The sequence below is a fragment of the Dicentrarchus labrax genome, unplaced genomic scaffold, assembly GCF_905237075.1.
Source record: "Dicentrarchus labrax unplaced genomic scaffold, dlabrax2021, whole genome shotgun sequence".
Lineage (NCBI taxonomy): Eukaryota > Metazoa > Chordata > Actinopteri > Moronidae > Dicentrarchus > Dicentrarchus labrax.
Window position 1 is genome coordinate 6845249 of NW_026136713.1, and position 120869 is coordinate 6966117.

Below are 120869 nucleotides of genomic sequence, written 5' to 3' on the forward strand. Positions count from 1 at the left end.
GCTGAAGACAGATTGATGCTTTGTGCGCTGGGGCTGGAGAGAGCGAGAGAGGGAAAGAGAGCAAGAGAGAGAGAGGGTGGTGGGGGATAGTTAGCTGAGAAGTTTTCAGGGAGAGGATTTTTTGGGGGAACACGGGTGGGTTGGGGTGAAGGGGGGAGGTCTGTCACTCTAGTCTGTGTGAGTCCAAGCTTTGGAGGACCCAGAGAGATTGACAGCTTTTGTGGACTGCATCTCTGCACAATAGTCGTGCTTTAATGGGCGGTAAAGCTAGAGTAGAGCTTTGGGGAAGGTTTGGAGGGGAGGTGGTGCTTGGTAGTGGTTGCGATGGTGGCGGTGTGGGGAGGTTAAGGGATGGGGGGGGGGCAAAGGCTTTACTGCTTTGCTTGGTGGGGACCAATTCATGGGTATTCAGTCCAAGGCTCGTTATTCACTGAATGCATCCAGTGGAGGAATGCAGCAGCATCAATTAGAATGCGTTAGCAGATAGCAACGCAGGGAAGAAAAACCTTTTTCTCCCTTTTGCTCACAGGACAACACAGTCCCACTATAGGAGGTGTCAGAGCCACAAAGCCTTTTTTGTGGGTCTCTCTCCATTACATTACCAGTGCAATATGTAAGGTGGGGACTCTTTTGATTTAAATTAAGTGGAAAAAACACTAAATCCTATTTTTATTCAGCAGGGATAATGGTGTTATACTCTATAAAGGTCTTTAACTACTTATGTGTGGCTTAAAATCTTCCCCAGCTCCCTTTTCACTCCACCTCAGTGTCTTACTCTCATTGGGGGCATTATATTTATTCAATGGTGGAGGGTCAAAGACAGACTGTTAAACAGAGTTGCTTGTAGCCTTAACTGCCGCATCACTTCTAATTGTGTATCAGTGGGTCAGTGGTTTGTTGTGTTGTCCCCCTGTAAGAAAGGAAGAGCGGATATGAATTTAAACAGTATCTTGTAAGGCATTGTTTGGAGTGGGCTCAGGCCACCACTTCAGACTCAGAGGGCCTTTTAGAAAAAGAGTTTTTTTCTATAACTTGCAAGACAGTGATATAAAAGAAGAGGAAGGAGTGGAAAACACTTTGATGGTGATCACATGTCGGGGTTGACACACCATTCTGTTTTTTGAATGTGGAGAGGCCAGCCGTACATGCCTTTCGAACTAATTAGGCTGCACTTAATTGAATACTTTTTCAGGTTGCACACAGCAAACACATTCTGTATTTGAAAACAATGAAAACAGCTTTAATTTCAATCAGCTATGTCCCTTAGTTTTGTTTTTCTTTTCCACTAAAACATTCCTACTAAATTTCCAATTCATGCTACGTGTGAGAAATTTAGAAAACAGACTTCAGGGGGAAAAGGGTTATTCTGCACTGACTAACTTGAACAAACTGACTTTTAAGTTTTCCATCCATGCACTCAGCATCCATTTTGTCTCCAATTTCCTTGCTTTTAACACAAGATGATACAGATGGCATGTGTGCTGAAATGGAATTGGGAATTTTTGTTCTCCTTAGGTTTAATGAGAACTAACTGGCAGGAACCTCTTGTAGAAAGGTGTAGATTTCAATATGAGCAATTATGCTTCATTTGAAGCCAAATGAGCCAAATTTGCATCCTCTGAAAAGGGAACCAGAGTTAAACTGTATGAAAAGTGCAGTAAATTGGGGCAAACATCGCAACGTGCAGAAATGCATCTCCGCTGTAATTGTGTAATTGTAGAAGAGCTCTAAATGCACAGCCCAATTAAACTTGCTTCTTCTGCAAGGCAAAGAATTGGCAGGTTATTATGCAGGAAAGTATCAGCACATTTAAATAGCTGCCTCCCTCATGGGTGGGGATGGAGGGTGGGATCATTTGCAGCAAAATGGAATATCTGATCAAATATGGACAGATGTCTTCATACATGTGGAGCGGCTGTGAATTGGATTGGAAGGGGGAAGATGGATGGATGGCCTCCTCTAAGAGATAGAGCTTCCTGCCCTGAGTACTGAGGGGGCACAAGAGGAAGAGGGTGAGAGAGGGGGAAGGTTAGGCTCTCAGTGGGGGGAGACATTTCCCTGAAACACCAGTTGATGGGTTTCTCCCATAAAGGGTGGAGTGACGCAGTCTGCACTGCTGCAAAACAGCCTGGTCTCTGTCTGGATTAGGCCCTGCAGCACACAAAGGGGAGCTCAAGTAAACGGTTCATGAATGTTGATTAATTGATGCCATTTTTTGCAGTGTGCCATGGAGATTTAGAGGGTAGGGGTGCATGAGGGAGGTTGTGCTTAAGCAGGGACAACTATGATCTGAGGCAAGAAATGTGTTTTTGTGAGTGTATTTCTGAGATATGCAAATCTTAAATGGTTGCTATAGATCACAAACTGACACAAGTTTGATTCATAACTTCTGCAGACATTCCTTAATCTCTCTGACTTCAATAAGCACAACAGTTTACCAGTAAAAAGTTCTAAGAGCTCAATCAAGCTGGCACGCTGTGACTGTCCTTGGTCTGTGTGTGCTTTGACTCCCGATGGTGTTGTCAGATGTGACCATGCTGGCACAGTGAGAAGCTCAGGTGGCAGAGGCAGCGAGGAGGTTCCCACGATGGGGTTTAGGGGTACAGGTGTGCTGGGAGAATGAGGGTGGCCCAGGGCAAGGAGGGGCGAAGCACTGGCCCATAGCCCACCTCAATGGAGGGATCCCAGGGGCCAACTCAATAGCCTGGGTTCCACTTGATGGAGAGAGAAAGGAGCGTTTCAGCCGCTGCCCAGCAGGAAAGATCTGGTTGTGGGAGACCTCTTTCAGGACTCACTGTTTGTCTGAAGGCTGTCACAGCAGATGAGTACTCAGCAAACAGCGTGAACAAGGATTTGAACCAGAAAACCAACAGAGCCTTGACAATATTGTGATTGGGCCTTGTCTCTTTAGAGGGGGCTGAAAGCCGAATTGAGAGCAGTAACAAGTGCACATTCAGAGCAGGACGGGGATGTCTTTGGGTTGTGTTTTATGGTTTTGAGGCTTGTATGTGGTGGATAAAGCAAAATCATGTTAATCTCCCTTTTCTCTCAGCAAAGGGAAGAATGGGAGTGAACCTGTGGCACTTTAATGGTCTAACCAAAGTCTTACAAAGTCATTGTTCAGTCTTGTTAAGTCAAATGTGAACGAGACCTCTGCAGTCTCTTGACCCAAAACAGAAGACAAGTTGAAGCATTCTTTAAAAATGTAAATATACGCACTGCAACAAACAGTTACATTGAGTTTATTGATGTTATTTCCCCCTTTTCTTGGGTGCTTTGCCTGTTATCAAAGGATCCTATGAATGAGCCTTCTGTGGATGCAAATAGATGATATTTTAAATTATACTGTTCTGAAGGTTTCCAGCCTCTTTCAGTGTTACTGCTGCACCTGATGGTGTAATGTAAGACTCACAGTGCCTCTGTAAGAGACTACAAAGTACCTATAAACTTACAACATAGCTTGGGTTGCAATGACACCTCTGTATTTGCTTTGGAATGTATCTTTTTTGCCATACACACATATGTATGCATGCATGCACATATTTATACAAGACATTCAGTCAAGCCTGCACACTTACTCACTTAATGTGACTCACACAGACACACACGCACCTTTCCTTTGCCACCTGGTTTCTGCCCAGAAAAAGGATTAGAATGAAAGCCACAGCATTCCAGGGAAGAAAAACAGGAGACCTATTACTAATATCACACGTGCTGCAGCACACTAAAGACACTTGCTGACGCTTCAAATTATATGTAAATAAAATAATGCTTGGATCTTTCTTATTTATTATTTGGTTGTAAAATCCATTTAGTTCATTTAGACCAGTGTGTTTTCACACCAACAAGTCTAATAATATCTATCCATCAGTTGCAGACAACAAATAGAATGAGGAGTGGGAATCAGTGAAATCAGATTACATATAAAACAAACCGATTATATGCTTCAGTTTTGTTTCCCCTCTGACTTTGTATACATTTATCGACCTATTTATCCATTTGATGGTGAGTGAGAGGGGCATACAAAGAGCGATGTTGTCTTTTGGAGGAGTTGGGCTAACTTTGAAGGTTTCTGAAGAGAGAGGCTTGTGATGGAATGGGCCGGGAAGGACTGTGACTTCTCCATTGAGAGTGGAGGGGCACGCTGGATTAGCTTGATTTGCCTGTGAATGGGCGCATTCCATTATTCTTGTTAGGGAGCTGTCACATCAAATTGAGAAAGTGAAAACCTCCTTTTATCAACCTTTTCCAAGTGAAACTGAACGGGCAATCAATAACTGAATTCAGGCCCAGGGGAAAGTCAAGCAGAATGATATGGGGCTGTTATAAAGGGGGTATTTGTCAAATTACTAATGGGAAAAAGCGGATAACTGATGTAATTTTGGCTGCAGATGCTGTTGAGTATAACAGAAAACTGAAAATAAAGAAATGAAGTCATAGCGGCCCAAATAAAATAAGGTTCCAGGACTATTTAGTACTAGTAATAAAATGGTAATTATAATTGTATTCCAACAATACAAAAGCTGCTACGACTAATAATAATCAAAGTATTTAATAACAATAATTTTAAGTTTCATATTTGCAGGAACAAAACAAGTGCTATAAAATATTAGCTCAGCAGATCAATAAACAAAACATTAGATGTTTTTTCTGTGGAAACTGTTAATCTTTAAACCCTCAAGAAATATAGCAAATCACAAAAGCATTATTTTCCTACATTTCAACCGAACGTCAAAAGACTTTGATAAAAGTTTTAGATGTCATACCTTCAGAGGTAAATATAGCTATAATTATTGTAAAGATGTTACAACAAAAATTAGTTTGCTTGTTTTCTGATAACATATGTATGATATTATGATTATTATCCTTTTGCAATGAGTTCAATATAACTAAACCACTGTTACAAGACCAAACAATTTGGGAGTGGCTCACTTTTTATTATACGAACGACACCATATTGTTTTGGAGTTTCATTATATTGACCTTATTGTGCCATTGTGCTCGTTCTGACACCCTGATAATGCCTGAATACAGAGGGAATTATGCTCTGTATAAATAGATTCCATAGTCAAGGATCGCTTCAATTATCCTTCTACACATTGACAACATGAACAGAATAAAAACTAAAGCCTTAGTCCAAGCTGGTCTCAAGGCGCTCTTCAAACATTGTTTTGGCTATTGTTAGAGGGGCAGAGGAACATCATCAGCATCAATGGTAATAGAGAAAAGAAATACATTCATCTGATACATTAACCTTGAGGAACAAAAGTGAAGAAAAGTAAATAAAACTATATGTATGGATACATGTTAACTACATTTGGGCTATTTTTAACTACAAGTATGTTTATATTGTCTCTTTAATACATAATTCTTATATTTTAATTCTGTCGCACATTCCAATCTATGTATCTTTTAAAAAGTGTTTACAGCACTTTTATATCATATTAAATTGTACATATTATTATGGTGAAGGGCTTCCTGCACATTCAAACCATTAATCAACAGATTTTCCCATACTGCTGCTCCCAATTTTTACGCTTGATGGAGAAAATGAATCGGATCATTTGGCTTCATCAATCAATTTGGTAATTGATGTCTTAATCATTATACAGTTAATTGAGCACCTTGATTGTTGCCTGTCATTGTTCAAAGTACTCAGATACATTGCCCATCAACCAGCCTGCAGCAGTTTTGGGGAAATTAAAACAAAGGACATGAATTTTGTTGCCTTATAATTTTGTTATATTAATGGCACATTTTCAAACATTTAATAAGCTCTATAAAAGCAGATGATGGTTTTAAAATGTGTTTACATGTCTTTTAAAATGTGATTTTTGAATTTTGAAATAGCAGCTAAAAAACAATGATATAATGATTTTGTGGAGTGCTCTGTTCCTGCCAATAAGGGTATGTGAGGTTTTCATCTGCATAATTGTTATCCATCCATCTTCTGTGCACAGTGAGTGGATAACAGCGTATGAAAAATGACTCATGGCTGTAATATGTGTCTCACCTCTGCGTGGTAACCACGTTAGCAGCCCTCTGTGGAACAGCAATTCTCCATTTATTCCACTTCACTGTCTTTTCTCCACCTCATATACCCTCTTCCCTTTAAATGTTCACGTAACAAATCCCCCTTTCTCAATGCAACCAGTCCTGACATTAGTTAAACAGCATAGGCCCCGGGCCAGGCGACTGCAGAGGCTACAAGCTCTCATATAGACCGACTCTGAGCTCCTCTTCCTGGGGATAGGTGTAGGATAGCAGTTGGGTCTTGGCGGGCAGGCGGGGGCGGGGGGACTGTGGGGGAAGAGTCCTTAATTGAGTTACAGAATACTTTAATTACGACTGTTTCCCACATTCCTGCTCTTAACGCTTCACACACAATATGAGCCACTAAGGGGGAAAAAAACACCCAGTTCCAGCCCCGGAGTGCAGCTGCGAGGCAATTATCATCAAGCACCCCTGCATCTGTGTACAAACAATCCCACAGCTGCTGGCATTGATACTGTATATGCAGGGAAGAGCAGAGAAAGCCCAGGTTGACCCGAGTGCTCCAGTATCGCCTCCAAGGCCACCACCTATTCATCTGGGAGGTATTTGTGACACCTCCGAAACACTCAACCTTTTTTCAATTTCAAATGAGCTGTCACATAATGTTTGTGCTCTGTGTTTATATAGAACATTGTATAAATCTTTGGATCATTATCCAAAACTAAACAGGAAAAATTGGTGGCCTACTGTAACACGTTTAAAGTGTAAATTCCCACTTGTCCTTAATGGTCTGTTCACATGTGTAATATGGCACCTCTTTATGAAATTAGTTACAAGAGAAGGACATATAGCCTACATATAGCCACAAAAGATTGAAAGCCCTCTTGCTCCTTCTTCTCCTTTAACCCTTTAACATACAGTATTTTCGTTTTCTTTCCTCTTAAGTAGCTTTAAGGTTGGAAACACAATCTTATTCCACACCTTTTGACAATATCACATATATTCTGTATCTGCATGCTCTTCATATAATATGTTGTACAAACAACATAGTCGAATCCTCAAACCCTAGACTCCATGTTTTTTAAGGCTGCACCATATCAAATTGAAATATTCTAAATATTTTCAGCGTTGAGTCATTGTTTCCCAGGCATTCTGATACATATTTGGTATCTTTGAAACCTTTGACAACTCCACTTTGAATTTAAAATAAAAGTACGCAGGTTTGAACAATGTTGCACAGAATACATTTGTAAAGACTGAACCAACCCCCAGGGGTCGGCAAGGTTTAAAGGATCTAGAATAATCACTGCATGTAAGACTGTAAATCCATCCACATGCATGGACATGTTTCAGGTAATTTTGTTTTTCATCTCAGCGCTGCAAACATATTAAAATACATTTAATCATTGCTGTAAGAACACATATGTGTGTGTTGCAATCACTGTTGGCATATGTGTGTGGAAATGGGCTTAATGTGTGTGACCAAAAATGTGAGTGGGCTAGTGAGAGTGAGTGAGTGAGTGGGCCTATTTGTGAGAGCAGCGTGACAGAGAGGGCCACTGTGGGATAGAGGGGAGATGGAGGATGACTTTATGACACTGAGGGGACAGGATCAGGGGCAGAAACAGAGAGAGCCCGACGGAGGTGGAGGTGGTGTGGGGAGAGGGGCTGCCCTAGCTGTCAGCTCTGAGGGGCTGCTGGAAGACTCAGCAGGAGCCCAGCTTGGCCCCCGGGATGCCTTGTCACCACGGCGAGGCCCTGGAATGCACCAACACACAATGAGCTCCGGGGGCTCAGAGGGCACTCCGATTTGATAACCACATTAAAGTCCTAGCAACATCTGTTGGGGTGCGAGAGAAAGGCCTACTGGCAGGCTTTAACCCCCCGAAACTGGGATCATTAACCCTCAGCCCTGTGAGAGAAGGGGGACAACAGCCCTCTATTTGTCAGCCGTCCTGCACAGGGCGGCAGGGGCTAATATTTTACCAAAAACAGCGTGAGAAGAGAAGCGGCCCTGGGCACCATGAAGATTGCTCCTTCACACTTTACACACACATTAGCAGGGAAGTACAGTCTGTTTTACTTTATAGAACTCACAAAATAACATTTGCATAGCCTCCAAAGGAGAGGCCTTCTGAACGTGTCACTGATTTACATGATATTGATCAAACAGCTGCACTGTTACTTTAGTTTGCATTTTGCGCATAAATCAAAAAGTAACCATTAAAACTAATCCTGTTGTTCCTTCAGTGCACTGATTGCAAAACATAATAGCAAATAGCAAATAAATAGAGATGACAGATGGACATCATCTTAATGTCATACGTGATACATTAACGTAGACAAAGATGTACGGGTATTATTTTCCCCACTGATTTGTTAATGTGTGGTTAGAGGCGAGGGGGCAAAGTTGATCGAGGATGGAGAAATAACAGGTGTCCTGTCACAAAGACACGTCTCAGGCTCCAGGATGCTCTGGTGCTTCGTGGGTCAGCGCCAAGCCTCATCCACCTCCACAGGTTTCAAAGCGAAGGCCACCTCTCTGTAATGAATAATTAAGGAAACAAAAGGTGCCCGAGGGGGTGAGAGGGTGGGGGAGGAGGGGGAAGCTGTGGAGGGCCTAATGCAACTAGGCCAGATGCAGCGAGGAGAGCTGAGGTTTTTGCCCCTGCGCTTCATAGAAAACATCATCCTAAATGTATTCCCTGGAGATGAGGGCCTGCAGGAGGTGCCCCCAATGCACAGGGTCCTCAAGTGCCTCCACACAAGTAATCCCATTCACTGCAGCTCATTACATGGGCAATTAAGTGCTGGGGTGGAGGAGCGGGATGGGGAGGGTGATGGCGAAGAAGTGTGTATGTGCGTGTGTGTGTGTGTGTGTGTGTGTGTGTGTGTGTGTGTGTGTGTGTGTGTGTGTGTGTAAGTGTATGGAGGGGCAACGGAGGCCCATCATTGGTTTTTAAGATCGAAAAACCCCCCACCAATCCATTTCCCCCTCACCCAGCTCTCGGAGCCACCCCCTCCCAGCTCCTTCACCTGGGCTGGGTCTCTGTGGACACCTGCCTCTCCTAATGAAGATCCATGGCTTCATTTCCATTTCTGGAGTCATATCAGAGACTGCCAAGCACAAAACAGGCCTGTTTCCTCTGAGGCCTGGAGAGCCGGATAGAATGACACGGCTAAGTGCTCTGGCAGAGCAGGGCAGCTGCGGAGCCTGAAAATGGGATTTGGTTGGGGGTTCTGAAGTGGGGGGCTCGGATGGAGAGGACCTGATGTTTGGATTGGCCACAATGGCAGCCGTGTGCTACCTCAGCAGCTTCTCCGCACTAATGAGGCTTTCTGCAGAGATGGAGGAGGAGAGGAGAGGGCATGAGGAGGTGGAGAAGAGGAGAACAGAGGAGGAGTGTACCACTACACACCTACCTCACACACCACTCTCCCCTCCTCTGCTGATAACAGCTACGCTAACTCTTGAAGATACACACCAAAGATTTTGTATAACATGCTAAGTACACATTCACGTTCTCTCTCTCTCACACACAAGCACAGGTGTTGAGATATAACCATCTGTGGGTTACTTGAAATTTCCAGATGACATTTAACAAACCATTATTTACAGGATAATGCACCTAGTTTGCTATACAGTTGTTTAAGCTGTTGTCCTGTGTATGTGCTATAAATGCTTTTTAAGGCAAAAAGATTACTTGGGCAGGTATACTTTCAAATCCTGTTATGAACAGATCAATTACAGCCGAAAATGTTAGATTTTTATGTCCAAAGGCTAAAACTGGATAAACTCCTTTTAAAAAAAAAAAATTTAACAAATACAATTTGTCAGTACTGGCCCTGCTAGCTATCCCCACCCCACCCTGTTACCCCCTGTGCAGCGAGCGTGTGTGTCTTTCAATACAGTGGTAGAGGCTGTGCTTGTTAACATGTTCTAGCTCACTGACTCCTCTCAGCACCCGAGGGCAGGGCCTCAGAGCTGAGCCAGGTGAGGAAGAGGAAGAGGAAGAGAGAGGGAAAACAAACAAGTTGACACCTCAGCCATATCACAGCTGCCTGCTCCAGTGACAGACCTGAAAGAAGTCCCGCCCTGTAACTTCAGCTCATTTTATTCAGTCAACAAACAATCATCATAAGTCAGAAGCTACAAGTAGGAATGCTTAATTGCAGAGAACACTCCCAAAATTTCAAGTTTGAGTGGGAACAAGACAAAATATCAGCCAGAAGCAGGTGAAAACAACAAGATACTGTGAGTCAGTTTCTACGCAGTTTATGACAAGGACAAAACCAAAAAAGTCAGAGGTACATGCAATCATAGATGTTTTGGAACACATAAATGCATCTTGCACAATACATCAAATGAAGAGCTCCGCTGCAGCAACCATGTTAAAAAAAAAGAAAATAGGTCAGAGCGTGAGGCATAAAGGTGGCCTGTTTGTGTGTGTGTGTGTGTGTGTGTGTGTGTGTGTGTGTGTGTGTGTGTGTGTGTGTGTGTTGTGTGTGTGTAGGGGTGGAGCCTGAACGGGGGGGGGGTTAGGTGAGGATTGTGTACGGTGTCATTTTGCGGGCCCCTTTGCACTCACCTGGAACAGAGCACTTCCCCTCCCTGAGTCTTATCAGTTCCCAGAGGAAATACCTGCTGCAGGTAAACACGACCCTTCGACCCTTTGGCCATCCACTCTGCCCCACTCTCGGCGGCCCCTGTCCCTATCCTGGAGCCCATCTCTGTCTAAATCCAAGGATTAGCTCTACCGCGAGCCTTAACACCCAGCTCTGAGTCTCACCTCTGCACACAGACCAGGTCTTCTGACAACCCCTTGGCCCAAACCACCTTAGATGTTGTTCTTCATGCACCAGTGAGGAAACCTTTATCCCCTCTACCCCCTCCTGCTCCTCCATCCCCTCATCCCTCTGTCTCAAATTTAATCTTATCTACATATCAGCAGGTGTAACCAAATATCCCTCTTATCAACTGAGGTGTCTTCAGCTCTGTTTTGCATTGTCACTGGAGTGATTTATTCAGGGGGGAACTGAATATAAATAATATGTCATATGTCACAAGAATCACGCGGTATTTGCGATGGAAGTTAGCTTCATTAGAGTATGAGAAATATGATGAATTTTCAAAGTGATCACATTAAAGAATGATTGTAATTAAAATGGAGACGTAGTCTACTTTTAATGACTTTGGAGTGTAATTAATTCTTCTTCAGTATCTATAACAGAGTTTCTAATAAATGTGGGGGTGGTGATTTATTTTTAATTACTTCCTTAAGAATTTTGAAATAAGAGTTTTTCTATGAAATATGACATAGCCAGCGATCATAGTGGAGCAAATGCCACACCCTGCTCATTTTACAGATGACATATGCACACGCTCATGGAGTTGGGCACCCATGTGAATGCATGCAAGTAAATATGCATACAAGCATTTTGCAGATATAGCTTTGATCACTGAAATGAAATCTTAGATAGCTTTTTATTAGATTATCTTTTATAGAAAGGAAGTCTTGTGGAAGCGGTGTGTGTTTGAACTTGTTCTCCCAGTCCTGCTGTCATAGCGCTGGGAAGATGAGGAGGAGGGTGGGAGAGGCACTGCTGATACTCCCGGAAAGGGGACTGTCTCCCAGGGGACCGGTGGCCCTGTTAGAAAGAGGCAAAATTCCCACAATCGCCTGTCTGGCTCCAGGACAGAGGCCACAGGCCCATCGTGGCCACCCCTCCCACACCAGCAAACCCTTCCCCCACCCACCTCCTCACCACTACCTCCACAGGGTCAGGGTTACTCTCTCACCCCTGGGCCACCTACATCTCCCCCTCTCACAATCCTCATGCCCCCTCCCCCACTGTCACCTGAGCCACACAGGTAAATGCTTGACTTTATTTGATGGATGCGGTTTCCCACGGCGACAGTGATGTACGCAGGGCCAGAAGCCAGCCCCCACCCCCACCCTCCTCCTCCTCCGGGTGGAGACTGGCTGGAGTGGTGATTTTGTGCTGATAACCTCCCTGGCGCACCCCTTTTCGGCTGGGGCAAGGGAAACTGGAGAGGACAAGACATCCTGTGTGACGCACCTGAGTGTACGCCTCATCAGACTAAAACAAAGAAGCCTCCATTCTAAAACCAGCCCATTAAGACATCTGCACACATCAAAATAACATACTTAGCGCTTGAATGTGAATTGGATATGACTGTGCCATTAATGGGTAAATATTTTGTGTGTGCAGATATCTGTTGCAGATATTTTCCCATTTCTGGAAAATTGTATCTGATTTCACCTTCCTGAGTCTATTCATAAACTAATTTAGCATAAGTAAATTGAGCTTACAGCTGGACACAACCCTATTATACATTAAGGTCTGCTTTAATAAAGCAAAGTGTCCATAAACCACACCTTAATTAACAAAAAATGATGTTTTTGTTCTTTATCAATGACAGCCCCTCCCTCTATCTCCTTCTCTCTCCTCCCCATTATTAGCAGATAGCGCTACATTAGAGATAAGCAGGACAATGGCCGGGGTGAAGGCCTGGATCACAGTTGTTTCTTATCTCTCACCTCATCTGCAGCCTGTGGTGTCTCTGTCAGAGGATGTTGTTAAACCAAGTCAAACACTCAAACATCCTGTGGCATCACCCTGCCTATATAGCCCACAGCCCCCCCCACACACACACACACACAAACACACACATATACACACCTCTCCTTTATGGCAGTTCACACTTGGCTGGGGCCTGGCCACTGTGGACAGTTCACGGGCCCAGGGGATGCTGTTTGCTGATGAGAGGAGATCCTGTACTTCTTTTGAAAGACTTGAATGGAAGATTCATTCTGACTTCAAGTTAAACCAAGCCTAAATATGGATCATGTAAAAGTCAGAAGATAGTTCTTACGATGAAATCAGTAAGTGAAAGTACAAAACAAAAAGCAAGATGGCAATTGTGATTGTGACTGCTGAAGCCTCAGAATTGACAATTATCTGGCAAAACTAAATTCAGAGTAAACTTCTGAGGATGGCTCTTTTTGACCAACTTTCATCAGGATTAGCCTTCAAAATGCTTACACGATTGCACTCACACACTCATGCACACACATCTCTCCTGTGAAGGGAGGTAGCCTCGGTGCAAGCAGGTTAATATCAGGAGCACTTGACAACAATGGTGTGTTATGAGGTGCTGCAGCGGTAATAAGGTCTTTGTTGGGACTTTAGAGCACAGCCACATCACATCATTACTCATCCTGGGAGACCAGTTGCCAGTCGGCATGGCAACCGGGACTTGGCTGAAGCCAGAAGCAAGACCAGAATCTCAATGCCCGGAGGGAGAACACACACACAAAGAATGTTCTAGTGGAAGGAAAAAGTTTACAAGTGGCCACGGTGACCCCAGACCACTGCCTCTGAGATGGGATCGAGTTTATCTAAAACCCAACATATTAGAGAAAATAATATCTTTACAGGAAAATCTACCTTAATATAAGAAGTGTGAAGTAAGATGCAACTTATTGCAAGTGAACTGCAAATTAAACATCACAGTTCAATTAAATTTAAATCTGTTTTAACAAAAACGTTCACATCACATTTTCCAACACTTCATCCTGCAAAATAAACTTCCGATTAGTTCAGATAAAAAAGACTGAATGGATTAGCCAGTCAAACAGGAAATTGATTCAATTCAGTCCTCTTCCTTTTCCATCTGCACCCATGTTGAGTGTGTGAATGGACAGATTAGGAGTGGACAGTGCAGTCAGTGGAGGTATGCAGCGGTGTGAGAGTTTTATCCTGCAGGTTGCTGGGTGTGTTGGGTCAGTGTGGAGCGGTCAGCAGCTGCTGCCTGGCCTAGGTCCCACAGTTCCCAGGCTGGGGGGATTGACAGGCCAGTAATAAAATCAGGCGCCCTGGTTGGGCTGTGTGCGGCCCATTGTTCCCCCAGCAAGGCCCGCGGCTGCTGTTTACTTTCTCCCATATGCATTATTCAACGGCACAGGAGCTCCCGGAGAAAGGGGCCCCATTCAGGGATCCTCTTGCCCTTGTTTTGTTTTGCTAATTTTCAATTAAAATAAACCATCTCTTGCCAGTGCCATGGCTGAGTGGGGAAAGAGAGAGGGACACTGTCCCTACCATTTGGGCCATCTGAGGAGATTAGACCAAATGTATAAATAAGAATAAAGTGGGATGTATCATTTATACTGTCAGTGATATATTTTTCTATAGCAGGATTTAAGTGGAGACAATGAGAGGGGTTGCTGTTTCAGTTGAGAGCATACGCTGGCCTCTTATTTATGTTATTGTTGTTGAACATGTCGCCCAGCATGACCTCATTTTTTAAAAAGCGGATTAGATATGTAAACAAAAATCAAATATCTTCAGATTTATTCTCAGCCAACAAGTGCGCTTTTGTTCTACTGAAGTACATTATGAATTTCACCCTTGAGGTTGCAACAGGAGGATTCCCATATGGTAAGGGAAAGTGTGAACTAATCACAAAGACAATGCCTTTTCAATAATGACTCCCAGAGGTCATTAAATGAAGCCAGCCAGGACAGCCTGGACTAATCAATAAGTCCAGTGATAGCTCTCTTTTTTAGCCTGCCTTTTTCACACAGGAGGGGGCTGAGCCAACCTCGTGGAGCACAGGGACAGATGCGGTGACAGTGGGGAACTAGCAGAGTTAAAGATTCACCACACATCTGTCACTTCAGCCGGGGCAGCAGCTCATAGTCTGTCCCCGCTGACAGCCTGCCTGCCTGCCTGACGCCATGCCTACCTGTGGCTGTGGTATGGTCTGTTGCTAAGCTTTACCATCTGCCTCTCCTTCGGGGTTTCTGTTTGTCGGATTCCCTACATGTCCCTCTAATTCCTTAAAGGGAAACTTCGGTATTTTTCTAGCAAGACGCAATTTTTTAATTATCTTACTAGGGACAACAATTTTTTTAACTGGTCAAGTATTAAGCAAGAGTGCTGCAGCCAGTAGCCACAAACGTATGTAATGTTATCCTTTAGGGCAATTACACTCTGCGTCCACTAAAAGTAAAAAGTAACAACTTTTTTTTTTTTTTCTCTGTAGAGTCCTTTCCATGTTATCAGAAACTTAGGGCCTGTCCTCACGAATACGTTTTTCTCGATTCCGGAAAAATAATTTATCATAAAGGCCTCGCGTCCAGACAGATACGCCGTTTTCGGGGTGTGAAAACGGTATTTTTTGGAAACGGGTCCCAGAGTGGGAAAATCCAAAAACGCCAGATTGCCCAGAGTCGTCAGGACAGCGAAACAGATTTTTTCCGAAACGATGACGGACTACTACTACTTGTTTGTAAAAAGTGCATGCTCCATGGCTTCTTTTCCGGTTTTAGTGTATTGGTGTGGCGGCGTCACAGCACCACATACAGGCCTGGCATATGTACTGCAGCGTTTTGGGTCTTTGTCAGTGAATCCGTGTGGACGCAGATATTTCTGGAGACGACGCCGTGTTTACGGAGATTTTTTTCGAAACGACATCGTATTGGGTGAGGCCACATATTCGTGAGGACAGGCCCTCAGAACAACAATCTGAGCCTGAGTCAGTGACAAAAACAAGCATGGGCGTACATTGACGGTACTCTTGCTCAATACTGGAACAATTTCAAAAATGGTTGTTTTCATTTGTCACTTAGACACCAATCTCTATAAACAGATATGTGCAAATGCAAACAGAATCTGTAGGCAGGTGACCAGATTTTGGCGTCAAAAGTATTCTGGTTTCCATTTGTAGTCCGAGTAGTATTGACCAATCATGTTTGCGTGGGCTTTGGTTGCACGCAGATAAACAATCTGTGTGGAGAGCAAAAGAGGCCGAACACATTGGCTGAAATGCAATCTTGGAACCCATCAGGTATCGGACGACAATTTCAAAAAATGTTTTGCCTTTTTACTTGAAAAGTTTACAAACTTTTTTTTAACAGTGCCACAGCTCTTGTCAATCAGATTTTATTTGTCTTTTTTTTTTTTAAATATGCATCATATGCAGATATCTATTTTCTGCATATCTGCTGGTTACACTGGAAGCCCCGAAATATTGGCTACTGCACTCAGAGGCCAAACCGTTACCAGATAGCTGTTGGGTTCCAAGATTGCTTAGATATAAAAACATGGGAAAATAGGGCCCAGGTTAAAAAATACCAATGTTTTTCTTTAAAGTAGTCTTTCCCATTCTATTTAAATTTTCTTATTACGTAAACTCTAACACCCCTGCTACACACACAAACACTTGATATCTCACATCCTCCTCTAAAATTACCTCTTTAAAAAAATCTGGAAAGCAGTCCTAATTGGCTAAATCCCAAAGCCCTAACTCTCGCTACCTGTCAAATGCTGATAATTACAGAGTTTAGCAGCAACCTGTTGTAGCCTGTTTTGTGTCTTACAGCGGCCAGCATTCATTCAACAAAATCATTTACCACAGCACATACAGTACATGTATGTCATCATCTACACAATCAACTGAGGACCTGCTTCTGTCCGTATGGAGAAATGGTTTCTCTGTGGTGGCGGACCCACACTAGCCTGTTAGTGCCTGGTGAGTGGGGATGTGAATGTGGAGGGCCTCTTGGCTTGGTTGGACACAGTCTGTTCCCCCGCTGGGTGCAGGTGAGCTCTCAATGCAGCCCTCAGCACCTGCCCTCTTTGTTCCCTTGTTGATGGCTTTATGGCGTGAAGGGGATCCGTCTGTCTGGCTCTCGTAAAGCCAGCGGCGCGAGGCCTAGTAAAAGCTGCACTGCTGCCAGGGCATTGTGTGGGGCCCCCATGGCTCCCAGAGTGACCCCACCAGCCAGTGAGAGAGCCCAGTTTAGCGCCCACCACAAGTGATGCACATGCTTCTAGCGTACATCCATATGGGCATTTACATTAATACACACACAAAAAAACATGAATGTACATGGAGACATACAGAGGGGTCCCCAGAGTCGGATAATGATCCTCCTCCCAGTGTGCCATTTCAAAACAATAACTGTTACTGCTGACTCTCTATGGAAATGGAAAACATACAAAAACCACTGAACTACAGGTCCAGTAGTTATAATAATTGATGGTGGAAAGGGCGTTTACTCAATATATGATGCAATGTTATCTATTAAACTACCTAAAAGCATATAAAATCGGCTTCACTTCGATCCGCTACACCATTAAAATGATGCTTAATGCAATACTAGTAATTATACAATAATATAATATACTGATAAAAATGTAAAAATAAAATTGTACTTTTACCTTTGATACTTGAGAAAATTTTGATGATAAGATAACATTTGTTAAATTTAAGTGTTTTTTTCCATTGTGAAATTTCTATTTTTACTTAAGAAAGTAAAATATAATGCTTCAAATTAACTTAAAATAAAAACATTTCAACTGCTCTCTTATCTCTTTTTTAAATTTCCTTTTGAACATGTAATACAACCAGTTTATGATCACAGCACAGTTGTCAAGTTGCTGTTGCTCTATGGGATTACTCATTATTGTAGTGTTACATCATTTATCCTACACAATAAAAGTTTTGCTTAAATTGTGTGTAAACTCAAGGAATACCTTTGCTTTTAAGGGCTTGTATAACCACATATATCCTAAGATATTTTAGTAAGCACTTGGTCTGTGCAGTCGGTGTCTGAGAGGGTTTGTTGAAACACATCAGTTCACATCAGTTTGAGTGACAAACACCGAGCCCCAAGCCCGATAAAGCAGCTCAATGGCCGTGGGAGGTCAATGATTGCACCGAAATAAGCCCCACATTAATGTTTAATTTATATGATTTTCCTGGATATGAAATCTAACTGATAAGCTCAAGCAAATTAAGTGGCTGAAAGGAGGGCCATAAGCAGCTTGGTATTTGAGATCAGGTCTTTGAGTGGGAGCATCTTAGAAACCAATTACCAGACAAGAAATAGATCATTATTTTTTCTTAGAGGATCGGGTTGTGGGGATGTGGGGGGGGGGGGCAAAGGTGCATGCTAAAAGGAAGGGAGGGTTTTCTAGATTGAGGAGGAAGGGCACAATAAAGACATAATCATCTACCCTCAACTTTTCCTATCCAACTTTCAGATTTTAATTTGCCGTCTGTGAAGTGGTACCTAATTTACTTTCGCCTCATCCCTTCAATGCACCATTGTTGCCGCTGCTGAGATTCAGAGCTTCCTCTCTTAGCTCACCTCGGCGTGAAATTGGTTTAATGAAGCTGAAAGGTATGGGGCTCTCACAACACTGTGGATTCCAGTGACACTGCTTGATCCTCCCACCCCTCCGTTCAGCACCCACTCCCCCCCCGACCCAACTCCCTGCGCACTCGCATTACGGTGACAATTTATAACACACCCCACAAAAGATCCCTATCTCACACATTACATCAGTGCATATTACTGTCCCTTTCAGGGTGCCAACTCTCAGGCAAACGCTGGGGGAAAGAAAAAGTGACTGGCCGATCAGTTTGGGTATATGGCATGCATTAGGCACTTCAAATTATCAGCCAATACCCGTATTAAAACGGATCAGATACTTGGCTGGTAAGAGAGAGACAGGGAAATAGTTTTAAAGTGAAAGAGAAAGGAGTAAAAAGAGATGAAGTAAATATGAACTGAGAGATATGGAGAGGTGAAACTAATCAGAGAAAACCCTTGGCTTTTTTCCCACCTCTTCCAATCTGACCCTGTGAAAGGTGTTCTCCTGTTACCTGTCCTCCTGGGTGTGGTTTCTAATGGGAATGGGAAGGAAGTCCTGTGGGATTATTGTGTGTGTGTGTGTGTGTGTGTGTGTGTGTGTGTGTGTGTGTGTGTGTGTGTGTGTGTGTGTGTGTGTGTGTGTGTGTGCATGTTACATTAATATGATCCCCTTAAGTCATATCGCTTACTTCTTCTCGTCCCCTTTTTGGACAATCGAATGGAAATGCATCCGTAACCAAATATTCCAGCCTGTACCATTGGTTTCTGGTTTGAGGCCCAGTTTGGAGCTGGTAGTTTGTGGAAAAAAACTGAAGCTAGAGGAAAAGAAAGTAGGCTACTGTGAGTGTAAGGAAACAGCAGAATATGCTAGGTTTCCCACTGTGCTGGCTTCCCATGCCAGAAGTGAGGAGGGATGAGCAGCTGTTTTGGACCAGCTCACAAGTCTATCAAGTATGTCTTTAGTTACTGTATGAACATTATCAGATTTTACTTGCTGTAATCATTCAAAAGACCCCCTCCTAACACAGTAAGTGATTTGGCCTGTCAGATGTTCCAAGTAAATGTAATAAATAAGTAAAATGTTCATGCTGTTTTATTTTTTGTATTTTATTTTTTAAAAAAGCTCTTTAAATATGTAGGATACCTTACCGTTAATTATTTTGTAATATTTCATAATCTGAACATGGCAGACAGAGACTCTTTGCACAGGAAGTCTGTCAAATAAGGGAAAACATTTTGGCACCCCTGTTTTAGTTTGAATTGTGTTACATATTCCTCCACTGCATCATATCTGGGAAACACAAAGAGGCTAATATATTTTAAGAAGATAGTAACTTTTATACTTACTTTACCCATTCAATATTTATTCCTTTGCACTTTTATATTGTTTACAATCTACAGAACAGTTGAAAATTTTATGTTGTTGGTCATTGTTGCCTTAAGTATATACATCCTTGCTTTTAGCTGTATGTTTATTTCTATCTTAAAAACTGGAATTAAATTGCATTCCCTGTATGTGTACACATACTTAATTACATAATACATACATAATTGAGTACAGCATGCAAATCCAGTTTAAATTTTAATATGGGCACCTGCCTATTGTTTTCAGACAGACTTGAAATACTGTTGACCTGTCCTTTAATACAGAGACACAGACACAACGTTTAACAAAGAAAGAGAGAGAAAAAAGAAAGGAAGAAAGAGAAAGTTCAAACTCTTTAAGAGAAAGATAATAGCCTAAGAAGACCAGGAAAGGGACAGGGCTGACTCACAAAGGTTTCTTTACACTGTAATGACACGGACATTATGCTGAACTTTGGCTGCCGTAACTCAAAAAGAAGGACCACTTTCACTGCTGCGGAGCACCGGCCAGCAGCACGCACTGCTGTTTGTCTTTCAAATGCCATTGTGGGTGAGGCCACTAGTGTACGCACAAAGTGCCTGTTACAACTTTCTATTCACTGTGGGATTGTGAAACTCACAAAGGAATTTCAAATTATCGTCATATGATTTTGTACAACCGTCATCTTGTCGGAGTTTGTAAATTAGTTTAAACACTTTCTTGTTTCCTGTGATTTCATAGTCTCTAAGGCCGGTTTAGTGATAAGCATAAGAGTGGTTACGTGTATACAGTGTGTAGCTCACACACACACATACACAAATTTACACGGAGAGTGGTTCTAAACTGTTGTATTTAGCTTCTTCCCAAGGTAAAACCTGATCCACAGTGAGCGTAGACTGGGGAGATTACAGCTGAACAGAACCACAGGAGTGCTATCTTTTACAGGTAATTACTCAATTATCAGTAAACACTGTCGCTGGAGACACAATGCCATAGAAGGGATCACACCGACCGCTGAATGATTCACTTCAACACCACAACAGCATGCATTTACAAAGAAGACAGCCATGTGAAGAAAAGGGAAAAAAGTCATTACACACACTTTCAGTGTCAGTACATTCTTGTTTCATGATACAAGATAAGAGGTGAAGTGAAATAAAACAGTACATGTGTTTGATTTATTAATTCTGAATAAAACTGGTGTCTCAGGATTTTGTAAATGTTAAACTACTTGTATGAACGGATCTGGCTTGAAAAACAAGACATCTCTCTTTCATTAGATATTAAATGAAACACAAATGAGGACTCATCACCTCCTAGGTCGGCTTTGACATTGCCGCTTTATGCCACTAGCGGGAGCTAGTGAACAGATGACATGAGGCTCCCAGGATCCCCTGCAGGCTCAAACTCAGAAAAAAGTTCTTGTTTGAACAGTGTTAGGAACCAACATTGATTTTTATAGGTTTGTTTAAAGACACAGGTAAAGACACAGCCAGGTAGGCAAACAGATAGATGAGTTTGCAGGGGTGGGTGTTATGTTACACTGATGGAAGCTGAAAGGATAAGCAAACTCAGAGTCCTTTCATTAGTCTGTAAACATTTTGGAAGAATTAACAGAGTGGATACGATTTGACACTTGCCTTGAAATACTGAGCTATGACAGAACTGACCAGTCAAATTTAAAGTTTTTACAGGTTCTTATTTTAGGTTGTGGTTGTTAAAAAGGTTAGTCAGAGTGCAGCATCTTTTCATATGGAGCGCGAAACCACACACACTTAAACAGAAAACCAAGGATGGAAATCCCATATGGTGTTACCTGCCTGTGGTCACACCTGGCCTAAAGCCACGATCCACAGTCCTTCCCTGCGGTCCTACACACTCACCACGTGGGTTAACACACACTCAGTAAAACACTCTCTTCCACTGAAGCAGCCCTGCAGGCCTTCTAAATCTCTCCTGAGACAACCTACCGTGAGGTAATGAGGAATTAGAGGGAAGGAAGGAGGTCTCCTGAAGATTTACAGGTCTTAACTTCTGTTACTGTCACCCAGGAAGAGCCACAGGCCTGTGGTTATCAATAACAACAACAACCACCTTCTAACCAACACAACACCACCTCACAACTTCTGGGAGATTTGTAAAAGGGGGGTAGTGGACTCACCACTCATGTTTAAAAAAAAAAAAACAAGCTTAATTTGTAAGCCTGCTACACATACTAACCTCTCAGTGGTCGATTAAAAGCTCACATGTGAGTTATTTCTGCACTATTTTTACTCTTTGTCATCATCCTGTGAACTGTAATATACATACATAACACTAATGTATCACTACCATTCAGGAAAAAAGTAGCCCATAAATCATTGTTTTGCTTTCTAAGTTAGTTAGCAAATGAATGTCACAGAATTTGTCACATATACAGTGACACATATCTTGAAAATGTTCTAAATACCAACATACCACATTCTTTTCCACCAAACTACATAAAATCATAAAATGTATGATACAACTTCATTATCTTTCCCGTTAATTCTGTGCGTTGATTCTGATCTTTTCAGTATACCCAAAATCACAATGTCCAATTTAATTTGATAATTAGTTGTAGTAATGACTAAGCAAACAATGAGTTAATACTGATTATAATATTCTTTAGGTTGTTTGTTTGGGCCAGATAAAAAAAGGGGGGGTGTATGAGGATTATGTATATATTTCTATGTGATGTTCTTTTGGCCCAATGGGGGTAATTAAAGGGCACTGGAATTAGTAAACATCAAAAACTGCACAGAAAATAGTAAATTATGAAGCAACCAATAATTGCGTGCATCATGAAACATGGTGTAAAACAAGCTATTTAAATATAATTAACTTGCAACGGTCTGCTGCTTTGGTTTACCTTTAAATATACAATATGTGCTCTAATATTTGTCAGTAATTAAATGTGTTTTCAGACAGAACTTGTGTGACAAACCTCTGTGGCCACTCCTCATTCCAGTTCGCTTCTCCGAGGAATAAGCTGGTAAATACTCAGATATTAGATAGTTGGAGCCTTCATCTACTTCTTACCCTCTCATCCTTTCTTTTCTATTTTTTTTAATACTACAGATAATAATACTCCTTTTCCCCACACTTCCTCATTAAGGTACATTCAGCCTCCTATCAGTCCATCAAAGAGTTTGTTCATAATGGTTACATGAAAGTGAAAAACCTTATGCTTTGATTCACTGACAATACATTTAGCAACTACACCGGCACATACAAAGTAAGCGTGGGTGTTTTAGAGCTGTTCTGCAACTGTAAGATGATCAAAAGAAGCCATAACCACCTAGTGATATGATCTTATGGGACAAAAAGGTAAGCAATGTCTCTGATTTACAGTTAAGAAGGATGCTGACAATGATGAAACAAATCACCCAAAAATAACTACAAAAGAATCCTCCGATGTTATATTTAAAATGCTTCTGTGGTTACAGACTACATACTGTACTACCACAGACGTCACCGTCAACCAAATACATGCACACATCTGACTCTGACGGAGTGTGACTCATTCAGATGTCATGAAAACAACCGTAGGTTTGCTCTGTCTACATGCCTAAAAAATGACTGTCAAAAACCATCATGACTAAAATTTTGTAGGGGAGATTCTCACTCTGTGTATTATCTTGAGCTTCTGAGATTATGGTTATTGGGTATATGAGATCAAACCTTTCATAAACATCAGCTGATTGAACACCTTTCTATGAATTGACCTTTTGAACTGGACATGTGGGGATGCACGCTGACATTGACTGATACTGAATGACAGATAGGAGGCTCCCTCACTCAGTTACGATGATACCGTGAGCAGAGGGGCCCCGTGTTCAACGGATGGGCTTACACCCTGGACAGGTATGTACTGTGCAATTACCAGACTAGCTCAGAGCATGCAATAATCAGTAGGTGCTGTACCATTAAGTATGGGGGCGGTGGTGCAAACAACTTTGAAGAGAGACCACTAGTGTCAGGTGTCGAGATTTACTTCACCTGACTAATTTTCCTTGCCATTCAACTGCAAGGGTTTTCTCTCAGACGAGGACAGTCTGACATGGGTTGCAGTGGGTGTGCCCAAGCATGGGAGAATGTGTGTAGGTGTGCTCAAAGTTTTAAAAATAGGGCATGCCTGAGAGACAACTGACAAACTGAACGCATGCGTGTGTTTATGTTTGTGTTGAGAGAGACCGTGTGAACGTGGCTCAATCGTGTCTACGTCTGACACGAGGCATGAGAGTGCGCAATGACTCTATCATCAGAGATAGACAGAATGTAGAGATGGCAAGAATGTGTGTGTGTGTGTGTGTGCACATGAATAAGGCATAGGACACAAGTGTGTTAACATACTTGAAAACACATAGAGGAGCACGGTTTTCACAGTGCCTGTGTGTGCGTGTTTATGTGTGTATGCATGTGTGTGTGTGTGTGTGTGTGTGTGTGTGTGTGTGTGTGTGTGTGTGTGTGTGTGTGTGTGTGTGTATTCAGCCATGTCTGGAGGGTGAGGTGGAGGCCGATGCTTTGGCAGCAGGTCTGGCACGTCTTTCAGGCCCAAACCTGCAGAGGAGAAAGAGAGAGAGAGAGAGGGAAGGGAGGCAGAAAGCAAATAGGTGTGAGAGTCTGCCTGCCTTCATGTGATATGCTTCACTTCTACCTCACCATCACTAAAAGCTCCTGGCACCGTCAAACCAAATACAGGTCCAGTCAACTTAATACTGTGCTCCATTTTAAAGCGGGGCACAGTCATTAATGCACTGAACAGCAAGGCAGCAAAAAAGTACATCACTTAAATTAAGTTAATTTACTTTCGTACACCCAAAAGTGAGTTCCTACGTATCTCTATACACATCTACCTCCCCAACTGGGTGGTGTTCCCACTTGATACAGTTGTATGATTATACCCCCTTCATGTTTCCGTTTAGATTGATATCTCCACACTTGTCCTACCAAGGTCCAATGAGAAAGCATGTGTGGTATCTTTGTTTTGCTTCGACATTTCAGCCAGGCATATCGCTGTTGATGAACACATTGTATTTCAGCAGTCACGCATTTCAGGAATGTGTGCAAAATGTATTTGTCCCACTGTTTTCTAAAATTGGAGTTAGTTTCTCCTCCAACTGTCCTAGCAGTTGAGCCTTTATTTTGATTTAAGCTCCCAGAAATTCAGCTCCGTTTTACTATATTAGACCTGCTGCCGTCCATTTCACCAGCTGGGCTCCTCACTCATCAAGCTGGTTTAGTATAGTGTGATCAAGATTATAGGTTACATTTCCAAATTAAGTCAAACCTCTGCTGTGGATATCATTAGATAAAAGGATTTCCTGAATAATATCCAGATAATACCTACACCTACACGGGAACACTTCTAAAGAGAGTATTTGTCCCCTAAGGCAGTAGATCACTCTACATTGTGACCACGGCACAAAAGTGACGTTAGAGAGTGTATCAACTCCATAACCTCAAAGGAAATCTCTATTCAGTGGCCATAAAAGAACGCCTTAGCCCACTATCGCTGTGGGGCCAGGTACAGAAAGAGAGAATGGATTAAGAGAGAAAACAGAGAGGAGAAAAGTGGAGAGTGTACAGGTGAAGTCCTATGGCTATGGAGGTTTGCTCAGCTGTGCAGTATTCTTTTCTGTGCCCCACCCAGTAACCAAAGGCTGGTATATCTTTCCATTTCACGCTTTTCCACCCTCCCTCTCTCCATCTCTCTCTCATACATATTTGCACAGGTGAGAGGACAGCAGTCCAATAGATGTGGGTGGGAGACTTGAAAGTCAGGTTTGCCTGGCTGGTGGAAGGAGTTCACCTATGGACTGTGGAGGGATGAAAATCTGATGGCGGGGGCCCAGCCAGCCTTTTGTCTGAAGAGACAGACAGTAAACACACAAACATACAAAAACTGAGGAATTCAATCACTCAAAAGATCATTAGTCATAATGGCCTGTTACACAGTGAAAGAGCAGGAGCAGGGGACACAAGTAAAATAAGGACTTGCAGCACGAAGGACACAAACCTGTCAGTGATTTGAGAAAGAACAAGAATATGCTGAATAAAGGGAGGGACTGAACGAAAGGTGGACAGAGAGCAGAGAGGGAGGTGGAGCAGCGCAGGAGTCATAAGGGTGGGGAGGTTTTGCTCCAAGGGCCAAAAGTTCAGAGCGAGGCAGAGCGAGCAGGTAACCCTAGCCACCATGTGCCAGAGTCTCACGTGTTCCCTTCATTGTCTTAACAGGCTGAAGCTCAGGTTTCTGGAGCGCAGAAAGCTTCCTGGGAGATGAGGTCCAAGCACCACCACCCACCTCCTCACCTGTCTACCCCTTGGACCCTTCGCCCCACCTTGCAAATGTAAACACACACACACACACACACACACAATAAGCAAACACATGCATAATACGTCAACACATACACATGTGAGTGTTAAGCAAACACTGGAGTACATGATCAAGCCTGAGAAACACGTCTTTATCGTGCAAGCTCAAGCACAAGCATGGCCAACGCACACGCACAAAACTGCTCCAAGTGGGCAAATAATGTACAGTTGGTACAAATCAAAGTGAGGTCTTTCGTATTACAGAGAATTATGATGAACCACTCAGTGCATTTACTTGAAAAAAACATACAGCCTATGTGATATAATGGCAGCAACTGGATGAACGAGTCGTAAATCACCATAATTACCATTACGCCCATGTCAAGAGAGTCTTTCGCTCAGACACATGAGGCGGGATTATCAGAAATGAGGATATGTACACCAGAGGCAATTTCCTTTCTTCTGTCCCTCTATCCCTCTCTCTCTCTCTCTCTCTCTCTCTCTCTCTCTCTCTCTCTCTCTCTCTCTCTCTCTCTCTCTCTCTCTCTCTTCCTGTATAATTCCACCAGAGGATCTGATTCATAACTGAGATGTTAGTCTTCAGCATCCTCTGTCATTGTTGGGTAAGGGAGCAACTGAGTTCCACTTCCTTTCCACTGGATGTGCAATATATTGTAATTCCATGTTTTATATGTAGCCTAGTTTATACTGATTTTATTTTATAAGAGAGAAATATACACACTGCAGAAAAATCTTCTTCTTATCAAGTCAGTTTTGTCTGTAATTGAGGACTCAAAATGTTACTTTCCTATGACAAAAGACTTTAAAAGTTTTTTAAAACTGACCACCTTGTTTCAGGTAATTTCTAAAATCAAGCTTTGTTTTGATTCAAATATCCTCTCTTGTTAATAAATTAAAAAAAAAGATTTTTAAGGAAATAATTTTGGAAGTCCTAAGAAAAGGCAACTGGACTTTAGCTTTCTAAAACAAAGCCAAGTTGCCCTTGAGATATACCATGACCTGGATAACTTAAGACAATAAGTTTTTTGAGAGTTCAATTAAATAGAATAAGACAGATACGTTTAGCCATGCTAGTGGGAGAGTCGGCCCTGGTCCAAAGAGGATGAATCCTACAGACATCACCATCACCATCATCACCACCAATGTTGAGTGCTAATTAGTACATTTTTGCAATGTTAACATACTAACCCAGGATTGGGGAACATAGTAAGTAAAGCCTCACAGAGGCTGTTTGTAGTCTTGTTTGCAGTGTGGATTGAACACGCTAGCTCAGAGTAAAGTTTTATTTGTAAGGACAGTGTTTAGCACAGTCAGTATAAAATAAAGTCTCTTTGCAATTATTTTAGTAAGCAAGGGTTATAATCAATTATTGTCTAGAAGAGCTTCTGAAGGTCCCCTGGTGGCCTTTGAATAAAGGTGCCAACCATGAACCACCACATCCTCAAATTAATACTTGATTTAAGAAGATACAGACTAGGAAACAGAATATATCTGCCAGTGTAGTAAGAGAATTACACTTGCTAATATTCCATGAAATATGAAAACATATTTAAGCTTTAGAAAATGAGCAATGTCTATATATACATATATATATATATATATATATATATATAAAATAAGTGGTAAAACACTAATTCCAAGCACTGTATTAAGACAAATATTGGGGATTAAATTAATTAAAATAATCATTATCATCTGTACTAGTGTGCCTGTGAAGTGGCTCTGCCATCACAGTGTCCATCAGTGGGTTCATCACTTTGGTCCAGACTGAAATATGTCATCAACTATCAAATGACATTTGGTGCATTTGGTAAGTTTTCACTTACTGTAAATATACCTCAACATAAAATAGACACATCGGGAGAAATTTGATTCAGATTTTCCATCACCATCACCAGGTTAAAATTTGTCCACAACTTAACTAATGACCAGAGCTATTGTGGTTTTTATTTTAATTTCATTTAGTTTTTCATTTTCAATTTTTGTTGCCAATTCAGTTTAGGTTTAGTTAGTTCAGTTTCAGGTCATTTCAGTTTAGGTTTTTTTGTTTGAAAATGTTTAGTTTTAGTTTATTTTTAATGAGTTTCAGTATTAGTTTTCGTCTTTTAAGCGGTAACATTGGTGTATTTGTCAGGGGCAAGACTTAAAGCAACATTATGTAAGATTTGTTGTGCACTGTAAAGGGTTAAGCACTTGTCCCGACCCAGAGTCAGAAGTTACATTGTGATAACAAGTGTATGGGGTTCAGAGTGACAGAGGGACCACTGACCATATTACAACTCAGTGTAAATGATTTTAAAGCCGTTGTTTTAAGGTAGAAAAGTTACATAACATTGCTTCAAGAAGTTCATAAGGTATCACAAAAACATTGGCTCACATCACTCACTCATCTCAGTCTCAATTAACATATGCTTGTTGTGTTGACAAATCTTACCACATAGACAAAGATTAAAACTGAAGACATTTCCTGTCTATTTGTATTTTAGTTAGTACACAATATTGGGGTTTTTTTTGTTTTTATTTTTAACTAAAATGTTTTTCAGATCTATTTTTAGTTTTGAGTTTAGTTTTAGTTAACTATAATAATCTTGCTAATGACTTTCCCATCAGCCTCGACTGTACTTCTTTTTTTTTTTACTTTAATAATAATGTGCACTGTGAAAATATCACCTCTGATGACACATTTGATGAACAATGAATTACTTCAAAGGTACTTTATTCTCATGAAGAGTCTCAATCATTTAGTTTTTGGTTTTTTTCATTTAGATTACAGTTTTATATTGTATTACTGAAAGGGATGTAAATCATTGGAGGAAATGTTGTTATCAATAGAATGTGACGCAATCAAAAATCCAAACCTTGAAATTAGATATTTTGTTCCAAGATAAAGTTGAGAATATATGGTCATGTAAGCCAAAAGACTTGAAATAAGACAATTTTGTTTTAAAACTTCAGAGCTTAAAATTAAATGTCAACGCTTCCTGGAGATCCTGTGGCTAATATGTCCTTTGTGTCTAGCTAAATATCTCTAAATAATAATAAAATAATAACAACTAAAACTAAAGAAACACAAAAGATTCAGGTATTGTTATAGAGAATTATACTTTCCTATTGTAGGCATGTGTAATTATGAAAAGTTAAATAATATTGCTTTAAGAAGCACAATTATGTAACGTCATCATACAGCACACCATTACAATCCCTCTCACCACTCTACCTGTCCAAAATATGATGAATCCACAAGCCAAAACTCCTTAGTCTGACAATAAAGTTTTGTTGAACTTTTGACCCTTTAAGGCTGCCTTCTCTTCTGTGTGTGAATACTATGCATGCCACACACACACACACACACACATCTCTGACTCTCATCCACTGCAAGGACCCACGCTTGAAGCCTGTGATCCCAAAGATCACTGAACACACACAACCTGGAATCACTGTGATGTCATCAGGATTCCATGAGGCCTGCACAATGACCGTCTCCATGACAACATAACTCAACCAGCTATGGAGCTGTGTGTGTGCATGTGTGTGTGTGTGTGTGTGTGTGTGTGTGTGTGTGTGTTGTGGGTTGGGGCACTCCCAGTTAAATCTTCAGTAAAAATCTAAGGTGAAAAGTTACAACTAACAAAGTGCATTTCAGCAAGAAGCGTCCAATGACTGAGCTTTAAATGATGTCCTGTACACCGCTAACAGCAGGTGGGAGCTAAAGATTATGCTGTTGAGAAGAAACAGATTTCATAATCTGCAGTTCATCGGGGGTCAGCTTGGAATTCATGTTTCATTCATGATTTGGTAACAACTGCAGGAACAGAGCGTTTTGAATTCAGTACCACTCTGACTGCACTCCTCTCCATGGCAGTGGTGGCTGAGGCTCATGGGTATTGTAGGATTTAGAGCCATCCACCATCAGAAACAAGGTTAAAATAATTTAAACTGGTGGTCCTGACGTAAGCCTATAACATCACATTGCATATCAAACATGTTCATATTAAAACATAACTGTGAGATCGTGACTGTGATAATATCTCTGACTTCCGAACTCCACATGGTATCGCATCACAGATCGCTGTCATTCCCATAATGACTGCATAGATACTGATAGATAAGCCTCTCTCCACGGGAGGCAATGGGCCTTGCCTTCCCAGCCACTGGTCACTCCCTGATTGCTGTTGACAAGGTGCTCAGGCAAATCGTCTCCCACTGGGAGAACAAATGACCCCAGGAGTTGGAACTACATAAGCTACAGTAGGTGGAAATGCTTGCAGGTATATGCACTAGTTGTATCATATCTGAAGAGGAAAAAAAACAGTACTAAGAATAAACTCTATATACTTTGTCTTGTTGTTTGTGTTTAATTTATGCACCCAGGACTCTCTGATAGGACTGAGTGTATTATCCTGGTGAAGTAAATTGACTTGAATTATATCATTAACCATTATAACTGCATTCTAAATACCATTAAGAAATAATGTTAATACCCATTAATAAAGACAACAGTGGCCCTGTTTACACCTGCATTAACATGCATTTTAGGTGAAGGGGACAGCTCTTGTCTCAAAGAGCTGCAACACACCCTCTTTTCTAAATTGATATACCATGGAGTGAATTGGTGTTTTATCTCGTAGAGCGTTCCCCATGTACAAAAAGGCTAAATCCTTATCGCAGCAGCCTGGGTTTTATTCCAACCTGCAGCCCTTTGCTGCGTGTCATCCTTTCTTCCCACTTTCCTGTCACTCTTCTGCTGCTACTATCCAATAAAGACAATAAAAAGCCCCAAAAACAATCTTTATACCACTAAGTGAATAGATGTGCCACTTGTGTGTGACCCTGTATACACTGGCGTGGACAAATTAAGAGAAATATCTTAATGCATCTGAAACATTGATGACATGACAAACTAAGTCCTTATCATCCATTATTATTGTCCAACACCTGCTTTCCTTCTGCTCTCCTAAAAGTTATGAAAGCTGTGAGTGAAGTCTGGTTTTCCTCTGCATTTTGGAGTCTCTGCAGAGCCCTTTGGCGCTGTGTGGAGGTGTGAATGCTAACATGGCTCAATCTGTATGCCACAGAGAAAAAACAATCCATGCTAATCTGCTGCCACAGTCCAGTTAGGCCAATCAGGAGGGGAATCATCTGGAGTGGAGAGGGCTCAGAGAAGCCTAGATCAGGGCCCTGATTGCAGAAGGGTGATTTACAGCTCGAGAACAATGATGGCTGCCTGGGTCAGCACTGATGGAGAGGCTCTGACTGCACCAGCGCAGACAGCACAACCTCACCTGACATTCACGCACTGATGTGCATACACGCATGAGTACACGTGCAGGCTCGCACGCACACACGTTGCCACAAAAACACACTTTGTGTTAGTCACAAAGGTACTGGGATCGACCTTGCCAGGTTTACTCTTTGACCTCAACATGCCCCCGAGGCTTGCATTTGACCCTCTGTGTTTCACTAACAACACATAAACCAAAACAACTCAGCAAGCTACTTCCTATGAACTCAGCACAGATAAAACGGGAAGCTACCTTTGCCCTGCAGCGGCGTATGTAAATGCGACGGGAAAGGCTGAGGTTTGCATGAATGAAAGAAGGAGGGAGTTCAGATGTTAAGTGTGCATATGAGGGGAGTGGGAGAAAGAAGCAGGCGGGGGGGTCACCATTAAGAGTTTTCTTTGGAGCATCCCCTTTGATCTGCCCAGTCATCATTTTGGGAAAGAGGAAGGACCACAAGGAAAGGTCTCTTCAAAGTGGCTCTGCTGGCACTGGCAGCATCTGCACCTTGGTGGTGCATTAGATCATTGTTGGCTACAAGAAATAAATCTGATGTTGGCAATAAGTGACTTTACCTCCCTTAAGATCTTAAAGGAGTAGAATATATTTTATTTGATTGCCATTTTTGAAAAAATGCTTTTGTTGAACAAAATCTAAGCTACAACAAGCACAAATAAGTTAATCCCCCCCCCACACACACACACACACACACACACACACACACACGATCAGTCACTTTATTATATTAACACAAATCCTGCCATTAGATTTTTACAAGGTTCAAAAGATAATTTACACCACTAATTTACAGAAAATAAAGAAGTAGAGAAAAGTTCAATATAAGTAAATAATAAAATAAAAGCAAGATGATAAATAAAATAATAAATGAATAAATAAATAAATATAAAGTAAAATTCATTCATTCATTCATTAAAAAAATCCCTCAAGTACTGCCAGAAAGACTTTTAAGATGATCAAAGTTTTGGATCTTTGTATTCCAACTGTAAACTTTGTCTAACTTCACAAACATCATAGCCAGGGGGACGCTAATGATGCGAATGCAATAATATCCTTTCATGTATTGTTCACTGTTCAGGTCATTGAATGGAACACTTTCACTGTCCAAGCTACAGGCATCAGACTTATGCCCACAGCTTTAAACACAGATTTAGGTAGAGATTTAAAGGCCAATAAACAGATTTCACTGCCATTAAAAGTACTGAGGTCTGCAGCTGTAACGTGCTTGTTAAAAGTGGATCTGCTCCTACTTGCATCTGCAGGAGGTATATTTGTATTAAGAAAGAGTTAATTCAGGGTTTGTCTTGTGTGTTTTAAAGTGGCCGCACTGTTGCCCCAGGTCCTGTGTGGGAGTAGAGAGGCTGGCTTTGACGTGCGATACTACACAGGCGAGATTGCTCTCAGATTCTAGAATAGGCAGGTGAGTACATGCACATGTGGCCCCCAACGCATACATTTACACACAAGCCTGGATAGAAAGTCACAGGCCCATAGGGATAAAAAGCCATTCAGAGTAACAGGAGGAGCTGAAAGTGGATATCAGCTGGGGAAAAGTTCCTATATTTGATATAAAACTCAATATATTGTTTCCTGAACATTTAGTAAAAATGTTTCATATTGCTAGCACGTAGTCTGACATTAGACAGTGATACATGGGACTTTTAGGACGTCCCTGACGGATGACAGAGATTGGAAACCATGACTACTGTTGGTAAATACAACCTGTTTTAGACCTCAGGGCCATATGAGTCACAACACCAAAACCAACACTTAATAGTTTGAGGGTTCTGCTGTCGTAGGTTCTCTTCTTTCACACTGCTGGGAACAAACGGGCAACTTCCAGCAGCCTGCGTACTGTACACCCCAGAGCCGAAGCAGGGAGGCCTGGTGAGGGTGAGAAGGCAGTGGGGGAGGTGACAGAAGATTTTTAGGGTGCCTAGAGTTTTGGGGGCTGAGTGGGTCTATTTAGCCCCCAGCAGATCCCCCCCACCACCACCACTCTCCTTCCCTCCCCTCCTCCTCCTCCTCCGACCCTCTCCTCCCCCTGGCTTTGTGTGCCCTGAGCCCACTCCTCCCCCTTTTGTCACCCGGGCATTCCGCTTTGGTTAGCACACACAATGGGCGCTCAGTGCTCACCCTCCTGACACTGCATTCTGCCTGTGCACCAGGGAGTGGGCACGGGAGGGGGAGGGAAAGGGGTCCAGGGGGGAGGGTTAAAGGATGACAGCAACTCGCCCCATGTGACCAAAATGCCATCAAGTATCACCCCCCCCTTTTTTTTTTCAAAGACTAATCGTCTAACTTCACCCATCCATACAGATGGGCAGTAAAACTAGTGCCAGCGGGCCTGGTTGGCACAGGGAAAAACAAAACCTTGAGTTTGCTAGCCACACAAATGAACAGGTGTCTCTTATGGCTGACTGGTGATGTGGAGCCCTGCCTTCATCCAGCTTGCCTCTCTTAGTCTGTGTGCCCAGCTACATGTGTGTTCCCTTCATCTTTATGCTGCTGAGCACACATCCTAAGCGGAATTTTAAGACCTGGCATCAGAACATTTTTGTCTGAAAATTAATCCCCTACATCGACAACGGTAAGAGTAAAATTGGCATGATTACAAGACCAGGCTTTACTGCTTTGACATGTTTATCAAATATTTGGAACTCTTCCTGGCCTCCAGCAGTTTTGTCCTGCTGATATAATGGCATGTCATGGCTTATGTTATTTTGTACATAGCTGTACATACACAGCTGACAAACAGATGATTCCACATATCTGAAAGTAAGCCTAAAATTAATAAACTCCCATGTATCCAAACATAAAAACTGACACAAACTTAACTGTAACAAGAGCTGCTTCCTTTCTAGTTAGTACAGATGTGACTTTTTTTTAATGGAACCCTCAACAGACACTACAGTACACCATGAGGCTCATGTGTCACCTGAAAGAATGGCCGGTGCAAAAAGTTGAGAATAAAGTTGCAGAACATGTAACTACACACTGAAATTTAATTCCTATTTTAGAATAGCAACCAGTGGAGGGCCAGGTCTGTATATGTGTGTGTGGCAGCAGCTCAGAGGCTGGTGGGGGGTTAGTTTGAGTTTCAAAGACCTTGCTTGTTCGCCCATATTTCACACCACGGTGACATCTTAAAGCCTAGACAGGCCTGGTTGCTTCGCCCTCTCTTTCACTTTCTGAGAAAAAAGGGGAATTGGGATGTGAGGGAGGGGGTACTGAAATATATGCAAATGGTCCCCCAGAGGGGATACGAATTTTATGGGTTTAGAATTTAGTTCAGCCAACCTGAATAATCAAATGTGGGAACAAAAAAACAAGTCCCCCACCATCCCACCACCACAACTCCGTACCTCGAGCTTCAACCCCCACCTCAGGCCTCATCTCTGTTCCCTCCTGCCAGGTCCTCACATAAGAGGAGCTCAGTACGTCCAAACTCTTATTAGGATCTCCTTACGGGGCAGGGGAAGGGAAGAGAAATGAAGGGGTGGTGGAGGAGGAGGAGGAGTAGGGGTTTGAGGAAAGGAGAAGAGAGGCTAGTGTACCTGATCAGGCAGAACTGCCGGCTCCTGATTACGACACCATTTTCTCAGCAGGCTTCCCAGCCTCATCCTGCTTCTGTGAATATGGAGCATAGGGCCAGCCAATCCCCTCAGCACTCCCTCTCATCTAATGGCAGAATTAAGACCGTTTAGAGTGATTTCCTCTGCCTTCATGGTCGCACTCTGAAAGAGCTGAATCTTTTTCCCTTTGCACCGATTTACAATGTGGGGGGTCTGGCATGCAACGGGTGAGAGAAAAGTTCTACATGACTGAACATAACATTACAACAGGTGGGGAATTGAACAGAGACTCTTTAGAACATGGCTGAGAACAATTTTACTTCACCTATATATCTATCTAGTTTCATTGAACCACTATTTCAGTTTAGTAGAAATGCTTTTCTCTTGTAACACACTTACCTTCGTGTGGTTTTATGAGTATACAACCAGCTTTTTCTGGGGAACTACAATCAAGACCAGTGTTCTGCCTGTTGTCTACATATCTTCATCACTGTGTTTTTAATTTTGGACACCCAAGTCACACCAGTAACACGCTTTAATGTATTTTCAAGTGACTGTAAATTGTCTATTCAGTGTTTCAGGTCATGGTCTAATGACATGATATATGTATGTGTATGAAAAAAAATTAAAAATTAAAAAGCATTCCATTTAGTTTTGAAATAATATCTGCATAAAGTCTACATTTACATTTGGAATTCATTATGAAATTAAACTGTTACTGTTATTTAGTGGTGGAAGAAGTAGCCTACTTAGACATTTTACTTAAGTAAAAGTAGCTATACCATTGTGTAGAAATGTTTTGTTACAACTCAAAGTTCCTGCATTTTACAAGTACAAAGTAAATAAATGCAAAGGTATTAGCATCAAAATAAAGTTAAAGTACCAAAAGTAAAAGTACTCATTAAGGACAATGGCCCATTTTAGAATAATGTACCATATTATATAATTGGATAACAATTATTTATGCATTAGATTTAAGAAAATAAAAGCCTCAAAGAGATTTCCTGAATTCATTGTCGACACTGATTTAGGGTATTTTGTCATAAATAAAACTAAAAACATGTTATAGATTATTAATCTAATAAATTTCGTTTTACAAACTATTTTCACATTTCATATTTCATCCAGTGAAAACGCCAATTTTGTTGATTTTGAATCCCACTCACCCTGACTTTTTAAACTTAAAAAAACCTTTGGATTATTTTAAAATGCATTGTCACAAAGCTAAAAAAAAAAAAAGCTAATTAAAAGTTGACCTTTTGGATAAACGTGGTTGAGATTTGATCATTTTACATACATGTAATCCCTAAATGGAAGTAAAGCATGCCAAAGGTTGAAAGCTGATCATGTGTCAGATCAAACTGATTCATAATGACACTAACCCAAACAGGGTGTAAATCTGGACACAAATCTGCTTAAACTCACTCCTTCTATGTCAAACTGCATTACATCAAGCCCATCACTCTCGAATATGGCATAGCACCATATCAAACAACCACAGTTGGAACCTGTTGCTTTTGTGTTTCCCATGCTTAATGATTCCCCCACTTTTCCTCCAACCTCCAGTAGACAAATCCTTCAGCTTTATTGCCCAGACTCAAGGGCTGCAGGTGCACAGGCCACAAAGGGGAGAGATGGAGGGGGGTTGAGGGGGGGTGTGGGGGTGGAGGAGGGGATGGGAAAGAGAATGGTCAGTCGGGAGATAAGAGAGGAAGGAACAGAGCCCCCCTACCCTGGTTTAACCTCTACACCCAACCATCCTACCCCTCAGCCCTGGCTACACCCCAGCCCTGTCCCCCTGCAACACCTCTCTGTTTTGCTCGACTGCCCCGCCACACGTGACAGGAGTGCAAACTGCGAGTGGTGCTGCCTGGCGCTACCAGGCCTTCCTGGGTGTGTGTGGCAGGGGACAGGCGTGGCAGAGTGGCCATGTGGCGGGAGTGGTCCTTTTCTTCTAAACCAGTAGAGGAGCAGTAATGACTATGAGCTACAGCTGTGCCCACTGAGGCTTACCCTACCTTGCCCTGCAGTGGCCCCTCAGACTCAACTCACCACGTTGCCCTCTGCTTTTGGCCTCTGCTACTGTTAGTGGAAGCTGCAGCAAGAGAATGTATAGTATTTTTGTCCACTGAAATCCATGGGAGATTCCTAAAAGAGATAAAATTAAGTCTTTTGAGGCTCCATCGGTTAGTAATATTGAAGACCTCAACAATCTGATGTTTATAGATATAAAAACAAAAAAAGTGCATTGTTACCACAATAAAGTATTAAATGTTTATTGAATAAGTCAAACCTTTGTATATTTCACCAACTGACACAGAATTACACAAATCTCTAGTTCACAGTTGAGATCAGAGACTACTTTTATGGTCTTCTACTGTCGATTCATTGTTGTCTTTAAAGTCTATGTCCATATTGAAAGTGTCCAGTCAACAGTACCAAACCCAAAGATATTCAGTTTATAATGATATAAATTAGAAAAATAGCAACAATTGAGTGATTATTTAAATTGTTAAACATTGATTTTCTGTTGATTGTAGATACTATGATCTGACTGAAAACAAAAGTGAATTTGATTTTGTTTTAATAGTATATTGTCCTTTTTACCACAACTAGTGTGGTAATGATTTGGGTGAGTGATGGGGATAAGTAAAATGGTTATTTGAAAAATTAAGTTATGTGAATGAAGGTGAAGTTGTAGATTTTATTACCAAAGCTTGGGACAGACATAATGCTGCTAGCTATAATAAAGGCCTAATATTTAAGATGATTGATCGTTCTTTCTTTTATTAGGTTTTATGTAGAGTGCAGCCTTTCTAATATTAACTCAGTGTGTTTATTGGTTTTATGTTACAGCCACATATTTGTCTTGACATAACTTTTCATATTTGTTAGTGTTAATAATTATTTTAACTGTTACTTGGATGGGGAATTGTTTGTTGTTGTTGCTTGAAAGGGTGTGTCATCCTTTTGACAAGATATAAAAATAGACATCATTTAATCCTTCACTTATTTACATAGGTAATTATTGCTGCCACTCAGTAGATGTCACTGTGTTTTTCACCTTTTATTAAATCTGTACTAAATCATGTAGTGAGCTGACAATATAGACATCAGTAGGACTGGGCTTAAAACCTGAATTATGACAATTTAAAAAAAGGGAAAAGAAATAAAACCAAAGAGGTTATGAGATAGGAGTTTGTTTTTGCGGTTGAAATGAGTCAGGTTAAGGGACTGCCTGAACAGGACACACCATGTGAGTCACAGGTAGAGCAGATTATGGTGTGGTGCCAGTGAAGAAACACCTAACTGTTACTAACTGAAATGAAAACTTGCCGTGCTGGGTCCTACTGCAGCTCAGTGCCTCCATGTTTCCCCCTGTAGACAAAAAGGCCATATGAGTTACCCTCTTCACACACAATATGCTAGCATAATACTCTATCTTGCTCTCTGTCACACATACATATATAAACACACAAACCTGCCTATGTTACTGGAGCTGCTGTGCTGGGAACACACCCTCAGGGACAGGAATAACAGGCCACTCCAGAGCAAGAGGACATCTGAGACACAGTGGCACCATACAAGCATGATGACTCTTTAACGTCCCCTTATCTCCATCCCTAATCCTCGGCCGCTTCCCTTCCCCAGCTACTGTTTACACCAACCACAAGTCAAGAGTAAAAGCAGAAAATGGACTTTCTTAATTTTGAATGACTAAAGTCCACTAGAAAGCCATTGAGAAAGGCCTCTAGTGTGGAGGGAGCCTCATATTGAATACGGATTGAAATTTACATGACAACTTAGGAAAAATGCTTTTTTATTACTCATTCATCCCCTAAATCACTTGGCTCCCCCACTCCTTTCCTCTGCCTGAGCTATTAAATCACCATCTTGACCCTGCGACCTGGGGCCGCAGCCATAAAGAGCCCCCTGCGGGTCAGAGGCCTGATTGTAACATTTGAATATGAAATGGACTTGGTTGGGCCTGGAAACAGCCCCATGCCCTGAGACACTGGCTGACCCCCAGGAGAGAGGCCTGCCTCAGCAGCCCCGGGCCCGGAGGCTCCCTCTTCTCTCAGTGAGGATTTACTTGGACTTGAGAAGGAGGGAGAGGCAGAGAGAGGGCTGAAGTCGGGGGTGGAAGGGTGAGGGTGGGGAGTGAAGCTGGGTAGGGGTTGAGCGAGAGTGAGGGAGAGGAGAAAGAGAGAGGGCAGACATTTGAATAAGACAAGAAGCGATTGGTGTTTGCATGACAAAGGAGCCCGCCATCTCCCCTGATTGGTGTCACAGTGCGGCACTAAAGCCATGCAGCCCCCCCGGGGTGGGGTGATGTGTGGAGCACAGGCATGTTTATGCATCCAAGGTGTGATATCAGGGAGGGATAGTGGGGGCCCATCGTCAAGTTTCGGGTTAAGACGTTTGTGCGCATATTCTTAAAGGAGGAGAAGTTTGCGTTATTCTGACGATAGATTTACAATTTTAAGTGAAAATCAAGCTTAACATGTCTTTTTCTCTTAAAAGAATACGCTTGAAACTTAAAGCTAGCTATAGATGCTTTAACAGAAGGTGCATTAATGGATAAACCCAATTCATTACAATTTAGGTCTTATTTTCACAGTTTGGGACCGTCTTTTCTATCAATTAACATTGTATTTAGCCAAAAGTAACTGCTGAGATCTGGACATATGATGACATTGTTACAACAAAGTCCAACACTGCAAAAAACACAAGCAATTGAGTGTTAGACAGGTTGTAAACAAACAGCAAGTAAGGCAGGTTACTATTAAACCAAAAGTTAAAGCACCCAAAATGATAGGTAATAAACTGCCAGTGCAAAACAAATAACTGGGCACAACTGCATTAAGTATGGTATATGAAAAGTTGAAGCAGAAGTTATGTCTGTAAACATTGGTGTTTACAAAGGGCAGTTTGGGTAATAAACTTACCGTTCTTGATCATAGATTCTTTCCAAATTTGGGTAACCAGGAAGTTTGTTAAAAACTTTTTGGCTCCATCTGACATATCTCAGACCTCAGCAATTGACTTGGTAGATTTAATTGTATTATTATTTATAGAAAAAAAGGCCAAAGCTACAAAAATAAGTTGAAACATCATAGCAGTATCCTTTGAATCTGTCTGATTGTGATAAAAATCCTTTTAAAAAAGGCCTAGAACTATAAAAACTCATCCAAAGGAAGATGGTTTACAGCTACAGCCAAAATACTATATTATGTTTGCGCTGTAAAAAATTCCCTATACCTGAACTCCGAAGCCTCCTAATTATTCTGGAGAGGTGTGAAGACCACCACCCTCACTGTCCCCTGCTGGGCTGTCAGTGGAGTCATCAGCTACTGCAGGTGGACCTGACCATCCATCTCCCTCCTGCACCCACTCCTGCTACCCCTCCTTCTTAACGGGAACAATGACAATACAAGAACAGAGATGAGAGAGGATCATATGAGTAGGCAAATCCAGGGGCGATGAAGGGGATTTCACAGCTCAATAAGTTTGGACAATTTGTTTACAATCCCCATTATTACAGGCCCCTTGGGAGTAGGTGTATGCATAAACATTGATTCATTTTAGATATTGCAGATTATCTGGGAGTAGGTCCACTCAGGAGAATGGCGCAAAAAGCTCCTAAAGTGCAAGAAAAAGTACCACAGGGGGTCAAAGAGAGGAGGGATGAGGGTGAAGGAAGCGCGAGTGAGAGTTAGCGAGGTCACACGCTCTCACTCACACACACACACAGTGTACACAAGACGCACACACACACTAACCCCCTGCAGACAAAGCCTCCACAGGCTCATCTGGGCAGTACTGCTGGCCCTCAGGGACACACCTCCAAGAGAGATGGCCTGACTAACTCTCCATGGCAACTAATCAATAAGTGACAGAGTCAGTCAGGACTGACCCGTAGCCGAGTGTGTTCCACCTCCCCCCATGTTCCCAGGGTTACACTCCCATAAACCACACACACACATACAGACTGGACTACACTAAAAGTGCCCCCAACGTAGCCAGCGCCCCCCCCCGGAAAACACATCTTTGCTTTAACTCTGGGTGCATTTGAAATCACACCTTCTTTTCAACATGTGTCAGGGTTGTTTATTGTGTATGAAGCGTGTGTGTATTTATGGTGGGGGTGAAGGGGTGCACACGTGGGTACAGGTTAGTGAACGAACACAGGCTCTAACAATAGCAATATGATCAGAGGCCCAGAGTCACCACACAACCATTGTGTATCTGTCAATCTGTGTTGCCTCTCACTGTCCTCGACAAACACTAATCAATATCTGTGGCCTAGATGAGAGGCCTAATCTTCCCCCTTGTCACCCCCTTCAGTCCTTATCCCCCCCTGCCCCAGCCCCCCCATCTCTGCATTGTCTTGCAGCAGTCCCATACTTTCTTTGCTGTCCCTAGGCGTAGTATATACATTAGCACAAATACACTTGGCCCCATTTTTTAAGGCTTCCAAGACAGGTCAGAAGTGGGGTCAGAACTATAGTTTGGCAAATTAAAAGCAACGCTACATGCTCCAGTGTTCATATACAAAGTGATGTGCACTACAGAAAGGGACCATCTGCAGCAGACACACTTTTACACACTGGAGTGTGTCACTTGGTGCGTGAGCGTTCCTTAACGCACATTAGAGCCAACCGTTTGTATGTAATTGCCTGTACAGGTTATTCAGGAAGAGGCCTCTTAATCCAGTTTCATTCTTGGCTGTGTGTGGTTTTTATACATCTTCCTTCAACCACAATTACAAGCGAAAACAAGTTCAAGTAAACTTCAGTGGCACTGAGTTGAACAAAAACGTCAAAAGGATCGTGGTTGGAAAAACTCTATCAACATACAACCCAGGCAGAAAAAAACAGAATCCTTCCATTTCGGCTCTTCGTGTGATTTGTGTTTGTTTTGTTTGGGACAAAAGAGGCGGTAATCCTGTCTCATATTTGACACGTCTCATATTCACACACACCTGCTGTAAAAGTAAACACACCTTCAGAGTCAGACACCTTAATGGATGACCCTCGCATTAAAACCTAAGTCAGGATAAACCCTAAAGCAGGCATGCTGACATGATATGGTAAAGAGACATGCCCATTCCGGATATGAATGATGAGAAGTCGCCACATCACAGCCAACTCATGTGTACAGTGTAGTCTGTACATAGGTCGAACAACAACATGGCCACAGTGCTTGGCAATTTATCTTCTCCCAGTGTTAATAATTTCACAAATTAGCCATTTAAACGCGCAGTATGTTATTTCTGCCGCTAAGGGTTCTCTCACATCAAAGCAATAACAAAAAAAATAGTCTGATGAAGTCCTGAAGTAGCATGGGATCATGGGAGTTGATGTCTTCATTGTTAGACAACCATCATTGCTGATGAAAATCTATTTGACATGACTCAGGGAGAAATTGTTCACAGTTGAGGTAGTATATCAAAGCTATATTCATGTTACGTTTAGTCATGTTCTCCGACTTCCTGGGATATGTGAACATGGAATATGTCGGATATCTGACATATCCGACATATTCGCATATCCCATGTTCACCCAGAAGTTATAGCAATAGTTGGGAACATTTGGAATAACGTTAAGTACCTCACTCAACTAAATATATAACAAAGGTGTAGTGTGTTCACATTTTATGCAGAAATGCTACATATTATGTTTTTAAAAAGTTTGACTTTGACAGGTGTTACTTACATATCCTTCAACAGAGACCTCCAGTCTCATAATAAAACCAAAGCTTCGGTTAATGTAGGAAAACATCATTTTTTCATTTCAAATGTAATCTTGCACCCTCAGTTAATTTCTTTACATACCCTGCCCGATGGCAGCTTGGGCGCCTGATAGTCTAAAAGGCCTTGATTCAACTAATATACCTGCTCGTGACATAAACACAAACAACTCGCTGCTGGGCGGATGCAGTTTTTTGAGTGGCGGCATGCTTGCCTTTGAAGCATTTCCCTCTCAGCATTCCTTGTGGTTGTGTAAGGCATGGTGATCCAACCACAGCTATCATTAATGAGATATTTGCATCACGGAACAAGTCTGTTGGTGCTCACATACGTCCAGGCAAGGATCGGAAAAACTGGGGATGTACTTAAAAGATGAGTGAAAGAGAAATGGTCAAATGTGATTTTCTAGTGTCTCTGGTGAGTGCTGTCAGTGAATGAGTGAGTGAGTGAGTGAGTGGGTGAGTGAATGGAGAGGAGATTGAGAGGACGGTGCAGTGGAGAGGGATGGCCCTCAGTGGGTCAGCCCAAAAGCCCTGACCCCAGGAGGATTTGATGCCATTTTCCCACGCAGGGAGTCGACCTGAGAGGAGCTCGTTAACAACATCTGCCCCAGTTCAGGGAGATTAACCCCCACCCCAACCCCCGCACCTCTACACACTCACACACATACATACACACCGCTCTGCTGTCAATCTCAGTACCTCACACGAGTCCCACTGCTCTGGACAGGCCACTCTAGGCCCCTCCAGGCTCAGCTCAAAGGGCCTCCTGAAGATCCCAGCCACAGCAAATCAATACAGTCTGACTCTATCATAGGTGCAGTCCCTAACCACACACATCCATTCATCCGTTACACTCAAACTATGTTGTTGGGTGATGTCTGATCTACACATCAGAGGAGGTTCCAGATTTGAGTCTGAGATTACGTGAAGAGTTGTGAGTTTGTTCAGAAGGTGTGTTCCTGCTGGAAGCTGCCAAGCCAGTCCAGCAGGCGAGTTAGTGATGTCACCAACGTCAAGTCTGTCAGCCAGATTCGTGTAATGAGTTTTCCACTCATCACGCTGACGTAAAAAGGAGTCTTCTATTGCTCTTACCACCTTTTTGCAACTGGTATGGCATGTTCTCACATAATATGAGGATAGACATATGTGAAAAACAGCATCAGCTGAAATACGGCCTTGAGCACTGCTGCTGTTAAGCTGGAGCCATGCATGCGCTCAACACATACATAGGTGCGCATAGACACACGGTGGCAAAATCCATTGGGAATCCGCTGAATCCATGTTCTACAGGGCTATAATTAGGTTAGTTTTTGGAGAGGGGGTTAAACAAACAGGGGCTCTGAGGTCATAGGCAGATGGAAGTGGGATATGCCTGCACTTGCTGAGTGGGCACAGAGCTCCACATGACAGGAGAGAGAGGCCCTCTGGGCGCTCAGCAGGGGGAGAGCGAGGGGGGATGGGGGTGGGGGGTGGTGGGGAGCCCAACTCGGATGGCCTCACTGCCAGAACATTCAAACACAATCAATAGTTATGCACGGCCCAGCTACACACCTCTCCCCAAACCTTTCACTCCTAAATTATCATTACATGTGATCACATGTGCAAATCCCAGCAATCACATAGAGAGCAGAGTTTTACTGAACAGAACCTGATAGACATAGTTCACTAAAGCAAAATGTTAAAACTTCTGAATCAGTTGTTGAGCAGAAGCCTTAAAGTTTTGGTTGAAAGTTAACCAACATTTCGATGTATTTATCAAAGGAGTTGTGCAGGTGAAAGCCATCGGGAGGTCACATAATTTTCAGAGTTGAATATATGACTAAAACCCATCTCTGTCCAGCCCACAGCAAGCACTTCTGACACTGAGGAGCAGGAAGAGAAAAGCTGCTTAATTACAAAAAAATGAGTTGGAAAGTGTGATTAGGTGACGGGTGGCTGCTGGCACGCTAGAATGACTTAAGACCCTGTCAGTGAATGCAGGGAGGTCTGGATAATCTTTCCCTCCACAAAGGTGCGTGGGGCTAATCCAGGCCGCTGTGCTGAGCTGTGGATCAAGTCCTACAGGGAGTGTGGGAAGGCCAGCAGGACCGCCACTGCTTCGGCCCTCTTGGTGGCCAGAGCTTATTTATCCTTAAGTACACTGCCGGCCCATTCTTCCACACACCTTTGCATTATTAGAGTGGCAGCCACAGCGAGTGTGTTGAGGGAGGTTAAGCTTATGAATGTGACGCAATTTCAGTATAATTTGCTGAAAAATTAAATCCACCATTTAGATTATATTAGCTTGAGTCATCAGGACATTTTAACAGAACAAACTCTGAGGTGGACGAATCGCCACAGTGCCCAGCGATTTCAAAATGTTCCAGATGTAAATGAGCACAACAGAAATTTCTCTGTGCATATTCTAAATTATATATAGGACTACATGAGGAAATCCTCTGGCAACAGGCAAAATATTTAGGATTGAAGTATTTAATTTGATTCTTTAAAGTCAGTCATATTATTTTATATAACAGTCATGAATCAGACTTTGGTACATCAGCACCAACATACAAAGTAAATTTACAAAGCTTTCAGGTGTCATCTCTTGTGTTTCAGTGGATTCTTTCTCTAAGCTTACACCACTTTTCAATGTGAAGTGATTGGATGCTTAACCCATTTTTTTGTTTTAGTGTTATGCATTTAGATTAAATTCATTTTAAAAAGAAAGACCCTTAATTGTAATAAAACGAATTAAAAAACGCATTCATATTGACTGAAGCAGCAAAGTGATGACAACCTGTGGAATTATATACTCATAGTCTGTTTCACCAAGTAAATATTTAGAAAATAATGGAGTGAATTGGGTAAACTTAGGGAATAGTATTGCAACTTCATAAAGGCAATTAAAATACACTCTTTTCACGAACTAACTGAAAAAGGAAAAAAGAGATACTACCATATTTTTTCTATTAACCTTAATCCAAAACTAATGCGCCAATAACAACGCAGCAAAAATATCAGAGAAAAAAAATAATCAAAAGGTGTAGGAACTATGTAAAATTCATTCTTTATTTTAATTCTTAATTTGAAGTGGACATTTAAACAATACCTAGCATTTTTTTAAGTCATTTATCTTTAAAGCCTGTAAAGAAATTGGAAAACTAAACTATTTGTGCAGCACCTTCCCCATGAAGAAAAACCTGATGTGTTACAAGTGAAAATATCACTGTACTGAGATTATCAAAATAACAGATCGTCGTTCAGCGTGTTCACATCACCTATGAAATAATCTCCTTTCAATGTTATGCTCCCTTGGGATTCCATAGGCAGATGGACCTACAGTCCAGAGATTTTAGAACAAGCAAACTCATATTTGCAAGCCTCATATTACACAAAAGACAGAGTCAAAAAATCATGTTTCGTACAAATTTATTCAGCATTTAAGAATAGAGGATGGTCTTAAAATATGTAGAAACGTCAGTTTAAATAAACCTTTTCGTTCAGGATAATGAGTAAACATGACACTGTCAAAACCATCACAGAAAATAACATTTTACAAAAACAAATCTGAACATTATTCACGTGACAAAACATCGGGTTCACAAGCTAAAAAAAAAAAAAAAAATCTTACTATAAATAAAACTTGCGTTTGCGACCCGCACAGTCTTAACATTTCATTTTAACCTAGGTCATGAGGGGGAGAAGGAGAAAAAAGAAAGACACAGACAGACTACAAAATTTGGACACAGTCGAGACAACTGACACTCTACAAATTAAGTGTAAACATTTATGAACCAACTTTCCATCCAGCTTTTCTGAAATACACCAGCCTCTCTTAATGAGGCCACATGCCTTTTCATAGAGAGAAAATATGGCATTAATTAAAATATAGAAGTCCAATTCTTCTACATACGTTGATTGCTTATACTTGTGATAAAAAGCCTCTTCGGGTCCATTTTAATGAACTTTCTTTTAATTTTTTTTTTAAATGGACAACAAGAGATGTTGAGATAAAACTGTTGAGCGTTGTTTCTTTAGCAACCAAAAAGTTCAAGTATCCGAAGTACTTTTTTTTTAAAGTTTGAAGTCTTTTTTCTTTCTGTTGCTCTCAGATGTGGGTGAGAGGTAGCGTCCCATTGACGCCAGTCCCTGCGGTCTGATAGTGCGGATGGACGCTGTGTAACCGGCTGCTCTGCAGGGAGGAATGCTCCGCGCTGTCCCCGCCGGGGGGCAGGTACATGCTTATCATATCCCTCAGGTCCCCCAAACACGCCCGCTGAGAGTGGGACGTGATGGCCGGCGGCGGTGAGCTCGGCTCGGTCTTGCACACGGACGCCATGGAGCTCAGTCCCATGGCGCTGGAGGTCTGCTGCGTGTACGCTGGAGACATGCTGTACGTGGAAGCCGCGTTCATGTAGGTCTGCGCCGAGGACATCATCGGGTACTGGAGCCCCGCCATCTCGTACCGGTGCATCTGCTGGATCTGGGGGCTGTTCATGCTGTGATGCTGAGGGTAGGCCAGCTGGTCCTGCATGAGGGAGTACGCACTGTTCGTCCACCCGTTCATGTGCGCGTAACCATCCATGCGCTGCCCCACCGACACAGAGTTGTTGACGGCGTTGGCTCCTGGCGCCAACAGTCCCCCTGGCAAAGAATACTTGTCTTTCTTGAGCAAGGTCTTGGTCTTCCTGCGGGGACGGTATTTATAATCCGGGTGCTCCTTCATGTGCATAGCGCGCAGACGCTTGGCCTCGTCGATGAATGGCCTCTTTTCGGCGTCGGTCAGAAGTTTCCAGTCAGCCCCGAGCCGCTTGCTGATTTCAGAGTTGTGCATTTTGGGGTTTTCCTGTGCCATCTTCCTCCGCTGTCCCCTGGACCACACCATGAAGGCGTTCATCGGCCTCTTCACCCGCTCCTGGTCGCTGACACTGTTGTTCTTTGCGCCCGGCGCCGAGCCCGAGTTGGACTGCGGGAGCGGGGTCTTGATCTCGGTTTCCATCATGTTATACATTCTGGCGACTTTCAGTGTTCACTCACAGGCACATAAAAAAAAAAAGTTCACAAAACAGCGCCAACAGTCAAAGAGGTAGAGATACTGACCAGTCTCATAAGATGGAGGAAAAAAAGTTGTGCCCAAAGAGGCAAATGTGTCTGCAGGTGCTTCTGGTTTCTCTCCGCTCAAAGCTGCTCTGTCCCCCACGGCTCTGAAACAGAAGTCTGTAAACTTGCTCGCCAAGCTCATGTGTTAATAGGCCTAGTGGCCGGACCATGTGATGTGGATTGACAGCATGACAATGAGGAGCAGGCGACCAATCAGCGCGCAGCTCACCATACCCACGGTGTAGCCAACCAGAGCACACGGCGCTGTGTTTTGGTCAGAGGAGGAGGGAGAGGTAAAGTTTTAAAACAGCAGCGCAGCTCGACAACCTGAGCGCTAAATGTTAGAGATTTACAACCTTTATAATCCGAGAATATAGATGAGTGGTTAACGGGAAATGCACTCGATCGATTTTTGTTATTGAACAGGTATTGGCTGATCGCATCAGGATCATTTAGGAACAAATTAGATTAGATTAGATCAAATTGTTACTTTTTAAACTTTTTTTCTCTACATTTTTGGACTGAAATTGTTGAATAAAACAAAAAGAGTCAAACCTTTTAAACCAAAAGTTATAAACACTGTGTAGAACCATCAACCTAGGCTAGGCTACACCTTTTATACAATTTAAAAAGAGCATATGCCATCTATGTAATGTATGCTGCAGGGAAACACAAGTCTTAGGGATCAGTGTAAATAAATCAATTAGCTACAGAGGCAAATCTCAACAGGTAAAAAAAAAAAAACACGCCTAAAATTAGTTTAAATAGTTCAAGCAAAAGGTGGAATATTGGAATAAAATGTGCCCTTGGCAGAGAGAAATCCTTTCATCTCCACCTGCTGTCAAACATGCCTTTTGTTGCTTTAATCACATTTTCAGAAAATATTATTTCTTATTTTAAGGATAAGGATAAGGATTTCGGTGCTGTCAAAGACTTCAATGCACCGATATCTTTTTTTTCCTTTTAAACAGAAGTCCTTAAAATATTTCGGAAACCTTGTGGACCACCTACTCGGAAGTTTTTCTTAAAATGTATTTATTTTTGCTTCGGCGTTGTATGAATTTTCCCTTTATATAAACACATTCAGAGGGCCTTAAATAAATCAGTTTCCCTCCAATGTAATTTAACTCCTGTGAGAGAACATCCTCTAGTGTGGAAATGTAGGCTACTGAAATAAAAAAGAATAAGGCGGATAACGCCACCAGTATAAATAAAATATTAATAATAAATGCAAGTAAATGAACTAATACCAACATCTGATAAAACTACATCAACATGCTTTTAAAATACGTCAACAATACTCAGCTTCAGATGAAGTTAATGGCACGTTAATGTGGATGTTGTTGCAGTGTGAGAGAGGAGGAGGGTGGGAGGAAGGGAGAGAGAGCCACAATGCAAAACTTTAATGCATCAACGACCTCTTGTGGAGGGGACGGGCCATCTCTTTAATCCCAGAGGGGAAAAAGTTCTCTCGGTTTGTGTGAGCGACTGCAGATCGCCAGCTCCTGTTTGCCGACTTGTTTTCCCTCCGCGGTGTTAATGGTTATTAAAATGATGACTTCGTTTTGCATGTGTCTCCTTACAAACGACCCTAAACGCCGCTGAAACCCATCGCTCAACAGGGCAAAGCCTCACACCTGCTAATGATTCCGAGAGGATCGCCCATCGAAAGCGACTATTAACACCTCGGTATTTAGATGAGCTCCGCAGGGATCATTCTGGTAGCCTATGTGCATTTTTTTTTTTTAAAAAAGCGTTTCACCTCCCGGAGCTTTACTGTAGGGCCTCCTGAATTTTATGAGAGATTGCAGGGCGGTGGGTCCACCGAACAGACTTTTATTCTCTAAAAGCAGGCTGTCATTTCTCATCGTAAAGACCTGGATTTGTTCTTTAGTTGAAACACTGAATCAAGAGCGTAGTTCTCTCTATTTTAAAGGCTTAAATGAGCTGCTTCTATTAAATTATCAATGAACAGATCTCGTCTGTCAGTCATTGTTGCCCTTCTTTTAGTCCCAAGTGTGAATGAAAGTTTCCGCTTTCAAAGTAAAATGTCAAAATCCATCTAAAAGCGAATTGGATTTAAGGACATTAAAATGTATTTTGTAGATATTCTTTAAAAAAAAAAAAAAAAAAACAGGTTAATACACTAAGAACTCAAAAGCAGACATTAATTTGCCAATAATATTTATGACTTCTAAAATGAGTCTATACATAGGCCCAAATAGCTGCTCTGTTATCTTTAAAGGGAGGGAACGCCTATAGCCCCTCAGCCATATAGTTGTAGTAAATCAGCTGAAAAGAGACATCACTTCATGAATTTAATTTTCGCGTTCAATGGGGCGTCACAAACAGAGCAGGAGCAATAAAACTAACGTCCAATTAGCAGCCATCTATTCTCAGGGACCAGTTAGGCTATTTGTTTATCTGCCCAGATCTCAATACTGATCCGCTTGTAATCTTCTTATGGAAATTGACCGGTAGCAGAGAGAGAGAGAGAGAGAGAGAGAGAGAGAGAGAGAGAGAGAGAGAGAGAAAGAGAAAAAAACACACACACCAGGAGTAACCCGGAGTTTGGTAATGAGGGCCTCTGTGCAGCTAATTTCCTAATTAAGGAACGGAGGACCACCAGCACAGTCTGCTCTGATTCAGACTCAACAAGCCTGACAGCCCAAAGGGGCTCTCAGGGCGCACGGCTGCAGGATCCCACTGTTGAATGTTGGGAAATATGTGGATGTCCTGATGGGAGGATATAACCTGCATGCAATCAGCTCGATCGGAGATTATTTAAAGTTTAAAATAATGAATTGATTGTGCATGTGGAGGGAGGGGGGGCACTATTATCGCCCAAACCATCGAGTCTTGAGGAAAAATCTATTACATTTTTAGTTTTTCGTTGCAATAAAGGCGCATCGGATTGTTAAAAGCAAGAATTTTGTTTAAATCTGACATTTATGTCGACACAGCATTAAGTCTGGCGACTATACTTGACAGGAATCACAGAAAATAAAGGTTTTTGTTGGAGAAGAGGTATAATTGTGGCCTTTGGGCCTCGGAAATAAAAGAAAATAAAATGTTAGTTATATTTGCAGAGAGCTTTATGGGAATTAGAATCCATTCAGGCCGACTAATTGACACAAAATGGAATTAATCCCACCTTTTGAAACCGGTTCAGTTGTCTGCATGTCCGCATCCTTTGCTCGGCTGTCAATAGGGCTTTATGGTCAGACCATTTCAATTCACGACGGACAAAATGAGCTCAACTTTAATATTATACGACGAGACACAGGCGCTGCATGTCTGCCATTCAGCTACAAATAAGTAACTGATAATGGCTTGTAATTTATTGCTTTTTTTATTGCCCATGTTATCGTTTATAGCCAGCGTTTACAAGTGTTTTTTGTTTTCATCACATTTTTGACAATTCCCAAATAAGACAAATATATTTTCTCACAATCGAAAGTCGCATCTCAAACCCACAATAAACAACATTATTTTACGTGTCCATTTTAAACCCCACGACCCTGAGAATCAATAACTTTTTTTGTTTCAGCTCAGTGACTGCGGACAAGGCCTTTGAGAAACAGTAATTAACAAAGAATGGGTTTTCAATTACAGCCACAATGGAAACTGTCTCATTAAGATTTGCATGATTTTTGGACGAGGAATGCAAATGAAGATGCAATTTACGCACGGTCTGCTGTTCCTATTGTGTCGGCGTGAATGGTTGCGTCCTCCCAGTTCAACACAGGTAAAATAATATTCACGGGTCATTTAAAGGAATAAAAGTGCTGCTATTATCACCTCTTTATTCCACAAAGCAGGGCTAGTATTCCTGATGGTAATTTGACTTATTTGACCCATAAGAGTTGTCGTTGACAAATAATGCTTAACAAAAAAATAGCCTTAAAATGTTTAATGTCTGTGTGTAATGCAGAGTCATGGCTGAGGGAACATTTTTTACTGTGTGGGATCTTTGTTGTTTTATTTTTAAACCGTTTGAACATGTTTTATATCACATCTTTGATTCACATATTTTTTTTATAATGGCCATGGTGCATTAATTTGTGTCAGGAAATTCTTACTAAAGCTGCTAAAACAAATTTAAAGGCCCCTGTAAAATGCATTTACAGTCCTGGATTCTGTTTTGGGAAATTCAGACATTAATATTATGAGTTATTCTAGCAAACAAAACCTTTTTTTTTTTTTTTACTGATTGCATTTTAGAGGATATATGTGACATATCTGTTAGGAAGAGGAGCTTCACCTAATGAGAGTCTTTGATTTAGTTTGAAACATTGTCAAAGTAATATACTTTTTTCACAGCGTTATTAATAATATGAGAATATTTTTGCACTCTGCTGCTGCTTTAAGTCTCTATTTAAGAAGAATTATGACAAACACTGTCCACAATCAACAAAATAATATTTGTTTTCATCTAATTCCTTTTTATTATGTTGAAAAATTAAATGTGATTAAAAACCTTGATGGAAGGAGGATGGAAACCTTGAAATGAATAATTGGATTTGTTGAAGATGTGTTCACTACTTCAGGAGGAGAATGAAAGTAAACTCTACCGTATGTGCATCAGGACAGAGAATAAATAAAGGCCAGGTACTGATATGTAAGAGAAATAGGATTTTCTTAAGTGCTGCTCTGTGTCATCACTTTTCAATTCTTCCACGCCCTATGTGGAGCTTTAGTTATCATGAAAGAGAACGGGGAAAGGATGAAGCAGGCAGATTAGTAAACTCACCACATGTTGGGATGCAACCCAGAGGATCATCTCTTACTGTGGGCCCATCTAAGGCAGTGAAAGCGCCTACATTCAGTCATTAGGTGAGGGGACTGTCACTCAAACCTTCAAAAGAACCGAAAAACACACACTCAGAGGGACAGATGCATCGATTTTTCAGGAGAGCTTTAGTGGAGTGTTGCAAGTCTGTCAGGAGGACTCGAGGCTAATGGAGAACGCTGCATTCTTGCCTCCACTGTAGCAGAGTAATTTGTGTTTTCATTGTGGTGGCGGGGGAGTGAAGCCGAGAAGTGATATGTCCGCACTCAGCAGCCACCTTGTTCAGCTCTGTGGAATGTAACCATCTTACTTACTGACCTCAGCTTGTAAAACAACATGCAAAAAGCAGCTTGCCTCCTGTAGCTGTCTTTGAGGAATGCTTCAAACTTTAGCCTCTTTTTTCTCCCCGGCAGGCCAAGCATGTCCTTCCTCATTATGTTCTTGTGTGAGCAAGGCCAAGGCTGCTGACACAGACCCAGTGTAATCTCTTTAACCCGCCACTGTCATGAGCAGACAAGGCGTGACCACCCAACACTCTGCTCCATCTCACTCAAAGCCAAGGGAATAGTTTTTTCACTTCATCACCTCTTTGGGTTGTAGCTGCTTATCACTTAGGGACGCACATTTCACACACACACTGGATCAAGTATGCTCAACATGAGTGCATGCAAAAAATTTTCACACACACACACACGCCAGGGTTAATCATTCTTACAAGACCACTCAATGTAATCATGTGCAGCAGTGTGCAGTTAAAAATTCATATACTCACTGACCCTTGGAGTTCCCATAATTGACACAAGCATTTTTTAACTGTGGTTATTGACTAATGAAGCTAAAAGCAAATGAAATTATATCACAGGAGAGGACATCTGTGGAGGCATTTTTAAATGAATATACAATGATTATTAGCTCCTTGGAGTCATTTCGTAGACAAAGACGCTTCACGTTTACTTAGCAGATTAGAAGAAACAGTCATATTAAAGCATTTGGTATATGATGCGTTAAATGAAAAATAAAATACTAAATGATTGTGAATTATAAGCTCCTACCCATTGAAAGCTAATTTCAATTCAGCTGAAATTAAGCAGAAAATTTCAATAAATATGGTTTTGCTTCTGAGCCACTGGGTGAGGCCGGATTAAGCCATCTAGTGCGCAACATGATCACTTCTGTGTCTGCTGCCTAAATTCAGCAGAAGCTCAGCTCACACTCGAACCTCTAATCTGTGCAATCTTCATTCATCCTATAGAGACATCTCATTTGCTGTTTCAACGGTCGTTTTCAGAATGCACTCTGAAAAATACCAAATGTTATACGTGCAATAAAAAGAGAACACGGTTTAAAATAGGCCTCCAGATGCTCTTTTTCCCACCAGCATTAAAGTTATGATAGTCTGTCAGCAAGCAGATGCCTGCTGCTTGGAAACTGCTGCCTGTGAATGGCATTATCAAGCACCTCTATATGATGATCATTTTAAATACTGTTATTGCCTGACTGGCTAATTACAGCACTCATTATTTTCCATGTATCTTTTGAATCATTGCCATGTTCAGTTTTCCCAAAAACAATGGAAACTTTCTCCGTTTTTTGTTTGGAAGAAAGTGCTGAATCGTCACTTTTTGCTTTGCGCCATGCCCAAGCAAGCGGCCCTCTTTTGTTTTAGCCATAATTGAGATCCCACTAATCTAGCCTCTTTTAAAAAATGAAACAGTCTCTTTGTCAAACCTTCATTAGTTTAAGATAATATTGTGAGAATGCACAATTAATTTGCAGTGTAACTTTAATTAATTAAATACACCCAATTTTGTAATATGATTAATGCCACCAAGTTGTTATCTGTATTCTCCTCCAAAATGAATATGTAACAGCGATACAGCGTTGAGCATTAATTGGGGCTTTTAGGAACCCAAAACTAGGTTAGTTAATTATAAGAGGTAATTTATTAAACCTTAAATAAAGAAACAAACAAGCATAAATTGATATATAAATCATGAGTACCATTGTGTGTAATCTAGCTGTGATTTGGGAGAGAATGACAAATCTTTGTTGCGTGCAAAGCACTTGATAAAGCAGATAGTGGTCATAAATTTTGTCCCAGCCAAGGTCTCATTAAAAGAGGCATAATTTAATTAAGAGTTAGCCATCGCCCTCTAAATATATTAATTACCTTGAGCATGACAAGATGAGTGCTGTGATTATTGGGTATTTCATTAGAGTAAGTCTTCTGGGAGAAGAGCAAACTAAGGCGGGAAGCTGACTGTGTTGACAAGATAATGGATGGGCTGGTCTGAGATGAATTTGGTCACCTTGCCTTGGGTTGAGCTCAGAGAGGTGAGACAGAGGACAGCGCAGGTCCTCGAGAAGGTAGGCTGTCTCCACTCGGTTTGCTGGGACCGGAACATTCAGAGCTTTCAGGTAAAAAGGTTTGGCAAATCCATTTCACACTTAAGCACGTTCTTTTTTTTACTTTAACCAATTATATGAGGAATGTGTGTTTAAATTCTGTACATTTTTAGAAAATTCGGTATATATTCAGAATCAACGTAAAAAAATTGGTGTTCAGTGTGACAAACAAATCCAGATTCCAAGTTAAATAATATGAAATTTCATGTTGGAGCTGACATTGTGGCAATAAATAAGAAAGACATACATTTTTTAATTTTAAATAAGTTTCCTTTTGACTGAACTAGAAACTGTATCCATATCGCTACAGTTGCTGTCTGTGATATTAACTTTTGTCACTGTAGCCTCTAAATATGGTAAATAAAATTATTTTAAAAAGCAAAACAACACATTAAATAGCAGTAAAAAATCCTTATTGTGCTTAATTCTTAATGTTCTCAGCAGCTCAAACGATTGTGTTGCACCGATAACGCTTTACTTTTCCATTTCGCATCTTTAACTTTTCACCAACACAGCTAATAAAGACCTACACCTCAGTGTGCCACCTTTTTTACGCACACTCACCCACATCCATAAACACAAACACACACACACACACACACACACACACACACACACACACACAGACCAGAAGAGTGCAGAGGCGACAGCTCATTGCCCCATAGACTGATATGTCAATGAAACATACAAGATGTTGCCGCTGCATTGGAGCGATTTCCAGCCTCACTCCTCTCCTGGCTGACAGCAGGACAAAGAGCCTAAGCTACTATTATCTGGAAGCAAGCCCTCGTTCGTGCTTTCATCTTTCTCTTCACTTACACAAACATAGATGTATGTGCTTGTGCAAACACACAGAGCTCAGCATAAAGTCACTGATGCATCCAGCGGGCATATCAGACAGGACTTTGGTATTGTAGGCAGTTTGGACATTGTTAAAGTGTCAAAATGGTTTGTAGACTGTACAGCGGTGGCACATAAAAGAAGTGGAGCACAAGTTCTGATTTACAAAGACTGTGTCAGTATTTTTTGGAACAGGACAGAAGAGATGTCGCTTTTATATTTTCCATATGTTCAAATTCTCAAACTTCTAACTTAACTATTTTTAACTCTACTGTGTTTGACCGGAATTACATCTAGACCTGTGATTCTCAATTATGGGGCCGCGACCCTGTACTGGTCCGTGCAGTGTTGGCTCCTGGGCCGCACAGATGAGTCCAGTTGTTTGCGTTTTGATAGATTCTGGATTGTTTAATGAGGGAGAACAATGTGGGAAAACCCATTTATTAGACAGTCAAAGCAGATTATTTTTATGTGAATGAAAACATGCCTAGAAAGAGACGCATTCTGGTCTAGCTTAACTGCCCCGATATCCAAAAAGCTTGAGAACTCCTGATCTAGACCAACAGGTGCCATGTCGTGTCTTTAAAAACTTCCACTGGTTAAATGAGACACATATACTGTATATGCATAAGCAGAGACAGTAAACACAACTCACAGAACACAAAGCTCCATGCACCATCTCCCTGAACGCCCCCCCTCCCCCCCTCCCTCTTCTCTCCTCTCTTCACTACTAACCTCCTCCCACTCTGGCCAGAAAATTGAGGACACTCACCAGGCTCTGACTGGTCCCCGAGGCTGCTGCTGCTGCTTCCCAATCCCCTCTGTTAGACACACCTTCAACAGCTGGCTGTCAGCAGGCCCAAGAGCAGGACCATGGACTGTGAGATAGCAATGACATCCACAGCCCAGAGCCTCATCCTAGACTCCAACCACGGCCATTCAGACGGGAGCACCTCCACCACCATGGCAGCTCCCAGTGCAGCAGAGAAATATAAAGAGCGAGAGAGCCGGGCAGTCACTGGTGTGGTAGTGCACACTGCAGCTGAGCTCTCCCTGCTCTGGGACCCATCTCATTCAGCCAAGATTGCTTCATACAAAAGTTGACAATGCACCAGTGAAAGCCATTGTTGATATTCAACATTTTTTAAATAGCTGAGCAGAATAGACAACATGGCAGGCTGCAAAACTTGGCAAGGGAAACTGACCTGGAGCTTCCCGTTTGAAAGGGTTGCCACGCTGGGTGAGAGGAGAGAGGGCTATTGTGTTTAAAAAAAAAAAAAAAAGAGGGAGAGCTTGTGTGAAAGAGCTCAAAAAACAAAACATCTCCCATCCCGGGAGAGCAGAGTACAATGCTTTTTGTGCAGCAGGAAGAGGACAATCACCTCACACGGTCACAAGCATATATGCATTACCAAGACAGAGCAGAACAATGAAATCAATGCAATCAGATCCTTTTTAAAACAGGATATTATATTTCTGACTTTTGAACTGAACAGGAAGCTCCAACCCTACATGACACTGGTAGAGATGTTCAAAAATAAACCAGAGAACGCACACGTCAAACCCAACATTAAGGTCTAACAGTTAAATATTACAACCAATTAAAAAGTCACAACTGTAATCCGCTCTCCGTGCACTGGCTTGGCCAACGTCCAGTGGAATGTCTTCCATCTATTTCTCTAATGTTGCACAGATGAGGATGATACTGCCTGACGCTGTTAATGGTGTTCTGTTTCTGTCATTGTCAAGCTGACAAGCGTGCAGATTGATATGGATATTTAAGAAGCCCTTAAGCTTCCATATGTCACAGCATCACAAGGCCGCTCGTGCCTCTGAAGCTATCACAGCATCTAATGTAGTGTATGTGTGTGCGTGTGTGTGCATGTGTGTGTAAATGTGTGCCTGGTGGCCCTGAGGCAGGTCCCAGTGTTATGTTTCGTGCATCCTCGTGTCTCTTAGTGGGCAGCAGGGTGGGAGGGAGGGTCTGAGTGATTAATGTGGATTTTAAAACCCCCTGAAGGAAACAGCTGCAATACCTGGGATCCTTCCCATCCAGCACAACACAAATCCATCCACTCAGTTAGTAACCTATCACCATACTGTTAAGTCAAAGTAACTAAACGTGCACTTAGCTACCTCATATTCTAAGGTTAGACATTAGATTAGAGATTAGATTATACTTTATTCATCCCACAACGGGGAAATTCACTCGTCACAACAGCAAGACAGAAGCAAAAGATGTGTAATATACACTACAATAATAAAATAGAATGGGCAAACATAGAAACCTCCCTAGATCTTGTGCTTTTTTTGTGACTTGCCTGCTGATTAATCTAGTGTTACACTGCAAGTAACGCAAGAAAGGCAACAAATGGCAACTGCAAAGACATCATCTAGAGTTCTAGATGATGTCTCCTAATCGCTTATTTTGCCTGATCAACAGTTAAAAACACCCAAAGGGCCTAAGTTTATAATAATATGCAATATGTTGATTAGTTTTGTCACCAGACTAATTGATTAACCCTATTATTGGCTGACATTGGCCTTGCTCACCACAAACCCCAGTGCTGTACATGTAAAAGTAATACAACAATTGCAAAAACCATGCAAGTTTATCCCTTAGATTTGATTTTTTCTTCTGACCTCATTAAAACCAAATGTGTAGAAAATTAATGAAGTGGTAACTTTTCCCTCTGCCACAAATTTGATGAAGGCGACAAAAGACAGATATGACCATAAAGTATTGTTATTGAACAAAATAAAAAAGTACTAAAAAAAAGTATGTTTTATGTCACATGGGCTACATATGAACAAATATATGTTCACTTTTTTCAACACAAAGTAATTCACAGACCTAAGAAAGGTCTACTTTCTGGAAGACTTCTTATCAACAAACTGATATAAACAATTCCTATAATAAAAATCCAAACAGACTTATTTGGGATTTGGGAGTTCTGTCAAAGACAACACAGATATGGCCATAATATCTTACTGCAGAAGATTTTAAAAAGTTAAACTCAAAAACGTATATGCTATTCTTGTAAAAATTAAGAAATGTCAGGAAGAATAAAGCTAATAAAACTATGTTAAATATTTCTTATGAGGTGTGAAAGGGTTGGAGTCTCCAGGAGTCCAAATAGAATCATCATTTCAGCACTAATTCCTACTACAGAATCATACACTAAAGTAAAGTGAGGGACTTGAGTAACAAAATCTGAGTCTTGTACTGTCTTCACTTGCTCAAAGGCTGATCTGTGTAGGTGCATGTGTGTGTGTGTGTGTGTGTGTGTGTGTGTGTGTGTGTGTGTAAGAAGGTGCTCTGGCTCTTTCACATATAGGCAGGCTTGGAGTTGGAGATGTATAATTACATTGATCAGGGAGAAATTACAGGTCTGAGAAAGAAGGCCGGGCCCGCATAATCTTATAGGTGTGTCAGTTCTTGGCTGCAAGACAGAGAGAGGGAGAGAGAGAGAGAGAGAGAGAGGAAACCTGTGGCGTCTTTACTGGAAATCCACGTCAGCGCCACCCATCACACACTATTAGCTGCCATCAAAGCTCTAATTTTACTCTAGCATTACACCCCGCTCCCTGCATCCCCCTCCCTCCCCTGCTGGTCTGGATGGCGCAGCCTGGTGGGAAAATGACATTCAATCCGCTGTCCTCCCCATTCAGTCCAAATTGGCAAATGACAGCTCTCCGCCTCTCAGATTTCGGGAAGTGAAAGGTACCACCGCCACCATCCGCCCTGAGCCTCCGAAAGCTGTTGGTGGGGAAGGAGGAGGGGGGCGAGTACAGGGGGACAGTGAGGAATAGTGAGGACGAGGAGTGGACCGAGGTGGGTCAACAGCCTCCCTTGTCCTCCTCTGGTGGTGACAGTGCTGGACGGAGAACACAGAGAAAAGAGAGGAGAATGCCTACTCAGCATATCAAAGGAACTTCCCTGAGACCAATGGGAAAAGTTGACTTCAATCCCCTAATCGCCCACTTTACCACCCCGAGCCGAGCCATGCAGGCGGATGAGAATACAGCGTTTGCCCTCATGGAGGTCAACAGTAGCGAGGGGGCAGCACACAGATAAAATCTTATAGAGATAAGGAGGGAACACAGGCCTTAACTGTGTCTTAAAGCCAGCTTTTATTAAAATCAAATCAAATTTATTTATTAGGATAAACACCTTGATCTTGATAATCTCGTTTTCAAGGGGGTTTATAGCTCTCTTCTAGATGTATTCAAACGGTGAGCTGCATATAAAAGGAAAAAGGAAATAAAAAATAAATATATATAATATCCCAAAAATATATGGAACACGTCTACGAAAGCAGCACTCTGTTCAAAACACATGCACAAACAACCAAGTCTTTCATCAGAATTTTACCGTGACACACAGGGAAAAGACACAGAACATATTGTGTTAGACACTAACTGGCTGCCCGACTGAATGGTACTCTTACTGCTAATTAAGTGCTAATGGCAGTTCCCCCTGCAGAGAATACTAATTAATGTTCCATTCTTCTGCGGGCTGAGCGCGTACTCCACCGCGGCCTAATGAGGGGAGGCAGGTACGTCTTCTCCCAGGCTGGGTTAATAAGCGCAACACAGTGGGGTCTGAGAAGAGAGGGCCATACCAGGGGGCTGCTTCCTGTTCCCTAATCTTAACAGACCCCCCTCAGAACACCCACAATGAGCCACGGAGGTAATGAAAGGATTTGTCCCATAAACTCACAAAATAGGGCCAGCTCATGCGCCTGTGTGGATAGCGCCTCGAAAAGTTTTGGTGTCTGTGCTAATGAAACATTAACATGGAGGAAATTATGGTTTTTAAAAGATTTATGGCAACAAAACAACCAGTACATTTAGAGAAAGTGATACTTGTTTCCTCTTTCAGACAAAGATATTTGTGCAAAAAAATTGGGGGGGGAAGATGTCCACAATTCACAGTGTAGTATATGTAAGTGAGTATATAACTATTGTATGTATATACTATTTGTACCTAGCAATGCAAAAGTATAAAAAGTTCTTGGAAAACTGTTCCTTTTTAAAAAAAGATTTTTGACACTGAGCACCATTTCACAGTGGGTATGTTTTCTCGTGCGACTTCGTACAGAATTACGACCTGGAAACTGCTGATGTCTCTTAGAAAACAACTTCTATTTTATATAGTTTCCAGCCCCCTGAGAATATGCACCTCGGAAAAATAAATAAATACATTACCTGTTTGGATGCAGAAAGCCTGGGAATCAGATTCAAAGTGCTCAAGAATGAATGGATGTGCGAGTATGCGGCTACGTGCATGAGCGTAAACATAGATTGAGGATGGTATTGGAATTACCTGAGTGAGATAATGGTGGTGCATTAGATTAACTTTCAGTCCTTAAATGCAACACATTTAGGCAATCTTGTCCCCCAAAAACATGTCAATGTCTGAAAGGCCTCCCTCTCGCTATCAGGAGCCTCTGGTCCCCCACACTGATGCAGCTGGCAAGGCGCTACTGTCGACTGTCAAAACGCAGCGCCAGATCTAGTTATAAAATAATTGAATTTTCATATCAGAGGGGACCAGAGTCCCAGCAGACAATAGGAGTGCTGAGTCCTCTCTGATATTGGCTCAGGCCCTTTGCCATGCGCATGAAATCAGTATGTTAATGTTCCAGGGTTTTCTTTTTTTAAGGGCACTTGTGCTCTCGCAATGTACTACCGATGCGGTTTCAAAAAATTGCAACTATTGATAAGTAGGCAGCCAGCAACCCCCTCGACCCCTCCTCCCTCCCAACATGCCCACCCCCGCTTCCCCCCAACCCACCGAGGCTCTAGACGTTCTCGCACCCCCATCCTCCCCCATTATTAAAATTGTAATTTATTTTTCTAAATCAGAATGACAGCTTGCTTTCTTTTCTCTGCAGCAGGCAGTGAATCACCAAGCTTTAATTACTTTCGTAACTTCGCTGACCCTGTGAGCGTGCTGCTCTGCCAGAGAAAATGGGACCTCCAACAAAGGCCCTCCACAGCCACAGCCGCCTTCGGTTCATTCAAAATGCGAAAATTTATCAAACTACGGATTTTTATAAGATTTTGTTAACATTTCACCTCCTATCTTTTTCACACTCCCCCGCAACAATCCCCCCCCCCGCTTGCAGCAGTTCTGCACTCCCAATGTCCTGGCCCACCTCCTGAAGAAACTCAGTGCACTGGATAACTAAACAACCTTATTCCAACTCTACCTCTTTCTGTGCGTGTGCTTGTGTTGACTCAACAAGGTCTCTTCAGGTCAAAACAGCCAGAGGTCACACTATTATCAGTAACCCCCTCATATCCAGGCCGTGGCCCCGGCAGCAGGGAGAAAGGCAGCACAGGGCCCTGAGGCCACAAAGCACAGATCAACAGGGATGAACGCTAACATTTGATCACTTCACAGATCTTTGGCCCCCCGCAGACATCAGGGTCAAGCTTTATTCAGCGCAGCCGCCAGAGTCTATCACGCAGCTATCGACTGCCTTTTCTGACCACGGGTCATCGCCACAAAGGAGTCGCTTCAGTGTTTAAAAGCATCTCTGAAACTGTCACATGGACCATGGCCGTGACACTGATGTGTGAGAGAGCCGTGTGTGACTTTTAAGTTGAACAGGAAGAAAGGTTTAAGATACTGCCCTCTTCTGCTTTGTTGCTACAAAGTTCAGGCATGTTTCTCGCTCGCCAACAGATCCCCATATGCTTCACATTATTCCCAGCGCCTGATTTATTAAAGTAGCTAATATGTTGTAATCCCTGCTATCGCTCTCACCTTCTCACTGGCACACCTCTGTTTTGGGATGTGCCACTGTGTGAACCAGGGGTGTGCAGGCACGGTTGGTCTTTTGCTGACTGCCTGATAATTGAATGAGCGATTATCCCTCCCATTAATAGACAATGATACAGAAAGCACTGCCATATGTACGGAATATTAATGAGTGGCTGCAGCGGCCTAGATAAGAGAAGCGCCATGCAGTTGCTGTAATAGGGGTTAAAACAATTTGCCCCCCCCACCCCACCACCACCACCCTATCCCTCCTCACACACACACACACACCAACTATCCATGCTTTCCACTATGCTAATCCTTCATCCTCTCACCAACTAAGCAGGCTGCCACCAACCAACCACCTCCCATGGCCTGGACTTGTGCTTGGTGCTGACCTCACTGCTGCCATGGCCGACCCATCATTGTGCGAGAGTGCGAGTAGGGTCACTTGACAACAGAATGACATGCTGATTGGAAGCAGTGGCTGTTTAGTATTTATGTTATGAGACATTTTGCAACAATGGAGATGAGAAAAAAAAAAAAACATGCAACCATTCAGATTTTTTTTTCTTGTTTTTTTTGCAATTTCTTAGCTTTATCTCTCTATTTCACTGCTGGATCCGTCTCCATTTTCTTGCTGTCACGAGTAAAGATGTTTTTTCTGATATTCTGCTAGGTAAAGATGCAAAAGCAGCTGTAGCCTGCAGTTCCATAAAGGCCTATCCATCACCTCCATTAAATTTCAATAAGGGCTGCAGAGAGTCAGGTGGGTGAAACAGTTGGGGCATACTTCTATATGAATCGCCATGCTAATCAATATCTAACATCTATTAGCATTGAAAAGCAATATTTCCCCTTTTACCTTGCAATAATTCTGCTTAATGCTGTGAAGTACCTTATCATAGGTCTGACGGCAAGAGAAAGGCCAGTTACCATGGCGACTGTGAAAGCCATTGGTTTCCTTTTCAGCAGAATAATGAACTTCTCTCCTCTGTGTGTCACTCTTCCACTCCACTCTCAGCCTCTTCGATTAAATTGAAGTCCACACGTCCTTGAAGTCCCTCGTCTCTACCTAATAATTTTGCCAAACAAGAGAAAAACACAGAAAAAATGTTCAAGGCTCAACAAATGCATCACTTTAGGCCGAGGCGTAGGAGTATCTCACAATCAATAGGCTACATCGTCTATTTTTTTTATAAATTTAGCAACAGTATTACCTCTTAATTAAAAGTAAATACTTCCATACTTACATTTTATTTTCTGGTGATGGAAAGGCTTAAGATTGTATTTTCCTAGACTCCCTTTAGGTCATGGTTGACAAGGTTGTGGGACAATAATAATTAGATTTTCCCTTGAGAAAAACTGCATTCATCCTCCTGGATTCAACAAATGTAGAACATAAGTTTTAAACAGTCCAAAAATAGGTTGGAATTGAATCAGCTGCACTTACTTTTATTTTTTGCAATTTTTGGTGCCAAAATGCTTCAGCCCTACACTGCAAAATTGCAAATATGAGCCAGTGTTGGAGTCAATCAGCTGTAAGGCGTTTGTGCTGCAGGTGGAGACTTTAAGCTGATGGAAAGCTTGTCCAAAGTATATCTAAAGTACATCTAAAGCCAGTAACACAGAGCTACTTCGTCACATTTAATAATGATGGATGCAGGGAGATACACAGACTTGTCAAAGTGTGCTCTCCGTGCTCCACAGCCAGGTGCATTTTTCTATATTTCAACAAGAACAATAAAATAATCCTATAAGCATAATAAAATATTTCTATAAGAATAAAAGAAAAAAAGTTGTTCCTCTCCTCTAAATAACTGTCGTGAATCCGAACTTTGATTGCACTCGCTCTCCACAGTGTCCTTGAGCACAGACATCCTCACTGCCCGAGGACATCAAGTGTTTTATTCAGTGGTGTTGTCTGCGGGAGGGTCGATTAATTCAAGAAAAGCTAGAGACTCGGATGGATCCAAATGTACGCATCTGATAATGAGATCTCATTTAACCGGTCCGCTAAATTTGTGTTACATTCAGACAGAAGTTTGTACTTTCTTCATTTTTTAAAATTTTATTAAATTTTTTACCGAAACGACAGCAACTGATTGAAAGGATTTTAAAGAATAAACAGACTACAGCATTAACACTGCAACCCTTTAATATGATTATTTGACTTGAATTATTTAGGCTAAAGATAGGCGTGTTGTAACTGAGGTGATATTTCTACACTATCTAAGTTTATCTAATACGATTTTTTATTTTTTTAAATGCCGTTTTCTGTAAGCTGTCGGCTGTGACATAATTGTACACGCTTACTGCTTTTCACAATAAAAGTCACAACCGCTAAATGTAGCCTACTCATAAAGTTACTGAAGAAATATCACCATCAATTAAAAGTGTACCTCCATTAACCCTTCCCTAGGATTTCTTTTGCAGACCTATAGACTCTTATATATATGTCATATTTAATTCTTCAAATGCGGGTTTTTTTCTCAATACCAACAACAAATAAATCGATACCAATCAATTTCCCAAAAGGGCGAAAATACCCGCGGTTCTGTCTTACAGGCCTGGGGAGGGGCCCTGATGACTTCTTCCCCAAAATATTCCAGAGGTAAACACCCTCTACAACACAACAACAACCAATTCATATTAAAAAGCACACAAAGCCTAAAGGTAGAGCTGAGTTACTATGTATTGTCTAATTAGTAATATCTGTTAATTAGATATGTCAATAGGCAAATATTTATCTGACAGCACCTTATAATAATAATATCTTGAACAATCGATTCAGATTTATAAATCAATGTCAAATCAGACAATACAATGCACAGATGAAACATCTTCTGTTCCACACAGACACACACTAACATATCCTGTCAGCACCATATCATTTCAATCATTTAGATCAATATTTGATTTTGATTTAATGAAACGTGCAACCAGACAAAAGTGAGCCAACAGCATGATTGACAGCAGTCAGCTCACTGTAGGAGTGTGAGAGAGTAAGACATTCATTTTATCTTGATGGTCACTCATCCTCAGTTGATATAAGTGGCAATTAACTGTTTCATGAACCCCGCAGATTCTTCTGACCTCAGACAGAGAGGTCATGTGGCTCTTTATTCAGAGAGACGCAAAACATGAAAAAACACTAAAAAAAGATGTAATTTAGCTCAATTCTTTTCTATTCATTCCTGATATTCTATTCACCCTTCAAGGTGAATTTCAAGACAAAACTTTTCTGCCATCAAACACATCAAGGGCAGAGAGAGAGAGTCATCAATACAAGCTGAAATAGTCTACTTTGTCCACAATGATGGTTCATCATCTCCTTTGCACACTGAGCAGACCACATAGACTTCAATGGAAGTGACTAATGAACATTTGGACTTCGCAATATTAAGATATTTCTGCTTTTCTTATTTTATGGCTTGGTCTCCATTTTTAACCCTCGTCTAGTGCAACTTGCAAAGGAACCCGAACCCAGGAACCTGCTTGATATATGATCAGACACACTTGACTAAAAGCCTCTTTCCTGTGTAATACTGAGGTAAAATAAATGTGTTTTTAAAAAGGTTGGCTTTCAACTGGAGTGGGTTAACCCAGCAGAGGTCGATGGTTGTGTCGGTGGCCTCTAAGACCCCTCTTTTCTTTCAGGTTTAGGTTTGGATTTTAGGTTTGAAACAATCACATAAGGACAGAGAGGGTTTCGGCACTTAGGTTGGATGTCCTGAACCATCTTACCGTGTTTCCTGGGGGGTTTGTTGGCTACCTTCCTCTGGTCTCCTCCTGTGTCTGTAAGACAGCGATGAGGGCCAAAATATGTCAAAACCAGGCTGCAGTGAGACAGTTTTTACAACACAGAAATGTGATTCCTTTCAGACATTGTTGTCATTTCCATGCATAAAGTTGTCTGAGTTCTCTACCGAGCACAACTTCCTGACACAATCAGACCACAGGGAGGCACTCATGAGCTGACAGCACAGGAGGAAATGGAGCTGTTGGAAAGTGCATAGAGCTGCTAGAGTCTTCTTGGCAAACATTTGGAAACCTTAATTAGATTCATTTTAATTATCACAAATTAGGTCATGTGTCTAGTTAGCAGATCTCTATCAGGGTCAGATTTTTTGTTGTAGCCTTCATGTGTTTTACACATTGGAGTATGAATTACATAATGAAGATGTCAGTGAACTGTTTGTAGACTTGTTGATAAAACTTTATGTACAGAGTTATAAGTTACACTTTCTCATGAACTGCAGTCTTGGTGAAAATCAACTCAGAATGACTGACAGTGCTGATAATCTTATAATACACAGTTTTTAATGTACAGACAATATGGAGTAATATTTCCAGAATAACTGCATAAATTGTCCTTTTGGACAGTAATAACCATTAGTCTTTAGTTTCTATAGGTGAAAAAATATTCTATTTATAAACATTAGTCAAAGTTTATTTCTAATCATAACTCACTTTGTTCAAACCTTCACAGCATTGTTTTAAATTCCTGCCAAAATCCCTTTCAAAGATACCAAACACATCAGGTGACCGTATGAGTATAAAAAAAAAGAGTGCTGCCATAAAATATGGGCATATTTCAGTCAATGCAAGCATTATGTAGCTGCAGTGTAGCACTGGAACAAGTTCATATGGAATTTACATTAGAAGGTGTAACACAGTGTGTTAAAACTGCTGGTTTTAACTTTAAAGTGGTTTACTATGTTGGAAAAATCAAGGTCCAAGGGGTTCTGGTTTACATTCGAGAGTATATGCGTTGCTGTTTCTCATGTTCACATTTTATCATCAACATAGTGTTTACTGTGCCAGCGCCATTATCCAAGAAGGAGCGCGCATCTTTATCTTGATAATGGATGGTACACGGACATGATAACAGTCTTTCTGAGTGAGTGGTGTTTTTGTTTGTCCCTCATGTCCTCCAGCTCTCCAGTCTCTCTCACTCTGTGCGGCTTATGGTACACTTCCATCGAAAAATATATTGTTGATGTTTTGACTCACATAATCTGCTTTTCACTTCCCAAACATCAGCTTTACTCTATCTACTCTTTCAGTTTCGCTAAAACACATGAGTTGTGCATTTAACAGAAGTGGCATGTGTTTCCCTTAAACTCATAGAGCACTCTGAATACACTCTATTAATGTGGTCGAGCTGATTAAGAAATTTGTACCTGACCAGACAGGAAAGACTCATTGCCTAATAAGTTCATGTTACGTTACACAGAATTCATGATATATGACATACAGTAAACACCAGCTTCTCATGCGGCAACATTACATCTTGTAAACCCCTGTACACATAGTTCTCATATTTAATATGAGAACACCATATGACACAGAGCCATATGAATACATCTGCTCTGGCAAAGGTTCATAGATCAACATTAAAAAGAAGGGTGGAAGGACAAATGCTCTGTAGCATGAAGTAAAACTTTCCAACTCCGCCTTCATATCCTGCAAAACTATCAAGGAGCTGAGCCTAAATTTCTGAGAGCAAAAGGCCTTTAAATTCCATGTATCAATCCCAAAGGTAAAAGGGTAAATAGGAAAAAAATCCCTTATCCGTCTAATGAGGCGTGGGAGGTTCGAAAAGACATGTCTCGTCCAGATCAACCTCTCTACTTTTCTCCATAGTTGAGCAAGAGACAGCTGTGGAAGTTGAAGGACAAAAACAGCTGTGAACAGTTGGCACTGGCTGGAGCTGCAGTTTCTGGGTAACATGCAGACATTGTTGATCAAACAGGAAGGACTGCTTCATAACAGCCAAACGACAAAATGTCATATTTGCTCAAATATTAACTTTTAGTATATTTAGATCTGTGTGCGTCCAGTCTCTTTACCTGAGATCACAACGATTCACTGAGTCTATGATTTACTTTAATGCGGCCGTGACCACCATCAGCTCACTTTCTGTTCCCATCATTTGAAAGTATAGCTTTTCTTATGCAGAAACAATGTTTCCCCAGAAAGAAGAACAGAATACAGCAGCGTACATACTGTCTACTATAACTTGAGTTTTGTGAAAGTGATGGGAATTAAAACATGGTCTTTATGCCTGTTAAACACAGGCATTACAGAGATTTGATGGAGTGAAAGCTACTGTTAGTCAATGTTAAAGTAAACTGATTCTCTTCCAAACCTTTCAGTGCAAAAAAAGGGAAATCAAACAGGTGCTTCTGCATGCTGCATTAGAAATGTTAGCTTAGCCTGGAGCAGAAATCTTTAATACCTGTTTAATACTTTAGAATTCCCACTATCTCTCAATCTCTCCACTGGCTTTAGGGGCTGGGTTCTTGTAGACCAGAGCGATTCCGAGGTTATTGTTCGGCTGTGTTTGTGCCGGTTCAGGTATCAGGCTGCTTGTCGTCTGTCTTTTTCCAGTCAGAACAGACATCAGTTTGGACCGGTAGTGATCACCAGCCAGGAAATAAAGAATTGGGTCAATACAACTGTTGACGCTCGCCAGCGGCCTCGTGATCTTGTAAGTAAAGTTGACAATGTTGAGGAATTCACAGTTAAGATCTAACACTCGGGAGGTGTAGTAGAGCGTCCGCGTGATGTGAAATGGAACGAAGCTCACAGCAAACACCACCAACACCACGATGATGAGCTTGATGGACTTCTGATGTGAGGTGGAGCTCCGCTGGCTGGCAGATAATCCTCGTCTGGGCCGGCACAGGGTCCGCGCCATCAAGCAGTAACACACCATGATGACCAGGAAAGGGATGCCAAACAGGAGCACCATGACAACAGAGCTGTAGTCCACATACTCCTCAAAGGACTCCTGGTTGGTTGTGTCATGGCACAGGGTGTCATTGTCCCTCCTGGAGGTGGTGACGAAGATGAGGTTGGGCACCAGACACACGGTCACCACACCCCACACCATGCCGCACACCAGGTGGGCGTGACGGGATTTCACCAAGGTCAGCGCCTTGATGGGGTGGCAGATGCCCAGATAGCGGTGCACACTGATGCAGGTGAGAAGCAGGATGCTGCAGTAGAGGTTGGCGTAGAAGAGGAAGCGCACTATTTTGCAGGCAGCCACGCCAAAGGGCCAGTGGCTGCGGTTGGCGTAGTAGTAGATGAGGGTGGGCAGTGAGAGGACGTACAGGAAGTCGGACAGGGCGAGGTGGAACATGAACACTGTACTTGGGTTCCACGGGCGCATCTTCAAGAACAGCCACAAAGCTGTGGCATTGAGCACGAAGCCAACCACAAACACCAGACTGTAGGACACAGGCAGCAGGATGTATTTGAACTCCTCATCAAAGCGACAGCTAGAGTTGAAGATCGAGGTGAATACTGACGACTGGTTGTGTGCGTCATGGCTCCTGGTGACCGTTTCCATGGTGATGTGACTTCTCAGCGTGGAACTTTCAAGCCAGCAGATAACAACACCTTCCAAAGGAAGAAGACTTTTACATTATTTATAAAGAAAATACACATGGAGATTAATTCAAACTAAAAAAGGTATGTTTTCCACTATCTTCTGGTATTTTATAAAACAAATGAGTACTCAAGGAAATAACCGGCAGATTAATAGATAATGAAAATAATGGTTAGTTGCAGGATGGAGATAAGTTCACTATTTTTTAAATGTCACGTACCCCCGCAATACTCCAAAGTACCCCTACAGGTACACATACCACATTTGACAAACACCACTCTAGAAAAGCACACAACCTCAAAATTGTACCCAAGTGGTGGAATGTAAGTACATTTACTCAAGTACTGTACAAATTTAAGGAACTTCATGCCACTCTCTACTTCCACTCCACTACAATTCAGAGGGAAATATTGTATTTTTTACTTCACTACAATTACAACAACTTTAGTTATTTTACAAATGAAGGTTATTTGCACACAGAACATATAAAATTATGTTTAGTTATTAATTAAACTACCCAATAGTTTACACAGTTAATATGATCGTTGATTAATCAATTAGTGAACTGACAAATACATTTTATGGTTCCAGCGTCACAAATAGTTTTTATTGATTTGTAATCATTTTGTGTTTGTGCTGTTTGGTGGGCAAGACAAGCAGGTTTTGGTTTCACTTTGAGTTCTGGGTAATTGTGACATTTCCCATAATTGTATGCATTTTCTCACAACAAAAAATCAATTAATGGAGAAAATGATGACCAGATGAATCCATAAAATTAAAATGATGCAAAAAAAAAAAAACACTAGTTGCAGTCCTACAAAATAGTTCAAAATGAACTCGTCAACAAACTACAATATAGTAAAATCCTGCTTTAACGTTAATTCACCAGTAATAACAATATGATAGTGAAACAGTAATGGGACATTGAGTACTTGAGGACTTTAGGCTTACTTGTAAGAGAGTACTTTTACTCAAGTAAAGGGTCTGAATACTTACTCCCACCAACTGGTAACACTTGTTACTTTCCGCCACTAATAATGTTTAACCACATCTGTTCTCAACACGGTGTTCTTCACATGGTAAACAACGCTATCCTTGGTCGACATATCTCGGCCAAACACTCATAAGAACCCAGTTATCGTTGACACACTGCGGCTACTCACCCTGAGTAGGGATCCTGAAGACTGGCAGGAGTCACGCTGGTCCTGATCCCAGTGCTACACGGAGAACTCGTCTAATTTCACCAGTGATCAGTCACTGCTCTGCTCAGTCCGTCATGTTGCACATTAGACACGCACTTTAAAAGTTATGTTTCGCTGGAAGTCGGGTTGGAGTCCATGGCGCCGCAGCAGAGACAGTGAGCACTGAGCGCAGGACGCATGGAGAGCAGATACACACTACAGGGCTGAGATGGGAAGTCATACTGCTGAGTGGACAAAACCGCCGCCCCAAAAAACAATCTCCAGTGGAAGCCACTTTCAATTGAACGAAACTACTACCAGAGCTCATTTACACGCAGACACTAATCAATACTTTTAAAGTTTGACGTTGGGAGGTTTCTCCTTGTAGCAGCTGCAAAAGTACAGCACCTCCACACCCAGTATGTCTGCTCTAATGTCATCATTTTGGATCGAAATGGATCCACTAATTCAAATATCATTCTATAGTATTTAATATTTTTGTGCTACTATTATCCCCATTACTATAATACCATTTCTCATGACATTAATGCAATGCTATGGCATACAAAGTAGTCCTAGTCAGCACTCCCTGGAGCCACAACTTTAAAATACTGCTTACATGTTAACACCCTGCCCTAACACATGGAGAAGGAGCACCCTAACACTGGTTAACTATGAGTACTTTGTGTCTCATTTTGTCTGGAGGGGACCTTTAAGTAAAATTCTGAATGCAGAATGTGATATTGCTACTTTAACGTAAGTAAAAGAAGTGAATACTTCTTCCACCATTATGTGTCTTCAGAATAAAAACTCATTCCCATGACAACACTTAATGGCAGTCAATACTGAGATGTAGCAGAAGTTAATATTTGCACAGCTGTACAGTTGTCTATATAGCTGTTATAAAAGGCTGTGAAGGAGCGACTGGTTCATCTCCTCAATAATCTTTGTGATCTCAGGCTTTTCAATAAGATTCACGTGATATGGTAGTAATCTCTGTCATCTGAGGCTTTTCTGTAAGATTCATATGATATGGTAGTAATCTCTGTCATCTGAGACTTTTCTGTAAGATTCATGTGATAAGGTGTGGAATATTGTAAAGTCTGATCATAAAGAAATAAAAGTGGGCAGGATGAGAAATGTCACTGTCAGAGGCAGGTGATAAACTGAGGTGAGATGAGGCTGTCACTTAATAAGTCACCAAAAACTAAAGTTTGATTGGCCCACAGTCACAAGCAAGATCATACCCACTGTCCAATAACCCATAGTTTATGAACACATTTGTTCTGAATGACCCTTTTATGGTCTACTTTGAGATTGACGGTAGTACATAAAATTTGACTCTGTTGACGTTCCTTGTAAAGTTCTGTTTTCTGGGACTGCACATCTTAACATCAGATAAATATTGGAGTATTTGGAAGTTAATTTAAAATTGCGAAGACCTTATTTAGAAAAGTTAAAACCCCCGATATTGTAAATAAAAGTACGAGAGGTGAAAATCCCTCAAAAATGGAAAGTCCAGACCCCTTCGGCCCATTCCCACTCTGTGTGTATGGGTCAGCTTGGTGGTAGCGATATGAGTTTGTGTTTGTGTACGGTATTGGGTTTCTGTGGTTTGGATGTCTGGAATGTGAGTGGGCCACTGACAAAGCATGTTCTTCATCAGAAACCCATTCAAAGTACAGCAACGGTTTAAAACCCCCCGAAAACATGTCAACATACAAACAAAGCTGTTTTCATTCAATTATGAATTCATTTGTAGATTGTTAAATAACTATGTCTTTAAGTCCCCCTGCACTCACAAATGTGTTTTTCTTATTGTTATTTCACATGAATGTTTGACCCTCACTGTGCAGAATGATGAATGTGCAAAGTTGAGTACTTACATTTCTTGACATAACAACTAGTTTGAAAGCCAATCACGGCCCAACTTTGAAAAGGCTGCTGTGGAAATCTGGCAAAGGATTTGAACTATTGAAATGACAAATATTTGCATATTCATAGTTATTCTAATTGAACCTTTCTCAAACATTCATTATTATTATTCAAAGAAGACTATTTTGATACGTCTTGAAACATGTCTGAAAGGAAATCTTTAACTTTTTCTACGTCTGCATACACACACATTATGCTAAAACATGCTGCTCCATGTAATTACAGACCAACTATGTCTAAACCCATGTTCAATTAAACATGTCAGCTTTAACAGAAAAAACATTCAGTACTTTCCACCCATTTCCTTTAAATTTGTATGTTGCCCTTTCCCAGCTCCCCTTCGGTTGATGACATCACTAGTCAGAATAGCAGTGACTCGGCGGTCGCTGACACATATTTGCTGCTAGGGATGTGTTTAGTCATGCCTTAATAAGTAACTCAACTGAAAGCTACAAGCAAAAACAGAGACAGTCACACACTGAGTGGGATATTTACAAGTTATTTTGGGCTCAGATTCACAGCTGTCTCATCTCTTTCCATTGTGGTCTATTATTTATACTGAGCTGATAAATACAACTTTCACATATTTGTTCATGGCCATGCAGTATTCATAAATATAACTAATGTAATCATATTTGTAGAAGTTGTTTAACAATTGGCAAAGCACTGGTGATTTGTCACTCAACAAACTAAGGACATAGACCGCAGTACTCGACAATAACTCAAAAAATGTAAAATATTCATTGTGACAGTAGAAATCTGGCTAAAGCTACCCAGTAATGCAGTGTGTAGGTACTTTCATAACTACCACTTAAAGAGAAGCATCATCTTTTTGCCGTGAATTTGCCAAACATGGTGGCCAATAATTTCCCTATGATTTTTTTTCTTTGGTAAAATAAATATGGTTGCATCTCTGGTTTTATAAACTATCTACAGTTGGTAGTGACTTATGTTTCACAAATGTGTCTTGGTGCCATAAAACAACATAGGAGCAGCATGTGATGTGAGCACTGAAACGGCTTGAAGAAGGGATTTCTCTGTTTTCACCGCTGCTCAACAGCATGAAATAACACTTGTGATTGCTTGGTGACAGTCAAGAGTTGCTTTATGCACTTTACTTTAAAAAAGGTTGCATAAAACACGCACAGTGGATAAGGCACTGATTAAGTGACATGATAGCAACAGTATGAGGCAGTAAACAAACTGAGATATGGAAGGTCCTTCTATACCAACTTTACAGACAATGTTCCAGTAGATATCTACAGCTATGGATTTTATGCTCCATAGGTTTAATAGAGGGCTTTTACAAGCTCAGATCAAGGCTCAATTATAGCAAAGTAATGGAAAGCACACAGTAGAAGGGATGAAGGTGAATGGTAAACACTAGCCTTGAACGAACACTGGCAATTGAAGGACTATATTTTTATAGTCATTTAAAAATCATTTAAAACAAAATCAATGAGACCTTCATACGGAAATCAATATTTGTAAAGGTGTCAGTAACTTGAGATACGGATCAAGGTTTCCATACATATCACCCATCTCTTTCATTATCCATCGAGATGGATGGATGAATAAAAAGCAGACTGTGCAACGAGTGCTTCCTGCATTATGTTCCCTTTGCTGTGTTGACACAGGCTACTGTTACAGCATCGATCAAGTAAATGAAATTAATGGCAGCGCCGTGGTAAAGTCCAGCTGGTGCGATTGATATCCGATCAGCCTGTCCTCCTTTCGGATCTCAGTTCCAACACTTCTTCCAGTTCTAATTGAGCAGATGACGAGGGTTCATACCGTCAGCTTTTCATCTCTGTATGTCAGTTCCAGTTCCTAGGCAGGTTCTCAAGGATCCTGCGTCGGTGTGAAGGGTTCGTCACTCCTGCAGCGCGTAAATCCTCCTCAGTGATACCACTGTGCAGAGAAGACATGGCACTGAATCAAACTTAACTAAAACTTCTATGGTAATTTTTAACTTAATTTGTAAAGTTTAGAACTTCACATTTTTGTGAGTGGATTTATGTTAGCATCTGTGCCACAGTGAGGATCTAACTGCTAACCTGATGCTCAGTCAAGTCACTTGATGAGCATGACTGTCACATGCACGCTAGTAATTTGATCAATCACGTAATTTGAACTGTCTTGTGAACACTGAAGCTATCCCTACAAACAAATATAAGAATTGAATAAGATATCACTAAAGTGTTAGCCATCAATGCTTCAAGTTACTTATGTGTGCTATATTCTTTATTAGGCTTTGTGGATTGTGGTTCTAGTTTTGTGAAACTATCACAGTGGGAAACAGTGGTGTAAAAATAAAACATTGGTTTTGGTGGTGAACACTTTCACAGCTAACACTGCAAATAACAAAGATTGCATTATGGTGCTCTTTTGTGTCATTAAAATTTGTATATAATGTGATTTTGTTGATTTGTTCTGTAAACTCAACATTTACTGAGTCTCTGTCAGTCTTGGGATCTCTCCTCTGTGGCTCTAGTTTTCTTCAGTCTTTTTGAGTTATTCCTTACCCAAATCAAGGGTCTAAGGAGAGTGGGTGTTGAATGTTGTACATATTGCAAAGCCCCCATGTGTCCAGTGGTGATTTTGGGCTATATAAATAAAATTTGACTTGACTTTTCCTAGCAGCAACCACCATGTCTAAGTAAAAAAGTTGCAGTTCCTTTAAATGTCTTTCAGTAGCTTTTTTCCCACTTCTTCTAACTTGTGTTTTAGTATTGATAAAAAATGTTTACTTAGATGCTAACAGAATGGCGTTGGCAGTAGTATCACACTCCTGCTAGTAACTGCAAAACCACCTTCTATGTCTGTGTAGTAAAGGTAATCCAGTACTCACCTGAAGTAATCCAGATCATCCCAGCCATTGAGGCTGAGTCCCAAGGGTGTATTTCTGAAGACCCAGAGTACTGAGAAGCTCCCGCACGGTCTCCGGTGCACCTTGGAGGACAGACACCTGCATCGAGATAAAGCAGACGGATATATATATTTTTTTTTTTTTACAGAAAACCACATGTCACATCAACAGCAACTGTCTTTGAGAGCAGTTTCCTACCTCTTTCTCCCAACTGTAGCTTCTATCTCCATGCATGGAAGGACCATTTCTATAACATGGCCTCTGGTTGGGTATGGATGGGCCTCTCTGCTCTGTGGGGAAGAAGTCAACTTCGCTGAGGGACTTGGCAATTTGCAAAGCAGTGAGGGAGTTGTCTCCTGTAGGTCCAGGGAGTTGCTGATCCACCATCCAGGAAACAGAGGACTGACCGTGTGCTAAGTGAGTGGGGATGCAGGGGAAAGCTGACGGCGCCTTGGCTGCCCGGATAGGTTTGGTCCTTTCTGGGAGAAGCTGATGTTGATCCCTTCTGGCTTTTTCCCTGATGATTGCTGAGTGATTCATATACAAGTTCCTTAGGTTCTTCTCTGGCAGTATGGAGTCTTGAACAATATTTTTACCATGGTATTTGTCTCTGGGCTGTGAAGTCTGGTCTTGGTACTGTGACATGACATTACTTGAGGGAGGAGGTAGGGGAGATGGGTTTTTGACCGGAAAAAGCTGATAGGAGGAGTTGGTTTGGGGTGTCTGAAGGTCATTTGTTGGAATGTACTGAGGCAAGACAGCTGGAATCTCAATCTCTGTAAAATCTGATCTCCGACAAGGTCTTCTGTCAAAGCCCGGACGTCCTGAGATTTTTGGGAGCTGCAGGGCCTCATTTCCAGACCAGATCACCTGAGGGTCCCTTCGCTGGGGGAGAGCCTCCTCCACCCTGCGTGCCACTGACACACCTTCAAAGATGAAGTAGGCAGGATTGGTGTAGCTGCTCGGAGTTAGTTTGGGAGGAGCTGCCGAGGACCTGTAATGAACATACAAATTTCAAGCTCAAATTTTTATGTTAGTGTGTCCTCAATTCTTACTCATTTCTTCACAGGGGTTCCCAAACCTTTTCATGTCAAGGACCACCAAGTTAAGAGGATTTTGTCTTAAAGATCAACTGTGTAACATATATATATATATATATATATATATATATATATATATATGTTTTCATTAGTGTATAATCACCTGATATAGGAATTGTTCTGTTTTTGTTGCCTTAGGCTGAGCCTTTTATATCTACAGATGCCCTTGGTCGCTTCCCATGGAGTTTGCCATGTTGAACCACCATGTTTCTACAGTGGCCCAGAGTGGACAAACAAAACACATGTTCTAGATAGGGGGGTTACTAAATCCTATACTCAGGGCCTTCTTCCCTTGTTGTTACAATCAACCCAAGGACCCCTGTTGGTCCCAGACCCCAGTTTAAACATTAACATTAACACTGTGGACCAAAACTGGCATTGTGCAAAAAAAACACAACTCAAGTGCTGTGTTGTTGCAGGCAAGTGGTTACTACTGGTGAGAAAATTAAATACAATCCAGGGAGCCCAGTTTGAGTACGACACGCATGAGTCAAACATCAAAACACTACACAGCCATTAATAATAGTTTGAGACAGGATTTTAAAGCTCTCAAATTATCATGGGAGTAATGTATTGTACTGAAACAGTAGAAATACATCTTTAACATCACATTGTCAAGTACAAGAAATATGCCTCTGATGTTGCGCTGCAGTGCAGGACAAAATCTGAACCATGTTTTTTGACTACTGGCTAACATGCCAGCAACTGTGAACATTTTACATTTTAAATAGTTTTTTTATTGTTTAACCTTTAACCCATTCAAATGATATCTACTGTATTGTGATTTACCTGTTTATGGCCAATAAAATTTGGAAACAAATGTCTAAGAATTATTTTCAAAATAAAAGTGAATCTAGCTTGATTATGTTAAAAAACATGACAAGTAAAACAGGCTCACAAGCTCAAAATTACTAGCAAAAAGTGAACTAAAGAGCTCTGTAGAACTTTTCCTTAAGAGCTGAAGGCTTTCTGCTGCTTTACACTGACGCTCAGAAACATGAAGAGGTCCTCACCTGTTTACTGGGACCCGTGTAGATGCAGGAGACATGTGTCCCCTCCCAGGATCTTTCTCAAAATAGAACCACTCTGAAAAAGTAAAATCACAGGAAATGAACAACACATTTCGTAAAACAAGCAAAGCTTCTTCAAAGTCTGTGTGGTGCTTAAAGGCCAAAGGCTGTATAGGTTTGAATCACACGCAATAGTGGTGTTTTTGTGTGTTGTTGTAGTGCCTGACCTGGTGACAGAATACTCATCTGTCCTGTTTCAGTACCTCAGGATGCATCTGGTCAGGGTCAGTCAATCAGGAGCCAAAAGAGGAAGCAGTCGATAGATACCAGCAAGTGTAAAGCCAAGCCAGGGGTCATTGAGGAACCAAATAGAGGAAGCAATGTGAGACTCACAGGAGAGTCAAAGAATGCAGTGACAGTGGAGATGAAAGTTTAGTGGGAAGTGATAGTGCAAGCAAGGCAGAGGGTAAGAAAGGACCAGTTCCGTCTAACCCACCGTAGACTTTCTCTCGTGTTCCTCGTCTGTCTTTGGGCACATGGATCCTGACCCGTCCCCTTATGGAGCCCATCTCTTCACCTCGGTGAGTCAAAAATGTTTCAAACTGCTCTGACGCACCATTGAGTGAGCGCAGAGCCACACAGCATTCACCTATTAAAAAAAATATTTGAAAAGACTTATTCCCTAGATCAATGAGATATTTCCAGTGCAACCTATCCATCCAGATAGGTATTTCCTGTATTCATTTCGTAAACTTCGACATGATACTCTTATTTTGGACATACTGACTGTAGTTCAACTAAAAATTTACTTTAAAACAAAAAAAAGTCAATTTACTGCCTTAAAACACAGTAATCCATACATTTCATCCTGAAGATTTTCTTCCTTTTGCATCCTTTTGAGATATATAGATTTTTTGTTATTTTTTTACTAAACTATATACCATTTTGCATATATTTTACACTTCATTTGGAAATGTAAACATCGGTTTCCCATGCCAATAAAGCTCCACTGAACTGAAAAGAAATTGAATGTTTTTTTTTAATGTACCTGCATAGGTATAGTGGTGTCATGTAATACATACAAACATAATACGAATCTTTGGAGCTCAAGCTTAAATCTGCAAACTATATCAAAACATAACTAAACCATCTGGATTAGTAGAAAGCACTTGTGGTAAAAGAAAAAAGAAAAGAAAACACTTCATTTTTTGGATGAACTGTAACTTTAAGGGCACTCAGTAGCAAAGTAACTAATCTAGAAGAATGTTATGAATGCAGTTAAAAAGACAAAATTAATTTGCCCTGTGACCAACCGTATGACTCAAATCCATCACATGACTTGACAGACAACAGCAGGTGCTGATCCTGAAGATACTCCATGTCAGACATGATTGGAAGAAGCTATGACAAACATAAACAAATCACAAGTTAACAGTTTGACTTCAACAATACTTTCAGCCATTTCCCAACAGACTGAGCCTCTAACCTTCGGCAGCTGTTTGAGGGACCACCCCAGTTTGAGAAACCCAGGAACATCACAGCTCTGCGAGTCATTCTCACTTGAGCGTCGTGTCTCTGCAAAGAAAGACATGGATGCATTTTTGCCATAATGCTGCAAAACACTTTAAATAAAATGTCTTATTGATGTGACGCCATACCTTCAAGGCAAGACGAATGAAATTCAATGAAGAACTTTGCCTTGCTTGCTGTCTTCACAATGGCCTCGATGCCTTCGAGCTCTATCCAGGCCTTCTCCATGCTTGAATTTAGATCTGTGCCAGACAAATGCACAACAAAACTGTTCACTTAATAAAGGGATTCAGTCTTATTACATGTGCTTGTCTGCGCAACAATGACTGCACCTGTTTTGGAGCTGAACTGTGATGTCACCCCCACTTGGAACGTGGCAAAAACAGGCGAGTGATCGCTTGTGAAGATGTCATCCGTGCAACCTTGTAAGAGACAAATCAGTCTTGTTACTTTATTACTATAACTGCAGTAACAATATTAAGTATCTTATATGTACTGTACTGTAGCTAAAATAACTGCACAGCACTGTGAGGCAGATGAGCTGAAATATTTCACAACATGTGACAAAAGAATGATTTAGGAAACAAAAAGCAGCTTTGCTACTACCCAGTATTTGTTATGTTATGAGGTTAGTGAGAAACAGAAGCTCAGGCTGAATGAGAGGAAATGACTCTGTTTCTTTACGGACCACAGACCAGGATGTAGGGGTTGACCGTTATTCATTTTGAGGGTTGCTCTCCTTTTACAGTGGTACCAGTGAAAAAAAATGACCACAGATATCTAATTTGAGAATGCTGCATCAAAACTTTTGGCTATGTCAAGGCTTAAGCACTGCCCTTTTCTTTGTTGCTCTTATACATTTTGTTTATGCTTTTTTTAACATTCCTACCAAAAGCTTCTTTTTTTTTTAGCTTTTTATCCAGCAGATCTTACCATATGCAGTGCAGATGATGTGGGTCTCTGGGTAGGACTTCCACAGAATCCTATCACACCATGATGGAACATTGACTCGCACCTTCAGAAACGAAGATAGTCAGATATAGAAACTGTATGCATTGAGGGGTGCCTTCATTCCTGTTATGCCAGACATTCCTTTTTTAGACTGTGGGTTAATTCTTAACCTCCTATTTGAAGTGGCCCTGGCAGCTGCTGTCAAAACCAACTAACCCTACAGACTCTTTAAATAGAAGTGGCACATAAAAATATCTTAAGAAGTGAGTTAATTGTATACTAAGAATGCCTCTAGGGTCTTGTCTTTGCTGGTGCAGTTTGTACTACAGGCTGAAAGTATGACACCACACCCTAAAATGTCATTTAGAAAAATTATTAAGACACAAAATTAGACAAAGAGGCACCTTTATTTATCTCTATGAGAGGTTCCAAAAAAAAGAACTACGCTAGCAATTCTGTGTAGCGGCTGTACTTAAATCTTAAAATACTTGTTAGAGATTTCCTTCTAACATTTCATTTTGTTTTAATTGTGGGAATGCATCCGCTGTCCTGCACTTGAAAGATTTTTTTATTTACACATCATCCTGTTTTTCTGAGGTTCTTTTGTCCAACAAGAAATGACTCACTCCTGAAGTCTTGTACTTTTGCCACAGGTAGCAGTCCCTGGAGCCCCGTTCATACCGATAGGTGGGTGGAAATGCAATCTTCTCTTCCTCTTAACCACGATAAACAGAAAAAGAGCACAGAGTGAGGTAAGCAAAGGTAGATCTGAACAATAATGAATTGTATTTATTAATTATTTACTTGTAATTGAAAAAAGCATTAGAGGGCTTTCACAATGACTGTCTGATATTTATAGCTTTCAGTATAGAACAAGGGCCAATAGAAAACCGAAACTCACTGAAATTGAGAAAGGCCTTCCTCTTGTGTCTCTCTCTGGTGAGCTGGTCTGCACACATGAGCTCCTCAAACTCTCTTTTAGATACATGTTTCAGGATGTCCTAGAGTCAGTGCAAACCAGAAAGAAGCAGTAAAATCAATCACTGGGATTTCTCAATTTCTCAAAACTATTGTGCAACCTCAAGCCAGTGTTCCCGGGTGCTAAATCAGAACAGAAAAGAGCAATGAACAATAAAGAAATAATAACTGTCGGTCCTACCTGTACATCCAAGTCGAGTCTGTAGTTGAGGTCTCCACACCAGAAGAGATGAGTGAAGCGCAGGCTGATGTCAAAGGCACCGAGCTGTTTTTCACCCAGAGATAGCAGTCTGAGGATGTCCACAAAGTTCTGGTTCCTCCTGAATGTGATGTACAATAAAAAGGAGAGAACTATAAATGTTTTATGTTAAAGGAAGCACAGTTGGTCTTAAACATATTTATACAGAGAAACATACAATGTACCTCAGGACTTTCTCACTTCCAGAGGTCAGGTGGCAGTTAATAAAACCAAAGGATGTTCCATTGTAGAGGAAGGAGACACCAACCGCCCCCTTGTTTCCTGAAACAACAGAATCACTCAATAAAAACACATTCTGTTGCTGGTAATCATGCCGTAATATTTCTGGCTGTCGGCCATGATATCATGAGATCATGCAGGGCAGCCTACCCAGTGTGTTTCCCAATCCGGTCCTCACACTGGCTGTGTTCACATGGCTGATGCGACTCTCATACTCCGGCTTCACAAACACAGCCAGCCTCAGACTCCAGAGGGACTGTACTGCCACCTACAGGACAATGCACTGCATTACAATAGATGACTAACAGTTTCTAGCCACACACATGCTTACACATTTCTCAATTGATTTTACCCATTTCTATAAAGTGAACTACAATCTATCATATATTTTTAGATATATTCCAACAAGAACGCTGATAACAAAATACCAGACACTCCCATAATCCTTTTCTATGAGATGCTGCTGAAACAGTTTACTTTCAAGTGAAAAAATGTGTGTTCCCTCACACTTAATATATACAACCAAATGTAATATTTCAGTTTTACATCAGTCTGGATGCTCTTTGTAATATTGAATAAATTGTTTTCATCTTTTCACTTGTACAATATATAAAATGAATGAAGCTCAGATTAGAATTAAGCTAGAATACAAGCTTTGTAAGACTAAAACACAAAGGTTCACCCCACCGAGTGGATTTTAAACTCTATGCTTCAGGCTTTATATAGTTGTTTGCTAAAATGTCTTTAGCTCTTTGGTTGATAACCAGCTAGCATTTTCAACAAATTAAACAAACAATGTTATATATTGTTTTTAAAATGTAAACTTATACCAGTTTTTATTTGAAGTGAATCCACCAAGACGTGTGCTTGTGACTCTATTTCCCATTAAACGTTTTATTTCTGTAATATATATATACAATATACAATATACAATATAGTCTATGTTGTTTTTTTTTGTCTTGTCAAATTAAAGAACAGTAATTTTATATTATGTACAGGTATTACAGGTATTCTCTGTTTAAACAGCTGGGTTTAACATTGTACGTTTCACAATGGACAGTAAAAAAAATACATTTCAAAATCCAATAGAGACATCACTTGATACTTAAAATCAGATTGTTAACTCACTTAACCCTACACTTAAACACCTAACCCTAACCCCCTAATCCACCAAAGGCTTTATACAGCCTTTTTCATGCTGTGGTGCTTTCCGGGTATGTAAAGATGTAAAGAACTACTTCTTGTATAAAATACAGTAGCCTTGTGAATAACGCACTCCACCAGTTGAATCACCAGTTGAAGTTGAAAAAGGAGAATTACGGGCCCCCAGTTAGCTCAGTCGGTAGAGCTGGCGACCCATATACTGCAGCGGCCCAGGTTTGAATCCAACCTGCGGCCCTTTGCTGCGTGTCATCCCCTCTCTCTACCCACCTTTCCTGTCTGTCTTCAGCTGTCTCTGTCAAATAAAGGCACAAAGGCCAAAAAAATAACAACTTAAAAAGAAAAAGGAGAATTACTTGTTTGAAGTCAATTTGAGTATAGCTGCGAAGGGTTGCTTTGATATGTTCTGTCCATTCCCTCTCCCCCTGAGGGTTTTCCTGAGTCCCCAGGGCATAGATGTCATGCGGGAGCAAGGCAATCGACTCATCAGGGGTGTGTCCCAAACCACAGCAGGTCACCCACGACTGCAGGCTGCGAGGAGGAGGGGAACCACCTGTGTACACAAAACATCGCAATAAATAATAAAAACTTCTCCCGCTTATTCAGCATGCTATTGAGTCCATGGTGTCTGCATGTTTCAACAGGTTACATTTGAGTCCTTTTTAAGATCATTATGAATTCAATTTAAGACCTATACTTGCAAACAGAGTACGAAAGATATGAAGGAAAGTTATTATTGTATTGGTTCCATGTTGGTTGGGTTTTGTAGTTGTACAGCATGATCAATGTACATTCCCAACAACACATATAAAGTTAATCCAATATTACATATTTAAGACATTTGAATGACTTTTTAGGACCCCGTGGACATTGTGGAGTCTTTTGTCGCCTGATAAATTCATGGTTACCCATATTCCAGGTGCCAACGAACACAGAGACCACATCAGGTTCACTCAGTTGAGAGTGCCTGGTTTTCATCAGCTGGAGGAGTTGGCAGAAAGCATCACGTTTCTGAAAGACATGAGAGTCACTCAGTGAATTATGGGAAAGGAAACATTGGATTCCAGTGAACAACAAAAAGCCATTATCTTGTCTCTTACCCGTGCGCTCTCAAATGTCATCTCGCGTGGTGTGTTGTGGTGGCTGTCAACCACGATGCGTACCTTGGCAGGACTGCTCTGGAACTTGACAATCTGAAGGACTGATGCACAAGAAACATGCCAGCAGACAGTTATACAATATATCTGCAAGCAAGAGACATGATGAATATAAGTAATTATCTTCTTACTTCTGTCATGTGAGACCCTCTCTATACTAAATGAACCAGCCTTCCTGTCAAAGAGCAGCACTCCAGTGTCAACATCCACAGAAACAGTCTGTCGGCCGTACCTCACCATCTTCACCTGGACAAACAAAGAAAAACAACTGTTTACATAGTCAGAGATCAGTTGTATGCATTGCTTTACTTCATGTCATATTTTGAACTGAATAACATTTATAGGATTTTATTGGTGCCTTTTTCAACCTGATTTACCTGAAAGGAGTGGACTGGCAGCTGTCTTGCATGGTTCTTGACAGGTGTCACGATGGTGGGTGTCGGTTCAGGAGGGGGTGGGTTAGGTTGCACTGCCAAGTTGTGATTGGTCACCGCATCTTGTAATGCTTTTAACACCTTTATGAGCAGAGAATTTGCAGTATTGACCATCAAAAACAACCATATGATTTACATCACCCTCTCACTCACTCACTCACTCACTCATGACTCTTTCCATTATCTAGAACAACTTTGTGTAACTTCTCCAATGTTTTACTCAACGTATACATACCTTTTTCTCCAATGAAGAAAGGAGGCTGACCAAAGCTGAAATCTTACACAACAGGCTGTCTATCTCCATCTCTGGGCCCTTGATCCAAGAATACAAGACGAAAGTTACAATAAGTTGATGCATAAGAATGCACCTTTACAGTACTGGGTTATCATACCATGCTGCATGGTTTGTATTGTACCTGTGCCTTGGTGTGTGTTAAAGAGCAGCTAGGATGGTCAAAGACCTTGGCCAGCGTTTCCAGACTTGAGAGAGTCAGGTCAATCTCACTGTAGATCACATCAATACACAAATGGTAAATGGACTGCACTTTTAGTATAGTATCTTTCTAGTCTTTCGACCACTCAAAGCACTTTACACTGTCTGTGAATGTCACATTCACCCATTCACACACATTCACACACTGATGCAGCATCAAGCAATTTGGGGTTCAATGTCTTTTCCAAGGACACTTTGACATGCAGAGACTCAAATGGGACGACCATACATGCATACCATACATCTATTTACATACATTACAACAATACAACAGTTGATACATTGCAAATTGCTCCTAGTTTTCACTGTCAGTTCATCATTCAAAATAAAAATGAAAATATGCTGACCTGTTCAGGCCTTGGCAGGCGGTACCCAGAGTACGCTTAAGGTGACATAGAGTCGTTGCCCCTTTATGCACATTCTCAATGTCGAGAGGCAGCTCACTGAAGAGGTAGTCATTGAGTAGACCAATCACCTCACCCGCAGTACTGAAAAGAGGCAGTAGCGTAGACCAAGAGAAATAGTTCAGCATACAGCAGATACTATTTCAAGACTCTTTATTAATAGGCCAAAAACAAGTTTCACATGTTCTTTTCTCTATGCTTGATTGCCAACAGGAGCATATTTAAATGAGAAGATGCTAATTAGTAGATAACATTGCAGATGGCTAACAATAATGTCACATATCAAAGTCAATAGAAAATCACAAACCAATAACAGTCACATATATAAATCTATCTGATATTGTCACATAGAAAAGAAAGAAAGAAGAGAAGGAAAAGCAATATATCCAGTATAGATAGGCACTATGAAAGAAATATCTTTGAAAGACAGTTTTGAAAATGTATGGCTGTTTTGCATTTAAGCTAGATAATCGTACCTGGATGTGTTAAGCTCCTGCAACTTATCCAGGAACAGGGCATGAGGGGCTGGTTTTGCTGGTGGTCCTGTGAAAGGTACTGTGCTGACAGGGACTGGAACTGGAGGTGGCTTCTCATCATCTGTGCATACATAAAATCAAACATTAATGATAACATTGCAGCTGCAATTTCTAACCATTTTTATAGGCCTGTATTATTTTACTACGTATGCATGGATGCACGATATATTGTATCTTATTTGTACGAGTATTTAACTGTTGATTTGCTGTGATAACAGCTAGCAGGCCCACCTGAGCTATCATCCCCAATGTCTGTATCACGGGGAACAGCGTAGAGCAGAGGAGTAACCAGGCCCTTGTGTGGATGCTGGTATCCCAAAACCAGGTCCTCCAGTGTCCGGAAACAGTTTACCTGCACCCCCTGTGTTGTCTGTGAGACACACACACATGGCAGAAGTCAATGAGTGTGTGTACTGTAGAAATCACATGAACATTTACGCATGCGACCAGTCTGTCATTGCTGTAAACATAAACTGGTAGGACCATACAAACTGTAAACAATGTAGTGTAGATAATAAGGGGCATATACTATACTAGCACAAAACACACTGATGTTGCATTCAGAAACACCTTTTTGGGGGGAAAAACGTAGCAGTTTAAACCAATTAAGCTCTACCTTTTCTTTTGATAGCCTAGCTTTGAGTAATACAAAGTCAAAAGATATGAATGACAAATACAAAGCTATGATGTTGTGGTCTACAGTGTGAAGGCCTCACTATGTTTTGTTTAATTGCAACTTTACCTTGTTCATTCTCAAACTTTTTCTATAAAATAGAGAAACTCTTTTATATAAGGTAATTTTAAAATACCTAGGGAAGACCTCTTTTGCTATAATTTAATTTCTAAATCGTTTAACATCAGCACTAAATTGAACAAAAAGTTAAATAACCCCCAGCCTTTCAAAACCTTGCTTGGAGGAAAAGAAAAAAAAAACGGAACTATTTATTTGCATGACAGAAAAAGACACTCACAGATGATCTGCTGTGATAAAAAGCGTCCCGGGGGGATTTAGAAAGGAGAGGTGACATCACTGACAGCTACTTCCTGGCTACAGCAGCAGTTGGCTGTCATGTCTCACTGTGGTTCAACACTCCCAGTCAGTCTAAAAAGCCCCCCCACTCAAATAAAAACATGGCAAGGAAGTTTGTACATGCATATGTACACACATTTCAGCTACAAGCACATGAAAGCTTACTCAAAAAAACTGCATTCAAAGCAGCAGAGGCAGACATTTAGATTAAATTAACTCTCACGCTGTGCACAGGTGCCGTGAATACATACTCCCTATGCTACTGGTCACATGCACAAAATCAATATGGTACACATTAGACCACAAAACCAAGCAAGCGCTTTTCCTGTGCCCTCTTTTTGCTTTCATTTTGCGGTGAAAGAAACCATTTTTTGGCTTGAGCTACCTGACTCTTTTGCCAGGATCTCTTCAAATAGTATTTTTGTACCACAAGGATCTCTTGAAAAGCAATTAAAAAGAAATGACAAGGAATTAGAGACAAAATAGAGCCCAAAATATCGCCATGGCCATCTTGGAAAAACAAAAAAGCAAGCCTCCGACTTGTGAGTTAGTGGAGCAAATCCAGTGAGGGAAAATGCGTACTGGAGGTTTATACTGATGGCAGTGGAAAAACAACTGAAATAGCAACAGAGTTTAAGGTCTTCGTTTGAAAGCAGAGGATTTTTTCCAAGTCAGAGGCTTGAAAACGACTGCCAGACAATGATTATTAAACTGGCTATTGGACTTTAATATGCAGACATAGTTAAAAAAGCCACAGTTGATTTGTGGTTTAGGCCCTGAAAATGTTTATTTCTCTCACTCTCTCGCTTTCCCTCGCCCAGTTTGTGTGTGTGCTTGTGTGGTTGCAAACTTTGTGCTTGTGTGTATTTTTATCGCCTAATAATTAGGTTATTGGCTGACTAAATGGCCCCCTGCTCAGAATATCAAAAACAGACACATACCATCACTGGCTTAAACTCTGCCACATCCAACAGATTCATTATGTCTAATACAAGCACCCTCGTACATACACATGACAAATAAGCACACCCATTGGTCAATGACCTAGTGTGTGGGTTGAGTAGGAATCTCTGAGACATAAAAACAATTTCTCCTCTGTGCTGCTGAACTCATGCTGCAAGCATGCGGCCACATGGCAGAGATGCCATTCAAACAACAAGGCTACTGCAGTCGTAACAGAGCCCGTACAGAGAGAAAACACAAACATGTTCCTGTTCTGCTTACAACAGGCAATAACAAACCATTGTGTGATCCCCCTGAATCCATCTGACCGGTTGCGTTTCTCCCTGTGTGTACAGTTTGTGCCAAGGTTTCTATTGTGTTTCTCTTTCCTCTGTTCTTCCTTTTTAGTTCAGTGCCGTGCGGTGATGAACACTCACCTGAACTGCAAGAAGGCCGTCTGCATCGGGAAGAATACGATAGGTGTGAACATGACGTTGGAACCTTTGAAAACCAAAATTAACTCTGTTATTAATGGCATTGCAAATTACTACAACACACTTCTGAGCAACCATTCAAAGGGAAAATATACTTTAATGTATTGTTTAAATAAGGACCAGATGTTTAGCTGTAGTTAAACTTTCTTAACACAGTGCCAGTTGTTTTATAAATCACCAATGACGTGGCTTGTTTTAGTTATACAATGTGCGAGAGACACTTAGATCGTCATCTCCATCAGTCACTTCAGAGGAATTTGTTTTCAGGCGGCACGCAGATGAAGATGAATGGCCGTTTCTGTCAGTCAGCTACTGTACATTACAGGATAAAAGGGGAACCATGATAGCCGAATTAATACATACAAATGTGCGGCGAAATGTAAGAAACTAAAAGAGGGAATGACATATTGAGAAAAGAACGAAGGGAAAGAGGGAGCACTATGAGCAGCCAGGCTCAGCTTTCAGGAATGTATCTGGCTCAGGCTGATGAGCAGTCAGCGTAGTGCGGTCGCTGGAGCTCCCGCCCTCTTTCAGAGGCCCCAGGGAAGGAAGAGGGGTAAAGAGGGGAAACAGGGAGCCCTTGGCCAGGGTTTGACTAGCTGAGGTGGACTGTGTTCGGACAGGATAGTCTGACTAGTCTGGAGAGGGTGTATGTGTGAGGTTGGCCCAGCCCGGCATACCCAGCCATTCTGCTGGCAGATGATGGTGAAAGTGATGGATGTGACAGGGGGAGTGAAGCTGCTGAATCAATTTACAGATGGGGACACTCTGCAGAAATGTTGAGTTTATGAATAGTTTCCAATCCTATATGCCAAAATCTAAGTTTCATAAGATTAGGTAATCAGGTTTGGTTTTACATAAAGTAGAACTGCTTTCTGTTTCTTCTCACAAAGGGCAGCGTTCACTACTTCAAGACATCCTTACTGAATCATTCATTAAATATTTGCAAGGAAGTGGAACACATAAAATCAGACTTTCGAAGTAACATTCGATAGTTTCTATAAAAAAAACTATTCCTTGTGAGTAAAGAGTCACATTCCCATGCATTTTCCTTCACTTTTAACATTTTACATTAACAGGTCGCAGGTGCTTGTACAGAACGTATCATCTAAGATATCATAATGGCTTAAAGTACCTCGGACAGGAAATTATATTTCATTGTGATAGGTAAGATAAACTGGACTCCTCTAGGGTAAATATGTGTGTGTTTGTGTGTTTGTGTGTGTGTGTGTGTGTGTGTGTGTGTGTGTGTGTGTGTGTGTGTGTGTGTGTATACTCACAGCAGGCACAATGCATAGGCTCCTGGCACAGACTCACTGTCTCTCACTAGGTAGCTGCCATCCCTCCCCGCCCGTGCCAGCAAGTCCTCTGCATGCACTCGGCTGATGTCACGATGATACCATGCTGCCGTAGCCATGGCAATCAATGTCGTGAGATATGTTCATAAAAATAATCCACATGAGGTGATGAACTTGACATAACACAGATTAAACGCAACTGTACTGTGTCAGACTTGCTCGGACGGCATCCCACTTTGTATTGAGTGCTCTGCTTCAGTGTTTAGAACTTTCCCATGATCCTTTTCTTCATGATCAAAGTGTCAAACAGACAACCCCACACCTTGTTTTTATCAGCTAGCATTTCCTGGGTCTCTGTTGGTTCCTTCTGGGTCACACATCCTGTAGCATCAGAAGAAAAAAGAAAGGCAGATCCAGCTGATTGTGAGGAGAGTCCTCTCTAACAGCCTGCTCCACAGCAGAAGCTACAGTCCACCTTTCTGATAATATCCTTGTACAGAGAGAGCTTGTTTCAGTTTTTGGTTGCAAGTTGCTGCACCCAGGTGGGTGTGTTGCTCCAACAAACACAGACCATCACAGCCGTGCGAGGGAGGGCGAGGGAAGGAGGTAGAGGAAAAATAGCGAGAGGTGCTGCACACAGTCTGAATGAAGCAGCCACCCTTGAGGCAATGACGGTGCCTCTAGCTTAACCACAAACACAAGCCCTCCTCCTGTCCCAAAACAAAACCCCCACATGCAAACAACAGGAAAAGAAGAACTAAGAATGGCAAAACAAACAAATCAAGCCACACACACGGCACCCACACACTCACACACGCACACAGCAGAGACAGAAACATACCAGATGGAACTCAGTCAGCACTAAAACCAGACAGGCATGCAACAGAAACCAGACTAATTCAAATTATTTCCCAGCTCTGTTGCCATATAAGGGAATAGGAACACCCTCCAAAAAGTTCAGCTGATGACTGCAGTTGTCTTTGCTCCTTCCAGGCCTAGATTCCATTTAGAGTGTGTCTGGTTGGATGTGGGCTACTCCGGGGGTCTCACTTTCATGCTGGATGTTTGTGAGCTGGCATGTGTGTCTTGTCAGTAGAGTCCCGTCCGCAGTGGCGTGGTCTCCAGCGGTTCTTCAGAGTGCTGTCAGAGCAGAGGGAGGGAGCAGAGAGGCAGGAGGACAACCCCGTTAAGAGCGCAGGGCAGACAGAGGAAGTGACTCGACATTCCAGATGGCGGACATAGCCAGGAGAATTCTTGCAAGGGGCTCAACTTCACCACCAGTGTGTGAAACAGCAGACTGCTTCCTTTCTCTCTCTCTCTCTCTCTCTCTCTCTCTCTCTCTCTCTCTCTCTCCCCTCCTGTGTTCTCCCTCCCCTGCCTCTGTCTTTTCCCTCAAATTCCAAACAGAAAACATAGCTTTCCACACACACACTCACAGGTGAGCTGCCTGGCTAATCCTCAGTTTCTCCCTTTGTTTTTTAATCATCTTTATCTTCTGAAGTTTGATCCTCTGGCACGGATACTTACTTTCATTCAACCTTTCTTTCCCCTGTCCCAACCTTTTTCCTTTTGTCACCCTGCCTAAACTTCCCTTCCTCTCTCGCTCACTCCTTCCCTTTCAGCAAAATGCAGCCTCCATATGGTTATGATCATCCTCCACTTTCTTATTTTTGCCCTCCTAGAGCATCGCCCATTATTCAGCCCTCCTACTTCCCTCCTTCTCCATTAGCTGGAGCGTATAACTCTGTGGGAAGCTGTTTGGTCCCATATTTGCTGTTCTGCCTCTCACTACTCAGCAGAAATGTGCCGACCACCAACCGCAGCTCCCATAAAACAAATAGACACAAGTCCATCCCAATCTGATGACATATCAACTTAACCCTCAATCTGTAACCACTTCTTCTTGATATTGCTTTGAGCTCAATACAGCAAACATTTTAAAGATATACAGTATGATGTCATTGAGGCTGTAAAGCAGTGTTTTGAGCTAAATGCTAATTTGGACATGCTCACAGTGACAATTAAAACTTGCTGTTGTTTAATTAAAGGACCAGTGTGTAGTATTTAGTGGCATCTAATGGTGTAGTTGTACATTGCAACTCTCTCGCTTCACCATCGCCTTCCAAGCATGAAGCAGAAACTACGATGGCCACGAAACGAGTGATAGATATTTCACTGGACTGACCAACCAACCAACAGACACTGCCAATTCGGAGCCAATGCCGCTAGCCTGGCTAAAAAAAAAAAAAACAACAACTCTTATCATGAGCCCTCTAGAATATAGAAAAATTACTTCTTCTAAGTTTTTTTTTTTTTATTGTAGGTTTTAAAAAGTGGATTACTGCTCAGATGAGCGATTTATTTATGATTTCTTTGATCAAGAAATGGTGTAAAATTTTAATTAACAATTGAAAAATATATCTTGTAAATATATCCCATTATATAAGCTCTTCATCAGAACAGAAGCTTGAGATATGATATGTCTCGGATGGAGGGGTAATAACATTCACCAAACCCAGAAAACTGATCTGGTTCCTCTCTCTTCCCCATCCTGTTCTACCAAATGGTCTGCTTATGCAAGCAGTGGATTGGACAGGATACTGAGACAGACACTGAGACTGCAAGATGTACTCCATTTCTATTAACCGCCTACTCTCTTTCATTTTCCATGCCGGCTGTTGGATGGGATTTTGAATTTAATTAAAATTGTTTTATTTAAATGAGTCAGACACCCTATCTGTATGACAGGGATGCTTGAAGAGCTGTAGTTTTGCTGAGTACCTCCATGGAAATACATAACGTTTCTTTATATTATATAATCAAGGCCAGGCAGCAAGCCGACCATTGGTTATATAATATGTAAGCCAAATGAAAGTATATCTTAAAGGGTAACAGTAAAAGGGTGGTGCTAATTTCTATTAACTGTATACATAAAAGAGACTGTTAAACATGAGGAATATTTCAAACTTGTACAATTATGTTTTATGGAACAACATACAGTGGCTAAAGGTCAGCTAGGGAAAACATAATAAAAAATATTAATATTAATATTATTTATTTAATTTATTAAATAAATAAACAGGTTACTCCCCTGTAACGGGCCAAAATCCAGTTCCATCTCAGTGTGTGTCTGCATTTCAAGTGCAATAATCATTCAAATCAGTGATGTTGACTACAGTACTGTACATCAGCAAAGAAGGTTAGGTTGTATAAGGTTACACTAACGACACACAGTTCATTGTCGGTCGTAAAAAAGCACTGATTGGCTCAGAATCTGATCGAGTTTGCTCCTGTTGGCAACAAACACAGCATCACTACCTCAATTTAGCAACACACTGAAGTCTGTGTTGTTAAGATGAGGTAATACCATGGTGCTGTAATGCACTGGGACGAGTCAGCCATCCCTTTGAGCAACAACATTGACTGTCTATATAAAGTGTTTGCCAAAAATGGCACCAGATTAACTGTAAGGGGCTTATGTGACTGTATTTAACCTCACATAGCCAAAACTGTTAAAAGAAAACACTGGCGCTGCATGACGAGAACAGAAAATAAGATTAGGTCTTGTCAGTGTCTTTATCCTGTGGTATACAAAAATACAGACCTGACATACATCATATAACAATTACGCTAACCTTAAACCAAGAGGCCTGTGAACAGATGCATGGATACACAGTCAGTATTCCTTTAGCATTAACATATCATTCAGTTGATTCATCAAGGCGAGAAAAAACAATTTAAACTAAATGTTCATAGGTTTACAGCTTTCAGGCAGAACTGTTTCATTTTGTCTTATTTGACCCAGATGTGGTTTTGTTTGCCCACTAAAGCGCACAGAGGCTGTATCAGAATGACTGTATATGCCAAAAATAGAATACACAGAACAGAAGGTAATAGAAGGACTTGTTCCTCTATTTTAAACACAACAGTTTTTTGTATCTTGATGACAGAGCTGCTTGAAGAGCTGTTGCTACTAACAAAACCTGCATGGAAAGGCCTCACATTTATTTGCTCTGTATTATATTGTTATGCAACAGCTGCGAGTCCAAATAGGACAGTGATGAAGTTTTGTTTTAACTGCTTAAGGTAGCATCTCCTTGGACAAACCTTTAAAAAATGGTTCACATCTGAGGTACATTACAAACTCATACACAAACCACCATTAATACATACTGTATGTCACACAACTATTATATATTATATTTCAAAATGTGTTTTTAAAAAGGGATTTTAAGACTTGCTTTGTTTCTTTTAAACAATATTTTCCAAAGCACTGACAGTCTTCAGTCTAGGCAACAGTTTGTATGACCATTTTCTGCCCAAACTGTGGCCATGATTTTGGAGTTACATAAAAGCCTCGTGTTTCACATAGAGGAGCCACTGCTCCCACATATGAGCACTCTTTCAAAAGTAATTTTTTGCTTTAATTTCTTACATTGACATCTGGTGTACTGCAGCAGTCTGAAGCATGCTTTCCACAGTTCCCTATCTGTTTGGGATTTCCTTTCACTGACTATACACACATATAAGAGTGAAGTTAAATGTGGGGTAGAATGATTAGGAAAGTAGCTTTTCATTTATTAAACAGCTTAACTTTGTAGCCTATTTGCCGGTGCCCCGGGTCATGATCCGGCGGTGTATACATGTCCTGTCTATACAGCTTTAAAGGGATCTCAACCCTTGTCCCCATATGACAGCAGTCCAACACTAATATCCACCAATCTAATTCATTATCTTTGACTGCCAAGGTGTGACAACCCATCCACAAAACCCATCATCTAGCTCAATTAATTAATCAATTACACCTGACTGTGGAAGTGAGAAGATCCTCCAGCAATCCATCAGACGGATTGACCCTTAAAGCTGGAGTTAACCTGGGCCTCCGCCCCAAATGAGGTAACCAAACTAACAGATTTAGGTGGTCCTTGTCAACTTATAAAGTCAAATATTTTAAAGGTTATGACCATTCTGATATAGATCATGATTTAATATCTTTCTGAATTTAGTCACAAGCATAAACTGTGGAACTGATTTACTGGTATGACTATAGTTAGGTAGATAATGAGTTGTTAAGCCTTGTTGCTTGCACAGCAATAAGTCGGCAGGTCACATAGATCTCTGTAAACCTGCCATGTGCACAGATTGCACAAGGCTTGGTAGAGAAGCCATCTGTCGCACTGGCTACCATAACAACCAAAATCCAACTAATACCACTCTACTCCTGTCTAAGCTATAAGAAAGGAAGTCCTTGAACATTCACACATAGTCCTTACAGACAATGTTTTAACCTCAGTGAGGCTCTTATAGCATTAAAACCTCATAGTTTGCAGCAAAGTTTTACTTCATTACAGTATTTATCACTGAGCCAATAAAAACTAAAATTTAACCAAGTTTTTACAATCATTTTTGAGAAACTTTTCACCTCCAGAGTTTCTGATGTCAGTGGACACATTGCCATTTGCCCCACCATTATATATAAATTAGGAAAAATCTGTTTTTCTAACATTTACTCACACTAAACAACTGTGTGTTGTTTAGTCCCAATATTCATAATATGCAAAATGTGGAGTGCACATCGACTGTAGAAAATGTGAGATTTATTCAAAAGCCGACAAAGACAAATTGGCTGATACAGTTTTCTTCCAGGACTATGTTATTGCAATCTGTCCCACCCCCAAAACTGCCTACGTCTCTGAACTTATTCTTTTGAAGTCAATATTATTTTTACACATGCATGTGGTCCGAAACAGTAGTGTTCTAATGCATTAATCAGATTTGCTCTGAAATAGCCCTCTTTGACAGGCTGCATAAGCTATAGGGAGGGCTCCAAGGTTTAGAAGTCATAGTATAAAAGCAAACAGGAGGCAGTGATTGGCACTCACACCCACTGTCAACAGTGACGGATTACAGAAGACCGCAGAGAAGACTCATTGACAGACCTGAGGACACGTAAGTGATCCGTCTGACCAGTGGCACATTAGAAATATATTGAGATGATAATAACTCAAGATAATGATATTGCAGTTATTGCACAGGAGGATTAGTATTTATTTAAAGTTTATAGTTAGTAGTAGTTAATAGTTTAAAGTTTTTAACTTTAGTAAGTTCAAAGGAAAATAACAGCATACTTCAACCACTCAAATTAAGTTTAAGCTTATGATTGTTTATGATAATATAATTGTAAAATCATAAATGTACTCTCTCTACTAGTAAGTAATTCAGAAGTTATTATTGCCATAGGCTGCAACGGTGAGTGAACTTCATCGGTGGTTCTTATGACTGAAACTCTCAATGATTTTTTGCAGACTGGATCTATAACTTCCATCAACATGTCAAAGTGAGTATAACACTTTTGACTCATTCATGTTTGATTCATTCATTCTGGTTTAGTTCAGAGATTAGCATGTATGCCTTATAACGCCAATTAAACTGTTTAGGGCATTAAAATGCCACAAAAAGAAATGTGATGAAGATGAATACAAGCAAACGCCACTTTGTTGAAATACAAATTGTTAACAATCTTTGAATTATAGTATAACTTTGGGTCAATTTAAGACTTATTTAATGGAAACAAGAAAAGGTCACGACTTATATGCAGGGATCAAGTGGTAATAACTTCACAAGAAAGAAGTCCAGGGGCTTAAATATAGCCATTTAACATCTTGGCAGAGGCACATGCTACAGTCTCTGTCTTCAGGATACGGATAAATCCTGATTAAGTTGGATTGTGTGGATTTGATCTTGGAAGAGAGGTTTACAAGACGAAGAAAAGAAAAGTTTTAACAGGATTACTTGGCACACAAGAGAAAGAACACCATCAAGGATTACTGTTTGTTTGTGGCTACATAGACGGAGCAAAGGGGGTGCGCTCACGCGGTTCTGTAATACGAAGAATATTAAGAAAAACAATCACTATTTTGGATTTATATATGATATGATACATATTCAACATTCAATATAACATGTCTCCTTAAGGAACTATTTATAAACAATAGATAACAAGATTTCTTATTATCAATTGTATATATTATTAAGTATAATGTATTGATTTACTAAATCACAGTTATGTTTTATGTCCAGATTAGACACTTGTGCCAGCAGGTGCCTTTCAATCCTCAGCAATAATCCATACTTAAGGAGTCGATGGAGGGTGGGGGGTATCCTGTAATTGGAAATTACAACTATGGGAGGTGGTAGTTGCACAACACTATTGCCTAAGACCACTTCATAAGTGAAAAAAAGAATGAATGAAATAAAGAAGAAAAATGGGAGGGGGCATTTGGACTTGGTCCTTTATGTCTTAATGTGTTTGTATCAAAAAGTGTTCAAAGGTGTAACATAACAGTCTGATTCTCTGTCTTTTCCTCTTTTTTTTTTGCTCTTTTCAGGGTATTTAAGAAGACCAGCGGCAATGGAAATGTAAGTGGCCTCTATAATATAGTCATTACAGGGAACCTCTTGAGTATAGGGAGGAGTGCAATTTGTATGTATCTCTTCCAACTCCCAGAAATAACTTCCCAACTCTTGTAACCTTGGCAGAGGAGTAACTCTCTGCTTTTCTCTGTTTCTCTCAGATTGCCTTGTACTTGGGGAGGAGAGACTTTGTGGACCATCTGGATTCAGTGGATGTAGTTGGTATGTGGCACTATGTCTGTTTGTACAGCCTCAAATTTACACACATACAATGAATGTGTTTGTTAGGTATAATGAAATTCCTCTAATTTACAGACGGTGTTATTAAAGTGGATCCTTCTGATCTTAACGGCAGAAAAGGTATTTCTATCTCAATCACTGCCAATGATTAAAGTTGTAGAGCCTACAGTTATGCAACAAAACTAAATATATCCTTTTCCATTGCAGTATTTGTCTACCTTGCTTGTGCCTTTCGCTATGGAAGCGATGAATTGGATGTTATTGGGCTGTCCTTCAGGAGAGACATCTGGGTCCAGCGTGTTCAGGTTTATCCACCTACAGGTGAAAGCATAAACAAGACACCAATGCAGGAATCCCTCCTGAAAAAAGCTGGAGAGCAGGGATATCCTTTTTCCTTCCAGGTGAGGAAGCATAACTCACTCACTCTTTATTTAACAGATTTAATATCACCTGTCCTTCAGTCAAATGTCATCTCGATCAATCACAGATCATTGACTTCACCTTTACCTTCCACTCAGGATCTTAATTTAATAATGTGCCTTGTTTGTACTTCAGATGCCAACAAATCTCCCATGCTCAGTCTCCTTACAGCCTGGGCCAAATGATGCTGGCAAGGTACCTTTACCGTGCATATTCATTTACTCTTATACACAACTTTCAATTTTCAAAACAAATCATTTATTTCTGTCTTTTTCTGTTGTAGGCTTGTGGCGTGGACTTTGAGGTTAAAGGATACATTGCCAATGAAGCGGACAATGCAGATGAAGTCATTGAAAAGAAGTATGTATGCCTAGAGCTAAACCTTACTGTCAGCCCAATCTTCTACTGCCTCTTTAAGCTGTAGCAGGATTAAAGACCCTCACTCTCTTTGTGTGTATTTTTTCTGGTCTTAGGGACACATGTCGCCTGATGATTCGCAAAATACAATTTGCACCAGCTAACAACAAGGCCGGACCCAAGGCTGATATAACCAAGCAGTTTATGATGTCTGACAAACCTGTTCACTTGGAGGCCTCCCTTGAAAAAGAGGTTGACATTGAAGCCTACATATTGTTTTTTTGGCAATATATACATAATATAACTGTTGCCTAATGATTCAAAATAAACTATCCTTATATTTAGATTTATTATCACGGAGAAACAATCACTGTCAAGGTAAAAATCAACAACGAAACCACCAAGGTTGTAAAGAAAATCAAAGTCTCAGGTGAGTAGCGAGGAAAGTTTGATTAAAGTTTGTAGCTCATAAGAGAAGGAAGAGAAAAATAATTTGAGTCAGGGTTCATCTTTGTCTTTATAATACATGCTCATAAATGTTGACTGATAATTCTAACAGAGATATATTTTTTCTTTTAGTTGAGCAGCTAACAAACGTGGTGCTCTACTCATCCGACACTTACGTCAAGGCAGTCTGCTCTGAGGAGTTCGGGTGAGGCTTTGCACTGTAATCAAATGATGTTTATTAGCAAGATTCAGAATCAGTTTTATTCAAGAAGGAAGTATCTGTCTGTATATTACATCTGAAGTATATTATCACATCCTAACATCCTCAAATTTTATCTATACAGCGATACAGCGGAAACATTGCTTTGTCGTTGTTACATTTAATTTTAAATGCAAAGTATATATTGAAAAGTCAACTGGCTGTTAACATGTATTCCTATTTATCTATTTCTAAATTTCACTGCAATACACAGGGAGACAGTAAACGCCAGCTCTACACTCGAGAAGTCCTTCCAAATAACCCCACTGCTGGCCAACAACAAAGAGAAACGGGGTCTTTCAGTGGACGGGCGGCTAAAAGATGAGGACACGCACCTAGCATCCACTACCCTGTAAGCCGCTCTAGGTCTCTTGCAAAGGGCTTACTGTGAGCCCAGCACGGGTTTTCATCCTCTTATTTAGTGGTGATACAACTCTACATTCTGTCATCCACTTATCGTGTCTTAGACCAAATCCTCAAGCTGTGAAAGGTAAACTATTTCTGTCTCCTCACAGGAGTCAGGGAGAAAAGGAGATGCAGGGAATCATTGTGTCCTATAAAGTCAAGGTCAATCTAATGGTGGCCGGTGGAGGGTAAGGCTTAACTGAAAAGAAAATATTCATGCACGATACAAATTATGAAGACTAATTGCGTCTTTTATTGTTTCTCTGTCACCAAAAGCCTGCTGGGAAGCCTAACAGGAAGGTAACTATTGGTTTTCCTTAATTTGTAGTCATGTGTTCTTAGTGTAAATAATATATAAATTACAATTCTATAAGTTTTTAGTCATAAAAACTTTTATTTTCATTTTTAGCGATGTCACTGTGGAGCTTCCTTTGACTCTGATGTCCCCAAAACCTGCAGGTGAGTGCAGGGTTTATAATATAATCATCATATGATTGCCATTTAAATGCTTCTTGATACATTTCACTTATACATGCCATGTATGTCCTCCCATTTTATCCATTTATTGCGTACCTTTGCTGTATTCTGAGCAGAAGTGTAAGTATTAAACTGTCTCTATAAAAAGACATGTATTGTATATATTGTGGCTGTGATTTTGGTGACATGCTGCTGTTATTTTTCTCCTTTGTGCTATGAACCACAGCAAATTGGAGTAAAGGCCTTTTTAGTTGAGGTGAGGTCACTGCCAATTCAACATACTGTATACAGTCCACTTCTTCAAGGGCTACACCGCATGTCTTATATATGAAATAAATATCTAATTTGAGCACTCTGATGTTATATCTTGTTCATGACACATATCAACAATACAGTCAAAAGACTGCATTTGCATAAGAAAGGTTCGGAGGTCATTTGAGAGAAGCCTACATGTGATGGCCCTTGTATGAGTGCACTGCTTCACCCTACAACCCTGCTGCATTTGAACCATCGTTGCTCCATCTCCAAGAGGATTTTTTTGCTAATGCATTAGATAAAGGGTAGCTGCCATTATGTTGTAAAAATTTCCATTTGCACAGAACCTGTTTTACCCTTGACTGAATATAAAATCAGATGAAATTCATTCCATGAGTTACCTTGGTGTAATGTTGGACTAAAAAGAATCAGCTGTTTGTACATTTCTTGCCAACAGGGCAGACATCTCAATCGAGTCCATGGACGGTTGAGACGACCAGCGAAGGAAAATCACCTCTCTGAGAAGAGAACACAGAACAAAAAGGAACTAAACACTAATGAACAAAAGCACAAAGTGTCCCTGAGTGACTACAATGCTCTTATTTATCCTGTACAGATACATTTTTATTAGGCATCACCACACGAGTCCTAAACTCAGTTTCTTTGATGCCATCATAGCAATAAGTAGAAATAAACATGTATTGTATATTTTTGTTTGTCAAAAGAAATGTCCCATAGTATAGAGTTTACTTTTGTTTCCATGTGTTATGAATATTAAACTTGTTTTATTAATCCTTAATGTTATTATGGTGTGATTAGAGCCATGATATATTATGAATTAATGTACAGCTGAATGATGAATATCCCCGAAATACCTTTACTTGTGTCACTATATATCAACAAGAGAGGTAAATAAACACATTGTTTCCCTGAATTATCCCTTATGGTTGTTTATTTTGGTCAGTAGTTTTATTTTAATTTTTTGTGTTTTGAAAACGTTTTAAGAAAATGCTTCATTACAGAAATGCCAGATTGAAAGAAAAAAAGATATTGACTGTTTAATCATTTCACCAACAAAAGATAGTGAAAAAGCATTTTGTTATCGAAGCACTTGGGATCAATCTGTACTTTTTTGTAATTTTTATGTTAACTGTGTGTATTTTGTTTGGGACTAAATTTAACACCCACACAGACACACTGAAATGTTGCTCTGAGTAGTTGCTTTAAACCAGTGGTGGACCTGTGTTTGATAAGATATAGTCTGAAGGAGCCCTATCTGACTGGGAAAACTTCTACTCAGTGAACTTTATAGGGAAACTAAAACATTCCCCATTTTACTGGGGACCCCCCCTGGAACCTTCTCAGGGACCCCTGGGATTGAGAGCCACTGCTTTAAAGCACTGCTTTGAATCTTACCACAACACATAGTGTAAATATATATTTCTGCCAACTAGTGTGGCTTTCACATTGCTCATTTGCCCCAAAACTGGGACTCACACAACCACTGTGTGTGCTAATAATACTCCAGCAGGTCAGCTATGTGTAAATATCCAAAGAAACATCACTTTGGTGGACGCATAAAAGAAATAGCAATGGATAACTAATGATAAAATGGACACATAATAAGGTTATACGTTAGCACTGCTGTTGTCTCTCAACGTTTGCCTCTTGGTTGCGCTGTTTCCCTTCAGTACGCTTAAGAAAACAATAGCGCTGGCTAGAGCAGGATAAAGATACACTACTTGCTCCTCTCCGGTCTAGACATCACACCATTAGCCAAGTCAGCTAGTTATCACTTTTTATTTTTTGACAAGATGTCAACCACGACCGGCGGCGGAGAGTTTGGCAACCCTCTACGAAAGTTCAAGCTCGTCTTTCTGGGCGAACAGAGTGGTAAGCAGGGGACGGTAGACTTGGGGTGTTAATTTGGTCGGATGTGAGGAATCTGTTTAGGAGAAGTGGCTAAGATGACCGGAGCTAACTAGCTTCTCCTGCTAGGTTGCTGGTGGCTAGCAGGATGAAGTTACCCATCGGCCAGTGATGATACAAAGCGAGATGTTAATATTTCGGCGTCAGCGCGGGTGTTTATAAGAGAGAGAGAGAGAGAGAGAGAGATGGTAAAAGATGATGGATATAAAATCTCTTCTCACTCGTGATGATGTCATTGCATAGCCAACCTAGCCGGCTACGGTAAATCGCTAAGCTAGCCAAACATCTCGCTCTTCGTTGCGACGGAAAATGCCTGTAATAAGTAAGAGTTATCGTCATAAAGATTAATGTTAGTCATTCATCCACATATTGGTTTGTTGCCAGATTAAAACAATGCACACTGGCCTCACTGTGGCCATTAGTTTATGATGCATCATCTAACTGTCGCTAACGGTTGCTGGCTAACTACTTTTAGCTAACAGTAACGTTAGCTACTGTTGACGTTCATTAATACCGTACTGAAACCCAAACGTGGCCATCAAGAGTCTGTCACGAATCTTTGCTCCCAAACAGAAGAACCCGTATACGTGAAGGGAATTAAGTTTATATTTTATCTGTCGCTTTTTGAACTCCCTAGCTGTTAGCTGTTAGCTTCTTACGGCAGTACCTTGCAGAGCCACGTCGGCCGGTGGGTCCAGACCAGTCGGCCTCCCCCCACCACCACCACCACCACCCGGACCATTCAACGTCAGCGTACTGGGACTGACAGTGACATTATTGTACGCGACTGTATTTTAGTTGTGATTGCATAATACGGCAGTGATAGTCTCTCATCACGAAACAAATGGGGAAAAGTTGAGCCATTTTCATTTTCCCAATTTGTGTGGCTCCACCCATAGTGCCAGCTCAGCGTGTGGGTTCAGCAGTCCACATTGCATCAATGAGAACAGCAATGTACTGTCACTGAGTCATATTGGGGGGTTTTATTTATTTTTTTTCTTCCAGTTATACAAAATTAGAAGTGATAGAAATGTGTATTGTAGAATACAGGCTTTTGATTACCAGGATCAAATGTTAATGTGTCTGTTATTGTGTTTGTACAGTTGGGAAGACCTCACTCATCACCAGGTTTATGTATGACAGTTTCGACAACACTTATCAGGTAATGATATGTGTTCATCGCAATGTGACACAGACTTAATGTGCCACGGTACTAATTAAGTGTATTCATATCAATGTATGGTGTCATTTTTCATGATAAACGTTATGACTTGATAAGAACAGGTGTCATTTATAACATTAATTGATGTTTGCTGTTCATGATCGCCCAGTTCCAGATCCTTTTTTTAGTGCTGATGACTTGACACAGCATGATAATAGGGAACAACCAACTGCCACAAAGCCATTCTTAATGTTTAAGTTTCACCTGTGCTGTTCCTACTATAACAAGTACAAAACAAATGCTGTTAAAAAGGTCTATAGATCATGTTAATACAATGACATCAAACACCTTTTGTCTCATGATTTTTAGGTGTAGAAGTTATGCAGATATTGTGCCTATAACAGTGCAATGATTGTCTTTACAGGCAACAATTGGCATTGACTTTTTGTCAAAAACCATGTACCTAGAAGATCGCACGGTAAGCCCTTTTTATATTTTATTGCCATTCTCATCATTCACATTGATGTAGTTTTAAAACTGCTAGAAAAGTTTAAAGCATGCAACTGCTTATTGTGTAGTAGCCACCATTTATTTCCCATTCATCATTTCTCATTGGTTTCTACATTATCTTAGATTTTTACCATTCACTTTGTTAGACATGTTGATCATGTTTTTAGTTCCCATCGTTATTTTAAGTTTTTGTTTTCCTTCCATCCCCTGGCTGGGTCATGAAATGCCCCCACTTCACACATTCATTTCACGGCTGGCCACAGATTCGGCTGCAGCTCTGGGATACAGCCGGACAGGAGCGTTTCCGCAGCCTCATCCCCAGTTACATCCGAGACTCAGCCGCTGCTGTGGTGGTTTATGACATAGCCAGTAGGTATCATAGCCTTGACTTACCTCCTTGTCCTTCGCTTTAGTCTGTGGAAGGGCAAAAGTAAGAAAATTTCTAGCCTGGCAAACCCCACTGGACAGTATGATGAGGGTACATTCCAGACCGTTTGCATCAGCTGCAGTGATACTTAACATTTCTCAGGGGGTGTCCAGGGGGGTCTGTGCATTATAAAGGCTGCTACATATGAGGCTGATGGAAGGAATAGCGGAAAATGCCTTCCGATGTCACCTCATGGTTCTCTAACAGTCCTAATAATGATTCAGCACGAACGCCTTTTACATGTCTTATTTGCACGCTGGTCATCTCCAACCCTGCTGCATTTGAATGATTCTCACCGTTCCTTGATTTAAAAAGGCCATTTTCATCTCTGCTGCTTGGCTTTCGGTTCCTTTATGTCTGTCCTATTCTCCACTTTCTCGTTCTGCCTTTCCCCTCTTTATCTCCTCCTCCTTCCCCTTTTCTTCCCCTCCGCTCCAATCCTCCAGGTCCGACTCCAGCTTTGGGACACTGCTGGACAGGAGCGTTTTCGTAGCCTAATTCCCAGCTACATCCGTGACTCTACCATTGCCGTGGTTGTTTATGACATCACCAGTGAGTCAGGGCTGTACTCTAACATTTCTGTAGGGGTTGAGAGCAATTTAAAGGACACTGTCTTGTCATAGTTGCTATTTCTCTTTCTGCCTTCTTTCAGAATCTCTTTTAAGTATATTTTCTTCCTTCAATCTTCTCTTCTTAATACGTTTGCTTACTAAAACAACTACGCTACATAAGATGCTCTACCTTTTTTTTAATGAAAAATAACACTTGCTTGTGCACACTTTTAACTAGAGCTAGAATAACAAATGTTTATCTTTTTTGGGGCCATATGTGGTTGATGTGTACAGTCATTTTGTGTGTGTTTTTTCTCATCCACAGATCTTAATTCATTCCAGCAAACCTCAAAGTGGATTGATGATGTTAGAACAGAGAGAGGAAGTGATGTCATTATCATGCTTGTTGGGAACAAAACAGACTTGGCGGATAAAAGGTACATGGTTGTGTGAGATGTGTGAAAGATTACAATGATTGTTGTATGTATAATTGTGTTATTATGTTTAGAATGCTTGATAAGTAGACGGTGGTTTTATAATCCTACTACAGTTTGAGTAGCATTAAGTATAATAGTATATAAACTCTGCCAAAGCCTGGAATCCCACTTTTCTTCCCCTCAGTGCATCTCATCCAATTTTGACTTTTATCATCCCTTGGTATTTTGCATACTCCAGCCTTTTTTATTAGTGATTTTAAATGTTTAATTCTATATTTTTTATTTCTTATGATTTGATCATATTTCTGTTCTGCCTTTTTTCTTTTTTACTTTTTTTTTGTTTGTTCCCTTTTCTGCTCTGTTCTCTCCATGTCATTTTGGTCATTTATTTATTTTTAATTTTTTTGTTGTGTTTCCCCCCTCAACACCACACTCCACACCACTCCCCCCCCCCCCCCCTCCCTTCCCGGGACCATGGCAGGCAAGTTTCTGTTGAGGCGGCAGAGAGGAAAGCTCGTGAGCTCAATGTGATGTACATAGAGACCAGTGCCAAGGCCGGTTATAACGTCAAACAGGTTGGTGTCCAGCAACAGCCGGTGTAATACTGACAAATAGCCCTGACAGTCATGATGTCCTTTAGGTCAGGGAGGCCAACCTGTGGCGTCTGGGATGTACAACCCTTCCATGTATTCATTATATGGATCAGAGTGTGGCTGTTGGATGAATGAGTGATCTCGTTTTCCTGCTGCTTCATTTTTACTCGGCACAGCAGCTTCTCTCCCTTTTGTCTTCCTCTCTGTCTGTGTGTTTATAACTAAACTAACCTCTCTCTCTTTTCCACTCAAAACAAGATTCTGTGTTGAGCTCTCTCTGTTTCTCTCTCCATTTCCTCCCTCTCCTTTCGGCCTGTCCTTTTCGCATTTCTTTCCATATCTGTCTTTTCGTCCACCTTCCCCCCCTTCTGCTTTTACCTGAGCAGACAGATCACCACGGAGGAGGGCGAGCAGAGAGCTAAGGAACTGAATGTCATGTTCATTGAAACCAGCGCAAAGACTGGCTACAATGTCAAACAGGTAGAGAATCTGCTCTCTCAAGGTAGTTGAGCTAATTCTGCCATCAAAGTCTACACTTAACTCCTTCTGCCTCCTTTTTCCCTTCTCGTGGCATCATGACATGTCTTAGCATTCTCAGCACTTACTGTATTAGTTGTGTGTTTTTTTCCTCCCACAGGCTTTGCTTTTAGAAGTTTCCATATTACTTCACTTGGTCTGCAAAGGTTTCCTGCTATTGTGTTTGTTTGCTTAAGTACTTTTTGTCCGATTCACAAAACTTTCTGCAGCTTTCCAAATGTTTATGTGAATATGATGGAGGAGATTAGCACGGCGACCGTCACTTCCTGCTGTTCTCTAAACCAGCAATTACAATCACATTTTTGTATCACTGCTTTAACTGCTTCTTGTGTTTGCCTGTTATTTGATAAAATACATTATGTAGGATGGATACTTTTTGTCTATACTGTATATAGCCCATTTAACAGTAGTGGTGGGTGATGTGACCATATATACCGAGAGGCAATATAAATGTGTCTATCAGAGAGCCCATATACCGTTAATACTAAGGTAACTACCCCTTCATTATCTCTGGTTGTATTTGGCTGTTGTGGGTAATGGAGCAGATGAATATGCAGGATTGCATTGCATCAATACGATTAAATACCATTGTCAGACACCAGATTAGACAAAAAATAGATTTTCTGCTGATTGCTTTATGTATAAGCTGTTTATCAATTGAATTTCCAAAGAATTTACGATATCACAATATACATGATTGTGGAAGTAAAATTACTTACATTGTTATATAAGATTTTATCCAAATCACCCACCTCTATTTGACAGGATTTTACTTTATATCCCATTCCAGCAAGACCTTTTCAGATGTTATATTCTTCTCACTTTGTTTTATAGCTGTTCCGTCGTGTCGCAGCTGCATTGCCTGGGATGGATAGCACACCAGAGAAAAGCAAAGAGGACAGTATCCTTTTTCAAGATGCCTTTAACAGAAATCATTTTATTGTTTGTTTTTTTTAAAATACTTGAGTCAAATTATTATTGCCACTGCCAAACAAGTGCCTGTTAGCTTACTCTGCAATGTTCAGTGAGGAGATGGCGGCCAGATAGCGCTGCGGAAAAAAACTGAAGTGAAATCTGCAAATTCATTGATGATGTTACTTAACCAAGCCCTCTCAGTGATCGACATCAAACTGGAGAAACAGCCAGAGATGACTGTCACCGAGAGCAGCTGCTCATGCTAGTACACCTCACCCTCACCCAGCCTGTCTCCTCCCCACCAACAGCTTGTCTCTCAGTGGCCACTCTCTCCACCCATGGCACACTGCCATTGGGATGGAGGACCTGTCTTTTTTTTCCCTTCTCAACTCAGTGACTTTTCAGAGTAACCGTGTGGATGTGCATTACTGTATTGAAACAGATTATCTGGAGAAAAAAAAAAGGTTCAAAAGTAAACATTTAAAACAAGGAATAAGTTTAAATGATATGTTCAGATTTTCATCCAGTTGCATGGCATTAATATAGGATTGCAGACTGACATAGCTAACTGTTCATGAGTTATTGCACAGTTCTGAATCTTAGTGCTGTTACTCTCGTCATTGTTGTAAAGTAAAACTGCTTGGGATTATTTAAATGACTCTGCAAGGTTGAGTTCTCAGCCCATTGTATTTTATTTTTTTTATTTTAAATGGAGAGTTTGCCTAAAACTATTCTGTCTGATTACTGATCATTTCTAGACCTTGTCTTTTTTTTTCTTTTTCTTTTTTTGAGGAAGTAGAGACGGGAACATACCAGTGAATTTACATCATTGATAACCCTCATATTACCACATTAGGCTCAAATGAACCCTTTGCATTGAAGTGGGTCAGTGGTCCAGTTATTAGGTATTATTTATACCTAACACATCTGTAGGCTTAAACTGCCAAATCCAACAGTGTGTTAGTAGACCAAGTTAACTTAATTTGAGACCTTATTTAAAACAGTGCTGCAAAAAGGGATGTGTAACCAAGTAATAAGGAAATTGATATCCCTTTTTCATCAAAGGGAAACCATCCCAAGTTCATTAGAATGGCTACTAACCTGAAGCTATGTCTGCATTTAAAACTACAGCAACCGTCTTTCCAATGTTGTTAAAATAGCTGCACGCTTACTAACATGTCTGAGGGGGAGTTTTCAGTTATTAGATGCCCCTAATGTAGGAAATCAAAATAAAAAAAAAGCCAATGTTTAGTTTTTCCACGCTGATGGAAAGTGTTCACTTTGGTCGCTATGACGTACCCACCATCTCATTGATAATTTGTGTTGTGTTGATTACACTATTGCAAGAACATGCAGCATGCTCACCGTGCAGGATTTATATGGATAAGAACACAGATGCCTTGCTTGTTTGTTCACCAACGTTGTGCACTGAATCAAGCCACAATATTGTAAAATATAAAAGAAGCCTGCTGACTGGTTCATGGCTTCACTAGTTGTTTTGTAGAGCTGGTAGATAAAGAGTTTGTCCTCAGATACAGCTAATGCTTACTAACACCCTTGCTGTATAAAGTGCAGAGAAGTTAGTTGCAGTATCCTTTGCTGTATTGCTATTGCCTGTGTAGGGACTGTTGGTTTTATGTGTTTTATTTATTTTGTAACTTGGACATACAGAAAACATTGTATGCTTGACCAAAAGTACAGATGCTGACACGCATGTTGAAAGTTTATTTTATTTATTGTTTGCGTGTCTGCTGGGACTCCACCTAAAGGCGACATTGAGGCCCCCGGTAATGTTTTTCCCTGTCACACTGCTAGAAATGACTTTTTTTGCAGTGTGTGTAGTCAGTAACTTGGTTTACAGTCGCAGGTAAAGGCTGCACCGTCTCCAGACACACACTCACTTACACACACACACATGCAGTGTAACACAAACCACCTAACTAGCCATAGCACAACAAAAGACACTGGTCATTTGCTGTAGCTTGTTTAGAAATGTCAGCGTTTTAAAATGGATTCCAAAATGTAAGTATTTAATTACATCAAACAACCATTTTAACATGAGCAGCTCTTCTATTACTTGTCACTGACTAATTACTCAGCTTTGTGCTATTCTGAATTGTGTCTGTCCATTTGAAATATGCTGTCTACTCGTGTTTAGCAACGTTTGTGTGAATAATGTACTATTATCTGATGTATAAAAAGGAGAGTTAATGAAACACAAGTGTAGGCCTATCACATGGAATAAAATAAAGATATTTCACCAAAATGTAATATCTGTGATCTCTTTCTTTTTAAACTACTGCTTATGGCAGATTCATAAATGTCATTTCCAATGTTATGGATCAACAAACCTTCATATGTTCTGCTCCATTAGTACTATCTACAATCAATGCTATAAAGTGGAGTTGAATGTGAGAAGCCTGTTACGGTGTTGCCAAAGTAGACTGAAACTGCTCATTGGGCAACACACAGGCATGAAATGTTACAACAGAAAGGTGTGGTTATGTATGAACATGAGACTGCACTGCACACACTTACAGCTGTTACTCAATGTAGCCTACATCTTTACAAGCATGTGATTAAAAACTGAATGTTCAATCTGAATCTTATTTCTAACATTCAACAAACATATATCGCCCTGTTCCTAACAGTTGGCCTCTGTTCTTCAAAACCTCGATCTCCTACAGTACTTGAATGTGAATGTGTGTGTGTGTGTGTGTGTGTGTGTGTGTTTTGTGTGTGTGTTTTCTACATTTGGCTGGAAAAGAAAAAAAGTGATGTTTTAGTTTAATGATATATCTCTGTATGAATTGTATTGAATTCCACATTCTTTTAGCACAGTAAGTTAGTAGTAGTAGCAATTGTTCATCATATTCTTATTTGATGACATAGGCCTTATTATATTGCTATTATTTTATCCAAATAAAACAACCACATATCTACAAACACCCAAGGGGAGTTATGTTTGAGGAAGGTATGACATGAAATAGACCGTAAGATTGAATTAGTACCAACTTTTGACCCAACTGTAGACCCAGTCAGGAGGATACATCCAGTCTTACATTATTCATATTTCACTCATGGTTTATCGTTTGTGTACTTGTTTAACATTTACAGTCGTGATGGATACTCTGGATTCATCACCACTGAGCAATTCGCACCTACCCACTCCACTTCAGTGCAACCTTGTTTGTATCTTTCACACTTTCCGACGATAAAAACCTGAACTCCTAAATCTCCTCTGGTATCAGTTTCAGCTCTACGATACTGTAAATGTCAATACATTTACCTTTCTGGTAGTTTCTGCGAGGGCGGGGCTTCACGCACCTGCCGTAACACACCTGGATACAGGAAGTGCTTTGACGTCAGAGGGAGAGGCGTGTATAGGAATGGCAAAAATCCCGCTCGACCTGCCCGGTGGCCAGCTTGGATATATAATAAGGTCGCCAGAGAGTCTACAAAGTACAGAAATATCGAATCTCTTCAGTCCGACACATACACATATGCTGGACCGTGTGTGACTTCTTTTAAAGAATATCTTTAAGATGTCTATTTTACCTGATGATGCGGTGTTTGCCGACTTTAGAAAGCAATGTTTAGCAACGGACAACTGGGTGAACAAGTATGACAGTAATGGGATGCAAGTGTGGGTCGAAGTCCCTGCAAAGAAAGTCAAAAATGCACCGAAAATCCACAAGATCAAGGTAAGTTCATTTTAACTTCACACTATCTTTACACATAATCACCACTGTGACACACTTGACTTGTGTTTTCTGACACTTTTTGTGTGTGTGTGTGTGTGTGTGTGTGTGTGTGTGTGTGTGTTTCAGTGTAAAATGACAATCAAAGATGTATCAGCTGCCACCATGTACGACGTCCTTCATGATAGCCGGTACCGTAAGGATTGGGACCCCACCATGTTGGAGAGCTTTGACATTGCCCGACTCTCTGCTAATGCTGATGTGGGCTACTACTCATGTAAGAACTCTTTATCTGATCAGTCTTATCACATTTCTCTCTCTCGCTCTGTGTGTGTGTGTGTGTGTGTGTCACCTGTAGGCCCACTCAGTTTCACCTGTCACACACAAGAAATACAAACACTGCAAAAGGGAAAGTGTCCATTTAGAGTTATGTTTAGATATTATTATTATTATTATTATTATTATTATTAGATATTATTTTATACCACCCTATATGGAAGAATCTCAGTATTTCAATACAGGGCATCATTAAAATACCATTTATTGAGCAAATTATTGAAGCAATAACAATTCAATCTGTGTATTTAAAAGTGCTGTAAAGTTTGCAAATAGTGTAAAATTGACCTTTTATTTTGAGCTATAGTGAAGATACTGAAATATAAACAAACATTATTATCTATTATTTTCCCATCAGCAAGCTCTTCTGTCCATATTTACACATTCAAACCAGTTGTTTTCTTTCAATCCATCCATAGTGCATCGTAGCAGTTGTTTTCAACCTCCATTTTTGTTTCTTCTGCCGACAATCTCGTAAGCTGCTGAAGCCCTCAGGGATGAAGAATGAGCGGCCGGTTGTTCCACCACTGTGTTTGTTGTCATAACAAGGGTGTACTTGTTGAGTCTCAGGTTGTGACAGTGGAAACCTGAAGTAATGAAGGAAGTCTTACACAATAAAACCTGATTTTTATGTCTTTTTTTCCCCTCTCTCTCTCTCTCTCTCTCTCTCTCTCTCTCTCTTTCTCTTTGTGTGCAGGGCTTTGTCCAAAGCCAGTAAAGAACAGAGATGTAGTGAGTCTGCGCTCGTGGCAGGTGATGGATGACGAGTACATTATCGTTAACTTCTCAGTCAAACACCCGGTACGCCACCTCCTCCACACACTCCCAGGCACATAGCAACCACTGCCTTTCGACAGCACTCTTTCACCTATTGTCTACTATTGTAACCTCTATTTAACATCTCTACATTTGTCTTAATAAGTGTCACATGTCCAAATTGCATAATGTTAAGTGTAATTTTTCTCATTATTCTACAAACTTCAGAAATACCCTCCTCGCAAAGACCTTGTGAGGGCAATTTCCATCCTCACTGGCTATTTCATCAAGCCCACAGGACCTGACAGCTGTACTTTCATATACCTCTCACAAGCTGACCCCAAAGGTAAGACCATAACAAACGCTAAAGTTGTTCTTTTCTAATCAAGAATTGTCGCTGAGACATTTGTAGAGCCGTTTCTAAAGTTTGTCTCTTTGCTTCAGGTTCTCTTCCAAAGGTTGTGGTAAACACGGCCACTCAAGTTCTCGCTCCACGGGTATGTAAAGTAACACACAACTGTTGTCACTAACTATTTTCACTAAAAGCTTTGTTTACTTCTAGTCAACAGCAGCACCAAAAGGTTAAACCACACCACATGAACTATGTATCAGTGTGTCTGACGGCGTGTGTGTGTGTGTGTGTGTGTGTGTGTGTGTGTGTGTGTGTGTGTGTGTCCATTAGGTGTTTTAAAAGGTGTTTAATAGGGGTGTGTGCGTGCATAAGGGAGTGAGGTTTCACGTGTCTTTAGAGGACAATGGTAACCATAGAAACCCAATTTAAGAGCCTGTCCTGGTAAGATTGCTGACAAAGAGTATCTTAGCTTGAGCGCTCTCTCCCGCTGCAGAACTTGTTCCCCAAGTTTCATATCCTCCACAGATATCTGTGTGTGTGTGAGAGAAACTGAGACGGAAACATTGACCTTCTTCACACCGTCAGTGATTTCTATCAACTGAACCATTGGATGGCAATAACGCGTAGTAAACATTGAAAATGAGATTAATAATAATGTAATCTTTATTTGTAGAGCACCTTAAATCATGTTAGAAGAGTGAAATAAAACTACAAAACCAGCTGTAAACTAATAAGCAGTCAAATCAAAAGAAGGGTGAAATTAATTTGCGTAAATACGTGTAGTTAATTTAAAAGGTTTCAGCCAGGCTGCGATCCTCCAAATAGCAATGAACAAAACATACTGAACAAAGTGTATTTTAGCAGTTTAGAGCAGGTTGTTCTTGAGTCTTGTGGTGTCTTGCTAGGTTCCTGCAGGAGGAGTGCTTAAATCTGAGTGGCTTTTGATTTTCTTTGTCGATTATTATTTTTTTTGTCTTTGTCTTGTTTTGACAGTCCGAACCTAATATTCAGTTTACTTAAAAAAAAACCCACGACATTTTTTTAGGCTAACTTTTTGGCATTTTTCCTTGTAAATTTTTCTTAAAAGATTATTTTCAAAACTATCAAAACGGTTGCAGATTTAATGTTATGTTGATCATTGTTTCAGCTCTAGACTAGAGAATTACTGATGGCAGATAAAAACTATAAAATTCAGTCAGTTTGGTTCAGGGTGAAGTAAAAGATATATGTACGGCAAGATCACCATTTTACACTTGAGAATGTAAAGGCATGTGTTAAAATGTTAATGGCCGTGTCAGAGCTGTAAATAGTGTAGGCCTATGTAACTGCTTGCCACATCATCTGTGACCCAGTATTTTGTGACCAGCTTTATCTTCAGCTTTGTTGACTGTGAATGAAGGTGTGGTACGATCCTCATTGTCCGGCATTATCGGCCCTCTGATAATCGTATCTTCTCTTGGCCCACTCCTTCCAGGTGATGAAGTGTGTGCACAAGGCGGGACAGAACTACCCAGAGTGGAAACAGAAGAACTCTCCCGACCAGAAGCCCTGGTTGTACCCAGAGCAGAACACCCTGCCCATGATGGACCCAGCCGAACTGTCAATACAGAGAGCAGACTCGCTAGAAAATGTAAATGAGAGATCCAAGGTGGAAGGTCCGGACAGCGAGGACAGCAGTTAAAAGAGACGGGATGAAGGGTATCCGTGAGTGAGAGATTATGGGGGTGGACTACACATACTGACAAATCCAATAAGACTTGAGAGCCCGGCTCTCTCTGATTTATCCAGTTTTCCAAATCAGCATACCTTTTTGGATGAGCATGAAGTGTTTACAGCTGCCTTATAGACAGAGATTAGCACAGATCAAGATGCCATTCACCTCATGTTGAACTAAGCTGAACATGTCTCCAGTGTTTGTTTTTTTTACAATGTAAAGGCTTAGAGGTGTTAGGGTTTGAATGTGTCATATATACAGCACTAAATTTATAATATGTCCTCTGTCAGGCCTTTTTTTAATTTTTATTTTATTTGCAGCTATACACATTTTAAGTGAGGAAATGAAGCGTAGTTGTCCACTAGTCACTCTTCGCCTTTACAAGTGACTGTGAATGGAAATAAGATCAGTGGTGAAAGTAGAGTGACATTATGTATTTCTGACACCAAGTTCACTCGTGGTTTTTATAAATAAATTGCTCATTACAAGATAATCTTAGCCCAAACTGGACACTCTTAAAATAGTGTCTTTTTATTTTGTTAACTCGCATTAATATGGCTTGTTACACTGTTAAAGGTTCTGGGTTTGTGCAGCAGCTCTGGGCGTCAACCTCCAATCTGTTGTTCCAGAAATACATTTTTTTGGCTTAAATGCACTTCACAAACACTACATTTGCTACTGATTTTGTTTTTAAATGTGAACTTTAACCATTAATTTTATGAAGTCGTGATTAGTGAGCAACTGTGCTGTATTTCTCTTTACTGTGTGATACATGAAGACTGTTGGAAGGTTTATTGTATTATTTAGATGTTGTGCAATCTAAGTTTATGCGATCTAATCCTAATTAATAAGCTGTACAGACTGTAGACTTGCATTGGCACTCAAGGAGGGAATCAGTTGTGGATTTCTGAGAATTACAATCTAGTTAGGTTGTATTAACATGTAAAATGTACATAGCAAGTTTGCATTTTGTCAATGGAAGGATTGGAATGACCATAAGGGATATCTTTTATTTTATTTATTTATTTGAAGTTAAGCTCAAATGAAGTCATGATGGAGCAAAGACCCTGGAATGAAACCCTGCAGGGTTTTAGTTTGTTTTTTGTAATGTTGAGTGTTACATGGTCTTGACTTTTTCTAAAAAAAATAAACCTTGCATGGTTAACATGCTTTCACTAATCACTGTCACTGACTGCATTCCTCTTAAGATGACAAGTCAGTTTCAAGAGAAACCAACTAACAAAGTGGAACAAGTTTGTCTACTTGTACCAGAGCAAACCAGGTCCATTTCCAGCTCTGGTTCAGGTTCTTCAACAACAAAGACAAAAAGGTAACTAAGGTTCAAAACGTTTTATTTCTTCTACCTTATCAGTGTCTTAATACTTACATCTTTAAAGTTCATCAGATGGAAAACCAAAAGTTACTCCTTTGTATGAAAGTTAGTCGAGTACAATGAAATAAGACAGTGTTGACATGCAGCAGGCAGGTAAACACCAAGACAGGTCTCACCAAATTTAGTGTATACTAGCAGTAACATCCAGCAGTGTTCAGCTGTTTTCTGTAACTGTTCTAATGAATGAGGATTTACTTTATGGCCAAAGCTTGTTTCTGCTGATTGTACTGATAAACACAACCTGAACTACAGAGGCTAAAATGACAGAAGTACCTGATAAAGTCTTCAGTTGCAACAAAATCCTGCTAACATCAGATTCTCCACTGCACACAGATACTATTACAGACTCTACCAAGATACAGGGCGCAGTGTGCTGTTATGCACATATAAAATGTTGGAAGTTTGGCACCTCAGTTTATACATTGAATAACTACAATATCATTCAGCGTGCAGTTTCTGTTAAACTAGTGTATGAAACATGAACAAAATCAATACTTAACATTAATGCGTCCCCAACAGCAGTCGCTGAAATGTATTTACACAACCTAATATTTCCTACACGATTAAAAAATGGTTGTGAATATTTAAAAACAGGATCTGCAATATATTCACAGTGATGTTTAGATCAGTGATATTTAAATTGTATTTCCTCTTACGATGTGTAAAGCCCGGCAGTCTGACAAATCCATGTCAAGTGTACATTTTTAACGTGTATATACAAAACTAACGCATACCACAGTAACAGATCCTACCTACAGGTGTTTGTAGCACTCTTGAGGTGTATTTCTAACATTCTGTCAAAGTTTTTAAAACAGGTTCAACAAAAACTGAACTGTCAGCATGGAAAGATTTATTGACAGGCTGATGTATTGTGCTGCATTCACTTTAACTAGGCGTACCTAATAAACTGGAAACACGGGTGTATGTATATTTATCAGTGTCATCAAGGCAAATGTGTACAGTACACGTGTGTGCTACTCTGTACTTGATTAAAATATATATTCTAAGACTACAGTAGAAACATCTAATTAGGGCTTGAGGAAAAGTTAATAAATTATGCAGGCTGTATAAATGTTGAACTATAAATGCATGACTAAAAAATATGTATCAGTTACATAATGAATCATGTAAAATGTCAAAGCTTCTGCTTCCTTCACTTCCTGTGAATGCATCCTGATGGAACCGAAATCATCACGTATCGCAGTAGATTAGGGAGTGCTCAGACTTCTGCCTGAGAGAGGAAAGCGAGTCTATGACAGAGTATGTATTGTCCTTACATGGAACACTTTGAATGAGTCCGTTAGTCATACATCAGTCATCTTGAAGCTGAGACAGAATGGAGGCCAGAGTCTGTGGGAGGAGGGTAAGGACGTGCAGAGAAGCGTCTGTACACATCTCTCCCTCGCTTTGCTGCCACCTAATGTACAGTCCTCTCCTTCTGCCTTTGGTAGTCTGATAAAAGAATGCACAGAGGACAACATTACAATACTGAAAGGAGTGTCGTTATATAATCTCATACCAGAATGATCTAATTCAGTGACTCCAAAGTTGTTGTTTTTTTATGTTGAAGACATACACTGAGATAATTATCTTAGCTACAGTACAGTTACTGTGCCCACTGTAACATGCTGGTATGTAAGTGCTGACAGGCTTGAAATTATTGATGTTTGGTTCCCCAGAAGAAGAGACATATTCTTTATATAAGCTGCCCTCACACACATTAACTTTTTTACTGTCATTTAGATAAGGCATATAACACACTGTAGTATTACTGGGAGATAATAAAAGGCACATGTTACAAATTCGAAACAGATTGGAATCTGCTATCGCGCCAAAAACATCCTCTGGGAGAAGTAAAGTTCTACTTTATCTTATAGTAACAACAACTAAAGCTAAATTTAAAGCTGTAATATGTAACATTTCTACATTAAAATGTCTATTAACCCAAAACTCGTCATATATTTCCATGAGTTATGTACTTACATTATTATTGTTTCCAACAATGTTCAAAACCAGAGAAAAATGTAAGTTTAATGTAATCAATCACCAGTAACGGTGTGTTTCACTGGTCGCCTGTCAATGGTGTCATATGCTGGTTGGCCGTCATGAATTTTATTTTTATCAAGTATGGCCCACATTTTCACGATACACTTTTTAGATCTCTGTCGTTTCTAACTATATTTTATAAACAGATGAAGGATTTCGGTCATTGGACATCTGGATCTTAAGTTTCAGAGAAACAAGACAAGCAACTGTTGGTTTGTTTTGGAAAGGACTCCAGATAATTCAGATAACTCCCAGTAAAAAAACTCCTGAGCAATGAACACTGAAGGAATTCTAACCCTGAGAAGTTGATGGAAATAGTGCTGAAGACAACAACTTCCATGATCCGACGCTACTTTATGACAGTTTTTTGCGGTGGTTCGTATGTGCGAGACCACATAGCGGCAGAAATTACATATTGTACGCTGAAATATTGTGTGATGCTGTTAAAGATTTGTTTGATTCAATAACGTTTGGAAACAAAGCAGGTCTATCATTTAAATTAAAAACAGTAAAAAACACATAAATGGCAAATTTCACACATATAAGTCAAACACCTCATTGTCTGTAAATGAATGGATCTGTTTAATGCTCAATTATTGTGAATAAAAGAAAACTGACATACTAATACAAATTCTTCATTAAAAAAAGATTGCTCAGTAATATTTTGATTTCTTTACACACTCTCTAAAATCATCTTCACAATGGGCAAAACCAAAAGATATGAACTAACATAAATGGTCCGTAATAGTTGTTAGTAAAGCAAAGGTACAGCAGATGTCAGATCTGGAGTACAGACTCTATTTACACGACTTAGAGCTGCTTTTGGATATGCTTTTGTAGAGTGAGACTTACTGTAAGGAAAGAAGCGAACCCTCATCAGTATTTCTCGCGCAGTCTTCAGAATCTCTACAGCCTGAAGAGGAAGAATAAATTAACTTAATGCAATAATAAAAAGGCTTTCACCAATAAAAACTGTAAACAATGCAACTATGGGCTCACCTTATGGATGTATTATTGCCCCTTCACTGAGAAAGATGTTTGACTGCACAGTGGTTACTTGCTGTATTTTCTATATTTAATATTGTCTGCATAATGATACTACATTTTGTACAATTTTCATTAGTCAAAATTTTGCTTTTGGCTCTGGTTTGAATGAAATTGGAAACCCAAATTATATTCTCCATTCTTAAGCAGTTTCGCATTCAAGGCTGACAGATCAGCCCACTTTGACCAGAAGAAAATATGACAAGAATGACTGAACATACACTAGCTCTACGTTGAAAACTTGAGACAACACATGTGTCAATACAATCCATTACATTACACATATCTGTTAAAGCTGCATTTTCAACATGTTCTGACTAAAGTGAAGATGATCATTAGGTGGTAGTTAGTCTTCCCGGGGTCCACTGTTGCAGGTTTGCAATGAAAATGTAAATAATCCACTACATGGATGGATGCAGTATAATAATGTGTGGATTGAAATCTGTAATCTCAGTTTGAAAGTGCTGCTCTGACTTACTCTTGAGTGCTCTATGTCTTGGAAATCAACCTCATTCACAGAAAGAACCTGGTCCCCCTCTTGAAGCCCTGCTCTGTGGGCATCTGAGTCTGGGACCACCTGCCGACACATCACACAGACAATATTACTGCACAACAACTATGAATGCCAGTAAAAGCCACACCAAACACCAGGACACACACACACACACACACACACACACACACACACACACACACACACACCTTGGATATAAAGATTCCCAACTGTGATGCCTTGCCCCCACGGATGTTGAAGCCCAGCTGTGCTCCTGGAGGTTTCTTCAACACAATGGTACGAGGCAGGAACTGGGTGAGCTCGTTGTTGTAGTCAGTGTGATGAACCCGCTAAACACATACAAAGAAAAAGAAAAGCCGACAATGTACTACCAGAATGGTGGCATGAAATCCTTTATGACTATGACATTTATTCTTTATACACACTTACTAAAAACAATCTGATAAGGGTTAACAAGCTGATCCTAAATCTTGACTTGACTTTGACCCCATTTCAGTTGATGCTGTGACTGGTTTTGGTCTCACTGCCAATTGTTGTGTGTTTTTTGTGTTGAAGTCACACATAGGAAACAATATATATTAGCTCTCCGTGTGAAAGATAAAGGAGCCCTTTAATCGTTTGTTACATACTGTAATGACTGAGAATCTCTATCCCCTGATGAATACCTGAAGATGCAGTTGAAAGCTTCATAAAGTGCAAACATTTTAATATAGTTTTATTTCTCAAAGTTATATAGGAGTTAAAGTACAACGTGTGGTTGTGGTAATATGTGGCATACCTCCTGTGGGGGTATCCATGCTGGTGGGTTCTCATAAGAGGGCAGGAATACCACTGGGAGCTGGTAGTCATCATAAGGAATCTTCTGATCCATTGTAACTGGGAAACACCACAAGAAACAGAAATACATCGTTATAAAGAGTCGTTCTTTAAGGTTTAGGATAATACTTTGTTATTAAAAAAAAAAAAAAAGTAACAGTCCACATTATGATAATCTAACGCTATATGTACATATTAGTATGAATATGTTAGTTAGAGCATTAATACAGAGGAGGGGGACCAACCCATAACACTGTCTGTCACTGTAGGTTAGCTACTAGTTACTCAATTCTACTAAAAATCTATTTCCAAAGTGTAAACCTGCTGACATAATACAAATCCTGAAATAAATGCGAATATACCGACATACACGTGGCTCAGATGCTAGAAATAAAATCGTGTTTTATCCTGTTTTGGATCATTTCACTCTGCAATGTAACGTTACGAGTTGCTAGCTGACAGTTAGCCTAGTAGCTAACTTTGAAACGAGCCAGCTTCGCTCTCTTCCTCGCCGACCATTTTAACGAGGATTCACTATCATCACCGTATGAACTATGAGGATTAAGATACTGCACAACATGTGGACGAAAACCGCAGAGTGACAGCCATAAAACAACAAATTATCTCACCTGCCAGCCTGAAAGCTACAAACTTCTTTTTCTTATTCTTCCTGTTTTTTGTTTGTTTTTCGTACAGGTGCATACCGCCACCTACCGGACCGGAGGATGTAGAACAGGGTCTACTTTAGTTTATTTTGTTTACATTAGGCTATGAACAAAATAAAAAAATAAAAACATATTCCTATATATCCATATTCTTATATTCTACTAAACAATAAAACAATGTATAAGCCCTCTCTGTGCTTACACACCGGTCTCTTTATTTGCCCCTAACATCCCTTCTAGATCTCCCCCTCATCCAGCCTCTCTCACCCTTTGTTGTATTCTTACTCTCTCTCTCTCTGTTCATGGTATTTGATGCAGTACAGTATTACATGTTCACGCTCAGTTATACTACAATGCGCACATCCTTGTTAATTTTCCTTACCCAATAAAAATTATGTCTTATTTAAAC

The 120869-nt window shown here is 40.8% G+C and overlaps 7 protein-coding genes and 2 long non-coding RNA genes across 15 annotated transcripts; 4 read left to right on the plus strand and 5 right to left on the minus strand.

The window, feature by feature from the left end:
• Window positions 1-22597: 22597 nt before the first annotated feature.
• LOC127374091 (uncharacterized) lies at window positions 22598-36908 on the minus strand. 2 transcript variants are annotated; one of them, XR_007886991.1, is made up of 2 exons: window positions 36812-36908; window positions 22598-24108 (listed from the first exon to the last, which is right to left on the minus strand). It is a non-coding gene; the product is annotated as an uncharacterized LOC127374091 (long non-coding RNA). The 2 variants fall into 2 exon arrangements; XR_007886992.1 differs by lacking the exon at window positions 36812-36908 and adding an exon at window positions 34742-34860.
• Window positions 36909-46462: 9554 nt separating this feature from the next.
• On the minus strand, window positions 46463-47711 carry sox3 (SRY-box transcription factor 3). The gene has a single exon (XM_051419058.1). It carries the CDS (start codon window positions 47505-47507, stop codon window positions 46605-46607), a length of 903 nt encoding a protein of 300 aa, XP_051275018.1. The 5' UTR covers window positions 47508-47711; the 3' UTR covers window positions 46463-46604.
• Window positions 47712-47888: 177 nt separating this feature from the next.
• Window positions 47889-73878, minus strand: p2ry4 (pyrimidinergic receptor P2Y4). 3 transcript variants are annotated; one of them, XR_007886988.1, is made up of 5 exons: window positions 70972-73878; window positions 68651-69819; window positions 66154-66204; window positions 63305-63481; window positions 47889-52454 (listed from the first exon to the last, which is right to left on the minus strand). XR_007886988.1 is itself a non-coding variant. In XM_051419056.1 (2 exons), the coding sequence occupies exon 2, from the start codon at window positions 69767-69769 to the stop codon at window positions 68675-68677; it is 1095 nt and encodes a 364-aa protein (XP_051275016.1). In that variant the 5' UTR covers window positions 69770-69819; window positions 70972-73878; the 3' UTR covers window positions 66604-68674. The 3 variants fall into 3 exon arrangements, 2 of the variants coding, with proteins under 2 accessions (XP_051275016.1, XP_051275017.1); XM_051419056.1 differs by lacking the exons at window positions 47889-52454; window positions 63305-63481; window positions 66154-66204 and having other exon boundaries at window positions 66604-69819; XM_051419057.1 differs by lacking the exons at window positions 47889-52454; window positions 63305-63481; window positions 66154-66204 and having other exon boundaries at window positions 66604-69836.
• A 133-nt stretch (window positions 73879-74011) lies between these two features.
• inppl1b (inositol polyphosphate phosphatase-like 1b) lies at window positions 74012-100582 on the minus strand. The gene is given in 29 exon segments (XM_051419055.1): window positions 74012-74835; window positions 75776-75819; window positions 75821-75892; window positions 75992-76787; window positions 77907-77979; window positions 78400-78552; window positions 79217-79304; window positions 79390-79478; window positions 79562-79675; window positions 79766-79855; window positions 80367-80448; window positions 81011-81099; window positions 81286-81385; window positions 81544-81682; window positions 81786-81882; window positions 81991-82108; window positions 83358-83554; window positions 83910-84012; window positions 84102-84202; window positions 84290-84404; window positions 84536-84673; window positions 84828-84905; window positions 85009-85096; window positions 85433-85573; window positions 85966-86086; window positions 86257-86395; window positions 88435-88498; window positions 89772-90929; window positions 100464-100582. Coding segments are annotated over 28 exon segments (3660 nt in total). The 5' UTR covers window positions 89909-90929; window positions 100464-100582; the 3' UTR covers window positions 74012-74741.
• Window positions 95657-99824, plus strand: arr3b (arrestin 3b, retinal (X-arrestin)). The gene is made up of 15 exons (XM_051420940.1): window positions 95657-95738; window positions 96095-96126; window positions 97178-97208; window positions 97364-97424; window positions 97518-97562; window positions 97650-97843; window positions 97998-98057; window positions 98146-98222; window positions 98336-98471; window positions 98565-98649; window positions 98799-98871; window positions 99140-99277; window positions 99441-99518; window positions 99607-99630; window positions 99740-99824. Exons 2-15 carry the CDS (start codon window positions 96119-96121, stop codon window positions 99822-99824), a joined length of 1095 nt encoding a protein of 364 aa, XP_051276900.1. The 5' UTR covers window positions 95657-95738; window positions 96095-96118.
• Window positions 99980-100996, plus strand: LOC127374090 (uncharacterized). The gene is made up of 2 exons (XR_007886990.1): window positions 99980-100063; window positions 100520-100996. It is a non-coding gene; the product is annotated as an uncharacterized LOC127374090 (long non-coding RNA).
• Window positions 100997-101776: 780 nt separating this feature from the next.
• rab41 (RAB41, member RAS oncogene family) lies at window positions 101777-109394 on the plus strand. Of its 4 annotated transcripts, none has more exons than XM_051420330.1 (8): window positions 101777-101955; window positions 103095-103153; window positions 103578-103631; window positions 103927-104032; window positions 104967-105078; window positions 106058-106151; window positions 107043-107109; window positions 107325-109394. In XM_051420330.1, the coding sequence occupies exons 1-8, from the start codon at window positions 101877-101879 to the stop codon at window positions 107387-107389; spliced, it is 636 nt and encodes a 211-aa protein (XP_051276290.1). In that variant the 5' UTR covers window positions 101777-101876; the 3' UTR covers window positions 107390-109394. The 4 variants fall into 4 exon arrangements, with proteins under 4 accessions (XP_051276290.1, XP_051276289.1, XP_051276287.1 ...); XM_051420329.1 differs by lacking the exon at window positions 103927-104032 and adding an exon at window positions 104537-104642; XM_051420327.1 differs by lacking the exon at window positions 106058-106151 and adding an exon at window positions 105560-105653 and having other exon boundaries at window positions 101778-101955.
• Window positions 109395-110551: 1157 nt separating this feature from the next.
• On the plus strand, window positions 110552-115161 carry stard14 (START domain containing 14). Its single transcript, XM_051420331.1, has 6 exons — window positions 110552-110827; window positions 110954-111101; window positions 111858-111961; window positions 112145-112262; window positions 112361-112413; window positions 113743-115161. The coding sequence occupies exons 1-6, from the start codon at window positions 110669-110671 to the stop codon at window positions 113947-113949; spliced, it is 789 nt and encodes a 262-aa protein (XP_051276291.1). The 5' UTR covers window positions 110552-110668; the 3' UTR covers window positions 113950-115161.
• A 156-nt stretch (window positions 115162-115317) lies between these two features.
• Window positions 115318-120499, minus strand: pdzd11 (PDZ domain containing 11). Its single transcript, XM_051420332.1, has 6 exons — window positions 120425-120499; window positions 119758-119855; window positions 119168-119308; window positions 118944-119042; window positions 118274-118334; window positions 115318-116827 (listed from the first exon to the last, which is right to left on the minus strand). The coding sequence occupies exons 1-6, from the start codon at window positions 120495-120497 to the stop codon at window positions 116793-116795; spliced, it is 507 nt and encodes a 168-aa protein (XP_051276292.1). The 5' UTR covers window positions 120498-120499; the 3' UTR covers window positions 115318-116792.
• Between the last annotated feature and the right edge of the window lie 370 nt (window positions 120500-120869).

What these genes read in the sequence shown, in the direction of transcription:
- pdzd11 (XM_051420332.1), bottom strand. Translation starts at nt 120,497, where the DNA reads ATGCACCTGTACGAAAAACAAACAAAAAACAGGAAGAATAAGAAAAAG. An exon ending in CATGGATACCCCCACAGGAG is followed by an intron (nt 119,309 to 119,757) that starts GTATGCCACATA and finishes GTATGTGTTTAG; the next exon opens with CGGGTTCATCACACTGACTA. An exon ending in GGTTCGCTTCTTTCCTTACA is followed by an intron (nt 116,828 to 118,273) that starts GTAAGTCTCACT and finishes TTCTTTTATCAG; the next exon opens with ACTACCAAAGGCAGAAGGAG.
- stard14 (XM_051420331.1), top strand. Translation starts at nt 110,669, where the DNA reads ATGTCTATTTTACCTGATGATGCGGTGTTTGCCGACTTTAGAAAGCAA. An exon ending in TGATGTGGGCTACTACTCAT is followed by an intron (nt 111,102 to 111,857) that starts GTAAGAACTCTT and finishes CTTTGTGTGCAG; the next exon opens with GGCTTTGTCCAAAGCCAGTA. An exon ending in CTCAAGTTCTCGCTCCACGG is followed by an intron (nt 112,414 to 113,742) that starts GTATGTAAAGTA and finishes CACTCCTTCCAG; the next exon opens with GTGATGAAGTGTGTGCACAA.
- sox3 (XM_051419058.1), bottom strand. Translation starts at nt 47,507, where the DNA reads ATGTATAACATGATGGAAACCGAGATCAAGACCCCGCTCCCGCAGTCC.
- arr3b (XM_051420940.1), top strand. An exon ending in TGATCTTAACGGCAGAAAAG is followed by an intron (nt 97,563 to 97,649) that starts GTATTTCTATCT and finishes TTTCCATTGCAG; the next exon opens with TATTTGTCTACCTTGCTTGT. An exon ending in AAAGAAAATCAAAGTCTCAG is followed by an intron (nt 98,650 to 98,798) that starts GTGAGTAGCGAG and finishes TTTTTCTTTTAG; the next exon opens with TTGAGCAGCTAACAAACGTG.
- rab41 (XM_051420330.1), top strand. Translation starts at nt 101,877, where the DNA reads ATGTCAACCACGACCGGCGGCGGAGAGTTTGGCAACCCTCTACGAAAG. An exon ending in TGTACCTAGAAGATCGCACG is followed by an intron (nt 103,632 to 103,926) that starts GTAAGCCCTTTT and finishes GGCTGGCCACAG; the next exon opens with ATTCGGCTGCAGCTCTGGGA. An exon ending in AGAGAAAAGCAAAGAGGACA is followed by an intron (nt 107,110 to 107,324) that starts GTATCCTTTTTC and finishes AAGCCCTCTCAG; the next exon opens with TGATCGACATCAAACTGGAG.
- p2ry4 (XM_051419056.1), bottom strand. Translation starts at nt 69,769, where the DNA reads ATGGAAACGGTCACCAGGAGCCATGACGCACACAACCAGTCGTCAGTA.